At 47.9% G+C, this 126,890-nt stretch overlaps 9 protein-coding genes, 1 long non-coding RNA gene and 2 other non-coding genes across 22 annotated transcripts; 3 read left to right on the forward strand and 9 right to left on the reverse strand.

Moving 5' to 3' along the window:
- Nucleotides 1-4,638: 4,638 nt before the first annotated feature.
- Nucleotides 4,639-9,443, reverse strand: LOC133347403 (uncharacterized). Its single transcript, XR_009755706.1, has 3 exons — nucleotides 9,013-9,443; nucleotides 8,662-8,731; nucleotides 4,639-5,709 (listed from the first exon to the last, which is right to left on the reverse strand). It is a non-coding gene; the product is annotated as an uncharacterized LOC133347403 (long non-coding RNA).
- A 3,573-nt stretch (nucleotides 9,444-13,016) lies between these two features.
- RPSA (ribosomal protein SA) lies at nucleotides 13,017-17,423 on the reverse strand. Its single transcript, XM_061560240.1, has 7 exons — nucleotides 17,270-17,423; nucleotides 16,674-16,843; nucleotides 16,422-16,540; nucleotides 14,938-15,183; nucleotides 14,218-14,346; nucleotides 13,349-13,517; nucleotides 13,017-13,241 (listed from the first exon to the last, which is right to left on the reverse strand). Exons 2-7 carry the CDS (start codon nucleotides 16,804-16,806, stop codon nucleotides 13,141-13,143), a joined length of 897 nt encoding a protein of 298 aa, XP_061416224.1. The 5' UTR covers nucleotides 16,807-16,843; nucleotides 17,270-17,423; the 3' UTR covers nucleotides 13,017-13,140.
- On the reverse strand, nucleotides 14,687-14,841 carry LOC133348108 (small nucleolar RNA SNORA62/SNORA6 family). Its single transcript, XR_009755785.1, has one exon. It is a non-coding gene; the product is annotated as a small nucleolar RNA SNORA62/SNORA6 family (small nucleolar RNA).
- Nucleotides 16,131-16,285, reverse strand: LOC133348094 (small nucleolar RNA SNORA62/SNORA6 family). Its single transcript, XR_009755773.1, has one exon. It is a non-coding gene; the product is annotated as a small nucleolar RNA SNORA62/SNORA6 family (small nucleolar RNA).
- Nucleotides 17,424-18,031: 608 nt separating the features above from the next.
- Nucleotides 18,032-28,544, forward strand: NDEL1 (nudE neurodevelopment protein 1 like 1). 6 transcript variants are annotated; one of them, XM_061560861.1, is made up of 9 exons: nucleotides 18,032-18,152; nucleotides 20,200-20,340; nucleotides 20,451-20,604; nucleotides 24,130-24,278; nucleotides 24,396-24,532; nucleotides 25,733-25,933; nucleotides 26,122-26,213; nucleotides 26,366-26,502; nucleotides 26,843-28,544. In XM_061560861.1, exons 2-9 carry the CDS (start codon nucleotides 20,255-20,257, stop codon nucleotides 26,940-26,942), a joined length of 1,056 nt encoding a protein of 351 aa, XP_061416845.1. In that variant the 5' UTR covers nucleotides 18,032-18,152; nucleotides 20,200-20,254; the 3' UTR covers nucleotides 26,943-28,544. The 6 variants fall into 6 exon arrangements, with proteins under 6 accessions (XP_061416845.1, XP_061416847.1, XP_061416846.1 ...); XM_061560863.1 differs by lacking the exon at nucleotides 18,032-18,152 and adding an exon at nucleotides 18,159-18,330; XM_061560862.1 differs by lacking the exon at nucleotides 18,032-18,152 and adding an exon at nucleotides 18,339-18,486.
- A 158-nt stretch (nucleotides 28,545-28,702) lies between these two features.
- SLC25A38 (solute carrier family 25 member 38) lies at nucleotides 28,703-34,816 on the reverse strand. The gene is made up of 8 exons (XM_061560876.1): nucleotides 34,653-34,816; nucleotides 33,243-33,367; nucleotides 31,187-31,271; nucleotides 30,962-31,035; nucleotides 30,383-30,488; nucleotides 30,136-30,304; nucleotides 29,742-29,905; nucleotides 28,703-29,402 (listed from the first exon to the last, which is right to left on the reverse strand). Exons 1-8 carry the CDS (start codon nucleotides 34,665-34,667, stop codon nucleotides 29,280-29,282), a joined length of 861 nt encoding a protein of 286 aa, XP_061416860.1. The 5' UTR covers nucleotides 34,668-34,816; the 3' UTR covers nucleotides 28,703-29,279.
- Nucleotides 34,817-36,310: 1,494 nt separating this feature from the next.
- On the reverse strand, nucleotides 36,311-37,428 carry MRM2 (mitochondrial rRNA methyltransferase 2). Its single transcript, XM_061560883.1, is given in 2 exon segments — nucleotides 36,311-36,801; nucleotides 36,803-37,428. Coding segments are annotated over 2 exon segments (780 nt in total). The 5' UTR covers nucleotides 37,403-37,428; the 3' UTR covers nucleotides 36,311-36,621.
- Nucleotides 37,429-37,489: 61 nt separating this feature from the next.
- On the forward strand, nucleotides 37,490-39,541 carry NUDT1 (nudix hydrolase 1). The gene is made up of 3 exons (XM_061560921.1): nucleotides 37,490-37,696; nucleotides 38,426-38,571; nucleotides 38,910-39,541. The coding sequence occupies exons 1-3, from the start codon at nucleotides 37,548-37,550 to the stop codon at nucleotides 39,074-39,076; spliced, it is 462 nt and encodes a 153-aa protein (XP_061416905.1). The 5' UTR covers nucleotides 37,490-37,547; the 3' UTR covers nucleotides 39,077-39,541.
- Nucleotides 39,542-43,993: 4,452 nt separating this feature from the next.
- On the forward strand, nucleotides 43,994-77,505 carry LOC133348001 (stromal interaction molecule 1-like). Of its 2 annotated transcripts, XM_061560799.1 has the most exons (12): nucleotides 43,994-44,200; nucleotides 44,833-44,928; nucleotides 62,410-62,537; nucleotides 63,531-63,645; nucleotides 64,707-64,818; nucleotides 66,828-66,943; nucleotides 67,251-67,428; nucleotides 67,880-68,207; nucleotides 69,319-69,419; nucleotides 70,153-70,298; nucleotides 70,873-71,143; nucleotides 72,252-77,505. In XM_061560799.1, exons 2-12 carry the CDS (start codon nucleotides 44,853-44,855, stop codon nucleotides 72,556-72,558), a joined length of 1,878 nt encoding a protein of 625 aa, XP_061416783.1. In that variant the 5' UTR covers nucleotides 43,994-44,200; nucleotides 44,833-44,852; the 3' UTR covers nucleotides 72,559-77,505. The 2 variants fall into 2 exon arrangements, with proteins under 2 accessions (XP_061416783.1, XP_061416784.1); XM_061560800.1 differs by lacking the exon at nucleotides 70,873-71,143 and having other exon boundaries at nucleotides 44,831-44,928; nucleotides 72,252-72,488.
- Nucleotides 77,506-81,678: 4,173 nt separating this feature from the next.
- Nucleotides 81,679-89,923, reverse strand: LOC133348083 (calcineurin subunit B type 2-like). 4 transcript variants are annotated; one of them, XR_009755765.1, is made up of 5 exons: nucleotides 89,692-89,923; nucleotides 85,778-86,392; nucleotides 85,169-85,213; nucleotides 83,953-84,067; nucleotides 81,679-82,501 (listed from the first exon to the last, which is right to left on the reverse strand). XR_009755765.1 is itself a non-coding variant. In XM_061560930.1 (4 exons), exons 1-4 carry the CDS (start codon nucleotides 85,778-85,780, stop codon nucleotides 82,437-82,439), a joined length of 228 nt encoding a protein of 75 aa, XP_061416914.1. In that variant the 5' UTR covers nucleotides 85,781-86,354; the 3' UTR covers nucleotides 81,679-82,436. The 4 variants fall into 4 exon arrangements, 1 of the variants encoding a protein (XP_061416914.1); XR_009755764.1 differs by having other exon boundaries at nucleotides 85,778-85,912; nucleotides 88,875-89,923; XR_009755763.1 differs by having other exon boundaries at nucleotides 85,778-85,912; nucleotides 88,606-89,923.
- A 6,080-nt stretch (nucleotides 89,924-96,003) lies between these two features.
- LOC133348068 (lipopolysaccharide-induced tumor necrosis factor-alpha factor homolog) lies at nucleotides 96,004-101,920 on the reverse strand. 2 transcript variants are annotated; one of them, XM_061560911.1, is made up of 4 exons: nucleotides 101,582-101,920; nucleotides 99,329-99,533; nucleotides 97,299-97,530; nucleotides 96,004-96,593 (listed from the first exon to the last, which is right to left on the reverse strand). In XM_061560911.1, exons 2-4 carry the CDS (start codon nucleotides 99,519-99,521, stop codon nucleotides 96,488-96,490), a joined length of 531 nt encoding a protein of 176 aa, XP_061416895.1. In that variant the 5' UTR covers nucleotides 99,522-99,533; nucleotides 101,582-101,920; the 3' UTR covers nucleotides 96,004-96,487. The 2 variants fall into 2 exon arrangements, with proteins under 2 accessions (XP_061416895.1, XP_061416894.1); XM_061560910.1 differs by having other exon boundaries at nucleotides 101,573-101,916.
- Nucleotides 101,921-106,120: 4,200 nt separating this feature from the next.
- On the reverse strand, nucleotides 106,121-120,379 carry LOC133348066 (lipopolysaccharide-induced tumor necrosis factor-alpha factor homolog). Its single transcript, XM_061560908.1, has 5 exons — nucleotides 120,103-120,379; nucleotides 112,261-112,347; nucleotides 110,547-110,777; nucleotides 109,231-109,453; nucleotides 106,121-107,663 (listed from the first exon to the last, which is right to left on the reverse strand). The coding sequence occupies exons 2-5, from the start codon at nucleotides 112,310-112,312 to the stop codon at nucleotides 107,558-107,560; spliced, it is 612 nt and encodes a 203-aa protein (XP_061416892.1). The 5' UTR covers nucleotides 112,313-112,347; nucleotides 120,103-120,379; the 3' UTR covers nucleotides 106,121-107,557.
- Nucleotides 120,380-126,890: the final 6,511 nt, after the last annotated feature.

The following is a 126,890-nucleotide window of genomic DNA, read 5'->3' on the forward strand; positions in this document are numbered from 1 at the left end:
GACTATATATTTGTATGTTGAACTTCTTTACGCACCGTACCTAGCCAATCGTGCTAATCGGAATTACAGAGGGAAGGACAACAAACTAAACACAAAAAACAGTGTTAAAGATATGAGTTTTCAATCTATATTTCAAAGTGCATAGCTCCAGTGGCTTCCTAATATCGGAAGGAAGAGTGTTCCAGACGGCCGCAGAAGCGTATCCGAAAGAGCGCGATGCGGTGACCGTCTTTGTTCGATGCCTGGTCGTATAAAAATGGCTACGTTTCTGAGCGCTATTGCCACATTTTTAGGCCTTGGCATTGCATCCTCTGGATTCGACTCCTGCACTGTGATGGGCCCTTTTGCAGCAAAGCAAGTGAGTCTTAGAGACTGAAGTCGCATGCAACAGCATATCTAGATTATGTGCATTGCACAAAATGTGGCGGGGAAACATCAGGCATGGAAACACTTTCGTCATCTGCATGGAAAGTATATTTAGAAGGGCGCATTGCAACAGTTGTAAACCTGTTGCTTGAACGAAACTAAACATTCCCCGAGCGGTGTTACCAAACTTATACATGGTGATTCCCAGTCCGTGACAGTCAGGATAGATTCGTCATGCCTCTTGGCCACAAGATATGTTCACCACCACCACATGCTGATTAGTCTTCTAGCCTCGAGGACTCATGGAGGAAATAGAGGGTGCAACAAAATGAAATGGTGTGGGTGCAGCAGGCACGATATAGACTGCAGAAAAAACATTAGGGTGATTGATGGAGTACATCAGGGGCCATCATCATCATCAGCTGCTACTGCCAATCCACTGCTGGATGAAGGCCTCCCCGAGCAGCCAACATCTCTCAGTCCTGCGATATAATAATCCACCTAGCACTTGCAGAACGAAATGATTTAATGGCTCCGTCTCCTCGGCGTATGGCGTCTCGGACGTGTCCCATCCCTTGGCTGACTCTTCCGTCATTATTCTTGACCATCCGCCATCATCGCGTGTACCAGCGTGCTCTACCCAAGCCCACATATTTTTTTGCACATTTTTTATTACGCCAATAACCTACATATGTATGCTCTCTAATACATGTGTTTCTCTTTCCATCTCTCAGTATGATTCCAAACATGTATCTATCCATGCTTCTTTCGACACTATTCGAGTTCTATATTGTCGTGTTAATGACCGTGGTTGTTTCTGAACCACGTGTCATAGCAGGTAGTACACACTGATTTAATAAAAACGTTCTACTTTAAGCACATTACTATACAATAATACATTTTAATATCACAATCGGCTTTCAAAAATCACTCAAAGCCCCTCTTGTCCACCCCTTTAATTTATCTCCTTGATTCTGGTACGACGTAAATAGCTGTCCGAGGTACAGAATACTCTGCTGCACCCATCTCAGGCCTATATAAGACCTTGTTTCAGTAGCTTTCTCTCTCTCACCTGCAGACGGTTGCTTGTGTTGCGATCGAAACGTCGTAATCTATTAATTTTCTACCTACGTGACTTTACCAAAAGTATGGATTCCTGCAGTCACGAAAGCTTCAAATCAAGATTGAACCGCCTCTACGGGGAGGGTTTTCACACAACTGTTGGATCTTTTTACAGACTGCGAGACAAGAAGGCTCACTTGATCGAGTCTCTCACCATTATTAAAAGATGCCTGGATACCAAGGTAATACCGATCGCCTTTACACTCACATCTGCTGCTGTCACTTCTCCTAATGCTAAACGGATCTTGTTCAGGGCTAGCCTAGCCCTAATCTCAGAGCGAATAAGACTGCTCCGATTTGAACTTGATAATTTAGACAAGACTCTCTTACAATCTCACTTAGCATTGACAGAAAAAATGTCCACATCTGATTTGGACCATGTAGAAAACATGATAGTTCTTCTGCCGCTTCAATGTCAGCCAAATGTAAAGTTAACCTGATTGCTAAATTCAGCTTCCTGTCTAAGAAGAAGCCAGATCCACATGTTAAAAAGTTAGATGTTAACAAGATTGTTATCAATCAGAGTAACAGCCCAATTTCCGACAGCCTAAAATCGGTATTAGCTAAAGGGTTGAATTTCGCAGCCAACCCTAAACGCATCCCAGTGGATGATATCATCGCCCAGGTCGACGTAGCCCTCAAAGGTTTGGGACACATCCCGGCAGACATTGCTAGATCTGAAATTGCTGCTATCCTCAAAAACGCTAAGAAACCCATTAGCAACATCAGCAAGGATGAGCGTTTTCAACTCTCTAAATTAAAAAAGAGAGATGATATCTGTCATCCTCTCAGCCGACAAGGGCAATGCCACTGTCATCATGGATAAAACCACATACAACAACAAAATTCAGGACCTTCTTATGGATGGTAGCTATACCAAAATCAATAGAGATCCTACCAACCGCTTGGTTACGAAAACCAACAATGTCATTACTAACTCGACTTCTCTAATCGAACCAACCAAGCTGCTCTCTCTAAAACTGTCTGCTGCTAGACCACCAAGATTTTATGGCCTTCCAAAAATCCACAAAGAAGGTACATCGCTCCGTCCCATCGTCTCCACCATTAACTCACCCACCTATAAACTGGCACAATTTCTGTCTGAGACCCTGCCTCCATTCAATGGCAAGACCACTTCAGCTGTGCTTAACTCAGCTCACTTGGTTTCTCGAATCAAAGACATCTCACTATCTCCAGATGATTTGCTTGTCATTTTCGATGTAGTCTCTCTGTTCACCAAGGTACCTGTGCCTGACACAATTGCAATCATTGAAGACTTGGTCCAACAGGGACTGAATTCTGATGTGCTAACTTTGACGAGGCACTGCCTTACCAATACTTACTTCACCTGGAATGGTACATTCTACAAACAAAAGGGTACCCCAATGGGTTCTCCCTTATCACCAGTGGTAGCGAATGTTTTCATGGAGAAATTTGAGACAGATGCCATCCAGACATCCGCCCTATGTCCTTTCTTGTGGAAGAAATACGTAGATGACACGTTCGTCATCTGGTCACATGGCCAGCCAGCACTAAACCAATTCTTCAACCACATCAATTATATACACCCAGCCATCAAATTCACCATGGAAGTGGAAAAGGATGGTAAGTTACCATTCCTGGATGTTTAGATCGAGAAGAGACCTGATGGCTCGTTGGGACATTTTGTCTACAGGAAAGCCACCCACACGGATGCCTATCTAAAGCCTGATTCTCACCACCATCCAGCCCAGAAAAATTCCCTCATCAAAACACTACACCATAGGGCCCATTGCATCTCCGACCAGCACCACCTAGCCAGTGAGCTGGAGCACGTACACCAAGCCCTCAGGATGAATGGATATTCTGACCGTACAATCCGCAAAGCTGTCTCCCCAGCCATGGGGAGACAACCATCTGAGGACCCAATCAAAACCATCACCTTGCCATACATAGCAAGGGTTACCAAAAAGATATCCAAAATCTTAAACAAACACAAGATCTAGGTTCGTTTCAACACAATACACAAAATCCGTGATTTGATCCCATCTGTAAAGGATGTGATTCCTGACATGCAATACCCTGGTGTCTACAAAATAAGTTGTGGCTGCTGCAGCAGTTACATTGGGGAAACGAAACGACATGTCTCGGACCGTGTTCGCGAACACAAGGCAGATCTGAAGCACGCTAGGACCAATACCTCTGCCGTTGCTGATCATTGTTTTAACGCTGTGGGCTCACACGAAATAGATTTTTCCAAGACGAAGGTACTCTGCAAACCCACTGGATATCAAAGATTTGCTCATGAAGCCATCCAAAGATATAAACACAGACACAACTTCAACCGAGAAGTAGGGTACAAATTGAGAAATCATTGGAAGGACGTGATGTTTCCATCCTTCCTGCGATTTTATCTGACTCTGAGTTGCATTATTAGGTTGGATGTCTTTGTATTGACGGGCTGGATGTCCTACTCGCTCTGTCACCGATGCTGCGACATACTAGGCAAGTCACTGATGCTGCGGCATACTAAGCTCGTACATTGACATGCTAACCTCTCACAATACAATGGCCACTTCCACAGCCTCAGGGAGACCATCTCTAGCCCCGCCCTCTTACCCTGAGGGGACTCCCATCTCAGGCCTAGAGAGACCTTGTTTCAGTAGCTTTCTCTCTCTCACCTGGAGACGGTCGCTTTTGTTGCGATCGAAACGTCGTGATCTATTCATTTTCTATCTACGTGACTTTACCGAAAGAACCAAAGAGTATGGATTCCTGCAATCACGAAAGCTTCAAATCAAGATTGTGTTTTGTAGCTTTATGTTGTCTGACAAATGTCGCCATTTTAGTGAACTTGTTGCACGGGAACCTTTATTATCCTGGGCCCAACTTGGCAGCCTTCTCTACTATTTTTGTAAAATTTCCAGCCGTTCACTGCCAGTGGACGTTATAATGACCATGCTGTCAGCAAATATCGGATGGTCAGTCAATATTGTGTCCACTCTAATTTTCACAAAATATCTTCTAATGTCCGTGTAAATAACTTTGACTCCCCCTTTTAATATGAGATGTGTTGGTTACTTCTTTATGTTATATCATTGTGGCTTTTTTGTTTTTGTAAATGGGTTTCATTGCTTTGAAATATGTTTTATTTAGACATTGGTTTTCAAGAGTTTTGATAACTGCATACATTTTACTGAGTCAAATGCTTTTTCATAGTTCCCATAGGCCAGGCACATTGGTACCTAATTATTAGGCAGCAGTGTTGATGTTGACCATGTGCAGTGCAGATTCGACTGTGAGTTTATCGGGGATTAGACTGTGTGTGCAGCAGAGATAAGACTGGAGTGCAGTAGAGATAAGGATTCGACTGGGTGTGCAGTGAGGATTAGAATGTGTGTGCAGCAGGAATTAGACCGTGGGTGCAGCAGAGATACGACTGGGTGTGGAGTAGGGATTCGACTGGGCGTGCAGCAGGGTTTAAACTGTGAAGTAGCTATTTGCCTGTGAGTGCAGCAATGATTATACTTCGTGAAACAAGGATTAAACTCTATGAGACGTCTCCTTTACCAGTGGCAAAATATAGTAATAGGTTTTTACCCTTTCAATTGGTACAATAACTGACACACTGGTAAAGGAGATGTCTTAGTGTAAATGCTTACCCCGAGCTCTCAATACTCTGATAGTGCATTGTCTTTGAGTTGTACGCCTTTTGGCGTCATCTGGTCCAACACCAATGGAGACTAGGCTCTAAGAAAAGCTGTCTCGGGTGTGGACCAATCAATTTCAAGGACAGTGCATATCATTATCATCATCACAGTTGTTTCTTTTTGTTTGCATTTTGACTGCTTGTGTTGTGGTTATTGCAAACATGATGCCTTGTATAAAGGATTAAACTGTGCGTGCAGCAGGGATTCGACTGTGTGTGCAGTGGAGATGAGACCGGGTGTGAACAGGGTTTTAACTGTGAAGCAGCGCTTAGGCTATGCGTGTGTAACAGGGATTCAATGGTGAAGCAGGGATTAGACTGCGGTTGCAGGAACTGTGAATTAAGTCATGTTCCCCACTCTCTGCGTGCGCTACATGGATGAGCGAGAGCTGGTTCTGCAGGGGACGCGAGAGCAAGGCATGGAGGGAGGGAGGGAGCTGGGGGCTGCAGGGGCAGCAGTGGCCACGACGTGCGGAGGCTGGCAGTGTCGCGATAAGCCAGTGGGCAGCACTTCCTGTTGTTGGAGTCGCGATCTGGAAAAAAGATATAATCTCGCGTTTATGCGACATTATTCTGACATCTCTGTTTTATTCATTCATTTCCTAAAATATGTATGTTGAACTTATTTCGCATCATACGCAGTGAACCATGCTAACCAGAGATGCGAAACATCACTAATTCGTACATAGTAGGGGTGTAAAAATGCATAATTTAAAGAAATGTCAAATGTCTTATTCTTAAACTCGCAATATATGTATTGAATGCCACGTTGAATATTCATATATGGCTTCGTGTGTACCTTTTCGCCACTATAGGCTGCTACATTCACCGCATTTGCTTGAAAAACATTAGTAGTCAATCAATTCGTGACTGAATTGCAAGTGGATTGAATTGCGAGGGGGTACATCGTGGTGGCACCCCATATAGACAGCATTGCATATGCCTCGAGTACAGCGTCATCGCACACGGTCTCAAAAATTAGGAGGATTTCACAGCGAGTAAAGACATGCCAATCAAGGACCTCTCCACACCATGCGGGTCGTGGGGGTGGTTATTTTACCATACTTCACCACGCTGGTCACTTTGAGTTGGTGAAGGCGGGAAGCATTAGCTGTGGGAGCACACCATAGATCCACAGCCTATAACATCTGTTGTGCCATGGTAGTCTCTCTATCCAAGCACTATCTTGCAGGCTGGCAAGAAGTAATGCACTCCGGGTCATTTGTTCACGGGCTCACAGTGTCAGACGCAAGCGACGACCTCTTCGCAACCAAGGCAATGCGGGCCGATTTTTGCTGCAGGTCAAACAAGGTGCCTCGTTGAGTCCAGAGAGAGAAACCCATCCAAACGTGTGCTCTCCCCTCTCCCAATCCGTACACAATTCACACAAATACAAGAACGCATTTCTGTGCTGACAATATAGTACCAACTTTAACATTGATCGAGACAATTTTGTACGCTGTGTTTCCCCGAATAAATAAAACCACCCCAACCCATCACGATAGTGGCGAACACGTGCCGTGACAGCCGGGCCTTTTGCCCCCCCCCCCCCCCCCACCGAGTGAGCCGCACAAGGAAATGGACCGGGCATACATCGGTCGGGGCCCGGAGGCACCGCGTCGATTCCCGTAAAGTGGCGCCGAGCAGATGCCTCCAAAAACCCAGGTCCTGTGGCGATCGCCGTGGTCGCAGCTGCGGTGGGCTGTGAGGTCATGTCAAGAGGAGATTAGCCCATTTTCCAACCGCATCAACCGCCCTGCACGTAGCCTCCACTGCACCCCCCCCCCCCCCACTACACTGCTGCCCCCCACTTCTCCCCAGCCTACGCTTGCGCCCATGAGCGGTCACACCACCCAATCGTAGAGGTCGATACGATCACGCGACAGGCAACCAAGAGGAGAGGCAATGGTGATTTTGGGTAACTCTGCGAAACGATTCTGCTTTACGTCAACTGCAACGCACACGCCGGGCAATTGACGTGTGCTCATCATCGTCACCACCATCATCCGATACCAACAATTAAACACATGTCCCCCTGGCATTGCCCATCGTGCATGCTAGCACAGCGAGAAGCGGGGGGTTAATTATTTACTTTCAAATGTGCCCTCACGAGGAGACAAGGAGCTGACTCCTATGGCAAAACGCCACTCTCTTTGCGCGGACTGCAAGAGGCAGGCGGGCAGCTGCTCTTCAACTCATTCATCGTCTGGTGCTTGTCCTACCGTACGCGTACAACGCACATGTAAATCCTTGACAGCCTTCCAAGGGCTACATTTTTACCGAAAAACCCCGAATCTTGACCCCACAGGAACAAGACTTCTGCCGAGGTGCGTGCCCGGGTCGTTGCAGCAGAAAGTCGTGAGTCCGTCGTCCGTCGCCAAAAATTTCAGTCGCTTAGCCCAAGGTCCTCCAAAATGCTCAGCTCAGCTCTGAAGCAATGGGACGTCCAGAGATCTCAAGGAGCAAAAACCATCGCGCAAACTCCGGTCATCCTCGCAGCGCTGGCTTTTGGCTGGCCATCGAACAAAGACGGCCACTGCAATCGCGCGCTTTCAGATGCGCTTCTGTGGCCGTCTGGAACGTTCTTCCTTCAGATATAAGGAAGCAAATGCGAGCTTTGCACTTTTAAGTCGAGATTGAAAACTCATTTGTTTAGAACTGCTTTTTGTGGTTTAATTTGTTGTCCTTCCACCGCACCTCCTATTAGCACGTTTGGTTAAGTACGGTGCGAAAGAAGTTCAACATACATCACTGCACGCATACGGTGGTGACCGTGTTACGTTAGCACTGATAAATCAATATAACTCGTTAGATAATGTGGGTCCAAATAAAATACACACACTAACTTTACAGGCAGTTGAGAGCTAAAAGTAACAACACTGCGGTGTAGAAACTGACATGGGAAGGCGATAATATAGTTGAGTACACGACTTGGTGGGCAGTTCAGGGAGAGGAGAACATATATTACTGCAATTAGAATCGTGCACGTTTAGGACAAAAACATTCGCTTTATAATTCCAAGTGTTCTCTGTACAGTTGTATAAACGCAGAAATTCGGGTGGAAGTGGATGGGAACCCTTTCGAGCCTTGGCTTAAATCTGCTGAGAGGCATCAGCAGCAACGCGGATGGTTCGTGGATGAATTGGAGCCGCCTCTGTCTAACAAAAAAGTGATTTACGCAGTTACCATCGGGTCCTTGTGAAACTACACTGCAACACGTTACTACCAACGACGCGAGCTACGTGGCCCTTATCACCAATGCCGCGTGCATTGTTAACGCCATACAGCTCACGGAGAGATCTACTCTCAGATATGGATGGTGTGTGGGAGGAAGTCGTGCGGGCTGGGTGCGAGGTGATTGGCCACCGTGAGCTGATAAGGCCACGGGGCGCCCTTAAGTACTGGCACTGGGTAGCTCCACCGCGAGCTCGTAAGTCAATCCTGTTCGTCGGCACAGCGCCGAGATTGTCTCCTGTCCTCCTTACCTGTCTTACCTGGCGACCCGTCTGCCTCTTGCCTACTTGGTTGTTGTTGTCCGCTTTGCGTTGCCGGCTTCTGCCATCCGCGGAGAAATAGGTACAAAACCAAGGTGCACGGGTTAATTGACCCCCGCGAGAAGATCCCCTGCTGTGAGAGAAATTTAAGAATTGTTAACTGAAAGCGCTGCCTCGCCGCGTGAGTGTTCGGTGCGCGTATGGCAGGTTCAAATTGCGTGCTTGACATCTGCAAAGGTAAACGTGTTGGCGGGCACAGCGTGTGCACAGACAGAATTGCAGTGCGTGATGCACGTAGCAGCTAGGGAGGTTTAGACCGCGACATCGAGATGATGTGTGTACCGTGAGGCATAGTTGGGGTGTACGGTGAGACGGACGGATCGTTACACTTCGACGGGAGTTGCGCCTCCATACTCGGGCACCACCGTGAAGGTGGATCCGGGGGTGCCGATGGAGACGCTTGTGGGGGGAGGAAGAGGCCCTCTCTGGCCCAGCACCTCGCTCCCCGCCGGCCTTCACAACTGGCTGCTTTACTGTAGAGGAAGGGGTACAGCATCCAGTTGTGTGAGACGGTGGTGGGCTCTCTCTGCAGCTCAAATTGCGCCCCTCGTTGACTGGAGTTGGCGGAGCCACGCGGGAAGGGGAGGCAAGAGGCCGATATTGCAACCACGACGGTGATAGTTGTACCACTGTGATTGTCATTTTTTATTTTTTCACATCGCTTGTCATTTTTGTATCGTAGTTGTTAACACAATTCCAGTCGTTTGTTATTGTTGTGCCGTTATGTTGCGCATTTGTTACCGTTGTGTTAACGTTACGGGCCAGCAGGGCACGTGGCGTTCATGTATTGAATTTTGGTTGAGTTTCTGTCGTGGCGTTGAGCAACATAGAATATAACGTCGGTCCTGCAACGTGGTGGCACGGTTGAAATATTATGTTGATGCGATGTTGAACGAAGGTTGTGAGTACAACACAAACTGAAGTAGTATCCCAGTAAATATAGAACTTTGGGGCAAGGTTGGTCAAATTGTTTCAGCTACGTTCAAATGTTGGTCCTGCGTTGAATATTTACTGAGTTTGTGTAATACATATGGGTATGTGTACTTGTGGAACATATTACATTTGCGTGCAATATGATTAGTATACAGATCAACTGTTCATGCACTAAGTTACTCGGGGTCATAGTGACAGAGTTAAATGGTAATGTTTTCAATTTAAAATATGTAATCATTGATTTTAAAACATCGATTCAAATTTGTAAACACTAAGAATGATCATTGTCAGAAAGTAATGCTTGGACAAAATAGTTCCATATCGTGCCCCACAAAAAAAACGTGAGACCCAAAATACAAAAAAAATACTTTCAAAATGTTTAGTTATCAGTATCACACCGACTCCATTTGTGTCATTCACAATATTTCGATGTTAAATACCTATTTTATAGTGGTGTTAAAGTTCCAAATTGTACCCCTTAAAATTGGAGGGCTAAAACATATTTTTAAATTTTCAGGTTTTTCTCATCATCATGAACACCAACATCATCAAAATGAATATTCCATGTTTAATTGTATTAGCTCTTATATAAGTAAAGTTCCAAATCGTGCCTCTCCACGATACAAATAAAGATTTTGGGGAACCAAATTCCAAAATAAAATATAGAAATGCGGACGTTTATTCAGCGTGTGCATTTCTACATCAAAAACGCTTGCGAAGCTCAACCAAATCCTGGCATTGAAAACACGAGTGTTGCTCAATGCCAATTCAACATGTTTTGGCAGCTTAAAATTATATTGTTGGTGTTATTTTGTTTTGTGGATGTTATGGTGATTGTGTTGGGGATGTTTTGTTGTTTGGTGTTATTTTGTTGAGTTATTTGTTATGGGAAGGTCGGGTTTATTATTGCGTTGTGTAGTATTATTTAATTGCGTGGTATAATATTGTTAGTGATATTGTGGCAATTTTCCTGCCACTCGGTTGTATTCCTTATTACATAGATTTACAGCTGTGTGTTACCACAAGGTCGTGCAAGAACATATACCAGTTGCTTGGAAAAGTTAAAATGTGCCAGTTGCTTGTAAAATTGTAGTTTTTCACCACCGTGTCATTGTGAATAAAAACGCGAGAACTGACACGGGGTCGTAAGCCTCGTCTCTCGCCGTGGTGTCCCAGCCCCGCACTGCGGCTCGAGGCGGCTTCACCACAGACCGAGTGAGCTCGGGGCTCTCACAGCAAATGGCTTCTTCCTCTCTCGAGCCCAAAACCCCACCGCACTCGAGCGGATCCGCATTTTCTTCTTTCGCATGGCTGATGGAGATGCAGAACAACCGAGCCAAGCAAGGACAGCAACAAGCTCAGCCTTGCAGGCGTGACAGGGACATTGCACCTCCATGATCCGTGTTCACAAATCCACAAACCCAGCGCTGCGCATGAAGATGCATAACGGACTGCTCCGCGAGATAGACACATCCACTTAATCACTGTGTCCAAGATACACTTTTTTTGTCCAAACTTGCTCGCATTTATCTTTTGACCCACTTGTTCGCTTTCTTTTCAGCTCCTTTCCGTTGACTGTTATAATTACTATATTGTGAGCGAATTTGAAATGTTTAATACGTTATCTATATTTGTTCTTTATTTCTCCAATTCAAATTGGAAAAGTCACCGTGAATCGTTTTTGATGAGAACACGTCTCACAACTTGACCCTCCATTCGAATTGATACTCTTCGATTTTTCATGCAATTTCAATGTATTTATTCAATTGTTACATGTTTTCCTCCATATTTTCAACATCCTTAAATTAAGGGTCTAAGTTTATGAGCTTGGATGACATCATCAAATTAATTTCCAAAGTCTGAAAACGCCCAGACTTTGGTAAGACCGTTCCATATGCTTTAATGGCCTGACAGTTCCCATTGATCTCCTCGTCACAAAGTCGTAAGCTTGTTTAAAAGTTCACAAAGGAACATTCAAACATCCTCTCCATAATCCCAACTTCGCTCAGCTGTCGTGCTGTAAAGATCTGGTTGCCTAAGTGCACAAAAGTTCTCAAGCTTTGCCATAAGTTCGGCAGGCTACAATTGTAACACGATTAAATCGTAAGAGATTACGGTTAATAAGGAAACAAATGTGTTGAGACATTGAACTCCCACTCACGCAGGATCTGTTGATAGGGATTATCACGACTCGCACTGCACCGGCCAATGAATCGCCCGGGGTGAGTGGCACGGTTGCAATTTGAGCGTCAAGGATGTCGCAGCTTGTCATTTCCTCAAGAACAAACTTTGCATGTGAAGCTGGATACGTTACCTCATTCTCTATTAATTATGCACGCAAACTTCCTTTTGCTGCCCGATGTCCCGAAATGATTCAGTGGATCGTGTTCAAAAGCTAACCACACCGGCGCGTCTCAAAACATTGATTCCATGGCAATTTAGAGCTTGTTAAATCTGCATGGCAGCGTTTGCCCTGTTGTACATGCATCATTGAGTTGAGGCCCGGGCAGCAGGCCGATAGCTGCCGTTACACAAATGGAGGGCGAGAGGTGGGGGCTGGATTGGCCACTGCCTTTGGGGCGTCCATAAATGACGTCACGCTATTTTTACCCCCCCCCCCCGCCAGTCAGACCCCCCCTCAAATTACGTCACAAAGCTCTGCCCCCCCCCCAAAAAAAACACATGCTTCAAATCGCTTAAAACTATTGTCATTGTAGTTCGTAATGCTGCCGCTGCACTCTTGATGTTGGAGAAAACATTTAAGTCTATTCAGTAGAACGTGTTGTCTATATTTAAAGTTGCGCATTTTTATGTGACGTACCATTTCTCGAACCCCCCCCCCCCCAGGTGCGTGACATCATTTATGGACGGCCCCTTAGCTTGCCAAGGTTTTCCCAAGAGTCCAAAAAAACGCACCATACTCGAGACTTAGCCGTGGGATATCGGTTGGAAAGCACTGCCATAATCGAGTTGAATTATTGATCCATTACAAACCCATTGCTTAAGTGTGTGTGCAATGGTTGAGGCAGCAAAGTCACCAAGAGAGCCATGTTACCAATTCCCCAAACAATACAGCCAAGTGTTCAAATGACCTGTGCCAAGACAGAAAAGTGCTTCATTCCTGTCTTTATGACATTTGCAAGCATTCCATCGTGCAGTTATGCATCTGTGCCTCAACAGTTACGTGCGTCTCACACTATTTGCACATCACCATTGTAAAGTGTGCCTTGCATCTCATTGAGATTATTTTGACTTGGGTTGAGCACTCATCAACACATGCTTGTTGCAGTCTGTACAAGCCTTAGTTGTATACACGTTATTGGAAAGTTAAATGAATACAAAAAAGCCACAAATCACAATTGTTTTTTTTATTGTGCCACAGTAACGCCGCCTTCTCCACACGGATAGATGCAGAAGCGGCCACTGGTCTGGCTGCCAGGAGATTGTCCCAGCGTTCCCCGTGCCGACGGTGTGGTCCTAAGACCAATCGGCAGTGGCTCCACCCCAGTCCTCGGTTTGAGCTGTGGGGGCTGCAGTCCAGTCCTCCATGGTTGCTTGGAAGCCCCAAGTTGCTGCAGCTACACAAACAGAGGCAGCATGTTACACGAGGCCATGGTGTACAGCTGTCCATCACCCTATAGCACCACTCCACCGTGTCACATTTTCTGCAGCCATTGAAACTTACCGGTGGGATTCTCAGTGACGGGCACGGAGGGTACCGGCACTGCCTCGGCAGCCCAGTCGGCAACCTCCGGCGGCGGCGGAGCCTCGGTGGGCTGAGCAGCCCACTCGCCCTGGTATTCCGGCTCCTTCACAGCCGCCTTCTCTGCTGCAGCCTGTTCCTCCTTCTCAATCTATAAATGAAAACATCACGAGTCAGGGCCACAAGAAAATAGCATGCACAACATACATCATCCAGTGCAATTGCAGTAACCATGGGCTGTCAAATACTTTAGTCAGTATGTGAGTAATAGAGGCAGACATATTGCAATAAGGATATAGAACCAAACATTATTTAAAACCTTACACTGAGGTTCAATAGTAAAATGATAAACCAATGTTGCTTCTTGTTATCAGTCTAGAAAAAATGTATCACGTAGCATTGTACATGATTTTAGTGCAACATGAAAATGCATTTCAGTAGGTGGAAACAAGAATAAAAAAAATTATCAGTTACAAAAGCAATTTATAATGATGGAACAGCTAGAGGCTGCATTAATTAAAATCAGTCGTCAGGTAAGGACACTCACTAAGATTATTCAGTGACATAGAAAATGTTCTGAAGATCAGTTGGGAAAATGCATAAATGTAGTCACTGACAAATAATATAAAATATAAGCTAAAAAGTAAATAAACAAGCATGGAGGAGGGTGTACACTTGGAATGATACTGGAAAACAACATTTATAAACTCACTGGTCCAGTATAAGCACCACCATTTGAAGGTGCCAATTTAGACTGAACTGGCCACACGTACAAAATGTACAAGTCAGCCTCCAAGTATGATTAGGAACAGAGTACTGACAGCCCCCTCGATGATTTGTTATGGCTCTACCTCTTCTGGGTCACGGTAGAAGTAGAGATCAGGCATGATGTCCCAGGGGTGCTCCCGTCCAATGGTGCCACGCAGACGCAGCACCTCACGAGCCAACATCCACCACATGAGGCCGATGGAGTGAGCTCCCTGAAATAAGGGACAGGGTGCAATAACAGGGGACAGAGGAGAGGGGGAGATCAGGGGCACAGGGGATACAACAAACAGTAGAGATGGACAGAGGGGACAGTTAAGTGGCGACTTAACTCTGCTCGACAAAAAAGCATCACATATGATGACAAAATGTATTAGTAATTGCATTTAAATTGCAACTCGTTTGCATTCAACACCATACCTTTAGAAAGTTACATTTGTACTTATATTTGCTATAGTCTTAATTATACTGAAGCTTTTTAACTCGACTGTTTGCCAAGAGTAAATTAACTTTATTGAAAGCCTTAACCATAGGAATTAACATGATATTTTGCGAAATTGTAGCAGGGCCTACTACCAACGGCCAGTCAGGGGGCACAAGAAGCCCTACTGGTGTCAGCGAAAACCCTGCAGATTGCTGTTGCACACAGACTACGCTCCGCGTTCATCGACCAAGTCTGGTCTCAGCGCAGAGCTCCAGCTGTGTGCCGGCTTTACGCCACGTGGGAAGAAGGGCTCGAGAGCTTTTAACTATTAAAAATGTGATTGGGCTTAAGCAGAAGAGATGGAGGAGACTATCAGCTGTACCTTGTTGTTACAGGGAACAGCAATGTCCACGTAGCGCAAGGGCGAGTCAGTGTTGCACATGGCAATGGAGGGGATGTTAACGTAGGAAGCCTCCGTGAGCGGCTGATGGTCCTGTCGAGGGTCGGTCACGACGAGCAAGCGTGGCTCACGAAACGCAGCCTGGATCTGGTTGGTGAAGGTTCCGGGGGTGAAGCGCCCAGCAATCGGTGTTGCTCCGGTAGCAGAAGCAAACTTCAGCACTGCACGCTGAGCAGCACAAGATGAAAGCAACTTTATCAAAAAGGCTGCAATTATTATACGAAAACATTCTATAAAACGTTAATGTTCATTGGACTACATATCTGAATATAGTGGCTTGTGACTGGCACACAGGTAAACTTTGCTCTTATAAACAATTTAGAATTTTATATGCAAAAAATCTTGTCCAATTGGTTTAAGTTATGGAATCATTATAGCAAGGCCAAATTGAACATGGTTGATTTTTGATATGAGTGCGGAGATTTAATATTCATGCCATCATTTATAAAAGGGAGCCATTTCAGAATACGAATATTTATTTATACCGGAGGAATTTAATGAGGTATAGAGATCTTTTTCAGATGTCCAGTGGAGGCGGGTTAGAACATTACAACATAGAAACACGACATGGGTGCACAGTATAGGAAAACAAATCCCATACAATGTTAAATAGAACTTAACTATTTTTCACTCCGGTTATTCTTGTATAATATTATTATTTACTCAATTACTTGCCTGGCTTTTATTTACAAGCCAAGCAGGCGTTTATACCATGAGCCGAGTTCTCCCAGCCAGGCAGCCCAGGCATGAAAGAGAGGGGTGCAGTGTTCCCGCCTCTAATGTACGAGGGATCAGACACAAGGGGCCCTCACTTAGCTTAAGAACCCAGTTATGCGAAACCGTGTTCCATAACATAAGCAACATCATGACTTTAACATGGTGTTGTACATTTGCAGAATAACTTCTTGACGTGTGAAAAAGAGCTTCACAGTTCATCGGATTCCTCCAGTCTAAATAAAGATTCTGATATTAGTGCAGAATAGTTGAACATTTACAATTTTTACGCCATTATACCAAGTTCGCTCGATCAATCAATTTAAGATTTGAAACATGCTATATTCAGCAAAAGGATGCAAGCTACCATACATCTGAAGTAATAAGTTTGGGTGGCTTACAAATGTAGCAGGGCCTACTACCAACGGCCAGTCAGGGGGCACAAGAAGCCCTACCGGTGTCAGCGAAAACCCTGCAGATTGCTGTTGCACACAGACTACGCTCCGCGTTCATCGATCAAGTCTGGTCTCAGCGCAGAGCTCCAGCTGTGTGCCGGCTTCATGCCAAGTGGGAATGAATGCGTCTTTGGGTCTCATCTATATCCATCAGAAACGCGTTTAGACTAACGCGAGTGGGATGACCGAGGAGTCCCAACAAGTGTCTGGCCATTTCACGCGAGGCCACGAGCCCACCTGGCCATAGGGGCGGGAAGAAATGACGCAAACGTCCGCTGGGTTCTCAATGGCAACGATGGCCCTGGCCGCCAGAAGCAGCTTCTCCCAAGTCTTCTTCAAGTTCAAAATGAAGATTCCTGAAAATGGGAACCACGCAAGGAGGCAACCCGCGTTACTACCGTAATGTTCAATTGCAAACATTCCTCAAGCAAAACAGGCATTCGGTAGAGAAGTAGCTTATTTTTAAAAGCGTGTGGCGAGACGCCGTACCGTCGTTCTTGCGCTTGTAGACGTACTGCTCCATCTGGAAGTCACAGTTCGTGGTGCCAAGGTGGGAGTTGGCGGCCAGGAACTTGAGCACGTCCTCCTCGCGCATGGCCAGCACATCTAGGCCCCCGGACATCGTGTCGCGTTTCCCGAGTAAAGCAACGATGGGAAACCTGCGGCACCACAGATGAAGTCGCCCGCCATCAACAACGTGGCGGCGTGCACGTTCAGCGCCAGGCTGCAGCTCTCACGGCAGAGCGCCAGGATCACCCAGCGACCACCACTCGCGGCTGCGCCTCCACGAGCAGCAGCCGAGATAGCGAGCGCCGACACATCGCGGGATCGTGCGGCACGAGCGAGGGGTATAGGGGGTGGTAGGGGCCGGGGAGAGGGGCCCAGGACAACGCGAGGCCTAGGCCGCGAGGCTTCTCGTCCCGCGCTCCACGTGCCTCAACCACATCGCGCAGCCTCCGCGCCGCACGATACATTCGCGGAGGGAGATGGGATCGAGTGATGGTGCGGCGAGACGTGGTTGTGTAGCTAGGTTAGGGTTGGAGTCGCGTTGGGGGCCGCGTTACGGGATGAGGAGCGGAGCGAACCTGAAAACGACGCCGCATGGAAGCCCGGCCTGGTGAGAGAGACGGGGGCGTGGGCTGCGCCGCGCGATGAACGCGCGCGACGTCACCGCGCATCATTGCGTCATCACGCACAGCCAATCAGCGCGCTGAACGTCATTACGCACGATTCAGCTCGGCCTCCTGACGTCACCACGCTGCCCGTCGGTGCCACATGGAGCCAATGAGCGCCCGCGCTGGCCTCACCGAACCGCGTGTCGTCACGTCCGTCTCACCAGCGCGCGTGGCGTAATCACGCACAAGCTGGCAGCGTGCGTCGTGACGTAATCACGCACAGTCTCCCAGCGTGCGTCGTGACGTAATCACGCAAAGGCCATCGGCGCGCTTGGGACGTAATCACGCGCGCAGGCTTCCGGCGCGCATCGTGACGTAATCACGCACAAGATGGCAGCGCGCGTCGTGACGTGAACACGCACAAGCTACCAGCGCGCGTCGCGACGTAATCACGCACAGTCTCCAAGCGTGCGTCATGACGTAATCACGCACAGGCCACCGGCGTGCGTTGCGACGTGATCACGCACAGTCTCCTAGCGTGCATCGTGACGTAATCACGCACAGTCTCCTAGCGTGCGTCGTGACGTAATCACGCACAGTCTCCCAGCGTGCGTCGTGACGTAGTCACGCACAATCTACCAGCGCGCGTCGTGACGTGTTCACGCACAGTCTCCAAGCGTGCGTCATGACGTAATCACGCACAGTCTCCTAGCGTGCGTCGTGACGTAATCACGCACAGTCTCCCAGCGTGCGTCGTGACGTAATCACGCACCGCACGAGCGGCCGTAGCTACGTAAGCGCGTGGCGCCACGGCGGCTTCACGTGACATCACGGGGAGCGATCACCCGCAGAGGTGAGCGGGAGGATCGCGGCCTGCGCCGCGGATCGCGAATCTTCGCGGCTCCCTCCCTCCCGCCTCTCGTTCTCACGGGCCTCAGGCTCCAGCTTCGAGCCCGGCTCCTGTTTCTGTTGGGTTCCTCTCGCGCTGATCTGCCGCAGGAGATACGGAGCGGAGCTGGGGGGGCACCTTGGTAACGGGTTTTTTGAAAAATACAAAAAGTGACATCACCGAGCCGAGGCGGCTCGTCGCCGTGACGTCGTCGCGAGGCCGACTGGGAAGGGAGAGAGAAGCCGGCGAGCCGAGACAGCTTCGTGTGGGCGGGAGCAGGGAGCGAGTTGTCATTCGTGTGAGCAGGGAGTGAGTTGTCATTCGTGTGAGTGGGAGCAGGGAGTGAGTTGTCATTCGTGTGGGCAGGGAGTGAGTTAAATCGAAATTTAAGGGAGTGAGTTGTCATTCGTGTGAGCAGGAGCAGGGAGTGAGTTGTCATTCGTGTGAGTGGGAGCAGGGAGCGAGTTGTCATTCGTGTGAGTGGGGGCAGGGAGTGAGTTGTCATTCGTGTGAGTGGGAGCAGGGAGTGAGTTGTCATTCGTGTGAGTGGGAGCAGGGAGTGAGTTGTCATTCGTGTGAGTGGGAGCAGGGAGTGAGTTGTCATTCGTGTGAGTGGGAGCAGGGAGCGAGTTGTCATTCGTGTGAACAGGAGCAGGGAGTGAGTTGTCATTCGTGTGAGTGGGAGCAGGGAGTGAGTTGTCATTCGTGTGGGCAGGAGCAGGGAACGAGTTGTTATTCGTGTGAGGAACTGCGTGTGAAGGGCTTTAATGTGATGAGGAAACCGTGTGTGAGCTGCTGGTAGTGAGGTATCTTCGTGTGAGGAACTGCGTGTAGAAGAAGTGTTTGCATGTGATGAGGAACCCTGTGTGAGGAGTTGAGGGTGAGGTGTTTTTACATAAGCTGCTGGTAGTGAGGTATCTTCATCATGTGAGCTGCTGGTAGTGAAGTGTCTTCACCATATTCTTAGGTTTTTTTCGGTAAAGTCACGTAGGTAAAAAAAAAAAACATTAAAAAGTAAAATAAAAATCACGACGTTTTGGTGGCGACACAAGCTTCCGTCTTCAGGTGGTACCGTCACAGCCACGAGAGCTGTATCAAGTAATTTTTTTTACCTACGTGACTTTACCGAAAAAACCTAAGAATATGAATCATTGCAGTCACGAAAGCTTCAAATCTAGAATTAATGTCTTCACCATGTGTGCGTTTGAGAGTGAGGAGAGCTCCAGGAAGGAGTGAGGGCTGCCAGGGTGGGTCTGCGTGTTGTGCCGAGCCGCGTAGGGGTCTGCGTGTCGTGCAAGAGTACCGGTGTCGATGGGGTTCAGTATTAAACATTCAGAAACGAGAGATGATTTATTTTCACTCGCACCGTTCTATACAGTAGACAGTGTATTTGACACGCCCAGTATAGCGCAATTGAGGCAATATGGGGGAGACGAGAATGTGGATTCGGCGTCAAAATTGGTCACTTCTGCAATCTCAGATTGTGAAGGAATGCCTTACTCCTCCCCACAAACAGTTTTTTTGTAAATATTCTATTCGGCACGTTCATACCTGTCATCCCCATACGATTTACCCGTATTCTCGTGCAGGGATATTGAGTTTCATGTCCATATAGCCGTTTCAATACGGGCTTTGTAGGATGAACGTTGAGATGTATAAAGGCACGGCGTGACCAATAAGGTATGAATTGGTCTGTAATAAGGTCACTGATGAGGCGTTGAAAGGTTTGCATGTTTATCTGCAGCCATGTGTATAAAGTGCAATGTGTCAGATTGCAGATTGAGCTGTACACATCCCTGTCCTCCCGATTTCCTTCCCCCACCTCACCACGGCGTGCCTATTTTAAGCCTATTGCAATGGTGGACAATCTCAGACTGATCATGACTATGATCTCCTTGCTATAATTGAAACGTCTCCCTTGTTACATTAGAGGTGGGTGTTCCTGAATGTTACTTTTAAGACGAGCGTGAAAATAATATTGCTCAACTCACTCTGGTTTCTGCCAACACAGAGAAGCTTGCTGTCGCATCACACTGCGGTGTGAAGGGTGACTTGACTCTTAAGTCATGGATGAAGATGAACAAGTGGAGTTTTCAAGCGTGGAGGAGGAGTTGTGCTATTGGAAGCAAAATGCATTAAAATACAAAGCAAGGTAAGGGCACACATCTAACGGTGCCTCTCACCACTCGGTGAACATGCCTGTTTGTTCTGAGGCTGCCGTGGCGTGAGGCTGAGCTCATGCGAGTGTCTTCATGTCTTCAGTTGGATCGCTGCACAGGAGGAGCTTGAGGAGTTCACCATTGGTAGCCGTGAGCTGGAGGCAGAGCTGGAGGCACAGCTGGAGCAGGCCGAGGGCCGCACTCGCGAGCTACACGCCACCAACCAGCGCTTGATTAATGACCTGGAAATTATCAAGGTGTTGTACAGCGCACCGCTTTACAGCACCATCACACACACAGACCTGTACAAAAACAACCGCCATTCACCACTAAGTAGTGGTGATGTTACCATGGTGCTTGTGGCATACTAGCTGCACTTTGAGGCCACGTGAAGTGTCCAAGGCCTGTTGGCAGGAGGTCATGGAACAGTTCCAGGTGCCATGAGTTGACTAACTGAGATGACATTCAGATGCATCAACTGCTCCTACTGTTCCAACTTTGTGCGTTTTAGCCACCTGGTGCTCCAACCATTGTGAGTGTTACAAGCCCTCCTCCACAGAGGTCAATCTTGATACCGCTGGTACCAGTCATCGGCAGGTCCAATCTGCTCTACATCCTTCTTTACCATATCAGTCCATCTCTTCTCTAGCCTGTGCCATACCCGTTTAGCCCCATCTGTTCAGCCAAACAGAAGCTGCTTGGGCATGTTGTGGCTAGGCATGCATGCTACATGACCCATCCAACGCAGTCTCACATGCCAGAGGAGCTCACTGATGGGACTGCGTCCACATCTTTTTAGGATCTGTGAGCTGCTTATACAATCCAGTCTGGTTAAACCCAGGGTGGATCATAGGCAGGCTAGCCTGAATGTTTCCAACTAGCACAGATGTTATTTTAGAAGGCTCCATGTTTCACATGCATAATTGTGGTCGAAAAGACCTGGAGCTTCGTATGAAGTGATAGATTGGGTAGCTTCCACAAAGCACTATGCAACTGATGAACGATAATGCCGCTCGACTGATTCTGAGCGAGACCTCGGCTGACCAACCAGAGCTGGTCATAAGCACACTGCCCATGGTAGCTGCTTTGTTTTCGTGGGGCTGATGGTAAGGCTCCATCTCATAGTAGCATGCTCTGGATTCAGCAGTAGCATCTCCAACTCATTCTCAGAGTGGGCAGCAATCACCAGATCATCCGCATACGTAACATTGTTGTCAATAGGGAACTATCCCTTGACTGCACCTGGGCGGCGATCAGCCTCCCGTTCTATCTATACTGGATATAAATTCGACTGGTACATCCATGGAAAGCCTCTCGAACTACGTGGTCAATGGACATCTTTGTCGCACCCCAAGGTGAACAGAAAATGGTTCTGACACCCAGCCATGCAGCTTTACCCGGGCCTGCTCACCATCATGATGGTCCTTAATGATTGTGACAAGAGAGTCTGGGACCCCAATAGCATAAAGTATAATCCAGAGCCCTGGTCTATTGATAGTATCATAGGCCTTGGCCAGGTCAATAAAGTAAAAATGTAGGTCCTCTACACCTCTGCTGTAGCAGATGGACATAGAATATGGTGTCTGTGAAGGACCGCTCTGGCCTGAAACTACTTTGGGGCTCTGCAAGCCTCTCCCCAGTGTGGCTGGCAAGGTGATGTTAAATAATCCTTGCAAGGACCTTTCCCGGCACACTGAGGAGGGAGATGCCCCGGTAGTTATAATTTGTGCCGCCCCCCTTTTTAAAAATGGGGACAACCAATCCTGTCGACCAGACAGTTATAATAACGTCACATCAGGCAATCTGCACACAAATGCCACCCTCAGCAGTTTGCTTGAGAGGTATTCCCTACCCGGTATAAATTAGTGCTAGGTGGAGGAGTTACCAGCCCCTCGTATACACTGATGTTGTTACATACATAAAAATACACCCTATTCACACTTTCAACCTCACTTCTGGCTCAACACACTCACCCCTATTCACACTTAAGCCTCACCAGACCCCACCCCCTTCTCAACCCTCTCACTCAGGTAATCTTCACCGTATTCACCCTCACACTTTACTAGGTCTGACATACACTGCACTATAAACCACACAATACACTACACTATATTTAATTATATCACAGACTACAATATTTAGAATACACTACGATACACCAGCCTGTACATCGCATGACACTATAGCCCTCTTCATCCTACTCTACAGTACAGTAGTGCACAGTACTCCACATTAAATAAAACATGAATACACGATCATGCACACACACATATATAGACACAGAAACACATAAATACAAACACATATGTTAATTAAATAGTAAACAGGTGCAAAAACCCTGTTAAAGACCTGCACAACACCATCACACATGCACACACACCTCTACAGAACCACCACACGCACACCATGACACACGCACACACCATCACACACACTTCCACAGCACCATCACACATGCACACACACCTCTACAGAACCACCACGCACACACCATGACACACACACACACCCATTCACACACACTTCCACAGCACAATCACACACCTTCACAAAACTCTCTTGCACATGCATATACCTCCACAGCATAGTCATGGACACCATCAAGCACCGGTCTCCACCCTGAAAAATATTATGCAACACCCTTGCGATAACATTAAATTCACTTAAATCTAAACCTATAAACAACCAACTTTACCCTACAACCTGACATTGCCTGACAATACCGTGACCAATTGGCATGATTAATTATTGACTTAAAGCTTTCGTGACTGCAGGAATTCATACTCTTTGGGTCTTTCGGTAAAGTCACGTAGATAGAAAAAGAATGAAAAAAAATCACGATTTTTCGATCGCAACACAAGCAATCGTCTTCAGGTGAAAAAATACGGCAGGAGAACTGCTGAGGCAGGAGAAATATATATATTTTTTCCTGCGATCGAAACATTGTGATATTTTTATTTTTCTATCTACGTGACTTTACCGAAAGACCCAAAGAGTATGATGAATGATTATTCATAATTAATTATTATGAATCATGCCAGTCAAGACAACAGCTTATTGAGATGGTACCAATGCTACAAAATATGAATGAATAAAAACAAGGCACAATATAAATGGGACACCATACAAGACAGTAAAAATGAACCTATTTAAATCAGGTAATACCTGAAAAAGTACAAACAAGATGAGACAATTATAATTCTAGATTTGAAGTTTTCGTGACTGCAAGGATCCATACTCTTTGTGGTTTTTTCGGTAAAGTCACGTAGCATAATTACTGTTGCTGGAGCAGTCACACCTGATGACGGAGGCCTGTGTTGCTTCCAAAACGTCGTGATTTAATTTAGTTGTTTTTATTTTGTTTTCACCTACGTGACTTTACCGAAAGAACCAAAGAGTAAGATGAGACAAAATTAATACAGTACAAGCAATACAAACTTTACTTGTGGAACAAATGATTTAGAACATATGAGACACAATACGGGAGAAAAACAAATTACATTTTCAAAATAGCAGATAGAAAATTCTAAGAAGACATACAATAAAAATTTGAAAAAATATGAGACAGACAATACAAACAAAGCAAACAATACAAATAAACCAGAACACATGATACCTTTAATACATTTGAGATACATATTACATATGAGACTGTATAAATGAAATAGAAAATCGTTCTTGAATTGCATCATGACCCAGAATAGTGACAATGAATAACATCATTTGGTGTTGATTTTTTTGTTGAATGTATACTAACGGTATATCATGACCTGTAATGACAGGAAAAGCTGGAGCAGCAGCATGGCCAAAGCTATCAACAAATATCTTCCCTGGAGGAGCAGTTGGCACAAATCACTGCTATCAAGGATCAGCTGCACAAATATGTGCGCGAGCTGGAGCAGGCGAATGATGACCTGGAGAGGGCCAAGCGGTATGTTACACAGTGCAGTGACAGCACACGAGGCACAGTGGTGAGGTTTATGATGCAGAGCACCCATCATGGCCCCGTAAACTGACAAGAGTGGCTGTGCTTTTTGCTGGTTCTTAGTGCAACGTTCGTTTCCATGGACGACTTTGAGCAGCGAATGAACGAGGTGATTGAGCGCAACGCCTTTCTGGAGAGCGAGGTGGACGAGAAAGAGAACCTGCTCGAGTCTGTACAGCGGCTTAAGGACGAGGCTCGCGGTAAGTGCACCACACATCCCTGTGGTGTGGTGTAGTACTGATGTTGTGGGACTCGTGTTTGTGTGTGTGTGTGTGGCCTTAAAGTGCACATAGCCTGGTGACAGTGGCAAATGTTGTTTGCTTATTTACATGACGGTTATCTGAACTGCTCCTGGGTCTCCCCTAGGTCGACTTGGTCTCAATGAATATCTCGTGTGTGTAAACATTGCCACTGGCGAGACATAGTTGGCCGGGCATGGTGCTGGCCACCCAGGACCTCGTGTGCCGTGCCGGTCTTTGTAGGCATTTGCTGACAGCACCTGCCCCAACCGTCTGTTCCAGGCTATACGGAGATTTTTGTCTCGTGATTGCATGGTGTCTTTGTATGGTTTATTGGTGTTTGGGTGTTTTTCCATGGTGTATGTGTTCTGATGTGTACCATCAGCCTAACTAACACATTTGTGAGACACATTATAAAAGTGGATACTCCACCCGCTCAACTCTCCTAGACCAGTCGGGTGGTTATGGAGAAGTTCGAGAAGTTTTCGTTACTCGGCATTGTGTTCCTGGCCAGCTCTGCTTTGGAAACAGGCCTCGCTCATAATCATATATAGCACAAGCCAGAAGGGAGATGGGCTGATGTGGTACAGATGGACTTGGCGGTGAGTAGACTTGCCTTTGACTAATACTAATGGTGTCAAGATTTACCTCTGGTGGGGGCTCATGAAAAATGCTACTGGGCAGTTAGGGGCAGCTACCAGTATCTCTGGAGAGTGGAGGAGCAATGCTCACAACAATAAACAAAGTGCTGGATGGCTTTAACATCATCATCATCATATATGCATAGGTGGCATCAACCCTTTGCACTAACCTGTATCCATGTGCCACCACGTTGAAAGCAAGGCCAGTTTCACGACAGATCTGATGAACCCACGAGTCCCTTGGGCAGCTGACTGGATGTTGCAATTATAGAGTCAGTCGAGATCTGCTAAAACACAGCAGGGTGGTCGTGGCCACGACAGGTGGTGCATCTATCTGCCTGTTATCTTGGTGATACCTGGGCCTGTTCTGTGACCTGCCAGCGAGCATTCAGCACTTCATGTGATCTCAAAGTGCACCCATCCTGGTACAAGTGCTGTGGTAACGGCCCTGCCACTTAATGGCTAATGGTGGTGTTGTGTACACGTGGTTGATAGGCAAGTGTGTGTGTGCTGGCTGTAGACTTGCGCCAGGAGCTGGCGGTGCAGCAGAAGCAGGTGCGACGCTCGGCACCGAATTCGCCATCAGCAGAGGTGGCTCCATCACCGGCTCCATCACCGGCTCCATTGCCTGCTCCAGCTCCAGTATCCGTGCCATCACCTTCCACCCCCCGTGTCCCTGGAGACATCGCCTTCGAGATGCCTGTCACTCCACGATCAAAAGGTACCTCCGTCCCACTGCCATCACATTTCAGGGTGGCCTCTTTGTAATTGTGTTTAAGAGGCCAACATGCAACTATAGACTGGGTAACATGTATGAACTCCGAAGGTATGTAATAGACTATGGAACATGTGTGAACCCCTGTGGCAGTATGTCATAGACTGGGTCATGTGTGTGAACCCCTGCTGCAGGAATGCCCAATGGTTATGGAAGTTCGCCACTGACCCCATCGGCCAGAATCTCTGCTCTCAACATTGTTGGTGATCTGCTCAGGAAAGTCAGTGTAAGTAACACGTTGTCTTTTTATGTTCGTTTTGCTGATTGCCTGATATAAATGTAAAATATATTAACACTGTTATGTTCAAATATTTAAGTCCTGAGGTGAGGGTGTATGCTTCAAGGAAGGTGCTGTAGTGGGTCCGTGCGGTTTTGCAGGCACTGGAGTGTAAACTTGCCTCTTGCAAGAATGTCATGCGGGACCAGCAGTTGCTGGGAAAAGTGAGCGGGAGTCTCTCGGGTACGTCTCGGACCCCCCACAGCCCAAGCCCTCCATCTCCCGGACACGACATGGGGTGAGGAAGGACCGCACACCCCAATATGTCCGTAATCGCCCTCTCGTACCGCCCATACGAGAAACTCGTGCATTCGATCCATATCTCAATGCCCACGAAGCCAGGAGTAGCAGGGCTTCAGGCTGCACATGCCATTTTCCTTTCCGAAAGTGTGCACAACGGGTGTGAAGCACTTTTTGTTTGCTCATACGACATGGTGCAATTGATCAGGAAATGCATTAAGACACTTGCAATAGTGTACGTCTACGACATGAATGTTCAATGGCTGTTTCCCGGCTGTGTTTCATGAGGATGATGCATAATTGCCTAAATAATAATTGTCTGTGTGTACTCTCTGCAGGCCTAGCAAAAGGTTGGAGAGAGCTTCCTATTTGCCCTTTGCGGGCCCAACCCCACCCACGCCTGCCTCCCCACCAGGTGGCATGCAGATCACCGTTTGACCTACAATGCCACCTCTGCAACCTGCCACCACAGTACCATAGCAACTCTGGAGCAACCACAGGCACCCAGCACACCCTACCTCAGCATAGGCTGTATATCCCAACACAAACTACCATCCGCACCTCTAAATTTATTCGGTGTCCTCTGCAAGTACTGGTCCCCCTATAGTTGTGTTCTTTAGTTGTGAAGTCCATTCGAGAATCTGCACAGAGCAGATGGATTTGTAATGTTCACTTATGCCACAAACCTTTAAAGTGTGCGCCTCGTGCTGCCAGCTATTTACTGCGTATTTATTGTCTCATGTAGGGATTTGCTCAGCATGCGCGTACATATAGGCGGATCCGTCTGTACGCTCGATACAAGAGTAGATTACATTGTTGGAGTGAGTTCAAGGCCATGATCCACTTGAGAATTTTTGTAAAGGCAATCGTTGCTTGCAATGCATTTACCATGAGAGACTGGAAATTTGGTGGGAAATGGAATGGGGTGATTGAGTTCTGTCTTGCCTTTAATCTCTTGAAATGACTCGGGCCCATCATGCCTCTCATAACACATCTTTTCACCACCAACTCCACATCAGACTGCCACACCCCATCTCTCCACACAAACACACTATCTCTCCACATCATCACAACACTACATCATCACATCATATCCACAGCTCACTCGTGCAGGGACTTAAAGGCACCATTTTTTAAAATGCAGATTGTGTGTCAGTCTTGTGAGCTTTCTGTGATCTAATTGGAAGTTGCTGTCCCAGTTGCCCACGAGGGGGAGTTGAGATCAGTATCAGATTTTGGGCAACAATATTTTAACAATGGGTAACGCTGCGGCAACCATTGCCGGTGCTGATTTCCGGCAATGATGATCATGGCCTTGAGAAAGTGATTTTGGATTCTGTGCATCTTAACATGCCGGAGGTGCCTACGCTTGCTGCTTTGGCCTTTGAGCCACATAAAGCAACGTGCGGTTTTATTTTCAAAATGTGTTGTACAGCAGACAGAACTTTTACAATATTCCCCAGTGCTGCCAGAAAGCTTTGAGATTACTCTGCCCAATTCAATTCTCTGTTTCAATGGTGGACAACAGAGCAGGTGCATAGCAAGGGTCCCAATGGCACTACGTCTGTAGCTTGCACAGCAGGTATGTGCTTTTGCAACTGCACTTGCTCGTAGTGCCATGTGAGTGTTAATGCAGAGCGGTGGTACTATGAGTTGCTGTACCCCCCCCCCCCCATCACCAAAGCAATGCTAGAGGTAGCTGCAGCCCTTAATCACCATCACAGCGTGAGAAGTAGCAACCTATGGCGATGCAAGGGCTGGAGCAGCAACTCCGCGCAGTTGTGGCAGAGGTTAAGGTTTGACTTGAAGGGTGTGTGTGCTGCTCTATCTTCTTGCTTTTGTTGTAATTCTCTAACTTTTGTCAGCACATTTCATTGTATATACGATTGTTCTTGTAAAGTGGTGGACTAAGTGAACACGACTATTGCACATAGGTTTTGATCGCTTGAGGAAATGCCTTCCACTCAAGTGACTGAAAACCGTGTGCTTTATCTTTTGTTATAAAATGTATTGGAATAAAGTTGGACTTCAAAAACATAACGATTTCTCTTTGAACATGTATGTACATTAGAGCACTTCACGTTATTACACCATCTCTAATTTATCTTAATTCCACGAACTTTTCAATGTAGAAACCAAGCAACACCAGTCTACACTGAGCCCTAAATACACATTGCTTCTGTAAGGCAGCAAAGATGCATGGTAAATTAGCTTTATTGAAATCTGTACAGCAGCGGTAAAACATTCATTAATGTAACATCCTTTTGCGTATTTATAATCACATCTTCTGTAAACATTACGCACATGCTGTTTAAATACTTATTGGACCCTTTTATTTAAAAGGCACAACTGCACACTGTCGAGATTAGTGCTAGATGGCATCAAGTTCTAGTAAGTTACCCAAGTAATATAGAACGTTCTTGCTTGGCAAAGTCCTTGTGACTTTTGTAATGTTATCTCCAAACAAATTCAAATGCCGGTTGATTTGTCACGGTGGCGGCATGGTCATGTGGGTCTGTTCAGCACCACCACTCAAGCGAGTACTCGTGAGACGCCTGGGTTACATGGATTCCTGTGTGGGAATTGGTGCAAATGGCGAACGCTTTGGTCGTGTAAGACTCCTTGCTTTGACTCCACACGCCAGTGTGACTGAGAAGCAGTATTATGTCATGTGTGTTGATCTCATGTGGCATTGTTAGTCAGAGGCACTTGTATCACGTGTCAGACTGTCATGTGAGAGTCACTGTCCGGTGTGCTGCAGCCATGGTGGTGGTTTCACGTCTTCAGGCCCAGTCCCACCATCATCCTTTCATACACTGTCCACGCCATGGCAGTTACCAGTGTGCGGCGTAGACATCGCGGCACAGCGCCATGGAAGAGACCTGTCAGACCATGGCTCTGTGCACATGGGGACAGAAGTCGCACACAGCATGCGCATGGTGGCAGTCAGGTCCTGTAAACGGCACGAGCAGTAGTGTTCTTATGGAGCCCAGCTACATCCTGTGGCCAAGGACACTGGTTGAGGATGTGGAAAGTGAGCTGGGCTTGTTTTGTATTAATTTGGTGGCAGCAACTTATGATGCCTCTGTCTCCATTGGGTAATGCAGTAAAGCGCAGAGACCGTGGCTATCAATACCGAGGGGCTGTGAATATTGGGCTCTGCCAAGTGCACTGAAGGAAATACACATCCCTGTAGGTAGAGCTCAGCATTATGGGTGCATGTATAAAGGGACTCACTCTGCAGATGGCCACAAAAGTTTGTCCTGTGTGGGAAAATCTGTGAGGCTCCATTTGCATGTAGGTTTTGATGGTATCGGCTGGTTGCGTGACGAGAGATGCTACCACTCCAGCCAGCACCCCGCACGCAAACCGCGTCGGCACCTGGCCCTCCCTCTCCACTCCTGCAGGACACAAGATGCAGTCGGCACCCGATGCAGGAATCGTGGCTACACAGTTGGCGTGGTAAAAGCACCACTCTGCAACCCCTGCCTTCACAGAGCCCGATGCAACCAGACCGGCCAGTGCAATTTTCCAACCATTAATGGAGGTCACACGAGGTGAGGACTCATTTCTTTGAAAACCCAACAGAACCCCAAGTGTGGAGATGCTGGTGATAAGAAGGCTTTTGTACCGTGTAGCAGCATGTGCTTGGCCTGAGTGTAGATCATGACGTAGATCCCCGAGAAGGGCGCATCGCGAGCGAGCGTTGCCGTCAAGCCGCTAAAGAGGGCGCGGATGCCTTCCGTCTTACGGATGCTGCTCAGTGCTCCGAGCACACTCCTGTACTTGAAGCGGCCACTCTGCCTTGGAAAAACACAACATTTAGCAAAAGCTCACGGTGTTAGCGGGTGCAAAATTATCCGAGGTGGTGATTGTACCTCATATCGTGTTTTCACAACAGTGACGGGCAGCATGCACACTGCAGATACGGTCCTTGCCGACAGCCCCAGCAGGAGCGAGTCCAGGGCGGATGGAGCACGATCCCTGCATCCCCACGGCACAGGACCCAGTGACGTCACTCACTATCTCTACGGAGCAACAACAAACCCGTTAATGAGATCGGGCACCGCAAGCTACTCGGAGCCATCGGCCCCGATGCTTGTTCTCATCACGCTGGCTCATCTGAGACTTTAGTCCATTAAGTGCAATTCACTTAGTATCAACGCGCCCAAATACAAGCTCAGGCCCCATGTATAGCCACGTCGCCAATAGGACCAGCACTCGCCTTCGGAGCTTATTTGGTCATATTGTGTTAGCAGTGCTAAATCACAAAAAAACGAACGTTATTCAGAAATTACACTACCCAAAAAGGAAAAACAAAAGCAACGTTTTTGGAAATGGCCCTTCATAGCAAATATAAAATTTTATATGAGGTGAATATTTTTCTTACGTACTATGAAGGGCCATTGCTCGAAATGTCACATGATGTATTATTTTTCCTTTTAAGGCAATATTACCTGAAGAAACTCTCTTCGAGTGAGTGCAGGGTGCAGAAGTAGATGCCAACGCCAGGTACGCAGCGCACGAGAGACTGCAAGTGACACGGACAAGGAAACAGGCATTTGTAGCGCAGGTAGAATCGTAGCGACAGAACAATGACTGTGCCACGGTAACCTCTTTAAACAGATGCGTGCGCGGTTGTCAAATACTTGTGTCCACTCCACGGGGACCTGCAGACTCACAGGGCCAAGTCCCTTCCAGAGGCCACGCACGCTCTCCGTACGCACCACATGGGTCAGCACGGACAACATCCGCACCCTCGGGGACCTAGCAATAAAAGGGGCGACATAGGCCACATGGAAGCTGGGTCCACACCTGAGTCGCATGTAAATGAATCGCTTATATGTTGGCGTCTCTGCAATGTGTTGTGAGCAGTTCCGTAAGTGGTTTCTTACAGTAGGCTTTGCAGCAGTGAGCATTGGTGATTATACTTATAAGTCCTGCTAAGAAAAAAACTGGTGTGCGGTTGTCTGTCTCACTTGCTCAAATTTATTGATGGTCACCTAAGTAAATAGGACCACGATGCAGTTTTTTGCACAATGCATAAGGCCGAGTGTGTTTTGTACATTGCTGTGTTGTCTTAAACTTAGTAGACTTACTATTAAGCGTCACGACCAGCAAAGTGATTATTTCACCACGTGCACATTTGCGAACAATGATTGGTTGTCAGAATCTTGAATATCTTGTTTATTTTTTTAGAGGCAGTAAATTAAGAAATGTTGACCAATAGAATGCATTCAGCAGGCATTTCAATACCATCGGTAATAAATGAAGCCATAATTTAACGAAACTGACAGCACCAAAGGAATCGGTCACTCCAAATACCAGAAAATGCTTTACACACTTCTCAACACAGAAACCTTGATTTGCAACTACTTGCTCAAATGTGGTCAAAGCAGTTAGTTGCGTAATTGATCACTGGCCTCGAGACCCGTTTGGTGGAAGAGTTTAGGCATAAACGCGTTTTTATAATTAGTGTATGTATGGCTAGTTGGGGTTAAAGGCTAAATTGGCTTAAAAGTATATGGATTTTATGGATTTCAGACTTTGGGTTTATGGGACTACAGGTAGATGAGTTTAAGGGGTAAATGTGTTTTTTTGTAACAAAACGCGAACCAATACAGAACACATAGCTTGCATAACGGGGTTGTCACAATTCATGAAGGACAGTGCCGATGCAACTGAACCATATAAAGGGGAAGGGAGGTAAAAGGTGGGGAAAGGGGTCCATTACCCCCACCAAGCGAGGACACCACATGGGGAGAAGATGGAACGTTAAATTGGGAGGGGATAACAAGGGAGGGGGAATATAACCAACCAAATGAGGGAAACATAGGACAAGGGAGGGATAGGAGAGGGGGGACAAAGAAGACCCCTAAAATCAAATAATATACATGCGGCTAATGGGCGTTAATGCTATCCTTCCAACATTCCAAGTTTCGCTCCCGGTTAATCATCTTTTTTGAGTCCATTTCCTGGCCCCCTAATCCAACCAGCTCATTCCAGGCTCCATATGGCCTCGAAGTATCAGGACTCAAATGCTCCATGCCTGCATGTGTGAGGAAGGGGTAAATGTGTTTAAAAGTTTAGGGGTAGAAAAGTGAGGGTAGACTCGTTTTAGGGATATTAAGGCATTAGGCTTATGGCAGGAGTGGGGAACATTTTCATCATTGAGGGTAAAATAGGACTGCCAAATAACTTTAGCGGATTACACATTAACATCCACACTTCAGCCCCGTTACATCCAAAATGCAACTTTCAATGCCAAAAGTGACAGGAGCGCGCTAATACTGTAGTGATAAAGTGTCGTCGTGTCGAAGACATTCCCCTCTAGTACCCGATTAGTGTGAGTGAGATGCATTCACAGACGATGAGACGCTGATGAGACAGCGTGTTTCAAAACCAGTGTGGTTTGTACTGAAGCAATGTTGCTGAAATTACGCAGTCCCACAAGGACGTTGGGCAGACGGCTTCTGTAAGAACAGCTTTTATTTGTATTCTACGTGCACATTGCCAGCCTATCTCTTGTTATTTGTTAGGTAGTCGGCCTCGTGTGGCTGCCGACCGTAATCGATAATGTCACGGGTGGCACAAGTAGCTCCACCGGCCCTGGTGGTGCACGAGATCGGCGAGGTTCACGGCTTTAGGGGTAAATTGTTTTGACGGGGTCCCAGATGACCGCTGTTGTTGTTGCTGCTGTTGTTGTTGCTGTTGTTGTTGTTGTTGTCGGGGTCGCACCGTGGGGGGCTGGCGGCTCTTAGCAGCTGGAGCCGCGTCTTCACCAGGTCCAGGGGCTGGAGCAGCAGCGTGGAGCACGACCCGCTCAGCGCCCCGCACAGGAAGGCGCGCAGCGCAGAGCGCGTCTACGAACAAGAGGGGCACCATCAGAGGCAGCAGCAGCAGGGCGAGATATCAGCAGCAGCAGCAGAGACATCAGCAGCAGCAGTTGCAGCAGATGCAGCAGCAGCAGAGATATCAGTAGCAGCAATAGTAGTAGCAGAGACAGCAGAGGCAGCAGTAGTAGCAGCAGCAGTAGCAGCAGCGCAGAGCGCGTCTACGAGCAAGAGGGGAACCATCAGAGGCAGCAGCAGCAGGGCGAGATATCAGCAGCAGCAGAGACAGCAGCAGCAGTTGCAGCAGAGACATCAGCAGTAGCAGCAGCAGAGACATCAGCAGTAGTAGCAGCAGAGACAGCGGTAGTAGCAGCAGAGGCAGTAGGAGCAGCAGCAGTAGCAGCAGAGGCAGCAGCAGTAGTAGCAGCAGCAGCAGTAGCAGCAGTAGTAGTAGCAGCAGTAGTAGCAGTAGTAGCAGCAAGAGCAGCAGGAGCAGCAGTAGTAGTAGTAGTAGCAGTAGCAGCAGGAGCAGCAGCAGCAGGAGCGCAGCAGTAGCAGCAGCAGTAGTAGCAGTAGTGTAGTAGCAGCAGCAGCAGTAGCAGCAGTAGTAGCAGCAGTAGTAGCAGAGTAGTAGCAGCAGTAGCAGCAGCAGCAGTAGCAGCAGTAGTAGTAGCAGTAGTAGCAGCAGCAGCAGTAGCAGCAGTAGTAGTAGCAGCAGTAGCAGCAGGAGCAGCAGCAGTAGCAGCAGTAGTAGTGCAGCAGTAGTAGCAGCAGTAGTAGTAGCAGTAGTAGCAGCAAGAGCAGCAGGAGCAGCAGCAGTAGTAGCAGCAGGAGCAGCAGCAGCAGTAGCACCAGCAGTAACAGCAGCAGTAGTAGCAGCAGGAGCAGCAGTAGCAGCAGTAACAGCAGCAGTAGCAGCAGTAACAGCAGCAGTAGTAGTAGCAGCAGCAGAGACAGCAGTAGTAGCAGCAGTAGCAGCAGGAGCAGCAGAGCAGTAGTAGCAGCAGCAGAGACAGCAGCATCAGCAGGTGAAGGTCTCTCCCCCCCCCCCCCCTCTCTCTCCCGGGCAAGGGATGATGTCCTCTCTGCCTGCACTGGGCCTAGGGAGGTCCGCGTGCTTACGGCCTCCTCCTCCCCCCGTCCCCACCGTCAACTCGCCTTCATCGCCCTCACGTTCAAAGGCCATCGCCAGATATTATCCGACGATTCACCCTCCTCCTCACCCTCACCTCCTCCTCAACCTCACCTCCCCGGCCTCACGATCACGTCCCCGGCCTCACCACCCACCCCCCGCTACCTCCGCCACCGTCCTCACCTCTACTGCCTCCATGAATCTCGGCAGCAAGGGCAGCCGAGAAGCGGAGAGTCGCTCGGAGTCATGGCCCCGACAGAGGAGTGGAGAGTTTATAGCCCCGAGAGAGAGAAGGGGGGTGATGGGGGTGGTGGTGGTGGTGAGGGAGAGACGAGGGGGGTCACAAGTTGCCGGCGACGTGGTCCCGCTTGGCGGCGCTGTCTCCCTGCGTGTTCATCGACACCGGAGACCGGGAAGGGAGTGGAGAGGGGGCGACAATTGAACCTCGTGGCAGCATAGTAACCCCGGCTCTTGCACAATGTCCGTGATGCAGAGGTCGCAAACGGGTTTTGATTCCTTACCCGTACCCGGCCGCACCAGGGTCGCAACCGGGTACCCGATACCCGTACCCTACCCGATACCCGGCTACCCGGCCGCACCAGGGTCGCAATCGGGTACCCAATACCCGTGCCCTACCCGATACCCGGCTACCCGGCGGCACCAGGGTCGCAAACGGGTACCCGATACCCGTACCCTACCCGGCTACCCGTACCCGGCCGCACCAGGGTCGCAATCGGGTACCCGATACCCGTACCCTACCCGATACCCGGCTACCCATACCCGGCCGGGTATCGGGTAGGGTACGGGTACCCGATTGCGACCTCTGGGATGAAGCCATGTTGCAGGCGCGGGGTGGGTTGATTCTAGGAACTTGAATTGTGAGAAGAGACAAGACGTTGGGAAATGAGTGACAAACAGTTACTCACCAGTGACTCACGGTCTACCCGTACCCGTACCCGGCCGCAACAGGGTCGCAAATGGGTACCTGTACCCGGCCGGGTACGGGTAGCCGGGTGTCGGGTAGGGTACGGGTATCGGGTACCCGGTTGCGACCTCTGCCGTGATGCAGTAATTTGTAGTCTGTGTTGATGGTCGGCGATGTGGCAATCGACTCATCTCGACGAGCTGTGCTCACGATGCACTAACACGGTGTGCCACGTGCTGAGAGCGTTCGGAGTGGCACCGATTTAGGATTGAGTGGTAGCCCAGTCATGGAGTGAAGTTACACCCCTGGGAAAAAGTGTCCCAGAAATAAAGTATTTAATTGCCTCGGCCATTCTGTATTATTTGGTACCCCGGGGATACCGCTATAAAGATCATATATTGGTGGTGTGGAGGCAGAGGCACGTTGACGGTGATGGGTGTTCATTTATGTGGGGTTGGAGTCAACGTGTTGTGTTCATTCATGTGGGGTTGGAGTCAACGTGTTCATATGTTCACTCATGTGGGGTTGGAGTCAACAGTGTTCATCGTGGGAATGGGTTGTTCACGTACTGATGGGGAGTGGGGGGTCCACGTGTTAATTCACGACGGGGCGATTGTTCACGTGTTAATTCATGGCAGAGGGCGATTATTCACACGTTAATTCACGACGGGGCAATAATTATTGTTCACGTGATGGTCCAATTGTCTTACCTGTTAATTCAAGGGAGTGATTGTTCGTGTTAATTCACGACGGGGCGATTGTTCACGCGTTAATTCTTGGCGGGTTGAGTGAGCACTGCTGCTTCTATACCTGTTCGGAATTTGAGAACGCTTGTCAACATTTTATTAAGAACGCGTTGAAGTGACATTATTGCTCGATACCGTTAAAACACGAATGTTGTTTAAGAAAATGAGGCATATATACACCCACATGAGATACAAATAAAGCATTTATTTATCCACACGACGAGAAATTGCACAGTATTTATGCCAATACACCCACTACCTTGTGTCAGGGCACGTTGCTAAATTGAGGGCATCTGCAGCGTTTGGCCACGTGCGTTTGGCCACGTGCACGGTTGTCTGCAGCGCATCAAAACCCATTACACTTTCGCATGGCCACAACTTAACCAAACGGCAATGATATCCCTGGCAAAGCGAGTTGACATAACCCCCACGGATCCACAGCCGATTTCATTTGACTCGAATCCCAAGAGGGCCGAGAGGGTCACGGGCGTCTTGGCGCCCTGAGGCCGCTGGCCGCCAGGTAGAACTCGGCCGAGTCGCGGCGACTCGCGGGCGGCTTCAGTGCCCGCACCTCGCGGAAAGCGGCACGGAGCCGGCCACGGAGCTCCTCGCTGCTCGCGCCGTCCCACAATTTACAGAGGAAGTGGCCCCCTGGCCGCAGGCATGACGATGGCGAGCGCCAAGGCGGCCCTGCACAGCGCCAGGCTCTGCTCGTGGTCCAGGGCGCGCACTCCGCTCGCCCGGGGCGCCAAGTCGCTCAGCACCACGTGCGCCGCGCCGCCCGGGAGCAGGGCGCGAACCTTCGTCTCGGTGTCTGCGGCGCGCACGTCGGTGCCGCCCAGGAACGAGACTCCGTCGAGCGGCTCCACGGGCAGCAGGTCCAGGCCCAGCACGAACCCCCGCGGGGCACCGGGCAGGAGGACCCCGGTCGCGTTCACCCTGCGCGCAGCCTCCTGGCTCCAGGCACCCGGCGCAGCCCCCAGGTCGAGCACGGCTCTGCCGGGCTGCAGCCAGCGCAGCTGCTCGTCCATGTGCGCCAGCTTGAACCCGCTGCGGCATCGCAGCCCCAGCTCCTGTGCGCGCCGCACGAACGGGTCGCGTCGCTGCCTCTGCAGCCAAATCTGCGCGGCCCCCGAGCGCGCCCGGGGGGCCGGGCTCGGGGCGTGCAGGGCCCGGCGCGGCGTGGGGCCGCGCAGGGCCCCGTGCGCCCTGCACAGAGACTCCACGCGGCGCGGGAGACACGCGGGGAAGCCGAGGGCCATGGCCTCGTTGCGCAATCGACACGCCTCGCCGCGCCGGAAGTGGCCGTATCCGGGTCACGCGAGTTCATTCATTCCGCTTGGCGCCACGTGGGTGGAGGGTGGTGCGGGTGCCCGACGGGTGCGGATTTTGTGGGGTGGCCGTGCGATGTCGCGCCGGCTCTTCACGCTGGTGCTGGTGCTGAGTCCTCCGCGGGTGCTGCTCGGGATGAAGAAGCGCGGGTTCGGCGCTGGGCGCTGGAACGGGTTCGGGGGGAAGGTGCAGCCGGGAGAGAGCGTGCGGGAGGCGGCCAAGCGGTACGGGCGGGTGGGTGGGCTGGAGTAGCAGCAGGGGGGGAGATCTATGTACAAGGATGAGGGAGATAGGGGGAGATCTGTGTAAAAGGGAAAAGGATGAGGGAGATAGGTGGGATGATATTGGTGGGTTGGCGCAGGGATTGTTTGGGCGGATGTGACCTGTGCCAAGCATAACCACTGGCACTTGCCATCACACAGCTCAGTAGTTGTATAATTCCCAACGCTAAACGTTGTCTCCAGATTATAGTCAAGTTGGTGTGGGGGGGGGGCGCTTGACTCGAAACGCACACAACTAAACATGCATGTGCCTAACTCGTGAGACGAGAGGTCAGCAAGCAAAGATTATTTGTCATTCATAAACACGTGTGCGGGCAGGGAGGTGACAGTCATTTGTAATTTAACAGTCATGTTAACGTACGTAATTAGTTATTTAATGTTTAAAAAATACTATAGTACTGTACGTTAAAATTGCAGAAATATATAATTGGAGAAGCGCGTGTTGAGGTGTAAGGTGTTTTGAGGTGTCTAATGACTTGCAGAATGTATGGAAGGGTATCAGGTGGATCTGTCTCAAGTGACAATGCGTGTGAGGGTTGGCGTGTGTGGTGAAGAGGGTGGAGAATGAGGTGAGTGTGGGGGTGAGTTGCATCAGAGGGTGTGAGGAGCTATGTGAAGAGGTGAGTGTGGAGGTGTGCGAATAGTTGAGAGTGGAGGTGTGTGCTTTTGCAGGGAGCTCTGGGAGGAGTGCTCCATCACGGCTCAGGAGCTCATTGAGGCCGGCACACTGACGTTCGAATTCGTTGGGGAACCTGAGTTGATGGAGGTGCACGTGTTCCGGGCTGACGCCTTCACCGGGGAGCCCAGCGAGTCAGATGGTGAGTCACTGGGCAGTCTCGTGGAACAAAGTAACATCTTATTCTTCTTCCACGCGTTTGTCCCACTCATGTGAGGTCCGCTGCCTTTGCCAATCTTCTCCACACTGCCCTGTCATGCGCCATTTCATGTCCGATCGCACCGCATCGCACCACCTCCATTTCTGCCTTCCTCTTGGTTCTCTTTCCTTCCACTTGCATCACTTGAAAACGCAATCATATAAATCGCCGCAATAATATCAATCGCCGCAACACAGCGACTCCAGCACCTGTTATCAGTGAACACCTTGAAGTTGCTTCCCTGTGTGACACTTGTACTGCACCCCCATTTCTTCCATCAGAAATGCGCCCTCAGTGGTTTGACCTGGACAAGGTTCCCTTCTCGGAGATGTGGCCCGACGACCACCTCTGGTTTCCGATGTTGCTCAAGAAACAGAAGTTCAGCGGCTTCTTTCGGTTCCAGGGAATGAATACCATCTTGGAACACAGCCTGGAGATTGTGGAATAAGGGTTGCGGCAAGAAAGTGCTCGTAAACATTAGACGAGGTCCAGACACACCTGCCAATGTAACACGTGCTTCGAGCGGTTTACAAGTCGGCTTTTGGAGAAACGTTTGTTGAAGCTGATATATTAGCAGAGGTTGTAGATATTTGTGATAATGGGGCATTTGTGTGGGCGGTGGGGTAGAGGAACTCTGGTTTAATCGCATTGTTTTTTCATACTGTATAGTATTCACTGCTGCAAACGTAAGTGGTGCCTGAATAATTTGTGAACTTTCATCTCAGCACAGCTTTTACATAAACATTCCTTCTACACTATTTAATCCAAGTGAGGGCGAATTTAAACCAAAATGATATTTTACAAAATAACCTGGGCCACAACGCAATACAATATGCATGCATTTAAAATATGTACTGTAATATTGTATATTTAAGCTGATGCCAATGTGAAAATAAAGTTCATGAGTTTGTAAGCAGACGTGAAACACAGCTACATGCAGATATAGTGTTGTGAGTGGGCACAACCGAAGCACGGGCAACGTGGAGACATTTACACGAGCACTGTCGTGTTGATGTCTTTATTAATCCTTATTATAGAACTTTTCTACTCCACTCTCCTTGCTGCTCCACTCTCCGAGTTGTTTAACTTGTCTCTCTTGAGCCTCAATTCACAATCGGTGAGCGTTGTGTAACGGTGTTTTATTGTCGGTGCAAGACGATCATCAACAACGGGAACGATGAGAGGTGGATGTCAACACTGAATTTTATTCTTGATTTGAAGCTTTCGTGACTGCAGGAATCCATACTTTTTGGTTCTTTCGGTGAGGTCACGTAGGTAAAAATAAAATACCTGATGAAGATTGTGTGGATTTATTTTATTTTTACCTACGTGACTTCACCGAAAGAACCAAAGAGTCTGAATTTTATTCTTAGCTTGTGGCACACGAAGGCCCTAAAAACTCCCCCTTTAACCAATCACAGTGCCTCTCACTTCCTCATGACGCTCATTGCCTTTGCGTGACAGCATCTTGAGAGAAACGCGTTTCCGACTGTACAAAGCACGAAACACGTCCCCAAAAGCACGGTGGTGCCACTGAAGATGTGTGGGTGGTCAGGGTTCTTGAGTTTCTCTGGTAGAGAGGGGGCGTGGTTAGGGTTCTTGGGTTTCTCTGGTAGAGAAGTGGGCGTGGTTAGGGTTCTTGGGTTTCTCTGGTAGAGAAGTGGGCGTGGTTAGGGTTCTTGGGTTTCTCTGGTAGAGAGAGGGGGGCGTGGTTAGGGTTCTTGGGTTTCTCTGGTAGAGAGGGGGCGTGGTTAGGGTTCTTGGGTTTCTCTGGTAAAGGGGGGCGTGGTTAGGGTTCTTGGGTTTCTCTGGTAGAGAAAGGGGGGTGGTTAGGGTTCTTGGGTTTCTCTGGTAGAGGGGGGGGGGCGTGGTTAGGGTTCTTGGGTTTCTCTGGTAGAGGGGGGGCGTGGTTAGGGTTCTTGGGTTTCTCTGGTAGAGGGGGGGGGGCGTGGTTAGGGTTCTTGGGTTTCTCTGGTAGAGAGGGGGGCGTGGTTAGGGTTCTTGGGTTTCTCTGGTAGAGGGGGGGGGCGTGGTTAGGGTTCTTGGGTTTCTCTGGTAGAGAAGGGGGGTGGTTAAGGTTCTTGGGTTTCTCTGGTAGAGAGAGGGCGTGGTTAGGGTTCTTGGGTTTCTCTGGTAGAGAGGGGGGCGTGGTTAGGGTTCTTGGGTTTCTCTGGTAGAGAAGGGGGGTGGTTAGGGTTCTTGGGTTTCTCTGCTAGAGAGGGGGGGCGTGGTTAGGGTTCTTGGTTTCTCTGGTAGAGAGGGGGCGTGGTTAGGGTTCTTGGGTTTCTCTGGTAGAGAGGGGGCGTGGTTAGGGTTCTTGGGTTTCTCTGCTAGAGAGGGGGGGCGTGGTTAGGGTTCTTGGATTTCTCTGGTAGAGAGGGGGCGTGGTTAGGGTTCTTGGGTTTCTCTGGTAGAGAGGGGGCGTGGTTAGGGTTCTTGGGTTTCTCTGGTAGAGAGGGGGGCGTGGTTAGGGTTCTTGGGTTTCTCTGGTAGAGAGGGGGCGTGGTTAGGGTTCTTGGGTTTCTCTGGTAGAGAGGGGGCGTGGTTAGGGTTCTTGGGTTTCTCTGGTAGAGAGGGGGCGTGGTTAGGGTTCTTGGGTTTCTCTGGTAGAGGGAGGGGCGTGGTTAGGGTTCTTGGGTTTCTCTGGTAGAGGGGGGGGGCGTGGTTAGGGTTCTTGGGTTTCTCTGGTAGAGAGGGGGGCGTGGTTAGGGTTCTTGGGTTTCTCTGGTAGAGAGGGGGGCGTGGTTAGGGTTCTTGGGTTTCTCTGCTAGAGAAGTGGGCGTGGTTAGGGTTCTTGGGTTTCTCTGGTAGAGGGGGGGGGGCGTGGTTAGGGTTCTTGAGTTTCTCTGGTAGAGAGGGGGCGTGGTTGGGGTTCTTGGGTTTCTCTGGTAGAGGGAGGGGCGTGGTTAGGGTTCTTGGGTTTCTCTGGTAGAGAGGGGGGCGTGGTTAGGGTTCTTGGGTTTCTCTGGTAGAGAGGGGGGCGTGGTTAGGGTTCTTGGGTTTCTCTGGTAGAGAGGGGGCGTGGTTAGGGTTCTTGGGTTTCTCTGGTAGAGGGGGGGGGGGGCGTGGTTAGGGTTCTTGGGTTTCTCTGGTAGAGAGGGGGGCGTGGTTAGGGTTCTTGGGTTTCTCTGGTAGAGAGGGAGGGCGTGGTTAGGGTTCTTGGGTTTCTCTGGTAGAGGGGGGGGCGTGGTTAGGGTTCTTGGATTTCTCTGGGAGAGGGGGGGCGTGGTTAGGGTTCTTGGGTTTCTCTGGTAGAGAGGGAGGGCGTGGTTAGGGTTCTTGGGTTTCTCTGGTAGAGAGAGGGGGCGTGGTTAGAGTTCTTGGGTTTCTCTGGGAGAGGGGGGGGGCGTGGTTAGGGTTCTTGGGTTTCTCTGGTAGAGGGAGGGGCGTGGTTAGGGTTCTTGGGTTTCCTCTGGTAGAGAGGGGGGGGTGGTTAGGGTTCTTGGTTTCTCTGGTAGAGAGGGGGGTCGTGGTTAGGGTTCTTGGGTTCTCTGGTTAGAGGGGGGCGTGGTTAGGGTTTCTTGGTTTCTCTGGTAGAGGAGGGGGGCGTGGTTAGGGTTCTTGGGTTTCTCTGGTAGAGGGGGGGGGTGGTTAGGGTTCTTGGGTTTCTCTGGTAGAGAGGGGGGTGGTTAGGGTTCTTGGGTTTCCTCTGGTAGAGAGGGGGCGTGGTTAGGGTTCTTGGGTTTCTCTGGTAGAGAGGGGGGCGTGGTTAGGGTTCTTGAGTTTCTCTGGGTAGAGAGGGGGGGCGTGGTTAGGGTTCTTGGGTTTCTCTGTTAGAGGGGGGGGTGGTTAGGGTTCTTGGGTTTCTCTGGTAGAGGGGGGGCGTGGTTAGGGTTCTTGGGTTCCTCTGGTAGAGAGGGGGGCGTGGTTAGGGTTCTTGGGTTTTCTCTGGTAGAGAGGGGGCGTGGTTAGGGTTCTTGGGTTTCTCTGGTAGAGAGGGGGGCGTGGTTAGGGTTCTTGGGTTTCTCTGGTAGAGAGGGGGCGTGGTTAGGGTTCTTGGGTTTCTCTGGTAGAGAGGGGGGCGTGGTTAGGGTTCTTGGGTTTCTCTGGTAGAGAGGGGGGGCGTGGTTAGGGTTCTTGGGTTTCTCTGGTAGAGAGGGGGGCGTGGTTAGGGTTCTTGGGTTTCTCTGGTAGAGAGGGGGGCGTGGTTAGGGTTCTTGGGTTTCTCTGGTAGAGAGGGGGCGTGGTTAGGGTTCTTGGGTTTCTCTGGTAGAGAGGGGGGCGTGGTTAGGGTTCTTGGTTTCTCTGGTAGAGAGGGGGGCGTGGTTAGGGTTCTTGGGTTTCTCTGGTAGAGAGGGAGGGCGTGGTTAGGGTTCTTGGGTTTCTCTGGTAGAGGGGGGGGCGTGGTTAGGGTTCTTGGGTTTCTCTGGTAGAGAGGGGGGGCGTGGTTAGGGTTCTTGGGTTTCTCTGGTAGAGAGGGAGGGCGTGGTTAGGGTTCTTGGGTTTCTCTGGTAGAGAGAGGGGGCGTGGTTAGGGTTCTTGGGTTTCTCTGGGAGAGAGGGGGCGTGGTTAGGGTTCTTGGGTTTCTCTGGTAGAGAGGGGGGCGTGGTTAGGGGTTCTTGGGTTTCTCTGGTAGAGAGGGAGGGCGTGGTTAGGGTTCTTGGGTTTCTCTGGTAGAGAGAGGGGGGTGTGGTTAGGGTTCTTGGGTTTTCTCTGGGAGAGGGGGGGGCGGGGTTAGGGTTCTTGGATTTCTCTGGGAGAGAGAGGGGGGGTGGTTAGGGTTCTTGGGTTTCTCTGGGAGAGGGGAGGGCGTGGTTAGGGTTCTTGGGTTTCTCTGGTAGAGAGAGGGGGGGGTGGTTAGGGTTCTTGGGTTTCTCTGGGAGAGGGGGGGGGCGTGGTTAGGGTTCTTGGGTTTCTCTGGTAGAGGGGGGGGCGTGGTTAGGGTTCTTGGATTTCTCTGGTAGAGGGGGGGGCGTGGTTAGGGTTCTTGGGTTTCTCTGGTAGAGAGAGGGGGGTGGTTAGGGTTCTTGGGTTTCTCTGGGAGAGGGGGGGGCGTGGTTAGGGTTCTTGGGTTTCTCTGGTAGAGGGGGGGGCGTGGTTAGGGTTCTTGGATTTCTCTGGTAGAGGGGGGGGGCGTGGTTAGGGTTCTTGGGTTTCTCGGAGAGGGGGGGGCGTGGTTAGGGTTCTTGGGTTTCTCTGGTAGAGGGGGGGGCGTGGTTAGGGTTCTTGGATTTCTCTGGGAGAGGGGGGGGCGTGGTTAGGGTTCTTGGGTTTCTCTGGTAGAGGGGGGGGCGTGGTTAGGGTTCTTGGGTTTCTCTGGGAGAGGGGGGGGCGTGGTTAGGGTTCTTGGGTTTCTCTGGTAGAGGGGGGGGCGTGGTTAGGGTTCTTGGATTTCTCTGGGAGAGGGGGGGGCGTGGTTAGGGTTCTTGGGTTTCTCTGTTGGCGGCGGCATTCGCTGTCATGTTCGCGTGGACTTGATCTCCCTCGCAGTTGAGTTTCTAAGCCCCAGAGTTCCATCAGGCGCCATTACCTGGTCTTGCCGCCTGTTGTGCCCGTGTCAGTGGACGTACGGGTCTTCATGACGAGCTGAACTCTGCTGGACTGCGGTTTCTAGACCGGGGCGAGTTTGGAGGTGAGGTTCAGAGGAGCGGGAAGTGCGAGTTTCAGGGTGTGCGCTTGTGTGGTCGTGTGCTGACCATAATAGGTGCTCGCTAACCACACCATTCCCCAACAGTCTGTACGTCTATACGGTCATCTTTGTGTGCGTGTCAGTGTCATTGAGTGAGGAGCGGTTGTGTAGTGGTCAGTGCGCCGCGCTACGAACCCGGCGACCCCGAGTTAAAAAAAATTTGCTCACGGTCCTGGGCCTCCCTTAGGTCGACTCGGCCTTAAACGAGTACCTGTCATTGGAGAGACAAAGGCGGCCGGGCGTAGTCTTGGCCACACCACCCCGTCGTATGCCGAAGCGGCCTTCATAGGTGCTCGCAGACTACGTGGAGGATCTTCGTCTGAAGGGGGGCAACTTCTCCTAGGGCACCGTCATCGGTGTGGTGAAATCACCATCACCTGGTGGCGAATAGCCGCTGCGACCACTGTGTATGTGTTGGTATGTCATTGTGTTAGCGTGTGTCAGTATGTATGTGCTTTTTCATTCGTGCCAATGTATTCGTGTATGCATATCAACGTGTCTTTGTTTTTGGTTGTATGTGTACTTAGGCATTTCTATGCTGTGTATTTAATTTGGTGTGTGTGTGCGCCCTAGAGTCTGAAGATCTGGGTTCGACATGGATATGCGGGAGGCAGCGCTGACGTGTCTCTTATTGATGCTGGCATTGGGCTGTGCTGGGAAACGGAGTGAAGGTGAGGAGGGAGGAGGAGGGGTGGTGGTGTGTCTGTGGAGTTGTTGCCTTCTTTCGTGTCATTATTGGGATATGGGGAGCGATAGTTTCCGTGGTGGTGGTGTCGATTGGTGGTGTCGATTGGTGGTGTAGTAGCGGTGAGCGCGCTGCGCTACGGCCACCAACACCAGTGGTGACGATTTTCTGAACCGGTTATGGGCCTCCCCGAGGTCGACTCAGCCTCAATGTGTGTGGGAGACAAAGGCGGTCGGGCGTGGTTGCTGGCCACCCACCCCCTCGTGTGTCGTTACAGCACTTGCCCCAATATTCTGTTCAGGCTACACGGGGGATCTTTGTCTTTGTGTACGGATCGTGGAGAACTGGCGCACTGGTGAGCGCACTGCTACAAAATCCGTTCATCCCCAATATCAGTGTTAAATATTTTAACCGGACTTGGGCCTCTCCTAGGTAGACTCAGCCTTAAATGAGTACCTGGCGCGGTGTGTAAACATCAGCACTTGGGAGACAAAGGCGGCCGAGCGTGGTGTTGACCACCCACGCACGCCCTCGTGTTCCGTCCCAGCCTTCATAGGTGCTAGCTGACAACACTTGCTCTAACAGTCCGTTAATTTACCAAATTCGTGTTACCTCAAAATGCACCTAGCCTGGCACAAGCACCATGGTAAGGTCCCCACCAATTAGCATTTTGGTCTCCATCTGTGTGTGGTTGCAAGAGATTAGAAACAGTAGTTTCTAACCTCTTGCCGTAGATGTGCATAAGGGTGTTGTTAATGTGTGTGTGTGGTTGTGAATAGCTTATTGACTGGTGTGCATAGCTCTGTGGTGGTCATTCCATTTCTTGATCCTGAGCTGGTGGTGTGAGTTCCACACTTTTATGATGTGGGCCAGTCTTGCCTTTCGCACGACATCCACTTGTGATGCCTAATCCAGGTGTTACTCATTCTGCCTATTTGGAAGGGACACTTGTGTCCTTCGATACCACAGTTGGGATCAGAACACCTGAATGTAACTTTCGGGGATTTGAATCTTTACCCACTGAGTTCTATCCCAGTCCATATCGTATAACCGGCGCACGTATGTCAATATTACACCATGCACTAACACGCACACACACGAGAGACATTATTATTCCAGTTGTAAAGATGTTTATTGTCATTGGCCTTCTAAGTTTAAACTTTTTTCTGAAGTTTTTAAAATATGCTTGACCTAGGAAGGCCATTTGGTGACATTTTTCATGATTGGCTTTGGAAGTGCATGGTTCCTCATTGGCCTTGTACCTTTCATGTACATTTTCACTGATAGTGTTGATGCGTTTTACAACACATGCTCTATATAGATGTACATTAGTATTGGTAGTGGTGGTTCTATCACAGTAAACAGGGGGCACATATGTGTGCCCCACCTAATATTAGTGGGGCCGTCTGCAAAACACCATAATTGGGATGAGGCTGTAAGAGCAGATCTCGAAGTTCAGGTGTCAACTGGGTAACTCTTTCTGGATCTGAATGGGATGGTAAGAGGTGGTGGAGCTAATGGCATGAAAACATAACTTATTTAACCTGAGGGCCTCCCCAGCACTAAATGTTTGGCCAACTCCTTGCATTTGTATTGTGCACCAACAGTATGGTAATATGAATATTCATGCATTTCTATCTAGTTAAGATTTCATATTAAAATAAACCCTTGTTTCCTCATTTATAAAATGTTCAGGCACAGTCTTCATTTGTATTCAACTGAGTTGTTTTTTATGTTGCAAACTGGTAACTTCATGCTGAAATGTAAAACAAATTGATACAATGCTTACATTGCCCATATACATTTCAATACTTGCTGTATACAGTATTCCCTCGTTATTCGCGAACTTGTTATCCGCGATTTTGGCTATTCGCGAATCGCATCTGGAACTTTACTTGACTGCATCGAGCGAGAGAAAGAAAGTGATGAGATAAAATGATGAGATAAAATCATGTGCAGCATCATAATTTAAGGTGAGTTCATTTGTAAACTACTAGCTTTACTACCCTGCTACGCCCGGGACTTGGATTCACCACGCCCGGCCCGCCTTTGTCTCCCCAGTGGCGATGTTCACACACCGCACCAGTTACTCGTTTGAGGCTGAGTGGACCTAGGGGAGGCCCAGCCAGGAGCGGTTAAAATAATCGTCACCGGTGGTGGCTGTGAGCGGGAATCGAACTCGGGTGGACTGGTTCGTAGCGCAGTGCGCTAACCACTACACGACAATGCGTTACGCTTCCGCGGGTCACATGACAGATTTGACGTCACAGCTCACTTGCCGTGCAAACAATATATGCATTATTGAGCTCCCCCCCTCCAAAAAAAAAACCCCACAAAAGTGTAATTTTAATAATTTGTGCATGGTGTACAGTCTGGAAAGTACCCACATGGCAAATTTCAATTTTGTTGCATGTCGGGAAGTACGCTAAACATCTTGAACAGACACACATAATCACAACTTTGCCTTTTATATGTATGGAGATTATTTAAAACTTTAATATTTATGTTTATTTACTATGGTTATTAAAACCAATTGAATATTTTCGTGTTATTCAAGGTAAGTCATTACAAAGATAGATTTTCATAGGCCAATATCTTTATTCGCGAAATTTGCTATTCCCAAGGATCTCCGGAACGTATCTGTATCCCTCGCGAATAATGAGGGAACACTGCATATATTATATATACAGGCAGACCTCGGTTAGCGTGACCCTGTATAATGCTGATTCATTACCGCGTTCTTTGCCCTGGATAATTTTTTAAAATCTTTTTTTTCAATCAAAATATCTACAAAGCACTTACCAGTGAGAACACAAAGCAGTGCCAGACGAGGAAATGTACCCGCCTACATCATTCACTTTGCCATTCACAGCGACTTAAGCTCTGAGCACCCCCCGCGATTCGATTATCACAATTTGTGGTCACCATTTCATTTTAAATAATCGATTTGTTGAGGGAGGTGAGACCTCACAAGACCAGGATAGAGTCTCAGGCAGAGGTCGCAATCGGGTACCCGATACCCGTAGCCTACCCGATACCCGGCTACCCGTACCCGGCCGGGTACGGGTAGCCGTTTGCGACCCTGGTGCGGCCGGGTACGGGTAAGCCGTGAGTTACTGGTGAATAACCGTTTGTCACTCATTTCCCAACGTCTTGTCTCTTCTCACAATTCAAGTGCCTAGAATCAACCCACCCACGCCTGCAACATGGCTTCATCCCAGAGGTCGCAATCGGGTACCCGTACCCTACCCGATACCCGGCCGGGTACGGGTAGCCGGGTATCGGGTAAGGTACGGGTACCCAATTGCGACCCTGGTGCGGCCGAGTACGGGTACGGGTAAGGAATCAAAACCCGTTTGCGACCTCTGGTCTCAGGCTCCACCTAAAAGAAACCTTACCACAGAAATGTAGACTGAGTACATCACGAAGATCACAGAGTTCCTGGAGCTTTTCTCTGAGAATGATCCAGATTTGGAGCGCAGCAGCTCCCCCATGGATCCCTTGGAGGGGTACGCTAGAATGCACTCATGAGTAAAGGATATACTACTGATGTTATCATACATTATTATTTTTACGTTTGAAATAATGTTTACCATTTGTATTATTTGCGCTTTTACCGATAACCCAATGAAGCCCTCATATTTTGCTCAAACGAAAGATACAACACTGTTGGGAACTTATCATTATATATACAATGGTATAATGACCCCTTTTAGCGCTGTTTCGATTCGTGCTCCCTTCTCTTTGAACGCATTTTAAGTGCTAAGCGAGGTCTGCCTGTATTTACAAGATATCGCACTCTATCGGAGGCAAATTACTTGATTCATTAAAAAAAAAGTGTATTTGTGTTTGGAATGAGATGTAAAGCTACGTAGAACTTTCGGCTGGCCCGATACTGCGATTGAAAACAACCTTTGGGTGTAATTCTTTGGGGCCTAAATTCTAATATTGTATTACTATTTTCAGATTTTTTTATATACAGTAAAGCATAGATTAAGGGTGCAGTGGTGGCAAGATGGTTAGTGGGAATGCACTTTTATCCTCGTTACCTGCATTTGATGCCCGGCCACGTAAATGGTGAGTCATATCTGACCTGTTAGTGGGCTCCAACCTGCACTTATCAGCTTGGTGAAGTTTTGTCAAACAATCCGCAAGACTAACATAGCATGAAGAAGCTTTCATTCAGAAGTGAATTAACAAAGTGCTGACATTTTTTGTCTATTATAAGTATCATCAGCCATATTTTATCCAATGCTGGAAGAAGGCCACCTCATGTTGTCACCATCCTTCACTGTAATGCGATGTACCTCAACCCGTCTCGCTCCTACACGTGAGCCGATCTTGTAATTCTATCTCTGCAGTAGTGGTCCTCCTGGGTATGTTCTCGCCTTTAGCTGCCATTTCACGTCCTACCAAAGCCAACTATTCTTAAGTCAGCAGGATTTATCCAATTTGCATTTGTTCTCTGATCCATGTCACTGTCATTCCTAGCATGCATCTATCTCTATGCTTTGCATACGTTTCATGTTTTACCTTGAATAGCCTTCGTGAGTGTACTTCCTTGTTTAACTTCTTTTCTAGTCTATGATACTACTTTGTTTATATGCAATCTCATTGTAATGTCCATTTTTATAAAAAAAATTGTGTCTATAGCAATCCCTTGCCAACCGCGGGGGTTAGACTCGTCATCGTTTAATTAAGTTTCCTGTTTATTAACTAAACACCGAATAAAATACAGTACATGACACAATAGCGTAATAAAAGTTAAATAACATGACATACCTTTAATATTCACGATGACGACAAGGAGATGATGTGGGAGGGGCTCAGCCAAACATCCTGCTCTTCCTCTGGGCCACAGACGCAAACACTGGCCTTCACCGCTTACGGCACGCTTGGGGTCCATGATTAAGGGCAAAATTAACCCTTTCCCGGAATCGTAAGAAAAAATTAAATAACTTTATTGGTACAGTATGTCTTTTATAACATCACACAATACAATTATGTCATGCTGTGATGTAATACACACATCATTTGACTTCCTTAACACCGTGCTTACCCGTGGATCCTGACGTTTTCAGGCCGCGGTTGGTAAACAGGTTTTCAGAAGTAAATCCGCGTATACTCAAATCTCGCAGCTGGAACATTCTCAGTTGGCAAGAGATTACTGTGTCTTTTTTAATCAAGGTTCATGAGAGCTTAGATGACTGTATCATATCCACTAATAAGATGAATGATGTATTTCTGGGTCAATTCGGTAAGCGCAGATAATAGGATTAATTTGCTGCAACGTTGGTGCATGCCACTTATCTTGTAAAGAATGTGAATTATAGAAAGAATGGTGTTTTTTATCCAGTACTTGGAATGTCCACAGATCGATGGGGCAGTACAGATGTAGGAAAACAGGAACATGAGGGCAGATAAGAGAAATTTCACTGCATAAGTAAATTACTCTTATATCTTAGTATCCAACAGCACGCACATCATTTCTGTAAACGTGCATACTGTACGTCATTATAAATAATAGACAGCATTTTAACGCAATGTGTACTTTATACACTTGCATTAGTGTGCATACATGTAACTCGAAACCTGAGTCGATGTGTGTGTGCTGCTGTAATTTCATACGGGCTCCACAATAAAAGAAAATATTTTTTACGTCAAATATCTCAGGGTCTAATTTGCCAGTGGAGTAGAAACACATGCTGAATATACTTCACAATTCTCATCACTTAATGACAAACACTGCAATACCAAAACGAGGAGCATTTCCTAAACGGTACGTAATCTACATACAGTGAGGGAAAAAGTATTTGATCCCCTGCTATTTTGTACGTTTGCCCACTGACAAAGAAATGATCAGTCTATAATTTTAATAATAGGTTTATTTGAACAATGAGAGACAGAATAACAACACAAAATTCCAGAAAAACGCATGTCAAAAATGTTATAAATTGATTTGCATTTTAATGAGGGAAATAAGTATTTGACCCCTCTGCAAAACATGACTTAGTACTTGGTGGCAAAACCCTTGTTGGCAATTACAGAGGTCAGACGTTTCTTGTAGTTGGCCACCAGGTTTGCACACATCTCAGGAGGGATTTTGTCCCACTCCTCTTTGCAGATCTTCTCCAAGTCATTAAGGTTTCGAGGCTGACGTTTGGCAACTCGAACCTTCAGCTCCCTCCACAGATTTTCTATGGGATTAAGGTCTGGAGACTGGCTAGGCCACTCCAGGACCTTAATGTGCTTCTTCTTGAGCCACTCCTTTGTTGCCTTGGCCGTGTGTTTTAGGTCATTATCATGCTGGAATACCCATCCACGACCCATTTTCAATGCCCTGGCTGAGGGAAGGAGATTCTCACCCAAGATTTGACGGTACATGGCCCCGTCCATCGTCCCTTTGATGCGGTGAAGTTGTCCTGTCCCCTTAGCAGAAAAACACCACCCAAAGCATAATGTTTCCACCTCCATGTTTGACAGTGGGGATGGTGTTCTTGGGGTCATAGGCAGCATTCCTCCACCTCCAAACACGGCAAGTTCAGTTGATGCCAAAGAGCTCCATTTTGTTCTCATCTGACCACAACACTTTCACCTAGTTGTCCTCTGAATCATTCAGATGTTCATTGGCAAACTTAAGACGGGCATGTATATGTGCTTTCTTGAGCAGGGGGACCTTGCGGGCGCTGCAGGATTTCAGTCCTTCACGGCGTAGTGTGTTACCAACTGTTTTCTTGGTGACTATGGTCCCAGCTGCCTTGAGATCGTTGACAAGATCCTCCCGTGTAGTTCTGGGCTGATTCCTCACCGTTCTCATGATCAATGCAACTCCACGAGGTGAGATCTTGCATGGAGCCCTAGGCCGAGGGAGATTGACAGTTCTTTTGAGTTTCTTCCATTTGCGAATAATCGCACCAACTGTTGTCACCTTCTCACCAAGCTGTTTGGCGATGGTCTTGTAGCCCATTCGAGCTTGGTGTAGGTCTACAATCTTGTCCCTGACATCTTTGGAGAGCTCTTTGGTCTTGGCCATGGTGGAGAGTTTGGAATCTGATTGATTAATTGCTTCTGTGAACAGGTGCACTCCCTTTAAGAGTGTGCTCCTAATCTCAGCTCGTTACCTGTATAAAAGACACCTGGGAGCCAGAAATATTTCTGATTGAGAGGGGGTCAAATACTTATTTCCTTCATAAAAATGCAAATCAATTTATAACCTTTTTTGACATGCGTTTTTCTGTATTTTGTTGTTATTCTATCTCTCACAGTTCAAATAAACCTACCATTAAATTATAGACTGATCATTTCTTTGTCAGTGGGCAAACATACAAAATCAGCAGGGGATCAAATACTTTTTTCCCTCACTGTATGCCTTCAGTTATTTACCTTGTTAATGCGGTGATAAGAAAGCATTCCCATCCTGTGTTTTTGGTACGCGATAATAAACTTGGCACGATTGCGGCTTGCCTTCTTTAGGAAGTGGGTTTATAGAACTAAATAAAATAACTCGGTCTGTAATGTTTTTTGCTCAGAATACATTTTAATAGTTTGGTGGTAGAGCATAGCTTTCTTCAGGACTTGTACCAATGTCCTGATTGAGGCCAGACATCCAAAAACAGCCATTTCTTTGAATGTTCTTTCAACAGGAGGGAAGCCAGGCATGACTGTATTTTTGTCCCTCTACTTGCAGGAGCAACAATTAATGATTCCACGTGTATACTATATAGTGCTCTGTCATTGCTTGTGAATTATTGTGTGAAGTTTTATACATGTGTTATTGTGAGAATAGGTTTTCCCCTTTTTCTGGCAACAAACAGGTGTTAAGATGTTAAAACACCAAACTGAAATCTTTTACACGGAATCATGTCTGCATTAACCACAATGCTCGTGATCAGAATGCAAACAAAAAACACTGATAATATATGCAATGTCTTTGAAACTGATTGGTCCACACCAGATACCGCTTTCTTTGGAGCCTAGTTTCAAAAGGTGTCCTCTGGCCAAAAAGGCTTCCTCTGGTCTAACACCTTTGGCACTGTGAGGCCCTCATTCAGCAGTGGAGTGACAAAAGGACTGTACATGTACAATGAGCACTCACCTGGTTGAAGATATGTCAATAATGTGTATAAGCTGAAATTCAAACATGTACATCAAAACACATATAGAGGTAACAGTAGGCCCAGCACCGTGACCACAATGTTACCTTTGGCTCCAACATACCAGTGTTCATTTGTTCTTGACCAAATACATAAACACAAGTACCTTCCACCCATTTTAGGCTGAGTTTGCCTAAGACAGAGCATGTTTGTGCACACCTGGGGAGACTAGGCCCATCGATGTTGTTCTCGAGGAAGTTTTATTTTGAGCCTAGTCTCAAAACGGTGGACTCCAAAAGGCGTACACAGCACAAAGACAATGCACTATCAGAGTAATGAGAGCTCAGGGTGAGCAGCTACATCATGGGACCTCCTTTGCCAGCACCAAAATATGAGAATATTTTTCCCCTTGTTTGTGTTATTGTCTTTGCAGTTTAATGCATGTAACTGTGCCTCTAAATGTGTGGCTGTGTGACTGTATAGGTGTTTGCCTGGCTATGTTTTCCATTGTGTGTCTGGTTGTACTTGTTACTGGTGAAAACACACCTCCCCCTTGTGTTGTGCTGGCCTAAATAGGTGCTTACAAACAGCATTTTCTTAGACAGTCCAAGGTTAATTGGAGGATTATTGTATGAGATGGTGTGTGTGTGTGTATAAGTATGAACTTGGCTGCTTGAGTTCGATTCCCGCTCATTGCCAACACTAGTGACGATTATCTGAACCAGTCCTAGGCCTCTCCGAGGTTGCCTCAGCCTCAAATGAGTACCTGGTGGAGTGTGTAAAGATCGCCACTGGGGAGACAAAGGTGGCCAGGCGTGGTGCTGGCCACCCACCTCCTCATGTGCTGTGCCAGCCTTCATAGGTGCTTGCTAATAGCACTTGCCCCGACAGGCTGTTAAGGCTACACAGGGAATCTTTGTGTATGAGTGCAGGACTGTTAAGTTTGAGGAAAGAAGATGCATCATCTGTGAATTGTTGCAGCAGTGTAAGTCGAGAGGAAGAATGCTTGAGTGGAGGGGGTGCTGAGTGAGCAGTTTTTTTTTGGTCACTTGTATGAGTCTGATTGTGTGCGATATGTACATGTGTAAAGCTGATTGCGCTGCGTTTTGCGTGTGAGTGTTTGACGAGGCCCAATTGCACGTCACACTTGGCAATAAGTGAGTTGACAGGCCTGTAAGTGTATAGCAGTATATGGAATGATGCATGTTTAGTGGTGTGTGTGCGGTTGGGTTTGTGTGATTCTGTATTTTTGGCTCTGGGTGGTTGTGGATGAATGTGTGTTTGGCTGGTCCAGTTTGAGGAGCTGGTAACCGATTTTCATTTATTTCCTTTATCAAACGACCATAGAACAAAAATCCAAGTAAGAATGTGTCAAAGGTTCTGAGAGAACATGCATCCATTTGTTCCCTAGCCAAATCAATATGGTAGAGCCAGCAGACAAAATCCCCGCCCCCACTTTCAAGAGCTTCTTAAAGCGGCAGTTAATTGATTCAACTAGCCACGTGGAATATTTGAACGCTCACTGGGGTAGAGAGACTGCCATTCCGCGGTCCGGAGCTCTTCCGGTACCGGCTAGAGAACTGTGGAATACAGGCTCCTGTTACAACGAGGGGTGCACAGTGATTTAGTCAGGGCAGGATAACTTTTAAAAAAATGAGTGGCTCATTCCTGAGTGTGGAGGCGATGATTGGGAGGTGGTGAGTGCTAGGCTGTTGTGTACTCACCTGCCTATCAACAGATTCAACAGATGTTGAGGATTGATGGGATCGTTGTCATTGGAGTGTGTGTGTTTGGGGTGTGTTTGCGTGCGCACGTGGCCTGTGTCTGTGTTTGCAAAAAAGATCTGGACAAAGTCCCATCGGTGAGTTCCTCCGGCAGACAAAGCTGCATTGGTGGGTCATGTAGCCCGTATGCCCAGCCACCGCATGCCTTAACAGCTATTATTCAGCGGGATAGAGGGGGCTAAATGGGCACGGCACGGGCTAGAGAAGAGATGGAAAGATGTGGCATGAGAAGATGTGGAACTTAGTGAACTTGCCAATGACTGGTTACAGTGGTGTCAAGATCGGCTTCTGTGGAGGAGGCTCGTGAAGGATGCTACTGGGCAGTTGGAGGTAGTCGCCTCCAGCAACAACGGAGGGCAGAGGAGCGACGCTCACAACAATGAGAGGAGCGCCGGGCTGCTAAAACACAGAAAGTTTGCACAGTCCGGGCACAAGGTGGTTCATTTCAGTCAATCAACCCATTGTACCTGGGTCTGACCCATGACCTCTTCGACACTTCACGTGGCCTTAAAGTGCACATAGCCTGGCACAAGGACCGTGGTGATGTCACCACCACTTAGTGGAGAATTGTGGTAGTTGCAATTTTCGTGGCTCATTGCGCCCTTTTTGACAAGAAAGCCATCATCAGGACTCAAGGTAAGTGAAAATGAAACGGATTATTTTCAATTTTTGTTACTTTATTTTACGTGTTATTTACTACCCAGTTTTATTAATGAGTTTAACAATACTTCCCTTTGTTGAACTGTAAAATATTTAATAACACTGATCATATGGGCATTTAAATCCAGTACATTCTACATTCGACTTATGAACGGGTCTCAGGAACTATTTGTGTTCGTAAGTCGATGAATGGCCATAGTCTTTCTCCTTCCACAGGTATTCCTGCGCTGTTGTACTGAATGGCATCCACTCTTTCTAAGTATCTGACGAAGTTGTTTGGTGATAGTGGATCTCCCTTTCTCATACCTATTGTTGTTGGGAACCATTCTATTTCTTTTCCGAACTTTACTACCGACTTAGACCTTTCACCTATATCTTGCAGAAATCTGTGTCAGTCTTTTCTCTACTCCATATGATCTTAATGTTTCCCACATTGTCTTGCTTAGTCGAATCAAATAGGTTCTGGAAATCTATGAAACGGTTGTAAGCCAGCCTATTTCTCTTTGCTTGATCTGCTGTAAGCCTTAACATCAAGATTTGCTGTACTGTGTTCCTGTCTTTGCTAAACCCTGCCTGTGCACCCACTAAATATTCCTCAGCCTGCACTTTTAATCGGATTGATAGTATTATCATTAGTATCTTCCCCTTCTGGCTCATGCGTGCGATGGTTCAGTATTTTTTACAATCGTGAGGTCTCCTTTCTTGGGTATCGTCGCAAATATGTTTTTTTTACACTCTTCTAGTATTTTCCCTTCTCTCCATACTTGTTTTCATAGCTCATGCATTCATGTCGTCTATTATGACTAGTCAGTTAACCAGTCACTCAGTCAATACAATATATTATTTACTAGGAAAACAATCAATCAGAAGGCTTTCTCTGTCATCCGTCAAGATCTCACTCATTTGAAAACCCAAATTTTTTCCAGGTGCAGAAAGCATGTCAATCCCTAATGAACCCTTCCTCGGTTCATTAGGGATTATTTTTTCTTTTTAAATCACGTCTTAAAACTCACCTATTTTAACTTGCTTTCCCTGTAACTTACGATAAAAATAATAATTTGTTGTCTGTTTAGATTACTCACTAATTATTACTACAGTATTCACTTTTCATCAAAAGTCTTATTTTATTGGACTTTCGAGTGTAGTTTTTATTATTTTTTATTATCAGCGTTCTATTTCGCTTAGATTTTAACTATAGTTGTGAGTGTAATTTTACTTTTAAGTACCGCGCTTTGAGATATTTCAATATGAAATGCACTTTATAAAATAGAGATTATTGGAATTTGCTACCCTAGTTGCCCACTAGGGGACAGCTTAAATCAAAATTGTTCAGATTTTGGGAAATTAGTTTTGCAATGAGAAGTGCTGCGGCAACCATTGTCGGTAATGATTTCCCTCAAATTTCCAGCGTTAAATGTTGAGACGTTTGTACAGTGTAAACCTTTTTAAATTTGCTTAACGTTTAAACTGTCAAAAATGTGTAACTTCCAACGCCATCTACAGGACGTCGCTTGCAGTGATCGCACACAAAACGTGCCTCCGTATCTTTATGGTTCCGTCTCTATTGTTTTCTTTCTCTACTTTTTTGTCTGCCTTTTACTGGGCTTTGTCTCCTTGCCTTATTTCCACATAACAACAATGGAGGATGGATGAGCGATTGTTACAACAATGAGCAGTGCCAGGCAACTAAAACATAGAAAGTTGGCACATTGGGGTATGCAGGTGGTGCATCTGGTAGTAATCTCAGTTAACTCATAACAACTGGGTCTGTTTCTCTTGCCAGCAAGCCTTCAACACTTCCCTTGGCCTCAAAGTGCACATAGCCTGGCACAATTATGCATGGCGGCTGTTGATGTTGTTTTGTCTGTGTGTGATTGTGTGTGGATGCGTGTTTGGCTGGGTGGTTATGTGTTTGAATTTGTCAACGTGGGTGTGTCACGTTTTCTGTGTATGTAGGTGTGGGTGTGGGTTGTTGTAAACATTTTGTACACATTGTGGTAATCAAGAATGTGTGTGAGTGAATATGTATGAGATTATTAATGGTTTAAACCAGCACTTGTCAGAACAGCTTTCAGACCAGGAGTTGTTTGTCATCATCTTTTGTGTCAACATATTTTTGGTAGTGAGTCTGTGTGCTTATGCCAGTAAGGATTTGTTTTTAAAGGTCGTGTCTCGTGAATGGTTTTACAATGTAAATGTTGAAGTTGCTGTATCGGTAAATGTCAGAAGGCTTGTGTGTGATGAGGTGCAATTGGTATTTTTTTACTGCCCTACGGTTCTATTACTCTGGAGTTGATTCCCTGCTATGGATAATATTTGTGGCAGTTAGTATATCAACCTGTCCTTGGTCTCCCTAAGGTCAACTCTTCCCTAAATGAGTACTTGGTGCAGTGTGTAAATATAATAAAACTTCTCAAAGCTAGCTAGGTAGACAGCCTTTCCAGTTATGGGGGATGTCTGACATACTGCAAATAGTTCATATTTTAGTTCTACAAACGAGCAATTATATTTACAGGTAATTAACGCCTAACACATTTAATTAACAATCAATTACTTGATAAGAATGATCTATTCTTGAGAATTTAAGATTAACAATTCAGTAACAAGTGATATTACTACTGTACAGTTTCATCCAAGACATTGAAGCAGAGGTGAATTTGTAGCTTTTGATTTTCTAGTGCATAAGCATACATCAATTGTATTTATTACCAGAGGTGTGGACTCGAGTCATGTGACTTGGACTCGAGTCAGACTCGAGTCATGAATTTGATGACTTCAGACTCGACTTGGACTTGCATAACAATGACTTTGTCCCACCTCTGTTTATTACAATGGTCAAAAGCACGGCCTTGAAAAGAAAATATATACAGACTCATTGGGTCTTTCGTTAAAGTCACGTAGATAGAAAAATAAAAATAAATCGCAACGTTTTGATCGCAACACAAGCAATCGTCTTCAGGCGAAAAAATACAGCAGGCGGACTGCTGAGGCAGGAAGAAACATAGCGAGAGAGCTGCTGCAGCTAAAGGTCAGAAATGTTTGAGATGGGTACAACCCAAGGGTAAGTGGACGGGGCTAGAGATGGAATTTGCAAGTCAATGTAAGATCGCAGAGCTAGGTATACCTCGACTAATCATGTCTGCATTAACCACAACACTTGTGGTCAGAATGCAAACAAAAATAAAGGCGATTGGTATGATCTTGGTGTCGCGGCTTCTCTTCAGGGAAGTGAGCGACTCGATCAGATGGATCTTCTTGTCTCGGAGTTTGTTAAAACATCTAATGGTTGTGTGGAAACCCTCCCCGCAAAGGCGGTTAAATCATGACTTAAAGCTTTCGTGACTGCAGGAATTCATACTCTTTGGGTCTTTCGGTAAAGTCACATAGATAGAATTTTTTTTTTTAAATTCACGAAGACGATGGCTTGTGTTGCGATCGAAACGTCGTGATTTATTTTATTATTTTTCTATCTACGTGACTTTACTGAAAGACCCAAAGAGTATGAATTCCTGCAGTCACGAAAGCTTTAAGTCAAAATATATTCAGTAATCGGTGACATGGCAATAGCCATTTTCCATAGCACGTAAAAAAGTATGCATACCATTATAAAGAAGGGGCATTTCCTGAAATGTTACCTAATTATAAGAATATTTTAAAGCCGTGTTATTGATTATAATCTATTGAGTTTTTTTTTATTGTGCTTGTATACCACTGCTAACTCAGCAGCATCACCAAATAATGTATTTATGACAATCGTTGTGCTATAGCGGCTTGCAATTCCCAGTGTTGATAAGCACATTTCCAATTCCTGCACATGATTAGCATAGAGACGTGTGGTCGACTTGCAATGAGGATTACTGCAGAATGCCATGTTCTCCCGCTCACAGCTTAATTATCCCACAAACTGTGTTTTAATGCCATGTTCTCCCGCTCACAGCTTAATTAGCCCACAAACAGTATTTTGGTAGAAGTATTTATTTTACAAAAATTTCCTTATATTTTTACAAACAGTTTTGGTCGCCTTTCCGACTTAATCAAGTTCCAGGTTACTCGAGTCCGTATTGAATATGTTTTACTTTATCAGCACTGTGGAGACAACGATGGCTGGACGTAGTGCTTCCTACACCACCCCATACATCGCACACCTGGCGTTGACGTTCATCAAAGACATCACAACATTAACTGGCTGATGGGCACATCTCCTTCGTATGTGGACAATTTAAGACAAGCCGCAGTGCGATTGTCGCCATGCAACCAACAACTATGGACGGTATAATAAACCACCGTGGCCTGCGCTCCTTTAATGGAGGAATACTAAAACTACACAAACTCGGTCCTGAAGCCTTCTTTTGGCGAGCAGACCTCTACATTGGCACTTACTCCCTGAACATATTGCCATTCGCAAGCATAGAATATACCACCTCCCCAATGTCTCCTCAATAAGTGTCCGTTAACAGTGAGTGGTGGGGGAAGGGGTGAATTTACTTTTAAATATTTGTGAGTGTCACTTTATGGGACCACACATCCGTGTGCTTTATTGCCTCAGTTCCTTCAAACGGAAATTAATCCGTGAAGCCTGTGTGTACAGAGAGAACACCCAGTGTTGGGGCTGTTCGCGAGCACTTAAGACCACCTAAGACCGGCTTGGCGCATGTGAAGTTGACCTGGCCAACACCATGCCCGACCACCTTTGTCTGTCCAGTGCCAATGTTTACACACGTGTACTCCTTTAAAGCTGAGTCCACCGATGGGAGGCCCATGACTGGTTCAGAAAAATCGCCGCTGATATTGGCCGTGTCAGCAGGAATATAATTGGGTTTATAGTGCAGTGCCATAATTACTACGACTGATCCCCACAATGATATGAAAAAAATACATTCAAGAAAGATCCCCAGTTTTAACATGTAACAGTATATTAGGGCAAGTGCTGTTAGTGAACACCTTTGAAGGCTGGCACGGCATAGAAGGTGGTGGGTGGACAGCACCACGCCCAACTGCCTTTGTCTCCCCAGTGGCGAAGTTAACACATTGCACGAGGTACTCATTTGAAGCTGAGTAGACCTAAGGTAGACCAAGGGCCAGTTAAAATATTTTCTGTCACTGTTATTTATCTTACTCGGCAATCGAACTTTGGTTGCTGGGTACGTAGCACAGTGCACTAACCACTGCACTTCTGCTTTGTAACCACACACTGATGTGCATTTACGAAAGACATATACAGTATGGTATATAAAGGCACACACAAGTACTAGATATGCACACATACACAGACATAACACGTGAACACTTCATAACGTACATGGTAATACTGTACACCATACACAACACTCGTACTTACAGAAACTTTGCACCCAGGTTATAAGTAGCTGTGTGCGTGCTTACTGACGTGAGCACACGGACGAATGGGCCATGTCACGCAAAGAAAAATATCCCCCTTTCGCCATACAAACTGTTGGGGCAGATGCTATTCGTTAACACTTTTGAAGGCCATATTCATAAACACCTACATTCTGGTATGCAAATACACACATCCCACAATATGTAACGCATGTTTGAACAACTGTCCAACAATATCCAGAGCACGCCTCAATTGCTGAAATAAAAAAAAGGATTTGCAATGCCCCTGTTGTGAAATCCATATATGTATGTGCTTGGCCATGGTACTGGATATTAAATCAGAGACCATTAAAGGCATATTTATGGCTCATTGACGAGACACTAGAGCTCAACACACATTTACAATGAGACTCTCCAAGCAGTTACCCATCCATAAGCTTTTATCCCTAAACCATAACGCCTTAAACCTATACAAAGTCAAATGAAGTGGCATCTGATAGTATTTCATCTATTGAAAGTCAAGGAAGGTCTGTGATTGCATGAAAATCTGGTCTATGATTTTTTGATACAAAAATCTGTGGGAACAGTTGAGCCAGATATTATTTAAGTACAATCGTCAGTTTTCACAGTTAAACAGGTGGAATTGTTGAAGCTTCCGGAATGAAAAATCCTTAGTTTGACACCATCCTCAAAGAGTACCACTTCTTGCCACATGTAATTTTGTTGTTTTAAGGCTGCGAAATGTATGTGCCAGTTATAAAGTTTGTGAGATATGAGGCTGATAGATCTGTATAGACCTGTGTGCCCATGTCAGGTGTATTGTGTACCTCTGCATTCTGTTCATCGTGTGTATTATATAGCGCCCTGGAAAGGGCACGATATAAATGCGAAATAAAATAGAATCCCTGTGCTCTCTACATATGTAGTACAGCAGTCAGATTGCTGCGTTACAAACCCGGGCGAACCGAGTTGTTTTCCTGCCCATGGCCATCACCAGTGACAATTATCTGAATTGGTCCTGGGCCTCCCCTCGGTTGACCCAGCCTGAAATGAGTACTTTGTGCCATTGGGGAGACTAAGACGGCCGGACTTAGTGCTGGCCACCTACCTCCTCGTGTGTCGTGCCGGCCTTCATAGGTGCTTGCTAAAGCACTTGCCCCAACAATCTGTTAAGGCTTTAAGGGGGAATCTGTGTCTTTGTACAGGCCGATGTATGCACTTCTAGCTAATTGTTTTATTCTTGCCTATGGAAATATGTTCAGTAGCTAAATTCAAATGTTGAGGTCTGCTAGCCACGAGATGGCTTCAGGAGAAAGTTTGTCTAGTTTAGATATTTTTCCACTGAAGGAGCGCAGACTACATTGGTTTACTTTATGATCCATAGGTTTGGGTTGCATGGACACAATCGCACTGTGACTTGTTTTTAATTTTAAATTCATGAAGGAGATGTGTGCATTGGCCTGTTGATGTTCTGATGCGGTTGATGGTTACACTCATCTTTTAGAGTAATATCAAAGCCACTTGTGTTTGTCTGTTGTGTGTGTACACGTGTTGTTTAGCATTTTGTTGTTTTCCTGTGCTTCTCATGTGCAGACAAGTGTCCTCTGCCCGGATGCAATGTGGACCCCGCAACACAACTGAGCTTCGATGCCGTGAGCTCGATCCACGCGCGCATGGACGATGATGACGACGGCACCATTGACACGAGGGAGAGCGACGGCGTAAGCAACATCATCGTCACTGTCACGATCAAAACATTATGATCGTTGTCATCATCAATATCATCAACACAAATTACACCAGTTACTTCATCATCATCAACATACCATCATCGGCAACTTCACAATTGTCATTATTGCCAGCATCATTCACACCTTGACGGGGAAATGGCATAAGGATTTCACCAACACAAGCCTCACTAGCATTGTGTGTATGTAAATGTGTATGTGTGAGTGTTGGGTACAGGTGTCCATGACATCCCCAGGCTAAAGCCTATTTGCCCTTAGTTAAGGGACTGAAATCCTGCCCCCCGCAGAGAGCCTACAGAAAGACTGCACAGGTGCAGTCCTGAGAACTTAGGTTTAATTCTTTGCAACCTAACACGAGTTATCCTGATCCGCACCACTCGTAGTGTGGCTACTCAACCGTAAGCTAGTCTTTGATGAAGCGTGTTTACATCAGCATCGGGGAGACAAATGCGCCTAGGCATGGTGTTCGTCACATGACCCTCTTGTGTGCCATGACCGTCTCAATAGTAACGAGCACCACTTGGTGTTCCGTTTCGTATGATTAATAATAAAAAATAATGTCTTGGACACAGTACACACACTAGAAAAGTTTAACATACATACAAATAAAGGTATTTAGGTGGTGAGCTGGTACCAATTTTCACCAAAGCTCTGTGGTCCTCTATATATTAAAGTGTTATTGGTAAATTAATTAGTGTTTACATGTTAGTGTAAACCGGACCACCTGGAGAAAACCGACACGTGTGAGGGGGAAACACTTTATCCCATGCAGATGGAAAAGGTGGAGTCCACATTTTTTATAGCGCCTTCTCCTGGCAAGTAAGGGTAATGCACATTGACACCAACATGATTTGTGTGATCCACCATCCCTCACTGCGTTCACAGTACTGGATTATATGCCTACACCACCATCGCCTGGTGATGTAAAGACGTGTGTGTGTATGTGTTTGTCTTTGTACATCCAAGTTCCTGCGTGAGGACATGGAGTACAGCGACCCGGCCACACAACATCGTCGCTTCCACGGCGGAGACCAGACAATAACGCTTAAAGAGATGTGGGCAGCCTGGCTTGCATCTGATGGTACACTCACACACACTCACAATCTTGAATGCAGTGCTTTTACCTGGACTCATTGCACATTCTCACTCGAATTGGTTAATTTGCAATTTCGTTTTATCGGCTACGTAACAATGTGTGAAAGCTACTTAGCTTGTTGCTGCACAAGAACCTCTGGGTATTCTCGGCCACAATTAATGCTCAAATTTTTTTAACTTGTGAACCATACACCCATTTAAAAGAACGCCTGCGCTGGCTTGAAACGTTTAGGCTGGCCAGCCTATGATCAACTGTTGATTTGACAAGACTAGATTGTGTGATGAACTTGCATATTGTAAATAATCTAGACTTCTGTTTCCATGCCCAGCCACTGCATGCCTATTGCATACTTTGTTTGGCTCAATGGGCCTAAATGGGCATGGTATGTGCTTAAGATGAGATGGGCAGATATGGTACAGCAGGACACGGAGCTGAGTGGACCTGCGAACGATTTGTACTAGCGGTGTCAAATTCAGCTTTTGTGGAGTGGAGTCGTGAAAAACGCTGCTGAGCAGTTGCAGACAGGCACCCTCCAATAGCAACAGAGTGCATAGGAGTGACACTCAAAACAATGAGCAGAGCCCTGGACAGATACAGCACAGCAATAATTTGTATTTATTTTATCAGGTAAAACCCACTGAGCTATTAGCTATTTTCAGAAGCAACCTGGCCACAAATGATAGCTCAACAAAGTGGCTTATCATTTGGAAAGTTATAGCAGCAGCCAAATAATCCAAATGCATGTTTCTGAATATGGAGAGAAAAACCGGAGGACCCGGAGAAACATCCACGCGACCACGGGGAAAACAAATAAACTCCAAATATTCAGGCATTGTCAGGATTCAACCCCTGAGCTTCTGCATACCAGCCGAGGGAGATGACACAGTGAGGAGCAGTCACCTCAGTAATTTAAAACAGTTATGTGACTGATGCGATAAAACCTGACCCTGTTCAGTTGCCTCCTGCGAGTGAGCCTACAACACTTTACATGGCCTTAGTGTGAACCATCGGTTGTTATTATTGTGGTGTCTGTCTGCCCCCCTCAGTTTACAATTGGACAGTGCAGGATGTGGCACTGTGGCTGGAGACCATGGTGGAGCTGCCCCAGTACCTGGAAAACTTCCTCGAGAACAACATCGACGGGCCGAGTCTCCCCAGGTGTGCACAAACATGTTCTGTCTTAGGCAAACTCAGCCTAAAATGGGTGGGAGGTACTTGTGTTTATGTATTTGGTCAAGAACAAATGAACACTGGTATGTTGGAGCCAAAGGTAACCTTGTGGTCACGGTGCTGGGCCTACTGTTACCTCTATATGTGTTTTGATGTACATGTTTGAATTTCAGCTTATACACATTATTGACATATCTTCAACTAGGTGAGCGCTCATTGTACACATACAGTCCTTTTGTCACTCCACTGCTGAATGAGGGCCTCACAATGCCAGAGGACGCCTTTTGGCGCCTTTTGGCGTCCTCTGGTCTAACACCTTTTTAGACTAGGCTCCAAAGAAAGATGTCTCTGGTGTGGACCAATCCGTTTCAAAGACAATGCATATATTATCAGTGTGTTTTTTGTTTGCATTCTGACCACTAGTTTTGTGGTTAATGCAGACATGATTCTTTGTAAAAGGTTTCAGTTTGGTGTTTTTAGATCTTAACACCTGTTTTGGCAATTAAAATTGGAAAACCTATTCTCAAAATAATTACAATTTTATATTTACAATTTAATACCACTTAAAATGAATGCAGTTTAATCAGTCACTGACAGTCACCATGAAGCAGAGATGGAAGGCTTGAGGCTCACCATATATGAGAGGCTGAAGATATTAATTGACATGTTTGAAGAATTAATGTATTCATAATATAAATGTAAAATAACAGTAAAAAAACAAAGGCACAAATGGAGAATGTAGATTATTGAGAGCATCCCAAGGGCATGGGTTTACAACATTCCATACAACACGTGGGACTTTAGACCTTACAGTGCACAAGCTAATGGTTAGAGATCGTGTTTTTATCGGTTGTCAAGCCATATCCCGAGCACAGCTTAATTAGAGAGTAAATAGTGTTCCGGTTGGATATCTCTTTGTTTATTGGTTTGGGTTAGTTTTTCCAGCTTCCCCAAATTTCAGTGTACTCTGAGTTCAGTTCTGAGAGGATTCACTAACATCTGATGAATCCATGTTATTTTGTGAAATTAAATTTTAGATTATCCGGAAAATAAATAGTTTCAGATTGCTCTGAAAAAGTGGCATGACTTCTGAATGTTGAAATGGGTACATTACATCATTGTGATGTCTTATATTTGTGGGAATATCTTTGTGCTAGTTTGTGTGCATGCATGTGTAAGCGAGTGTATGATTGTGTATCTGATAGTATGCGTTATGGCCGTGTGTGTGAATGTGAGTGTATGTGGGGAGCGGTGGTGTTGCGATTAGCGCGCTGCGCTACGAACCCAGCGACCTCAGTTCGATTCCCGCTCACGGCCAACACCAGTGATGATTATCTGAATCGGTCATGGGCCTCCCCTAGGTCGACTCAGCCTCAAATGTGTGTGTGCTGTGCCGGCCTTCATAGGTGCTGGCTAACAGCACTTGCCTCTACAGGCTATATGGGGAGCTTTGTTTTTCTACATATGTGAGTGTGAGCTTCACACCACGACCTACAACCACTTATCAGCTGGCAGTGGTATTAAATGCCTGTGATCTAGTGCTTTGGAATCAAGCGTTGATAGAGCTCAGAGATTTGTGAAACTCCTAAACCTGCTGGGCTGTGAGGTGGTGACTCAGGGTGTGGTAATACAGAATGTGTGTACACGTATGAATTTGCCTGCATGCATATGTGTGTGTATGTTCAGTGGGGAGTGGTGGAACAGTTGTTTGCACACTGTGCTACGAACCCAGCGACCTGAGTTTGGTTACCACATAAGGCCAACACCGACAATTATTTGAACCAGTCCTGGCCTTCCCCTATGTCGACTCGGACTCAAATACCAGGTGCAATTTGTAAAAACATCGCCTACGAAGGAAACAGGCGAACAGGAATGGTGCCGGGCACCCACCCACCCCTTTATATGCCGTGCTGGTCTTCATAGGTGCTTGCTTAACAGCACATGCCCGAACAGTCTGTTAAGGCTATTTGAGGGATATTTATCTTTGTATGTTCCAGGTTGGCCATCACCAACCACACATTCATGACCACCATTCTGAAAATCCCGGAGAGGAGCCACCGACACAAACTGCAGCTCAAGGCCCTGGATGTGGTGCTGTTCGGGGCACCACTGTGTAGGTCTACGCACCCCATTCCTCCCCACCGCATCCCATTACTGCATATCACATGACCATACATAAAATCACATTGACTAAATATCAAGCCACATTGATATACATCACAGCACATGTATTTATCATGAAGCCACATTGCTACATGTCAAACCACATGACTGTCCTTCATACCATGACTGCGCATCACAACACACATGTGCATCACACCAAAAGGATTTACATTACACTCTATCATGCTGTCACGTCCTTTTCATTCACATCTCATTGCTCCCAATCACTTTCTGTCTGTGTATGTGTGTGCAAGCAGCGGCCCAGCGGAGCCGCGTGAAGGATGTGGCTTTGGCTGTAGCGGTGGTGGCAGCTGTGACGGGCTGCTGGCTGGCACTGGTGCAGCGTCGTCGTGCCCTGGAGCACGTTGCTCGCGTTACTACCGAGCTTGACAGCCTTCAAAGGGCAGAACAGAGTCTGCTCGACATGCAGGCCAGGTGGGGACACGGGAGACTGTGGGACAACGGTTCATGGGAATTGGAGCTGCACAGGGCCTAAAGTGATTTATCAATTTACACGGTGATAAGTTGCATCACGTATTGTGTGCATGACATCGATTTAACAACTTTGGACCACAGTTTTTGATCCAACTGTGCAATTGTGATACCAGGTCATGAGATAAAGTATTGTCATATAATAATATCCAAGTCACCCTTGCTAATGAGACTCTCCTGGTCTCTTGAATTCTCACCTGGTTAAATAAACTTGCCTCGACTTTCCGAAATCACAGGAAACAGAGAGACTAGGACCCGAAGACACACAGTTGATGCTTTGTCTCGATGGCTGATGATGATATGTCTCTGGCTGACGCTGTGAGGCTCTGGATCGCGGGTATCAAATTTCTCTTCTGATGACACTGCCACCATCTCGCTGTCTCTCTCTGCACAGGCTTCTGAAGGCCCAGGAGGAGCAGCGCCAGGCAGAGGAGGAAAAGCAGAACCTGGAGATGCGGCTGCATCAGGAAGCGACCAAGCGAGCACAAGAGTGCTCTGCCCAGCCCGCGGATGAGCACGAGTTGAAGGGGCAGGGCGAGTGGTCGTTGGGCGAGTGGGCGGTGGACGAGCGGGCGGGAGGCGAGTGGGTGGCGGGTGAGCGGGTGGAGTATGAGCCGAGCGTACTGCAGGCGTGGCTGCAGCTCACGCATGAGATGGAGGTGGTGCACCATGCGACGGCTCGTTCTCATGCTGAACGCCAGCTCTCAGTCGCCCGTGACATGGTGAGGCTCGTGTGCGCTGCTCACCGACACACAAGGTCTTAAGCCAGATCCGAAGCTTTCGTGACTGCAGGAATTACTCTTTGGTTATTTCGGTAAAGTCATGTAGAAATAAAATAATATAATACGACGTTTCGATTGCTACACAAGCAATCATCATCAGGTACAAATGAATGAGAAAACAAACATTCTTGGTTCTTTCGGTACAGTCACTTAGAAGGGAAATAATAAAATAATAAAAATATTAAACAATACAATTCTCACGACGTTTCGACTGCAACACAAGCAATCGTCATTAGGTGGGAAATCAATCGCCTTGTCAATCCATTGCTGATTCTTTACGCACTGAACCACACACAAACATACACAAACACATACAAAGAAAAAGATCTCCCATATAGCCTTAACAGACTGTATGGACAAGTGCTCTTAGTGAGCACCTATGAGGGGATGGGTGGCCAACACCATGCCCGGTTGCCTTCGTTTCCCCAGTACACCGCACCAGGTACTCATTTGAGGCGGAGTCGACCTATACATATGCACACACGGACATCCACACACTTACATGTCCTCTTGCTCACGAACACACACACTCACTAACATTCCCACAGTGGATTCACTAACACGCACTGGCAGCCCAACGTGTTTACGAAACAATCACTGCAGCATGACAACATGAGCCAAATAATAAATTCTCCAGCACACATCACGCTCACTGATATTGAACACTCAACGGCATATGCTCATTACTTACTTGCTTACTCCTTTTCGATCCCTGTGGAGCATAAGGCCGCAACAAGCCCACGCCATGCCGGACGGTCTTTAGCAGCTTTCTCTCATTTGCTCATTAACACATAATAATGTTGTTTTTTCTTACACCCTGATATACTCACTGATATACTCGCAAGCGGAATTCACTCATATGCGAGTACACACTCACGTATGCATGCGCTCACCAGCTTAGAATCAGGATCACAATCTTTATTTAGACTGGAGGAATCCAATGAGCTATGAAGCTCTCACATATGGCCTCGGGCATGCATTGGTGCGTGTGCGTTGCTTTTGTCTGTGTGCGGAATTGTACGTGTGCATGTGTGTGCGGGTGCCCATGCAGGCCGAGAAGGTACAGCGAAAGCGCAGCTCAGTGCTGGGCGCATTCTACATCGCTCACAGCGCCTCCCTCGACGAGGTCGATCACAAGATCCTCACTGCTAAGTACGACCTCGCCCCCTCACTCACCCCCTCACTCACCCCATCACAGCCTATCGTTCACCACATCACTTCCACCCTCATGTTGTGTGGTATAATCTCATGGGTTGGAGTTGGTTGTGCTGTAGCACGTCCTGTTGTGTGATGTGGTGTAATATTTCGTGCTGTGTAGTTGGGGGCCGTCTATAAATGACGTCATGCACCTGGGGGGGGGGGGGGGTCAGACATTTGTGACGATGTGTGACGAGGGGGGTTTGATAAATGTGACGTCGCATCAAAATGCACAACTTTAAATAAATATAGACAACACGTTATACTTAATTAAATAGACTTTTTTTTCAATTGTTTTCTCCTACAACATCAGAGTGCAGCAGTACATTAAATATGTGCTACAATGACAATAGTTTAAAGTTATTTGAAGCTTGTTTTTTTTTTTTGGGGGGGGGGGGGGCAGAGCTTTGTGACGTCATATTTGAGGGGGGGTCTGACTTTTTGTGATGCTGTGTGACGAGGGGGGGGGGGGGTAAAAAATCGTCCAAAATCGCGTTATGTCATTTATGGACAGCCCCTTATATAGTGTATTATGTTACACTGTATCGTGTGTTGTGTTATGTCATGCTGTATTATATGGAGTGTTGTATTACTTGTGGGTTCTTTGTGTAGTCTTTTGCCATATTACGGTGTTGTTTTGTTATTAATTTTTAATTTTATTGTGTTGTTGTGGTGGGTGAATGTCCAGGCAGGCGCTGTATGACGTGACCAACAGCCTGCGTGAGCGGCTCCATCGCTGGCAGGAAATAGAGAGAGTGTGCGGCTTCAATATTGTCCAGAACCCAGGCCTCAACTCCCTGCAGGCCCGCCTGATAGAGGGGCGCCAGGGAGACGGTACGGAGAGATGGGACACAGGGAGAGACACAAGACACGGGGGGAAGACATGGGAAATGGGGAGAGACGTGGGACATGGGGTCACACCTGTATATGAGGCATGGGGACACAGGGAGAGACCAGGGAGTGGGTCCACCACACAAAGGGTTGCCTGAAATCCTATGGCTGACGGTGTGAGAGCATGGGTAGGGTAGACAGACAGAATGCGGGAGAATTCACAGGGACATAGCAAGAAATGTCAAGGTATATAAAGACACACAGGACCCGGGAGGACACATGGGATATGGGAGGCAACATACAATGCATTCATGGGCGCATGGTGACACGGGATGAGACACAGGAACATGGGAGGACATACATTACATTGGAAGGAGACCTACGGATACAAAAGAAGACTGAATACATGTCAACACTAGAGGGAACACATGGACAAAGGGACTGGGACTTGGGGAGGAAGACACAGGTATATGGATGGAGATTGTAATAGCACAATCTCCACCCATCGTACTGTCTCCTCCTCCCATCATTATGCATCTTCATTTCCCTCCCTCCCCCCCCCCCCCTGTCCCCACAGACGAAATCCCAGCCTCGGCCTCCATGCCTGTCTTATCCTCGCGCCCATCCTCGTCTTCCTTGTCTCTCTCATCATCCCAGTCGGCTAATCAACTCCCCTCCAAGAGTCACGTGACCCGCTCGGTGGCCAATGATATGGCTCCTGCGGCACTGCGAGCACGTTTTGCCCACCTTCCGCAATCCGATTGGTCAAGGACCGTGTCACATGACCCTCTCCCTTTGGCGGGGCATCTCCACAAGCCCAAAGTGGCTTTCACTGCAGGCTACGTGCGGTAGGAAAATTTGGTGAACTTTAATGAACAAACTGTGCATCCATATAAGCCGATGGGCGACCTGGGGGTTGTTATAGGCAATCAGCCAACATCACTTAGAATATTATGTTTTAATTATCAGGCTGGGTGTCTACAACTGTTAGCTCATAATTGTTGGGGCACCGAGTCAGCATTATTGATATCTTAGGTTCAAATATTAAACTCTTATAAGCCACCTTTGGTGAAACCAGGTTCAACTATGTTTTTATTATGACAGTCCCAACCCAGTTGCTGTTGACTGCACAAAAACAATTGTGTGATAAGAATACTAAAAAATTAAAACAGCAACAGGAATTAATTTTATATCGTGTCTCAATGCAAGCGCATTTTAAGACGCTTTAAAAGAATGAAGGGCAAAAAAATGCTTGAGGGTAGAAGGCTGGTGGAGAGGCCAATGTAAGAGCAGGGAATCATGGGATAGAGAAGAGAGTTACACCGTGGCAGCGCCTGGGACAAAGCAGCCAGGACCCAGCACCAACAACAACAGCACGAGCTCCAGGGACAGCCGAAGCAGCCAGGGCAGCACCAACAAGTGCAGGACAACCACGAGGGATCTATCACCATATGTGAAACCCCCTCCTGTAGACATCGCCTCGTCCTTCCACTGCATAGCACCAATGGAAGGCATTTGTGAATACTGATTTGTAATTGCCACATACATTTGCTTTGGTAAATTGGCACTTAAATAGGTATTTAGGTCGTTATTACCATTTAAAATGAAATGCAAGCAGTGAATTAATCGCTACCAAATGCATTCAGATTATAAATGGTACTTGAATTATCGTGTTACATTTGTTTAACTACAGTAACATAATTTTGGTGACACTGTACTAAGTTCGTGTTTGTCTGTGTTCTGCATCTTTGCATCTATTTTTTTCTATCTCAACCTCTCCCTCTTTCTCTCTCCATCTCTTTACCCTATTCCATCTCTTGCCATTCACTCTCTTATGCTGCTGCAACACCTCTCTCCTCTCCTCATTATTTGCTCGTTTTCCAATCCTTTCCCTATCCTCGCTATCTCCCACAACCCGTGTATGCTCCCTTTCCTCTCTTCCTTTTTCCCTCTTAGGCAGGGAACCAGCATGGAGTCACTGGGCTCCATATCATCTGCCCCCCTAGGCTGCACCTCCCAATCACCGACAGGACAGGTCCCATCGGGTCCTGGCCACACTCCTTCGGGCCCCGAAGACTCGAGTGAGAGCGACACCAGTGGCGGTGGTACCAGTGGAAGTCTGGGAAGGGGAGGGGCGAGCAGTCCAGGCAGCCATGTGATGAGGTCTTCGCCCACTGCGGCTGCGGTTGCTGCTGGAGCTCCGGTCACCAAGAAGAGCCGTGCCTTAAAAATCACGCGCATCTTCAAGAAGGCGAGCATCTGAGGCCTCTGTACCATCGCACGTAAATAAATACAAATGTAGTGTTGCTTGTTTAGGGCCTCATTCACTTGTTGAAAGGTATCATTTTAATTTTGTCACTGATATTTTTGTGGAAACTGCATTTCTATCAGCCTATGCATTTATTCCTTAATTTACAGATTTGAACACAATTGATGACATAGCTGTCACAAACCGGCATCTAGGCTGTCGATTGAATAACAAATGAATAGATTTTATACAAATAAAAACGTATTTTATTGACAAGGTTTACTAAGAAAGGCTGAAACCCAGTGTACAGGGTAACAACAGTGCAAACCCAAGTATGCATTTCCCTCCCGCTGTGTCACTGTGCTGCGTGTTGCTGTGTCATCACACTGGCACTATAACTCGATCATCTGGGCTATTGAGGGGAGAGGGGTGGCCTGGATAAAACAAAAAGACAGATAATGGAAAAGATATTTAAATTAGGCTATAACAACATATTTATTGTTTACCAGCTTGTAATGAGGATGAAGGCGCAAAAAGTGTAGGGTGTGTTGCTAACTAAAGCAATCGATTTGCTTGCTGACATGTGTTTTTGGTCACGTGGACACTGAGTCGCTGACTCTCAACAAGTGAGCCACTGCTCATAAACCAACAAGTGCATATAAAGGTATTTTATTTCTTTTTTTGCAAGTACGGTTAGTCCGCAACCAAGAGAGACGGCCCATGGACAATCGAATGGTTCACTGTATTTGGGCAACCAAGTAGTAGTGAAAGAATGGCTTGGTGAAGACCGGTCAGTCGGTGACAACTGTGACCGGAGGTAGGCTCAGTGCAGTCCCCCAGTCAGCACAAGAACTACTTCATCACTGTCGTAACATTTATGTTTGTCACCGTTATGGTTCATTCATCATAACAGTCACTGTTATTGCCATGTTTCTGGTTATTTACTGTATGCACTATAATATGTATGCTAGGCATGTAATAATGCATTGATTTATTGATTCTTATGAACGTGGTCATAGAATTGTGTATAAAAGAATCGATAATTTTTTTATCCTGTATATTGTCTGTGGCAGCGGAGCCGTTAACAGCACTGTGCCATCAACCCAGTAACTAGAGTTACATTTCTGGCCATAGCTGCCTTCAGTGGTGAGTGATATCTTAACTGGTCCTGTGCCCCCCACCCTTAATCAACCCCAGTGACTAGTGTGGTGAATAATAGCGAAATTTGCCCTATAATTGAAATGGCGTGTTAACGCCTCAAGCACTGGATTGAGAAAGGGCTGATATTGCATGTTATATGTACTATATTCACATAAACCTTGCAACCACCCGAGATCCCACATGGACTGCGGTCAGTGGCAAAAAAAGTATCGATTCTTGAATCATTTGGCGACAATATTTACCTGTAAGCTCATGATATGTATGTGTGTGAATGCTTCTTCTCCTTCTGAAATAACCCGAGTCTACATGTCTCATGTAGACTCCGAGTCCAATTAATGTGGTTTAATGGTTTATTTCACATATGAATAAAAAGCATGAAACTTGAGTTGAGAAACACAAAAGGCCATTATAACCTCAATTGTTGCAATTGAGTCGAAGCATGGATTAACTCTTATTTGCTGATTGAGAGACAGTGTCTTAAAACATCTCACGCAGTTTCTAGTTGACAATTTACAGTAGGCTCCTACTATCGTGGACTTCTTGTTTGCATGAGTACAGTGGCTGAAAGTGTTATACAAATAAGATGACCGTTATAGCAGTCATCGAAACGTACCACGTTTCACCCCAGTGCTGTTGGGAGTCCGAGGAGTTATCGCAGAATGTATGCTTTTTGTTTCTTAATGACTGTGTCAGGACCTGGCCACTTTGAGCCTCTTCAGAGATTAATACTTTTCAGTGCCTTTCTGTTTTGTTTAATAACATTGCATGCTGTGCAACACATTGCCACCGGTTAGTAGTGGTTGAGCTGGAAAGTATTCCTTTTTTCATATCATCGTGGTACATTGCATCTTTAAATCCGCTGAATAGCTTTTTTCCAATGAGAAATGTGTGAGCTCCAGCCATTGGGGGTCCCCATTAAATATGAATGGTTTTACTTTGCTTTCGCTTTAAGTCAAAGTGCCTTAATATTTATAAGCCAAAGAATTAAACGCATGTTTAAAAAGAGCAATGATTGTCGCATGCATTATACAATTCATGCTATAAATCTAGACCAGTCGGCATGTAACAATACATCAGTTAATCAATTAATGTAAATTATCATAATGTATAAGCATCAACTCGCGAGTGTACGAATACTTTTCTGCAATTTGTAATATATTTCATGTCAATTCTGCAGCCTTTAAGAGACTATCGCTAATTGTAATGTTTAAACAACAACCATTTATTGAAGTATATATTGACCCTCAATTGTGACAACTTGTCTACTCACCAGTAGTTTATGGAAGTGAATCATTCCACTCCTGCTAGGACAGCCTACTTGTTTGGTATGTAGGAGGTCGTGGGTTCGATCCCGACCCTGACACCTGTATATATGGAATTTGCATGTTCTCCCCGTGGTGGCATGAATTTTTCTCCAAGTACTCCGTTTTTTCCCTCCAAACTTAGAAAAACATGCGTTTTAGAGTATTTTGCTGCTAGAAATTTTGACATTAAAAGCTATTTCGTTGAGCTATCATTTGTGGCCAGGTCGCTTCTGAAAAATAGCTACGTAGCTCATTAGGCTTTACCTGGTAAAATAAAAAAAGTTTAATAGTTATAAAAAATAGTTTACTTCAGGTTATATATAGTAGTTTGAATTTTAATGATTTATAATTTTGGGGGAGTTTTGTCTGTAGTTGGTTAAAACGTCATTCCCGAAGGACAATCTGCACTATCCAACCGAGAGTTAACGCTTTTGGTAAGAGAACTGTTGGTTGGTGAATATATGGGTGAGAAGATTGGGCAGAGAGAAACATATTTTTGGGAAAACTCTGCAATAATATATTCCATCTCCTCCAGAGGGGGTGTTTCTCACCTTTGTATTGCCATGTGGAACCACGGGAGAGCATTCCTGTATTTATGCAAGTGTCGGTACACCTTTATTTAAACAGTCAGGACATTCCGTTATTCAACCAGTGAGTGCATTCCTTTATTTAACAATAGTAAAACATTCCTTTAACAAGGGGAGAATGTTTTAATTATAAAAGTGGTTGAATGCTTTACATGGGAGTTTGCAAAGGGTTGGGGCTTGCCCCGTGACTGCTCTCTGGTAGCCCTGCACCTCACTGTGAATCTGATGTGCGTTATTTTGCCTTGATCCGATGTGTGGTATATTGTTTTGGTCTGCACATGTTTTCCCAGCTGATGGGGATTGTTATTATCAGGAGATGGCGTCCATTGCTTCGCATACTTGGTATGGGGTGTTTTGCAGAGTGTAGACCTGCTTGAGCTATTGACGGGGTTGGCACTGGTGCTGAGTCATGTTTGTGAACACTCTCACACTTATACACTCACACACAATAACACTAATCATCACCATCTCATATGCCAACACTCAAATATACTTCCAAGACACACACCATCACTCGCACTCAAATACATCAACACACTAACATTCACCAGCACTTGCACAACAACACATACACTCACACTTACGTACTTCATCTTTCAGCCGTATATCTTGAATACACCGTAATTCACATACACTAAACACATACAGCAACGTTCACTATAACTAACATACAACACTGACGAACACATACACCATCACTCGCATGCACCAACACTCAACCACACAAACCTGACATGGCAACAGCCAACACTCACAAGTTCTACACTTACACTTCGACACCAACACTCTTAACGTACACACGTAAGAACCAACAGTCACTGAAATAAAGACGCCAACACTCACTCACAAGCACATGGTCACCAACGAGTATACATTTACCAATGCGTGCTGTTGCCCATCAATACAATATCACCAACATACACACACTTTCCTACATACCAACACATACTGGCATTCGATAATTATACACATTCGCCCTCTCTTACTCTTAGGCTGGATTCACACTGGATTTTAGACGTGCGTTTAGTGGATGTCACATGCTTTGTGTAAATCCATTCAACCATCCACAAACGTATTAACTTTAGAGTTACTTGGTGTCACGTAGTGTGTGTTTATCGTTTGGGCCGATATTTGGCCCACATTAACATTTGGACACTCTCCAACTAAATATAAAAAAATCCTTTCAGATTTTTTCGTTATCCTTGGAAAGTAATGTACAATAGCTAATGATTTAAAGCTGGTTTCTTCACCAATTAAATTGAATACCCATTAGAAATACATTTCTCACCCAATGCACTTAATAACGAAGAACTCTGAATTTGACACCAATGTTCTGACTTATTTTTTTTGCCCTTGAAAGCAGGGCTGCTACGATCATACAGCAGCCATGGAAATGCCCTCACTTCTGCTATTAACATCTCGTTGAATTCCACTCGGTGTCCTTTATGGGAAGCTGCTTGCCACTCCCCAACCCTGATTGGCTACAGTTCCACTCGCTGAACTATAAAGTTCTACTCGCGTTTATTAAAATGCATTCACGTTACAGCCCGTAATTGATGTCGCCTCTTTTAAATGATTTAGAACTGCTTTTTGTGTTTAGTTTGTTGTCCTCCACTAATTAGCACGGTTAGCTAAGTACGATGCGAAATAAGTTCAACATACATAATAGCCATTCGGTTTTGTGTATGCGTTAAGCGATCCTGTGTGAACTCAGTCAGGCACACTCCCAACAAACCTCCCAATGGCCCCACACCCCTCACTAACAAACACCATTGTTGCCACAAATTGACACTTGCGCAGTTGAGCTTTCATCACTTGTGCTGGTGGAACCTCAAAAATGTTGGTGGTGCCTTCTGTGTACCTGCTTTTGTGCCCATTGTCGGTTGAAATAAATATAGTGCTTTATGCCATCGCTGTATGTTTGGTTGATGTGTCTAGTCCAGGGGTTGGCAACCAAAATAAAAAAGAGACATTTTTTCGAATTTTGTACGAAACTCAAATTCAAAAGCCGTAATGCATGTGAATACATATGTAATGACTCTCGGACAACACGAACATTACTACGTGTTAAACGAACATTACGTCACAAAGCAGTCCTTAAAGAGGCGCATGCAGTTCCAGAGCCTGCAGGTTTCTGACTCCTGAGCTAGTCGAACTACTTGCGCACACACTCATCACTTGTATGAACATGTGTAATGACGATTTGACACACTTTCTTGAGATGGTTTCTTTTATTGTAGACACGTTCACTTGAGCAGGCAGAGATCCTGCTGCAACAGCCCCGAGTCTCCCGCGCATCTCTCTTATGTACGGTCCGAGGCCACGCCCCCATTCCCAAACCTTCTTGCTGATTCTAGACGCTTGCTCTACCAGCAGACTCTACCGTCCTCTTCTGTCACCTGGCCACGCTCCTATTCTCGATCATTCCCATAGCCACCAGTCCATTCGTACTACAAGATGACTCCCCTGTCATTACCTACCGTGGCCACTAGTCCACCCACACCGTAGGTTGACTACTGTCATTACACATGTAAGGATGTTAGACATCCTTGGATAGCATATTTGTAGGACATGGGGGTGACATGGATATAAATACCATAACTGTCACGAGTTGGGGCGTTACTGCATAAAGATAGCTATGATCTGGCTTGCTAGATGGTGATTGGTTGGAAGGTATTCAAGAGTGAGAAGATGGATATTTGAAAAAGGCAAGGGCTCCATTGGGCACTTACAAGGGGAGCAGAGGGATTGGTTAGGAGGAAGGGATGGGCGGAGATTGAAGAGCGGGAGGGAGATGAGTATAAAAGGGAGGAGGGGGACTTGGAAGAGGGAAACAGGGGAGTTGTGTTGGTTGGTGGTGGGCATTGAACGTTATTGTTGAGGACAAACTTTATCCAGGAAGTACCGCCTTTGGAGTCCATTACATTTGGTGGCAGCGGTGGGATACTGCATACTCAAATCCTGTTAAATACGAGGGACTATCGGAGAGATCTGTGGAAATGGAATATGGAGTGGTATGGGGCAGCGCGGAAGAGATGAAAAAAGGCTGGGATGGCAGGTCCTCAGGAAGGCTCAACCCGATCACCAACTCTGCAAAGTAGATCCGTACAACAGTTAGGTAGCGGCCCTTCCACGCCACGAATAAATCCGTCCCGCGTGGAGAAGTTGGACAGACTGTTGGATGCTGTTACATTGTTACTGCAACAGCAAATGAGAGTCCGCAGCCAGTACCGGTGGAACCAGAGCTAGAAACTGAGGGGCCAAGGCTGCCTACCCCACAGCCGGTTCTTGGGGAAACCATGCCAGATCAACCTTCCTTGCTGGATCAACTGTTACCTATCCATCAACAGCAGTTGCAGCAGCCACAGCAATATACGTTCCAAAAACAACAGCATCTTCTATAGCAGCAGCCAGTGCTAACACAGAGCCCATCTCACCTCCAAGAACAGGGGGCCCCGGGCTTATAGGATTCCATGGCAGCAGGAGCGGCGTGGAGGTGCAAGACAGCTGCGTTGGCTGGCAGCGACAATAGAAAAGTTCGTGGCAGATGGAGGAAACTGGGGCGCCTTTGTGTTTCAAGCAGCAGCAAAGGCGCTGGCATGGTCGGATGGAGAGTCGTTAGAACCACTACCGTCGGCCCTGGGTGATGGAGCACTCATTATTTAAAAAAAATATTTTACACGCTTTTATTTAACTCACTCTGTCTCTTGTTGTTGTCGTCGTATCCTCAAATCTTGTAACTCAATTTTAACCCACTTCCCAATGTGGTATCGACTGCAAACTTAGTATACTTATGTCATACTGATGACAATACTATAGTCTTTAAAAAAAAAACGTTTTTTTAAATATTAATTTGTATATGTTATGTTTCGGTACGGAGGATACTGTCTTCACCAACACTTCTGTTAAAAGCACAGCCGTTAGCATACCCAAATGTTGCACTTCCTTTCACTCTAGACACGGATGCCAGCGACGTAGGCATTGATACCGTTCCATCTCAGACACAGGATGGCCAACAATTTGTCATAGCATTTGGGAGTCGCGTCCTGTCCACAGCCGAACAGCGATATTGCGTCATGCGCAGGAAACTGTTAGCGACGGTACATTTCACACAGCAATTTCGCCCGTATTATATCTATATATGTAAACTTATGGCGGGACCCTGGGGTTCCATAAGCCCCCGGCTCTCGCATAAACATTATAATGTAAACAAAAACTTTGCTCTTTTTCACCAGTGGGTTTGAAGGATGTTGGCAAGTGTTGTCTTGTTAAACTATGCCTTTAAAACTGAAAACTATTTACCTGCAGTACCTCTATTTAAATACACTAAAAATAATTTATACACCTCTCTCAATTATTGAGTTTCTCAGTGTGGATTTGTGAACACATTTTGTAAACAGTACATACGGTTCATATGGGCGCAAGTTTACTATTCGGACTGATCGTACATCACTCCAATTTTCATTACGCATCGATCAACCAGCTGGCCAGCTAGCACGTTGGATAGTTTCCCATAGTGTATCGAAAAGGCTTGCACCACACAAACGCTGCGCTCTTTCCAGACTACGACCCAGCTCGCTGTGCACTTGCACAATCGGCTTAGCGCGTTGCAAGAAATTTGACTCGGGTATGTCGGCTGTTGTTACACCTATTCTTTGGGTCTTTCGGTAAAGACACGTAGATAGATTGAAAGAAAATAACAAAAAACTACGACGTTTCGATCACAACACAAGCGATCGTCATCAGTGCTGAGTAAACTTGGAGTAACTTCTAAAACATTCTATAACTTTCTTAGCGATTATTATTTGGTGCTTTCGGTTAAGTCACGTCTAAAGATAAAATAATAAATTAAATAATAGCATACGACGTTTCGATTGCAACACAAGCAATCATCATCAGCAATCGAAACGTCGTATGCTATTATTTAATTTAATTCATTATTTTATCTTTAGACGTGACTTAACCGAAAGAACCAAATAATAATTCCTGCAGTCACGAAAGTTTCTAAAATTAAGATTTCTCAGCGATCTTGAGGCATTAATTGAATTATTGGCAGGAGGCGGCACTAGCCACATCGACATCTCCGCAGGCTACCAACAAATGGATTTGGTTAAAAAAAGATACGGAGATGATCGTCGGTGCTGGAGAATCGGCTTAGTTGTACTGGCCACAGGTGCCTCTTGGAACATCTCCCCAGGAACGATATATTCTTGTTTGAGGCCGAGTTGATCTAGGGGCGGCCCAGGACAGGTTCAGAGAATCGTCACTTGTATTGGTCGTGAGTGGATAATTGAGCTTCGGTTGCAGAGTTCACAACGCAGCACGCTAATCGCTACACGACAACACACAGTCACACACAAGCATATGTAACGGTGTTATTGGACGGGCGTACACCGTCTCTGGGGGGTTCCCACATCTGTCCCATAGTGGGCAGTCAACGGGCTCAAGGGGCAAACAGTCAACCGGCAGATCGGATCCTGGAGCGAATGGGCCAGCCCCCAAGTAGGGGGCTGTGGGGGAATGATGTCACCCTTCTCAGACCTCGTAGAAGATTCGGGAAGGGAGGCGTGGCTAGGGCGGAGCAAGCCACAGGGTAGGATAAAAGGCAGAAGCCCGAGAGGGTCCCGGCAGTGCTGCCAGCGAAGACAGAAGAACCAGTTGAAGACAGAAGGCCGGCTAGCCTAGGACCCTGGGACTCATCTGACCCGCAGTCCTTATCAGAGCCGGGAAGACTGAGCCAGTGGTGTGACCCTGGGAACTTCGGAGCCCGACGTCCTTATGAGGGCCAGGTCCGTGTAACCAGTGGTCGGGACCTGCACCCTTGCTGGGTGAGGTCAGACTAGCCCGAGACCCGAGCTCAGGGATAGGGCGAGTTCTGTGGGGAAGTGTGTCCCCTTAGTTAACGGGTGGAAGGGCCGCTACCCTTCCTGTTAGAGCTGTTGTGTTGTGTAAGTTTAAATAAATAAGTGTTGCCTCAACCATACTTCTACGTCGTCAGTAGAACCCACTACACACACACACTCACGTAGGTGCGCGTGTACACATGAACAAGGGGTAGTCAGCTTTAATATAAGCAAGGCTGGGTTTATTTCATTGCATGTGTAAAAATCCATCCATCAGAACGCTGGGCTGTATTTGCAGACAGAACCGTGTTAGCATTCTGTACACTGCTGCCTTTCAGGTTACCAAGCCACGTCCAGCATTCTGAATGTAGTGTTGTTCAAGAGTGATCTGTGACTGGTATTTGAGAGTACGTGTACTGCACTGAGGTGTTTATTCCGTATTGAATGGATGCATTATGCCTCGTTCGAGTTCGTGTCATTGTGCAATTTGCGATAATGGTGCCTGGACGTCATACAGCACAATACATCTGAAAGATTATTGAAATGCTTTGTACTAAAAGTACATTTAAATGGAGCATTAGTGGTTGTGCTAATTAGCAGTAGTGTCACATATATGTAGTAATAGCTATAAATAGCAGCAGTAGTTTTTTTTTATTAGGCATGTAAAGATTACCCTCTGATTCAGTGAAATGTCAATTCTCTATTATATTCAATAATCAATTCCTTTTTTAGGTCTTATTGTAATATATTTAATCTCATTCATATAATTAAATTTGCTCAGCATAAAGATAATGTTTGCATATAATATGCAATGCCATTTAAATGTCTGATTCTTGCACGACCGATTGGAGGCATGAATGAGAGAGTAAGAATTCATTTTAATGAATAAATACATGATTACATGCCTAATACTTAGTAGTAGGGTTGACACTGGTCATGATGATTAAGAAGCAAAAACTAAGAGCAACCCTTTCACCCCGCAGCCATGTCCTTGGAGTTCACTTTTTCAGCTTCAGCTTCTCCTTCTGCTTGTCAGAGTCCTTCTTGTAGAATTGAGAAAACTCTGGCATGGGAGAGAAATGTAACTTAAAATGGATGGCATACGTACAGGGTTCCCTCGCTTTCTGGCGTAGATGCGTTCCAAAAGAGGGTGGACAAAGCAAAATTGCGTAACAGCAGAGACCTCACACTCACGTAACCCACAAGGGACCATAGGAGAAAGCTGCCAGTCGAGTAGCGCAGACGGTACACACAATTTAACACGTAGGCTTCCGCGACCAATATCATCCATAATAGAGGTTTTTTGGTTTAGATCGCATAAATAAATAAATGTATCGCTAAACCCGCCACCACCCGACACAGCCAACGAGTAAGGGTTGTCACGTGAACAGAACATGCCAATTCGTCACTAGTACAGCACACCGGTGTGTTGGAGAGCCTAGCCACAACATTTACAATCTGAGCACTACGTTTCGCCAGTAATTACATCTAGCTTCATCAGGCGACAGCCAGATTATGGTACGCACATGTCCAACCACGTAGTCGCATATCAGTGAATTCAAATCGCATATCGCAAATTTTGGGTATAAATAGGTTAGCCGCAAAAAGACAAAATCACATAAACTGAACCCACATGAAACAAGGGAAACCCCTTATTACAGGAAGTGCCCGTCACTGATCTATGCCCAGCCCCAAACGAGAAATGTAAATGACCCCACCCTACCTGAATGTACTGAAAATGTTACACACATTCATTTCTAAAGAACAGCAGTTCGTAATGTTTAAAGCAGTTTGTACTTTGTTTTGGTTCAGCAACCTATTTGTGCAAGGCCCAATTCAAATTTTCTTTAGATGTTCACTTGTCCGACCTTGTTACATAACCACCTATACCTCAGTTCACATCACGTCGGTTATGTGGCATTGTACTGGATAGTTGGTAGAAGGGAATTAAATAAAACAATCTGTTAAATAAACGTAATTCGACCTTTAATTTCCTCAAAATTACGTGGTTACGTCCTAAATTTCAAACGAGAATAAAAAACTTTTCATTTGAATGTAATGATGAGTTTCCTAACTATAGGTTTCCAGGAAATGGCAGTAGAGCAATGAATTCTCAAATGTATGTCTGTGCACATTCCACTGCTGTTCTCTTGTATAAGCGTGATTTCTCTGGGTACTCCAATTTCGTCCCACACGTGAAATAAGAATTTAGCTAATTGGGAAGACATTCCAGTTCAGGAGAGAGTGTGGAAGGTTTTCTTTGTGAATACGGGTCATCTTTGTTCATATAGCAATGCCTTTCCCTTGCCTTTGTCCTCTCTATCTTCCGTGAGTCCTATTATCCCCAGTGTAGCCCTTTACCATCAGCGAGGTAGAGCATATATCATGGTCGCATCAAAGGCAGATGTCATTATGACTCACGGATTATATCATGCCATCCTGAGTTTGTGTATGTCCCTTTTAAACAAGGTAACAGCCCTGTGCCACGATCTTCCGTAGACTATGGCCACACACCTTCGAAAGAGATCTTGCCATCTTTGTTTTTGTCCACACTGGTGCAGTCTTGATCCACACCGTTCATTTCCAAGAAGTCATGGTAGTCGGCAAACGAAATGAAGCCGTCGTTGTCCTGTTTCCGCAGAATGAGGAGGAGACATTGCCTTGCTCGTTAATGACAGATTTGAAAGTGCTGGTGCAAATTAATGGGAAGGTGGCTAGTGGTCAAGACTAGCAACAGATTCACATCCAAGGGAAAAAACGTGTCTGTGATCTACCACGGATATGTCAGTGATGAAATTAGCTTGTGTGCTGTTCATTGGTGGATTGGTATATCGCAGAACTGTGAGTAATGGATTTTTTACCTTAATGTCCCCATGTCCACGCTCACCACCTTCAACTCAAAAATATCAGTGTGGTGAAGTATGGTCAAATAACCCACAATCCGCAAGGCATGAGGAGGCTCTCATCCACTCATGCACGGAATTAATCAATCACAGCAATGGATGACCCTGCTGGAAACATCTTGAGACGAAGTGAGACTTTTGGTATGAATAATGGGTCTCATGATCATCCTTAATTTGGAGCTTTCGTGACTGCAGGAATTACTCTTTGGTTCTTTTGGTAAAGTCACGTATAAAGAGAAAATAAAAAAGGATTATTATTGCTAGTATTTAATTAATTATTTTCTCTTTATACGTGACGTTACCGAAAGAACCAAAGAGTAACTCATAATCATCATTATATCAGCTGGTACAGAGGTGAGTGTTGGCACTGATCAGGGATACAAGTCCCACAGTAGCTGAAGGGTCCCACAGGCTTGTGAGGGCCATGATCCAGCGATATGCAACAGGAAGCATGGACTTGCTGTGTGGAAATCGCACCTCTTAGAGGCTGCATTTCAACTGCCTCAGGTAAACACGAGGGAGGTGAACAGAGACACCCATCTCGTGTCCAGGTGCCATGGCTTGGGCACGAGAAGAGTGAGTAGCTTCAGTCTTTAATGCTCATAGAACAGCAGACCTAAACACGACACATAAGAGCAGAGGTGCTAGCCCATTGGGGGCTCTAAGCATTTACGTTCCCTCCCTTTCAATTCGTAAATTCCCAAGTAAGAAAACACAGGATGTAGACAAGTGAAACATGAGATGTAGCAAAATAAGATAAGGTGGACAAAGTAAATAGGTGTAATCAGATAAAAGAAGAGGATACAGATGCAACTGCTTTCACTCACCATGTCAATTGGTTCGAAATTAGCTTCCACCTGTGATTCCCGGTCCTGTTTTTCAAAACAAATCAGAAACAAAACTTTTAGAAATCTTAACATCATCATACGGAGCTGCGACACTGCATATTGATCATTGTGCGAAGTCAACGTTTGGAAGAATACTTCACAATAGAGTAGAATGTCGAGAGCCATGAACTGCAGCGATCCATTTTAAATTACATCCTTGGCCAATCGTGTGGTTTGATCGTAGCTTATGACGATGCAAATAATCAACAAGCCATGAACAATTAAAACAAGTATTCTACGTTTGTCTCTACTGGATTCAATTATCGATTCCATGACTAGCGTATGGATATCAGTGTCCAAGGCCGATTTTTTTAAATTCATGGATAATTGTTTAACAACCTTAATAGGTAACGGAAAATAATTTTTAGCGTCATCAATGAGAGCATATTTGTCTCTCCAAATAAAATATATATAGAATGTTTTTATACGAATATATAATATGTTTTCTATTTAATAGGTGCTCTCTAACGAAACGTTCGGTATCCGTGTATATGTGAAAGGCAATGCCAGGCATCTTTGTCGTGATGGTGCAATGAGTGTATTCCCTACCATGGCTGAAGTCGTTGGTGATCCGTGAGCAACTGGAAGGTCGAATCTGGAGCCGCTGATGTGAGGATCGCAGCGATGCGCGCACTTTTATATGCGAGCACCCAGGTGAGGGTGGGGCTCTCCAGGTGCGTGGGGCTGGGGAGGGGTGGGGCGGCCGTGGGGTTGGGGTGGTACATGTGCCTGTTTACATGTGGCTGGGAGAGGTGACACTGTGGGGAGCCAAGTTGGTGCATCTGCCAATCTTCTCGAATCTTCAACCCACGGCACATGGATGGATCTGTCCCGTGACCTGCCAGGGAGCCTTCGACACTTCACGTGGCCTCAATGTGCACCTGACACGTATGTATGCTGAGCTCTTCCTTCATTCTCAATGACAAAACACCCCTAGTTATGTTGCTTTATTCAACCTGTTACTCTGCTCACGTTGAGAAGGGTTCTTGAATGGAGAATGTTATAATGAAGAGAAAACACCCAAAGATCCTCTTTTCTGGATTCAGTCATTTGTCATACTGTGATCTCATGGCCAAATCCATTGTTTTCATATTCTTCTATGCTCCCACGTCCATGCTCCATTCTTTTACCAACCAACCCGTACAACCAGGATAATGGTGAAGTCTGCTCAAATAGGGGGGGGGGGGGGGTTGTGTGAGATTAAGAATAGCCTGTTTCCTTGGTGTGTGTGCGAGTCAGTTCATTGGTTGAGTATCAACAACACATAGGGTTGATGTTTGCATAGAATCTTGAATAAATCATGCTCAGGCTTCCAGAAAACAAAAAAGATCTGATGAATTAATGAGCATCATTTTAATGTTGATCATTTAAGGAAGCATGATGCAATTACGCCTTCTGGAAGATTACTTTGCAATGAAAGCAAACACTTTCAGCGCTCTCATTCGTCATGGCAGAAAGCTACCAGAACATTCTTTCAAGCTATGAATAAAACAAATGCATCGTCAACACTGTTCGTGTGCTCATTAAACTGTGCACAGTACATGCATCGGTCTACCACGTACATTGTCTAATGGTGGTCAATTTACACTCCCTTTTATTAAACGTTATTCTTAATACGTTTAATACATGCATTTGAAATACTAATCATTTTATATAATTTTTTCGTATTGAATTCAGGAAAATGTATGTAAGAAATCTACACTGCAAGGTCACCACCAGACCACGTGGTACAAATAAGGCAGTTGGTGGACTCTTGGATTCGTAAGTTGTCCAGTTGTTCTGCTCGTGGACTCTTTTTTACATCCTTTATATTAAGTTCACTTGCTTGCTTGCACGCTTACGACCGTGCAAATCTTTCGGTCGTCTTTTAACCCACTTCCCCTGATCCAATCGAGCTGACATTTTGCACACAGACTCGTTGAGCGTGACAATTTATTTCCGTGAATTTTTTTTCTCCAAAATATTACACTTTTTAGGATTTTTTTTTTATATTTAATTACCAATTGCTTAATGGTGGCAGGCAATCATCTGACCCATAGGTGGCAGCCATCTCAAGCCAGAGGACGAGAGGACTCCAGCCGCCACGCATATAAAGGATTTATAGTGAAAAACTTTGTTTTTACGGGTTAATTTTTTCCCTTTGATTTAAAAAATATATCGCTGTGAATACTTTTTTGCTATTATTTTTTTAAGCCTTCCACCTATAGTAAAAAAATACACAAATACTTTACAGGGAAGTTTTCTTATTGGATGGCAGTTTGGGAAAAAGTTTTATTTTCAATAAAATATCGGCCACATTTTTATGCAAAAGTTTGTTGTGTTTATGTCAGTGGAGCAATCACATTTGTATTGTACACCACAGCATCGACTTCATTATTTTAGGGTTATGATCATTGACATCAAGTATTTTTTATCGTCTGATAGATGTATTACATCAACTTTTCTTTATTATTTTCTATATTCAGGATTTGCATTCATATCAGCATCATCAATGGTCGATCTACTGATGATTGAAGGCTTTCCCAAATATATAATGGCACTGAAATAATAAAAGAACTAAAAACTTTAAGGCACTGATACATTTGATAATGATTGCTTGTTGTAACTGACACATTGTACTTAGTCGATACCACATTTATTAAAACCAAAGCTGCTTGTGACTGAGCTGTTGTTCAGGCTGAACGTCCATAGTGGGTGGTCAAATCACATGACCTCTTTTTCCCATGTCGGTCGTTGCGAGTTTGTGAAGATTGCAACCGGAAAAAGAGTGCACCAATCTCACAGATTATCGCAGAACTTACGCCAATATTTGTATGTGCTAAATGAATGCATTGCCACAAATATGGTTGAAACTACAGATTACTTCGTTAATAAATTTGCAACTTTATATATGTATGTTGAACTTCTTTCGCACCGTACGTCACCCACCGTTATATACAGTATATCAGCCACAGATTAATTCATCCATTACAATTTAATCATAATTCAAACATATACTCCTGACAACAAGCCAACAGTTTGTTTGCATTATATATCCATAAACATGCTTGGGCTTGAATAATTGAATAATTCCAATAAAAATATCATGAGTGTGCGTAAAACACTTTCTGGGAATGAAAACAAAACTGCAACTTCTGAAAGCGGTTATCGTGCCTTTTGACTGAGTTAGTGTGGCCAAAGAGAGAATTTGCATTCCTACGGAATCTCCGTGTGTAAATGCCTTGGGAAATCGGACATGCCAACAATCGTGGCCTTCGCAATGTAAATAATTGTTTTGGCCATTTAGTATTCAGGCTCCAGGAACTTAACACACAACTGGACAATCACAGAGATCTCTCCACTCACGCACCCGTATCAGAGAGTAATGGAGTACTCACAACTGCTCGATATCACTCGTAAATTCTCGTGGAAATGTATGCAATGCCTGTGTGTAAATTCCGGTGGAAATCGGACATTTGGTACTCAGAATCTAGCTACTTATTTAAGGCTGTATCGACCAAGCGGAAACCCAGGTTCGTTTCAGATAACTGCTGTTAGACATGAGCGCGAATTGAACTCGGGTGGCATATTTATAACGCAGTGTGCTTCATTTCATGATACATCCACTGCTGGATCAAGGCCTTCTCAAGTCGCAGTCATCTCTCACAATTATGCGGTGCAACTTTCCATCCAGTCCTTGCACATGTGTAGTGGGTACAAATGGAGAGACTTCTCTGGAGGCAACACGTTTATTTAACAATAACGATAACAATCCCTGATACAAAGGGGTAACGGCCCCTTTCACCCGATACTATAGGGAGGTATGTCCTCCGGGCTAGCGTGTCCTACATACTGGGGGAACAGCTCTAGTATCGGTCCTCCAGCTAACGGCGTCTAGGGAGGATAACTCTGACCCGACCCAGCCAAGGTCCTCGGGTCCTGGCCTTGGCTCCAGGTCTTCAGGGTGGCGTTTTCGGATCTTCAGTGGACAACAACAGCCGGACCCGTTCATGGGTCCGGTTTTTATACACAGTCCCAGCTCTCTCCACCCCTAACCACGCCTTCCTTCTCGAACCTTCGAGCGGGACCTGGAGTGTGACGTCATCCCCCCAGCCCCCCTCTTGGGGGACTGGGGTCTGCATGTTGCACCTTCGAAATGAAGGACGTGGGCAGGTGCTCCAAATCGAGGGCAAACACATTTATTGTGGTTAATCTTTAAGATGCAACAGCACGTGTGTCACAAACAAAATTTATTGAACCGAGTCGCCATTAATCATATGACTGGTGTACACGTCCGGTTATTCAATAACAGTTTTCTTAAACCCAATTCTACTACTGATAAGCCATCGTTGTTTTTGACAATGACCTTTGCACTTCACTATTCGCATATTACTTTAATCTTAAGCTGTATGTCTTTCTATACCATCGACTGTACTGTATATGAACAATATACGTACTGTACGTGTCACCATTGTACCACTTACGACTGTAATGGGCTCAGATAGGCGTACACACTTCTTGGGAGGCAGCACTGTTTATTAACAACCTCGTTACACTAACATAGGGTGGTAACCACCGTCCTACTCCAACACACGCCGTCACTCTCTATCTCAGACTCTCGGATACACTAGCGTGACCCAGCCAGGTGGGCTACTGGCGGGTCTGCTGACTGGAGGCTTGACTCTTCTTCTTCTCAGGAGGTGTCTTCGTGATCCCTCTTCATTCTAGACACGTGCAACCTCGAGCCCCATGAGGAGGCTGTTTTTATCGGCCTCGGCGTGTCCGGGCCCCACCCCGGACATGCCTCTCTTCGAGAACCCTCTCGAAGCTCCCCGGCTGTCCACCTGGCCACCCAAGGTTCCCCCCGGGGAACCTGGCACCCCACCTTGATAGGTCACGTGTCCAGCCGGGTTCACTCAGAGTGCCACGGCCTTACCCAACCTTCAGATTTCGGAACCAGCCCTGACGTCATTCCTGCCTAGAGCCGGGATGACGTCATGTGTGTGTTTGGACCCGCGGGATAGTGACGCTTCCCCGCTTCGTGGTGTCACGCGTTTGTTTGTGTACACAGTAGTGACGCTTCCAGTCACTACACGACTATGCATGTGTTTTATTCTCAATAGCATTGCAACTAGTCATACTCTGAGTGCATGGGCATGGTGATAAACTAAACAGTATTAGGGTTAAAGAATGAAAATCACTGTATGTAATTACAGTGCATCATCCTTTACAATACACAGTGCTCAAACCCCTCCAATTGAAAATGTCACAAACAATTCAAAGTCAAGCTTGAAGTCTAGAACAAGTCAAGAACAAGTCTAGAACATTTCTAAAACGATCAAAAACAACCTTTGGGTCCTTTACCTGTAAGATGCAACAGCACGTGTGTCACACACAGCAATTCTTGAACCGAGTCGCCATTAACCATATGACTGGTGTACAAGTGCGGTTATTCAATAACCCTGCCATCCACCTACAGGCCCATCTCAGTCACCACATGCTGCTGTACGCACAGAACAACAGGGCTTTCCCAGAACCACAATTTACTCCCTTGCAGCACAAGGAAATAAATAAAAGAGTGGTCCATTCCTAATGTGCCACATGCACCTCCGGTCACAAGCATCCCTGGAGTCACCTGAGCGCAACGGCCCGACTTAATCCGGTCACTCTTTGGTTCTTTCGGTAAAATCACGTATAAAGATAAAATAATAAATTTAATAATAGCATACGACGTTTCGATTGCAACACAAGCAATCATCATCAGCTATAAAAGAAATAGCAACAAAAATCTAACCAGAAAACTATAGACAGACATATAAGCAGACAGATATCACAAAGATACATAGAGAGAGAACACACCGGCACACAGAGAGAGAACGTGTCTGTGACGAGGCCTTAAATAGAGAGAGGGGGTGGGGGCGGAGAGAGGGAGGGGTTAGAGAAAAAATTAGCATGTCAATGAGTAGGACGACGGTTGGCAAGGTACGCAAGCTTGAAAATTAGGAGAGCGGGAGAGAGACACACTAAATTAAATAACCTAGCAAAATATCGAAATGTAATGTAATGCAACACAGAGAGTCGGTCAACACACAATTAACGCATAGCCTGGTTGATTACGTATTTAAAAGATTGCTAAGTTAGACTTTACCGAAAGAACCAAAGAGTGGTGCCAGGATGTAGAGTGGAGTTTGTCTGGTGCCAGGATGTAGAGTGGAGTTTGTCTGGTGCCAGGATGTAGAGTGGAGTTTGTCTGGTGCCAGGATGTAGAGTGGAGTTTGTCTGGTGCCAGGATGTTGAGTGGAGCTTGTCTGGTGCCAGGATGTAGAGTGGAGTTTGTCTGGTGCCAGGATGTAGAGTGGAGTTTGTCTGGTGCCAGGATGTTGAGTGGAGTTTGTCTGGTGCCAGGATGTAGAGTGGAGTTTGTCTGGTGCCAGGATGTAGAGTGGAGTTTGTCTGGTGCCAGGATGTAGAGTGGAGTTTGTCTGGTGCCAGGATGTTGAGTGGAGCTTGTCTGGTGCCAGGATGTTGAGTGGAGCTTGTCTGGTGCCAGGATGTAGAGTGGAGTTTGTCTGGTGCCAGGATGTTGAGTGGAGTTTGTCTGGTGCCACGATGTAGAGTGGAGTTTGTCTGGTGCCAGGATGTAGAGTGGAGTTTGTTTGGAGCCAGGATGTAGAGTGGAGTTTGTCTGGTGCCACGATGTAGAGTGGAGTTTGTCTGGTGCCAGGATGTAGAGTGGAGTTATCTGGTGCCAGGATGTAGAGTGGAGTTTGTCTAAGGAAAGCTCTCTTGGGTGTTGACCAATCAACTTCAAGGACAGTGCATATCATTATCATCATCAGAATTGTTTCTTTTTGCTTGCATTTTGACTACTTGTGTTGTGGTTATTGAAAACATGATGCCTTGTATAAAGGTGTCAGTTTTGTACCAGTTTAAAGGGTAAAACCCTACTACTACTGTGTAGTAGTATTTAGTGACTGTAGTAACTACTGACCACAGTAGTATTTACTGGGCCTACAGTAGTATCTACCGACTATATAGTAGTAACGACTAACTGTATAGTATCTGCTGACTCTATAGTAGTATCCACTGACTATAGTAGTAACTACTAACTCTATAGCAGTATCTACTCATTCTATAATAGTATCTACTGACTCTAGTAGCTACTCACCGTGGTAGTATGTACTGACTGTATAGTAGTATATACTGACTAGCAGTATTGACTGATTGTAGTGGTATATTTTGACTGTTTTAGTATTTACTAACTCTACATAGCAGTGTAATACGAGCAAGGACAGGGTGGGCGCTGCCTCCGCACCACTCACACGGGCCGGTGTATTAGGGAGGCGGAGCCTGGTCGTCGGGGTGAGTGGGGGCAGAGACAGGGGCAGGAGGAGGAGGTGGAGTTGGGTCACGTGAGAGGGGGGGATATAAGAGAGAGACGGAGGAGGAGCTGGGGGAGAAGAGAGGGAACCACAGAGGGGAGCCACGCTGGTGGGAACAGGAGAAGTGGCGCCATTGCCACGTGGTCGGGGCCGAGGGGCCCTGGAGTCTAGCGTGCGCGGACACGGAGCGTGCGAGGGGCACGGAAGAGAGAAGAGGGTCGGAGCGGGTATGGGGGACCCGAGGACGGTGTGGCCAGAGCAGGGTGAGGAGAGAGCACAAGGAGGGGCCGGAGGTGACGGCGCGGCGAGGGCCACACGGAGCGTGCGCGGGGCGCGGACTAAAGTTAGCTTAATAGCAGGCACTCACCGTCACCGTTGGTCTCCCAGCCGATGGCGTAAATCGTCCCGGAGTGCGCACCAAATCTGGTCGGTTCTCGAAAGGTTCTCGAAAGGCCAAATCAGCGTTGAGCACAGCTGCGAGGCTATAGGCGACCCACCGTTCAACGACGTGGCAAGGGGCAGTGCTGAACAAGCATGCGTTTGAAAAAGAAACGGTCTCACCCTTTCTGGCAGTAGAACAGGAGGTGTGTCTTTAAATGTTCAAACACCATTTTTTTACCTACGTGACTTTACCGAAAAAACCTAAGAATATGAATCCTTGCAGTCACGAAAGCTTCAAATCTAGAACCAAACAGAAGCATTTCTTTGCAATGAATCGAGTTACCGCATTCAGCACACGTTTGTTTGTACGTGTGGTTAATGCGGAAACTGGATTCTTGCAACAACTAAATTTTTTTCTATTTGGCGGTCGAACATCTTAACGCAATTCTTGCTGTTTGATTGACAGGAAGGGTGGAACCTGTTCTTATTTTTGACGACGTCCGTTTGTTGCATCACACGTCCCACGTGGTCGCTCGTTCATTGTGCCTTCTTGCCGCGTGAACAACCTCCCCCGCCGCACGTAAACACTCGCCTTCACATTAACAACCTGCAGCTTCCGCCCCCCTCTTAAAGCAACCCGCGTCTCTTACTCACCTAGCCCATCACCCTGATGCCCCTCCCCCTACCACCCGTCGCCAGCTACAAGCTACAAGCAGGACGATCCCCACCCATGTTGCTTCCCCTATCACTACCCCCATCACTACCCCCCTACCTCAAACACAACCCCTATCACTACCCCAACCACTACCACTACCCCAACCACTACCCCTACCCCAAACACAACCCCTATAACTACCCCAACCACTACCCCTATCACTACCCCTATCAGTACCCCGACCACTACCCCGACCCCAAACACAAGCCCTATCACTACCCCGACCCCTGTCACTACCCTCACCCCTATGACTACCCCAACCACTACCCCTATCACTACCCCTATCAGTACCCCAACCACTACCCCGACCCCAAACACAATCCCTATCACTACCCCGACCCCTATCACTACCCTCACCCCTATGACTACCCCAACCACTACCCCTATCACTACCCCTACCCCAACCACTACCACTGCCCCTATCACTACCCCTACCCCAAACACAACCCCTATCACTACCGCAACCACGACCCCAACCACTACCACTACCCCAACCACTATCACTACCCCAACCACTATTCCTATCACTACCCCAAACACTACCCCGACCCCAAACACAACCCCTATCACTACCCCAACCACTACCGGAGACGAGGTAGTCGCAGGAGGCACCGTCCTCCCCTTTTATTGTTGTCGAGTTCACGCCACCAACTCGGCTCCCCTCTCTCTCACGACCCGTCCCAGACACAACCCGTCCCAGACACAACCCGTCCCAGACACGACCCTGTCCGCGTTGCACCGACGGCGTTGACCGGGACAGCCAACCGCTGTCCAGCCGCGTAACGATCAGGCGAAGGCGGCAGTGACGAGAGCGATCGACGATCGATGATGACAAGACGAGTCCAATCCCAGAACCGGGAGCCCGGAGCTCTTGCTCTCCGCTGCTTTTATTCCCCTCGGCACGGCTTGGCTCCTTCCTAGCCGCGCCTCCCTTCTCGAACCCTCCCCACGAGGTCTACCGTGACCCTTGCCCCAGTTCCTCCGTCCTGCCGGCACACGCACCGTGTATGTGCTCAACGGCGTGTGCGCTAAGTCGTGTCCACCTGCAGTTGACGCTGCTGTACAACAGTCGGCGCTGTGTCACTACACTTGTATGCTTACGCAAGTATGCTCCTCCCCCCCTTTCCCAACCCGCATTGACCAGCGAGGTGAAGTATGGTCAAATAACCTGACCGGCGTGGTGAAGCATGGTCAACTAACCTGACCAGCGCGGTGAAGTATAAACTCTGAATAAGCTGAAGCAGGTTATAGTTAACACAGCAAAGCAAATGAGTCTCTCACATTGTCTGCGTACTATGTTGAACTTCGTCCGCAACCGTATGTAGCCAACCGCGCTAATCGGAAGCACTTCCCCTTTCATCTCGTTAACCTTTGGGGCCGTCCATAAATGACGTCACGCGATTTTGGCCGATATTTGACCCCCCCTCCCCCCCTCGTCACACGGCGTCACAAAAAGTTATATTTCCATTTTGAAAATATGCTTCAAATCACTTTAAACTATTGTCATTGTAGTGCGTATTTAACGTGGCGCTGCACTCTGATGTTGTAGGAGAAAACATTTATTCAAAAAGAGGCGTCGAAAAGCAGAAATTTTGCATAAAATTAACTTGAAAGTATTCAACGTCTAACTAAAACTGCAGATGTTCAGAATATTATATTGAGATTATCTTATAATTATAAAATATTAAAAGTAATTATAACTATAAAAAATACTTTCAACTTTGTAGTAGAACGAATAAAAATGAAGAGTACAATTATAACAATCACATATTCATTCCACAGAATGAAAAGCCCTGGTAGAATCATTAGAATCAAAATGTTTAATAACAATCATTAAAAAAAAATCTAAATGTATGCTTCTCCATTCTCCCATGGAGAAGCAAAATGCTCCTTCATGGAATAAATAAAAGGTGACCTTAGTAAATTAAAATAATCAAATAGTTAATAATGAAAATGTATCAAAATTTGTGTTATTATAACAATTACATTGTTTATATTTATTTAAAGTTGCGCATTTTGATGTGACGTTACATTTCTCAAACCCCCTCGTCACACATCGTCACAAATGTCTGATCCCCCCCCCCCCACCCTAGGTGTGTGACGTCATGTATGGACGGCCCCTTACTATATTACATCTGTTGTCTAAAACGTATATATCTTGGCTAGATCTCACAAGGATTTCACGTATTGCCTCGATAAGGGGGATAACATCAAACATATTGTGGCTTTTAGAGCCCCCAAATGCGACGAAATCCGCCACTGGCTGCGTGGCTACAACCCGACCGATTGGAGTAAAAGATCAACCATCACTTCACACGTGGGAGCACAAGGCACGTTTAATTCTGTCCGTGTGTCGTGATAACACGCGATCTGTGAGTGTAGTGAACACGATCTAATCCAGTGGTTCTTAAGCTGGGGTGTTGCGCACCCCCTGGGGACGCCCTCTCTGGGGGTGCGAGACATGGCCAGATCTTTCTTCGAAGGTAAATCATCAAAAACACGAATTAAGTACGGGGCGGTTCTTCTTGGTTCTTTCGGTAAAGTCACGTAGAAGGGAAATAAGAAAATAAGAATAAGAAAACATGATTTTAAAAAATTACTTGTATTATTTTATTATTTCCCTTCTACGTGACTTCACCGAAAGAACCAAGAAGATGAATCCCTTCAGTCACGAAAGATTTAAATTGAAATTTTACGGGGCGGTTGTGGGGTGGGTGGGGGGCGGTAGAGAAGGCTCTCCTTGCTCCCCACAACACTCGGCCGACTTGAATCCGTGGGCTCGCGTGAAGGCGGCCGCCGCGATCACATAGGCGAGTGGGTGTAGAGGTGCTTCTTGCATTTGGGACACTTGTGGTGAACATCTTGGAAGGAGGGGATGCACAGCGGGATCCAGCAAAAAAGCCACGGCCTGGCGAGATGCGGCGTGGGGAGAGGGCAGAGCATCAGAATTCGAATTTTGATTTTTACTGCATGAATCCGACGAGCAATAAAGATATTTTTCACACGTGTCCAGTCGGGGGCACGGGGTCAGCACGCTAACTGCTAACTGCTCAACCACCGCTCCGGCAACAATTGCCACTAAGTGGCGGTGAAGTCGCCACGGCGTTCATGCCAGGCTCGGTGCACTTTAAGGCCACATGTGAAGTGTCGAAAGCTCTTTCTGCTGGGAGCCAGTCACGGGACAGACCCAGCAGGTGCCATGGGTTGACTGCTGTGCCAGACTAGGTGCAGGAGGAGATCACGGGACAGACCCAGGTGCCATGGGTTGACTGCTGTGCCAGGCTAGGTGCAGGCGGAGGTCACGGGACAGACCCAGGTGCCATGGGTTGACTGCTGTGCCAGGTTTTGTGCAGGAGGAGGTCACGGGTCAGACCCGGGTGCCATGGGTTGACTGCTGTGCCAGGTTTGGTGCAGTAGGAGGTCACGGATCAGACCCAGGTGCCATGGGTTAACTGCTGTGCCAGGTTAGGTGCAGGAGGAGGTCACGGGACAGACCCAGGTGCCATGGGTTGACTGCTGTGCCAGGTTTTTTGCAGGAGGAGGTCACGGATCAGACCCAGGTGCCATGGGTTGATTGACTGAGATGAGACACACAGACACAACGCAGACTCACAGAATAAAAAACCAGCCGGTCAGAAAAATGATGCCCACGGCGGACCAGGCGTAGGAACCGGCGCGCCTCTTCGTCTTGGTGGTCACCTCGTCGTGACAGTACGGACAGGTGATGCGCACGGGGTCTGGCGAGCGAAGCGGCTGCTGCTGCTGCTGCACCATCACGGGCACTTGCGTGAACGCCTGCGGCTGGGTCACGAACGTCTGCATCGGGTACGTCATCGTCGTCGGCGCTGCACCACGACAGGGAACGGGCAGCACCGGTGCACGTGTCACTCGCTAACGGCGTAGTAGCAAGGGCGGGCCCGGGGGCCTGGGGCGGGGGAGGGAGCAGGGGTGGGTGGCGTTGCCCGAACGTGCAGCTCAGTGGCGTAGTGAGGACATCATCATCAGCCAAGTGGCGTAGTGACGACATTATCATCAGCCAAGTGGCGTGGTGACGACATCATCATCAGCTAAGTGGCGTAGTGACGACATTATCATCAGCCAAGTGGCGTGGTGACGACATCATCATCAGCTCAGTGGCGTAGTGACGACAACATCATCAGCTCAGTGGCGTGGTGACGACATAATCATCAGCTCAGTGGCGTAGTGACGACATTATCATCAGCTCAGTGGCGTAGTGACGACATTATCATCAGCCAAGTGGCGTGGTGACGACATTATCATCAGCCAAGTGGCGTGGTGACGACATTATCATCAGCCAAGTGGCGTGGTGACGACATTATCATCGCACGCTCGCACCTAGGCTATTGCACATCGCGGCTTCTCTCTGCCCACGTCACCTCGTTACGCTCACGGTCTCAAACTTCTAACGCTGTATGGGGGGCGCTCCGTCTTCGCAAAGTGCGGCTACCACAGCAATAGCAGTACCCGATTTGCAATATTAGGCTGCCGCTCCAGTTAAAATATGACGTCACAAAGCTCTGCCCCCCACCCCCAAGATAAAACATGCTTCAAATCGCTTTAAACTATTGTCATTGTAGTGTGTATTTAATGTGGCGCTGCACTCTGATGTTGTAGGAGAAAACATTTACTAAAAAGTCGATTTAATTAAGTAGAACGTGTTGCCTATATTCATTTAAAGTTGCGCATTTTGATGAAACGTCACATTTCTCACCCCCCCCCCCTCCTTTTTGTCACACATCGTCACAAATGTCTGACACCCCCCCCCCCCAGGTGCGTGACGTCATTTATGGACGGCCCCTTAGAGCTTGAATGAGTGGTAACCATTCATGGCTTACCAGGAGTTTGCGCGCCACGGTGACGAGGCGTTACCTACCTCGCCCGGTATGCAGGAGGGCATGCGTTCGATCCCGACGCCTGTGTAGTTTGAGTTTGCGTGTTCTCCCCATGGCCGCGTGGATTTGTATCCGGGTCCTCTGGTTTTTACCTCCACATTAAGAATCAACGCGCGTTTCGAGTATTTGGCTGCTAGGAATTTCCCCCGTAATAAGCCACTTCCTTGAGCTATAATTTTTGCTAGCCAGGCCGCTTCTGAAAAATATCTATGTAGCTGAGTGAGCCTTACCTGGTAAAATAAAATAAAAAATAGTTTACATCTTGACTTAGAGCTTTCGTGACTGCAGGAATTCATATTCTTTGGGTCTTTCGGTAAAGCCACGTAGATAGAAAATAAAATATCACGTTTCGATCGCAACACAAGCAATCGTCATCAGGTGAAACAAATATAGCGGAAGAGCTGTTGAGGCAGGAAAAAAATTGGAAAAACTAAAATATTCTGCCTCAGCAGCTCTCCCCCTATATTTTTCACCCGATGACGATTGCTTGTGTTGCGATCGAAAAGTCGTAATATTTTTATTTTTCTATCTACGTGGCTTTACCGAAAGACCCAAATAATATTTAAAAAAATAGTTTAGCTTCATAAGTTTGTTAAAATAACAAAAAATGTGTTTCCTTTATAGTTTTGTAGGCGTGGTTCTGTGAGATGGGCATTGCATGGTGCCACCACCCTCTCCGCATGGCCCGGGTGGGATTTCTCCAGGACCTCTGCAGCTCGCAACGACTCACCACCACCACCACCCCATCCTGCTGGAGGTGGTGGTGCCGCAGCGCCCGGCGGGTGCGCCATGGCTGGGTTGGGCCCTCCCCACGCGTGGCCCGGGTACGAGGGTGGCTGCTCCATGTGATGCACGTGCGTTGGGTAGGGGGCGCTGGAATTGGAGGGGTCTCCGTGGTTGGGCTGTGGGTTTGGTGACGCCATCGCTGTCTCTGACTGCACGCACCACGAGGGGGTGAGGGGGGGGAAGGTTAGGCTTCACGGTGATGAGATGTTATCTCCCCTCGCCTGGTATGCAGGAGGTCGTGGATTCGGTCGGTCCCGACCCTGACACCTGCTGTATATTTGGAGTTTGCGTGCCTCTCTCTTTCTGCCCCGTGATGGCGTGGATTTTTGTCCGGGTCCGACAATTTTACCTCCCCCCCCACATTCATAAACACGCGTTTTTTAAATTTAATTTCTGCTGTAAATGTCCACGTTAAAAGCCACTTCGTTGACCTATTTGTGGCCGGGTCGCTTCTGATAAAAAGAGCTAATAACTGGGTGGGTCTTGACTTAAAGCTTTCGTGACTGCAGGGATTCATATTCGTTGGGTCTTTTGGTAAAGTCACGTAGATAGGTTCAAAGAAAATAACAAAATAAGGAAAGAAACTAGGACGTTTCGATCGTAACTCAAGCGGTCGTCATGATGAACCTATCTACGTGACTTTACCGAAAGAGCCAAAGAATATGGGTGTGTCTTAATTGGTTATAATTTAAAAAATAGTTTGGAAACGGCAGCGATCCAAAAACGACTGCTGATCGACTTTAACCGTGGTCGTTCTACCCGGTTAGCCGTCGTTTTAACTGCCGAGAGATCGAATTAAACTAGTTGAAGGGCGACCTATGAATTACAAATCCCGGTGAGCCGACTCTTACACCATTACGCCACTCGTGCATGTTCTACCCGTGGTCGCATGCGGACGCCCACGAGGTTCTCTCGATGAGCTCATTCATTGCAACGGGAGCACGTAGACTTTATAAGAAACAAGGTCAGACAAAACTCACTCGAGTGGGAAACTGAGCTCTGTCCGTGACACCTGCTACATCGTGCAGTGCCTTTTTGTTGCTGTTGTATAGGTGAGTACAGACCAGGTTTAAACCCGACCACGTTGAATGCGGCACCTGCAAACTGTCGCACAGAAGACGGCGACGTGGTCGGACGAACGTTTAACTTCTTTCGCACCGTACGTAGTACAGCCGTGCGAATTGGATGTGCGCGGGGAGAAGTACACACAAACTAAACGTAAAAATGGCAAGTTCTAAAAAGTGAGTTTTCCATTTAAAAAAAGCCGTTCCTCTCTCCATCGTCTCTCGTAATGAGCGTGCCCACCGTGACGTGTGCCATCGTCGCCGGCGCCTGTGAAAAGGCTCCGTGGTCTTCACGGTCGAGTTTTACGCTTTCCTCCCCCTCCTCCCTCCTCCTCGGCGGGGCGGAGAGACTGGAATCGACAGGGCCCCTTCGACTGAAGCGCCCAAGTTTAACGAGGCTTTTCGTCGACGAATCGGCGATAAAAATGTCCACGCCTGGTGCTTAGCCCACGAAAATTCACGCCCTCATGACCGTAATCCCGCAAGATGTATGGTGCCACGGGCAACATATCACCATCATCGCCGCCCATGATATATTCAACTGCGATGCCACAATCCATGAGGCTCCAGCACACGAGCTGATTCGCAGCACTCCATCTGCACGGTGGATGGACGTCCTCTCGGGCATGTATTCTCTACTTTGGCTGTCGCCAATGTCGTTATAGACTCCACCTCCTAGCGACCATTACTTTCTGTTAACGTGTCTGTCCTGAGCACCTCCGTGCTCTTGTTCAACTGTTGTTCCATCATCTTCGTCAATGTCCACGTTTCTGGTCCGTATGTCGAAGCTAATAAAAAAAAACTACTTCGTTCGGCACATTAATAGTTTTTTACTAATTATAGTTTTTTTTTCAGGAGCGCTCCCGACTCCGATCTGCTCTCGTCCGCCTTGTTTATTCATCATAACACACACGTATTCGAACATCCGTGTAAATGATGATTCGATGAACAAAAAAAACAGTGACCGTAACGTTCCATCAACTGCTGAAGATGCGGTGGAGATCAAATTCCGTCGACGAGTTTCCCGCAGTAGCGCGCGGCCAAAGCTCAAGGGAAGAGATGCTAAAACGCTCAGGACAAACCCGGGGGCGAAGGAGCACAAACGTGGACGCGCGGTGGCCTACCTTGCTCACCGAGGTGCTGACGGACGTTTATGGGATGGGATGGATCACCAAAGAGGCCGGACCGCAACGCAAATTCCCCAGGACGCGGGTCGGGCGAGTGTTTGACGCGAGTTCACCTCTCTCCGCTTTGAGACGGCGCGTGGTAGTTGTGTTTTTTTTTATTTAGTCCACGGCGCGATTTACGTTGAATTTCTTTGGCGCCGTACGTAGTCCGACCGTGCCAATGGGATCGCGAGCACCGGGCAACGGCGGTGTACGGCGTCGTCTGGTTGCTATATACGACTGGGAAAGACCCTCCCTAAGGTGCGCTGTGTAAATTTGCTCATGGGTCTCTCACGCACAACACATTGAAGAGCTTTTCGGGCCCTGTTCGTTGGAGGGCAGGATACGGCCGCTTTGGTAAATATAGGCACGTCACTCAAACGTGACTACACAGGCGGTTGATTTTGTTTTTGTGTTACTTGCGGGAGGTGCATGGGTATCCTAGTAGCCGCGTGCACGATAAAACAAACTCTTTATGACCCACCCCCTACTGGATATCCTGTGAAAAAGAGCTTCATAGCTCATCGGATTTCTCCAGGATAAATAAAGATTCTGATTCGAAGCTTGCGTGACTGTATGAATTACTCTTTGGCTCTTTCGGTAAAGTCACGTAGAAAATAAAATAATAATAGAATACGACGTTTGGTTTGCAACACAAGCAACCATCATCAGGTAAGAATGAATGATAAAACATAGACACAGGAACAGCATAGGCAGACACACATGCAGAGAGAGACACACACAAAGACACACCGAGCGAGACACACATCAAGACAAACAGGACTGTTTGTCTTAGTGTGAATCAAAGAGTAAAGATTTGTATTCTTTGCAATGTCCGTAAGTCACGAAATAGTGTAGGAGTCCATGGCTTGACGTATGTATGTTGAACTTCTTTCGCACCGTACACAGCCAACCATACTAATCGGAGGTGTGGGGGAAAGACGACAAATTCAACACAAAAAGCAGTTCTAAAGAAATGAGTGTTCAATCTAGGCGATTTCAAAGTGCGTAGCTCCAGGTGGCTTCCAAATATCGGAAGGAAGAGCGTTCCAGACGGCCACAAAAGCACACCTGAAAGTACGCGATGTGGTGTTCGATGGCCAACCAAAAGTCACCCCTGCCGCTGCTGCTGCGATGATGACCGCGGTGGTGGACAGGAGCGAACTGCAGGGAGTTGAAACGCGTCTGGCCCAGCAGACCCACAGACCAAATCCCTTTTTTTTTTAAACGTGTATTTCTCTCAATTCACTATCGGTTGTGCTATTCGAATCATGTCATGGGACAAAAGTGCCCACTTGGGACTGTCCCAGAGAGAACGACCCGCGGAAGCTGATTTCACAGAACTACTTCTGGGATTACTTCAAGTGACCTCATTCCCTCTATATGCGTGTTGCTGGCGTGTTTTTTTCTCTCCCTACGCCGCCCTGCTGCAGATATGGTTTAGCGCATGGCACTCAAACTTAAATAATTTTAATTCTAAAAGCTGGATTTTGTTTCTCCAAATAACGTAACAAAATAAACCAATGGACTTTATAGTAATTTATTTTGGTCGTTGGTGACCTGAGCCGAGACCATCAACTCACGACACTTGGGAAACCGGTTCAGTTAGTGCTGGCCAAGCGCTCTGACCCTTGAATCACCCGGCCCACTGCACCTGATTGTCTTTCTTTCTTTCTTTGTGGAGAGACTGAAGTTGACTGCTTTCGTTTTTGTGTTGAGCAAGCGTTGTGGTAAACGATCGCTTAGCACCGAGATGACCACAAGGACTCTATGAATCAGTTGCTGGCGGCACCAGACACAAGCAAACGAAGCACATTTTTGTCATTTAAATCGATAACGCCTTCCTTTTAGAACTGCCTTTTGTGGTTTAGTATGTTGTCCCCCCCCCCCGCCAGCACCTCCGATTAGCACGATTGGCTACGTACGGTGCGAAAGAAGTTCAAGATATGTACACATTATATTTGGGCCTCTAAAGGCTCAAGGGGGGCAGATGTCCTGGAATTAATAAACAATGACAAATAGGAATGCGAGTTCTTTTGAACTCAATTTCAGCTCTCGAAGCTTCGTCAGGGGTTAAACCTTCATTGTTGAAGGGGAAGCGCACGGGGGTCCAAAAGGGTTTGCGTGACTTCAAGCGTAGGGGCCCAAAAGGGTTTGCGCGACTTCAACCGTAGGGGCCCAAAAGGGTTTGCGCGACTTCCATCGATAGCAAGGGGACGTGAGCGAGGTCCTGATGAATGGCAAGGCGACTGTTGTCCTCGATGTGCAGGACTTCCCACAGGGTTGCAGCGGACGGGTGGAGGCGAGAGACATGTGACAGCACGGGCAGCGAGGCGACTGGGGTCGACTTGAGGGTAGGTGACAGTGTATGCAGTGGACAGGGGGCGTACAAGGATTGAGGAATGAGTGACAGCGTTGTAGGGTACTTGGGGACCGTGAAAGGGGAGGGAGCGAGGGAGGGGGATGAGCGGAGTGGCAAGGGGAGGGAAGAGGAAGAGAATGGGAAATAGAGGCGAGGATTTATCAGAGGAGGTTAACGGGGGTGAGGGGCTGCTTAATGTGCAGGGGAAGTTTATTCAAATGGAGCGGTTGCAAGAAGGGAGTGGGCCCATAAACGGGACTGGGCACAGGTAGAATTAGGGACACAGAGAGCCAGAGAGAGGATTGGGAACGAAGAGGACGAGAGGAGGAGGAGGGGGGGAGGCATGGAAGGAAATGAGAGAGGCGAGATGAGGTGGGGGGGGGGGGCGCAAGAACACACGAAGAGATTTTAAAGACTATAGTTAGGGCATTTTAAAATGCAGCGGTCGTGGAGTAAACGGGAAGCCGGTTCAGTTGGAGGGGGGACGAAGTGTGAGACTTAAAGGGGAGATTGAAAAAGAAATCGGCGCAGATGCACGCAGGGTACAAGAAGAGACGTTGCCTCCCTTTCACAGACTCCCCACAACGCAGCCACGCGTGTCCCACAGTTCACGTGCGATTCTAGATCGTCCGGACAAACAAACGCCACTGTCGGAAAGAGAAAAAACTAAACTTTATTACGTGTTTTTCATATGTTGTGAAACATGCGAGCAGCAGTAAATGTGTCCAACTGCACTCTGACGCACCCCCCCCCCCCCCCCAGTGTGGTTCAATTGTCGCGCACAACACGGAGGAATAAGGATTTGCAGTGACTGGGCGCTGGAATTCCCCTTCATCTCGGAGCGCCTCGCATCACATCTCAAATCGAGCGTCGCTATACGCAGCTGCCGTTATCGTCTTTTAGCCGAGGGGACGCCCCGATTCACGGCTGTCCCTGTGAAGCCGGTCGCGACGCAGCACTGGCCTGCAAGCGGGCACGAGTCTTGTCAGTGGAGGGCGATGTTACGATTGGTCATTCCAAATATTGATTATTGAACCATTCAAATTTGGCCGATTTTTGACCCGTGGCGCTTGCATGGCCGTACCATCTTTCTGAGAACGTCACGGGACCTTTTAATGTCCACTGCGATATGGTCGATACAAATGCAGTATTAACCAGGGTGGCCAGGGGATTGAACCGCAAACCTCTGTAATCTGCAACAGTAAGCAGCTTAGGCTCCACCATGTCACCGCCCTCCACCTCTCTCTCCCCCTCTACCAGTATCATTTTGGCAACTGATTTTAATATAGATCTCATGTGGGTTTAACCGGTCTAAAATGAATGCCTGTTGTGTATAAACATCGAGAATCGTGAAGGCGTGGTGCTGGCCTCAAAAAGCACTTACCCCCCTACCCCCATCAGTCCATTCAGACTTGGAAGGCTAACCTCCGTATAACTGTGTTCACGCTGCCATGTATATCGTTGAACACTTCCGACGCATTAGGCAAACTACATTTTGATTATATCACCAGGCGGCGGAGGCATCAGAAATTCCCCCCCCCCCCTCCCCAAAAAACACCTCGACAACAACACAGGTTTCTCCTCGATCTGCGGCGGCAGCTGTCGCAGAGACACGTCAAGCGAAAGAGCACGGGTAGCACACACAGTGAACACACAATGTTGTTTCTCTGTATATATATGTGTGTGTCTATCTGTGTGCGGGACAGCTGCCTGCCGTGCAGTGCACGCAGTACACAAACAATGTAGCCCCCCACGTCCGACCGCATAGCCGCGTGCGAGTTAATTCAAACCGCGTGCTATTGCGAATTTTGGGTATAGATCGGTTAGCCGCATTAAGCAGCGCGAAATCGCGCAAACCGAACCCGCGTAGAGCGAGGGAGAAACCTGTGTGTGTGCGAAGAATCACCTTTAAAAAGAAACTCGTGGTTGATAAATATAAAAAAGGAAGGCTGGCACGCCATCAAAACCGCATGCGTACCCACATTATTCAGCATGGCTGTGCAACAATAAAAACACATTGTGACCTTTTTCACGTGCAACTGTGGAAAAAAAACAAATGTTCAGACGTCACACAGGTGCTTTGTGTCACACACTCACGCAACCACGAGCTAATGGACATCGTAGTGGACCGACTTCATCGCCTGCTTTTACAGGCGACGGTACCCCGCGGTAAACAATTCCCTGCAAAGAGGTCTTCGGCTAGGCAGTCGCCAGCGGTAAATGGAACGTTTTTAATTGTGTGAATCGGTTCTGGTGGCTCGCGTGCTGACCACGTAAGGTTCACACAATCGCAGCAATGTTTGAAGCAGAACGTCACCGAGGCCATTCCCTCACTGCTGCTGTGCAGCGTCACATGCTGCCGTTTTCTAGCGACCGCGTGGCGATACAGAGGACTGGCCAATCACCGATGGCTGTGATGTCATATCCTGCTCGACCACCCCCCTCCCCCTCTGGTCACCCACATTCCTTCAGAAAGCCGTGTCATGGGAAAGCACCGCAACAGGATATGACATCACAATGATGCACGGTTGCCGGAAGTGACATCACATTACGAAGTGATCACCATATGAACCTTATGGCGGGACCCCGGGGTCCCGAATAAACGAAAGTCAAAATCGTAATTAATTAATTTATTTTTGGCGACTCCGTCCCACCGCGCACATAAACGCCGCGACCCGCCTGGCGCGGATCATTCTGTTGCCATGTCATCCAAGCGCAGCGAGGACGAATGCGCAGGAGAAACAAAACTTTGAAACATTGATTAGTGCATCGTGTAGAGCTCGTCGAGAGGAATAGATTGCCATATGTTCGCCTTCAACAGACATAAAATGAAGTCGCAACACAGTTAATGCGAGAACCGGAGGCTTATAGGACCCCGGGGTCCCGCCATAAGGTACATATACAGCAGCAGCAGTGACGAACATTTTAATCCGACTTTCAAACACCTTTTTTAGGCCTGGTTATACTGCGGGCATTTTTTGATTGCAAACATACGCACTGTCTGCTTCATAATGAACGTTGTTAAAGATGCGCTGACGTAATTCGCAAGAGTAGATGCCTTGACGTCATTTGCATTTGTGTGCTGGTGTCATGGACCAAAAATAAAATAAAAATTACACCGCAAAGTATTCTGTTGAAATATACATGACAATCATCGCCCTCTACTGCAAAAACTTGGTAGGACCCTCCTGTAAACGAGTCATGAGCCTTGGCGAGGCATTCCTGCAATAAACAAGCATAGTAATTGCCTTCAGATGACCACACATTCACACACACACGCGCACCTGAGCGCACACAAAAATCCAGTGCTATTGGCAGATCTTAAAGATGCCACGAGTACCTGACTGGTGCAGCCACGAAGCTTGCAGTGACAGATAAAACGTCGTTTGCGTGCAATTCGAAGTTTGAATCGATCACCGGTGCGAAATCGCCAGTTTGAACCAACAACCCTCAAGGGTGAGATATGCTTCTCTGTAGAAATCGTGCCGAAGAGTGCGATTTTTCTTTTTTTTACACGTACAAGCCTTGGGCTAAACCCGCCGTCCGGGTTTCCTTCCGCGGGAAGGCGGCGGCGGCGGCGATCACATGCGCGTGTAGGTGTAGATGTTGGCCTTGCAGTTGGGGCACCGGTGGCGGACGTCGTGGCAGGAGGGGACGCACAGCGGGACGAAGCAGAAGAGCAGCGGTCTGGTGGTGGGGAGAGGAGGCAGAAGTTAAGGCGAGAAAGGTGGCGGAGAGGGAGGTGGGTGAGTGGGTGGGTGGGCGGGTGGTGGGTGGGCGAGTGGTGGGTTGGCGAGTGGGTGGGTGGGAGAGTGGGTGGGTGGGCGAGTGGGTGGGCAAGTGGTCGGTTATTGGGGGAGTGGGTGGGTTGGTGAGAGAGTGGGAGGGTGGGTGGGTGAGTGAGTGGGTGGGTGGGAGAGTGGGTTGGTGAGGGAGTGGGTGGTTGGGCGCGAGTGGGTAGGTGGGAGAGTGGGTGGGTGGGAGAGTGGGTGGGCGAGTGGTGGGTTATTGAGGGAGTGGGTGGATTGGTGAGGGAGTGGGAGGGATTGGTGGGCGAGTGGGTGGGTGGGAGAGTGGGTTGGTGAGGGAGTGGGTGGGTGGGCGAGTGGGTAGGTGGGAGAGTGGGTGGGTGGGAGAGTGAGTGGGCGAGTGGTGGGTTGTTGAGGGAGGGGGTGGGTGAGGGAGTGGGTGGTGGGCGAGAAAGGTGGTGGATATAGGGAGGGCAGGCCAAGGGCAGATTAAAAACAAACCGTGCCACTGCTCGGCAAGTTCAAGAATATCGCACGAATGCAATACAATTTGTATGGTATAAAAATTTTCATTTTGTGTGAATGTTGTGTCGTGATATTTGTTATAAAATGCCTGAGCTATGATATTTCCTGTCACTGATGTTAGCCATGGCCGGGAATCTGACACTGATAGCAATGTGCTAACCACCGCATCACCACTCGACCCATTATTTATTTATATACATACGGTCTGATTTAATTACTCAATTCCCACCGATAACTATGACAACATGACCGTGCACATCCTCAGATTGCTCAGCATTATGGGAGAAACCCACAGTACCTTCTATGAGCCAGCAGAGGGAGCAATCAGCACGCATGTGCCAAGTGAAGTGGAGAGCCGTGGCGCCGTGGTCAGCGCGCTATGAACCCTGCGGCACGCGTTCGAGTCCCGCTCGTGGCGTAACTAGATCCAGTGGCGTAGCTAGAATATTTTGCGCCCGGGGACGAACTATAAAATTGTCGCGCCCCCCCCCCCCCCCCCCGTTTAATCACATACCAAAATGTAATTACATGACATGTAGGCTGTGTGTGGCGGGATATATAAACTTTTAGGTTGAGGTGTAGATTTGTGCAGTAATTTCAGGCTGCCGCGCCCGCCGCAATAAGTTATAACGTAACGTTGTAAGCCTCATTTTGGCGCCCCTTTACCTTGGCGCCCGGGGACATATGTACCCCCCTGCCCCCCCCTAGCTACGCCTCTGACTAGATCATCAGCTCAGGGGGTCAGGAGGGGTCCCAATATTTGATTTTGTTTCACACGGAGACTCGCCGTCGAAGGCTCGCTGGCAGGAGGTCACGGGACGGACCCAGGTGCCACGGGTTGACTGCCTGAGCTGACTAGCAGATGCTCCCCCCGCTGTGTTTTAACCACCTGGCGTTCCGCAAGATGTGTGTGAGCGTCGCATACACAGGCACGCGCGCACACACACACACACACACAGAGGTGACGCGTGACGACTCACATCAGCAGCACCAGGCCGGCGAGGAACAACCCGCCCACGATGAGCCAGGCGAGCAAGCCCGGGTAGGTGCTCGTCTTGGTGACCACCGGCTGTTGGCACGACGGGCACGTGACGGCCACGGGGTCTGGCGTGCGCAGGGGCTGCTGCACCACCGTCACGTTGGGCACCATCAAGTAGCCCTGCGGCTGCATCGACTGGGGCGGCTGCGGCTGCCCGGCGTTTGCTGCAACAAAATCACGCAAAGACAAAGAATTAAAGCCTCAACACACCTGTTGGGGGAAAATGCTGTTTGCGAGCGCCTAATGAAGGCAGGGGATGAGGAGGGTGGGTGGCCAGCACCACGCCCGACCACCCTTGTCTCTACTGTGGCGATGTTTACACACCGAGTCGACCTAGGGGAGGACCAAGACCAGTTTAGATAATCATCACTGGTGTTGGCAATCGCGAGTGGGAATCGAATCAGGGTTGCGTTGTGCAGGTGTTATCGCGCTGCACTACCGCGCCCCACTTCTGCAGTGCAAGCGCACGTTAAAACGACCGCTTCGCCACCACTCGCGCACATGCAGAAGACCACACACACACCAGAGGTCGCAATCGGGTACCCGATACCCGTACCCTACCCGATACCCGGCTACCCGTACATAGCCGGGTACGGGTATGGGTACCCGTTTGCGACCCTGGTGCGGCCGGGTACGGGTAAGGAATCAAAACCCGTTTGCGACCTCTCGACACACACACGAGCGGCGAAGCAGCCAGTAGCAACACCAACAATGACCACAAGCTCCGTGGTCCTATATCGGGAAATGTGCCCAACTCCAATGATTATACACACAGATCAACACACTAAAAAAGATTTTTTCTGGCCTGGACTTTTGCAGCTGTTTTAGACTAATTTGCTCTACCACATCTCATTTTTATGCTATCGGCAAACCCTATTTTCATTGATTTTACCCAAAATTAACTGTCACTTATGATTGCAAGTTGTTGCGAGTCAGGGACTGCTTTAGTGTTAAAACATGGTGCTGTATTTTTAGGATAGTGTGTGTATAATACCATTTTATGTAGATATCCACATGTATTTAATATTTTTCTTCTGCAGTTTTTATTGAAAATGCAATATTTGATATCTCAAAAACCTGATGTGATAGACAAAGACTGATGCCAGATTTGGAATCAGCACCCCAAAATTACCCTAAAATCGTTGGAATACCTTATGCCAGAAAAAGTGTTGACTAGTGTTATTATTCACATACATCACTTTCACGAATAAAATAAAACGTCACTGCGGGGAACAACGGCCGGGCCACACAGCTCACCTCCTGGTGGTTCCCGAGGGCCCGGTGGGTATGCCGCTTCAGGGTTGGGCCCCATCAATGGTCCCGCGTAGCTTGGGTGGCCTGGATAGCCCGGGTGGCCAGGCAGTTGCTGCCTGGGGTAGTCATACGGCGGTGGCGGTGCCTGAGGGCAGCTCGGGCCCGGCAGGAGGTAACCGGGCGGCTGGGCAAACCCATGCGGCTCCGGATTCTCCCACCCCATCGGCGCTCCACCTGGGACGCAACGGAAACTGCTCAACGGCCCAGTTTGACCGCCTTAGGAACTTCTACAAACACCTTCCCAACCGAGGTGGCCGTGGCCTGGGTGGCTTCAGAGATCAAATCGCCGAGCCGGCACAACTGAGATCGTGGGTTCGTATCCAGGCAGCAGCAGCAGCCGCCTGTAATTAAACCTTAGCTCTCAAGCGCATTTAAGTTGCTTTGCCCATCACACGATAGACATTGCATTCTACAGCAGGGCAGGTAGGAAAGTTCACTCGCAATCCGGGTCGCAGGGCGAGTTGAATTATCATCGTAATCATCATCCCTTCGATGTTTATGATAAGGTCAAGGCCGCTCGCTCTGTGGGAAGTCAACTTGTTGTCATGTGCAAAGTGTGTTCACCGATTGTTGCACCAGTTGGTATTTCGAATTCCGGAGGCCGCCCTGATTTAATACTGCCGGGGGGCCTATTAACAATACAAATTTCGGGCCATCTGCTTTAAAGTGGACGCCAAAGATTCCGAAGTTATTTGCAAAAGTGAGGACATTGTGCGCTGGTGTCGGCGTCCAGGTTTGTCATATTTGAAAAAGGTTACTGGAAAACTTTTGAATCGTAATTGTACACCGCAACCATCGCACTCCCCACCCCTACTGTGAAAAGTTGGCAGGACCATTTTTTTTATTGTTTGTGAGACTTCGTGAGGCTTTCTTGGGTTAAGTAGGGCCATCCTCAAAAAGGAATTTTTAAAAAAAACATCAGAATGTGGAATTTCCACCTTGGGCTGAAGGTTGCCAGCTAAGATTAATTCCACCATGACTGTCAGCATGCCGCCATAGCACTGCGGTGACATCACTGCGGTTTTGCTGCCCTTTAGTTCAACAGACGCATTTGAATGTTGCTTTAAATTCCATTTTAAATCAATAACGAAGCCACAAAGCTCACACGTTGAATAGCGTGGGACGCACGGCTATCGGGACATATCGACCACAGATGAAAGCCTATGTGAGCACAATTCCATTGTGTCTTTCCACGGTTAAATAAATGAATAAAATATGTTTTAGTCCACCAGCCTATTTATTGTATTTCCAGACCAATATCATGCAGCAGCAGGTTTCCAATTTTCTGGGTATCATCAGCAGTCAGGCTTGTTAAGCAAACCCTGCCAGGTTCCAGGATGTTATTGGTAAGAGCACTCCATAAAAACCGTGAGATCCCGTTGAACGCAAAAAGCAACACTGTACGCAAACCCGCAACGCATTTCCTCTGAGCATTACAGATGAAAGTATAACAAAACAATCTAGAACTTGGTTTACTTTACATCTGTGAAAAAAAAGCTTCATAACTCATTGGATTTCTCAAGGATAAATCAAGATTTTGATTCTAACATTTCCCTTCTACCCACCTGCACGTGGCACGAGAGACCGGACAACTCCAGGTGGGGCCAGTGGGAGGGGGGGGGGGCGGAGGATTGGGGGTGGAGGGGGTGAAACTCACCTGGAGCCTTGTTGAAGTCATTTCCGAACTGGTCTGGAGGAGGCAGATTCATACTTGCTGCTCAATAACAGACGAGGTATGTGCGCTCTGTTTAGAAAACAAACAGCAGCAGGGGTTAGCAAATAGGTCACTCAGATATCGTCATGTGCTGCGAAACTCCCCCAACCCGCTGGGTGATGAAGGCAATTGAGCCAAGATAAGGCAGTACAGCAAGTGTGTTTGTGACTTGTCTATGAATTTAATTTTTTATGTTTTTTCAAATCTTATCCCATAATAGGCGTCAGCTTGATAATGGGTCCGCACAGCTCAACCTCGTCCCACATGGTCCTACACTGTCCCGATTCATCACACCTGGTTCTACAAGACCACACCTGAGTTGCAAAAATCTTCAAGTGGTCCCCACGCACGGTCCCAACCTGGCCTAAAGTGGCCCCCATGTGCTTCCACGTGCCTAGGCTGTCACATAATGCACATAGAAACTTGATGGGAGGGGGGGGGTTACTGTGTGTGGGCAATCCAGGATTTGAACCTAGGTATCCTCAAAAGGTGCTGACTCAGCTCTCCGACATAGCCATTATGAGCCACCCCTAAAAGACACCTCCTGGATGTCTTCAGATCTGATTAACTTTCAGCAATATAGAGTGCCCTGGAGACGAATAATAATTCCCCTTAATTATCCAGGCAAGGCTGACCGAGACTCAAGACTGTTTAGGAGGGTGCATTGTAACATTGAGCCGATTCCATTCATGGGTGTTTGGCAATATGTGGGAGGAAACCCTGGATACCTTGGACAAAACTCCCACATGCACACACGCACACGACGAGGCAACACTCGGTCAAGTTCTGCACAACGCGAAGCACTCGTGAGCATCGTGGAGGAGCACACAAGCATCCAAACAAGAAGCGGGCAATAGGTCTTTTTCATAAATATGTCTCTCCACATCATTAAGTATAAACGTATATTATAAATATATTTTTACACAAACCCCATCGGGCCCCATGGGCTTCTGGGAGTGCATAATGTCCGCAGCGTTGGTTCACGAAAAGCAAATCTCTGGACCTGTCAGCAGAGTCAGGCTTGCTAGAGTCAATGCTGTCGAACTGCCATTACTACACCCTTGAAAGATACGGATCCTCATACAACGCAAAAAATCATACGACGCGTAAACCGAAATATGAATTAGCGTCACATTGGAGAACACGAGCAACACAGCGAAAAATAATAAAAAGTGTGCCGTACTTGGCCCTTCCCCCCTCTCCAACCATTATATATACGGAGTGGTAGCTCTTGCAATCTCTCATTTACTTTATACAGCTGTCGTGGCTGTGACGGTTCCACCTGAAGACAGAGGCTTGTGTTGCCTCCAAAACGTCGTGAATTTTTTTAATTTGTTTTATTTTACTTTTATTAATTTAAATGTTTTACCTACGTGACTTTACCGAAAAAACCTAAGAATAGCGAAAAACCCGTCTCTCAAAAACTTCCCTGGGCCACTTTGTTTCGACAGCGAGATTCCTCTGTAAGTGGAAGACCGCACCTTTTGTGTACTGAATGGAAAGGCTCACTAAGCCACAAGTCATCCCATTTCTGTCTTTGTTGACACAATGTAGGGACAGTATCCCCCCCCTCCTCCAACTGGAAGCTGGCAGAGCCAGATCTGCCGCTTGCTCCTCAGCGCTCCAACATACCGAGGCATAGCAAATATTTTGTCGAATATAAACATGTATTTTTAACAGAGGTCAGTGACCAGAAGTAGCACATACCAATTGCAATACAAAGCACTTATGGGTTTTTTTTATGCACCCATACCATACCAGAGTACAGAATAGTATGGCACGTTCTAAAAGGGCCAGAATGATGAGTTTTGGCAAAAGAGAAAATGTTTATTTAGAAATGTTTACCCGCCCCAATGTTGCGGGTCAATTGTTTAGAACGTTATCATGTGACCCTGGGTCTATGAAAGGTTGCATCCGTGGGGTTTCACGGATGCCAAATCCGAAATTGAAATCAGGTTTACTAATTCCCGAAACGAAAATTAAAGATGGTTGTCTCCCAAGATTGCTGGGAAGAAGTGTTTTTTTCATGTTATATCCTCGGACTACAGAATTTAATACCTGGAAGTTTTGATGACCGCTGAATAAAAATATGGCATCAGATATTAATTAACTCGTTCCCGGAAAAGTATGACGCTAAAACCGATAAAATGGTGGCAAACCTACTTACTACTACTTGTGCCATGAAGAGGAGCGATTTACCCGCGAGCGAGAATCAACTCAACTACGCTATGACTCCCCACTACAAGCAAGAGATACAAAGACAAAGATCCCACGTATAATCTTCACAAGACTTTTGGGGCAAGTGCTGTTAGGAGCACCTGTGAAGGCCGGCACGGCACACGAGGGGGTTGGTGGTCAGCACCACGCCCGACCGCCTTTGTCTCCCCAGTGGCGAGGTTTACACACCGCACCAGGTACTCATTTGAGGCCGAGTCGACCTAGGGGAGGGCCATGACCGGTTCAGATAATCATCACTGCTGTTGGCCATGAGCGGAAATCGAACGCTAAGTCACTGGATTCGTAGCGCATTGCAGTAACCGCTACACCACCGCTTCCCCGCACACAGAGAGGAAGAGAGGCTCTCATTTCCCGTTGTATTCTAAATGTCGTGCGTTGGCGGCCCACGATTCTCCGACATCTTAACTGAAGAGTTACCCTTTTCTCCCCAGGTGAATTTGACTATACAAATGCCACCCCCCCCCCCCCCAAATGCCCAACCACAAACGCATCACGACTAAAGTTGTCGGGCCAGTCCCTGGGTGTGGTAGCGTTGCCTTGCAATAATTTAGCTCAAGTTGACCCCCCACCCCCCACAAATGACTACGAGTTGTCGCCATACAATCGAGCTTCTTACATAATACAATGACGTACATGGCCCACGCGTGGACTCTGGGACTCTACTAAACAGCACGGCTGTGTGTGCTCAGATTTTTAAACAATTTATTATTAATCTGCACTGGCAGTGATGCACAAGTACAATGAGACAAAACTGAACGCGAATGAAAAATACGTAATTTAGTTTTTTTAAAGTTTTAGTTTAGTTTCATTTATTAGGTATAGCCCTGTGAGCCATGCGGCTCTTGACTCGGGTGCAACCGCAACAAACAAAAACATGAACAAAGAACATCTTAGCGTGACAACGCGCAGCAGAAACATCCAGGAAAAACCAGGAAAATCTTCCGCAAAAAAGCACCGTATATCAACGCTGTGCAAACATCCCAGTGGGATGCAAGTCTAACAATAACAACCATAAGACAAATTAGATTAAAGTTATCAGGCTAACTCAGTACTTCAACAAACAAACATGGCTTAACCATATGTACTAGTCGACGTTTCGGGCAATATGCTCTTTTTTACCCAAGGGCTACTTGCTGAAACGTCGCAGGCTGTGTGTTTGTTCCATCATTGGAACCTCCTTTTTGCCAGTAAGCAAAATAGGATCATTGTTTTCTTGTTTGCATTTCGACTGCAGGTATTGTGGTCTATACAAACATGACTCCTTGTAAAAATGGTGTCAGTTTTGTTGCCAGATAAAAGGGTAAAAACCCAATTATGTGTGTTTGTTGTTGTTTGTAGGGAGCGGTGGTGCGGTGGTTGGCACGCTGCGCTACGAACCCGGCTACCCGAGTTCGATTCATGCTCACGGCGACCAACGCCAAGTGACGGATATCTGAACCGATCCCGGACCTCCTCTAGGTCGATTCCGTTTTAAAATGAGTACCTGGTGCGATGTGCAAACGTCGCCAGTAAGGAGACGGGCGTGGTGCTGGCCACCCACTCCCTGGTGCCGTGCCGGCCTTCAAAGGTGCTACTTTGCCAACAGCTCTTGCCCAAACAGTCTCCTAATGCTTGTTGTGCGTGTGTGATTGTACACTACAGTAGAGTGTTTATATCACGGTTGCCGAGAACAGGCCCAAAACGCCAATTGGCCAGCATCAGACAGCACTGCCTTAAGTTGTAACGGATGAGGGGTAACTCGTTTGCTTGAACCGACACAGACGATAGGCGGGAATTCCAGGGTGGAGCAGTGCGAGAAAACAAGAGGTGCCTTTCGAAAGCTTTCGTGACTGCAGGGATCCATCTTCTTGGTTCTTTTGGTAAAGTCACGTAGAAGGGAAGTAATAAAATAATAAAAATAAAATAATTCTCACGACGTTTCGGCCACAACGCAAGCAGCCGTCCTGGGGACGGCTGCAGCCGTGCTGAGGACGGCTGCTTGTGAGAATTATTTTATTATGTTTTATTTTTATTATTTTATTACTTCCCTTCTACGTGACTTTACCGAAAGAACCAAGAAGAAGAGAGGCCTTGTTTGTGACCTGCATTGTGATGGTGGTGGTGGCTGCTTTGTGTCCTGTCACTGGGTCTCGTGTTCCGTGAAACGCAATACCATCATCGACGTGAAATGGACGTCGTTAATTTGAATCCAGATATGACCCCAGTAGAGTGCTAAAAGCCGAAATAAAAATAGAACCCCTGCTAGGGGGCCATGAATTGCTCGAAAGAGGTATTCGAGTGAACTCAAGACGTCAATGATTTGGCTTCCCGGCCAAATAGAAAGCTTGAGCAGGGGGGAGGAGGGTTAGGATGGCAAAGTCACGAAACTGAACGGCCACACAGCACCACCCTCGTGGCGCCCATCCACCACCCTAAACACGGGCCAAGACCCTCAAGTCCACCGGCGATGACGCACCGACGGTGTAACCGTGACAGATGGTCACGTTAACGGTCATCAATGTTCAGGCTGGTCCAGATGTCTTGTGACCTCCATTTAAATCTCTCGTAACCTACATTTTTTAAGTAAGGTTTATTTAAAACAGAAATTAATATGCAAATGGAACAAAAAAGTGAGGGGGTACATTAATTGGGGGGTGACAAGACGTCTGGTCCACCCAAATACTAAATTGAACATCATCACTTCTGCCAGGAGCCACTCACGTGGCTACCACACACGTGGGCAGGTGACTTCAATCGCCACCACACGCACACAATGGGGGCGGGGGGGGGGGGCTCAAGAAACATTGCTTATTAATATGACCACAGACAGCTGGGCACATTTCACCCAGCCCGATGGTAAACGGACTACAACCGGACGACGACTTCACGCTTCCTCTCCAAAAGGACCAACAATGGGGAAGCCGCGAATTGCCCCGCAAATAATTCGAGGCAAGTGCGGCATGCGGTGGGGCACATTGGACGACTGAAGACCGCTCATAACAGTCGTTGAGTTTGAACTCTCGCAAGGCCCACACTTGGCCAGGCTACGAAAAAAAGAAACCGAAGCCCCCATTTGTAGAAGCTGGAGGAAAACCTCAAAACGTCAATAGATTTCATTAAAAAAATATCTGACATCTGACGCAACAAAAAAAAACCGAACACAACATCCTGAGAGCGGAATAGGAAAGGCGTGGGCCACGCTGGTAAACCAGGAAGATGAAACGACGATTGAGAGAGTTTATCACAGAACCTGTGACCAAAGATAAGGACGCCCGCCCTGCTGGAAGTCCTTGAAATCTGCACGAAGTCAAACCGTTGGGGAAAAGCTCGGCCTCGCTCGCTCCTCCAGCCGTTCAAAGTGCCCATGGAAGCTCCTTCGTGGGGCCAAAGCCCCTGGGAACCAACAAGAGCTCTGACCACCAAGCGCCACAGCTGGGGCCCAACCGATGTGCTGCTGTCCCACTCGAAAAGGTCACCCAGGTCACGAGACAAAGCCCCCCGGCAAATAACAAACCATCACCTTGATTCTTGAATGACAAAGCCACGAGGATATGCTGTTGGAAACGGACATTTCATGAATGTATTTATTAACGAGGAACGTTTCCTCACTACGGTGCCTCGAGCTCCATGTGTTCTGTAAATTAGGGTGACGCTCAATAATATTATCGGGCAGCACATGAACCTTATGGCGGTGCCTCAGGGTACCATAGTACCCCAGCTCTCGCATAATGTCCGTGATGCAGTCACTTTTAGTCTGTTGATGGTCGGCGATGTGGCAATCGACTCATCTCGACGAACTGTACACGATGCACGACTACGGTGCGTACGAGCGTTCAGGCTTTCAGCACAATCATCCTCGCTGCGTTTTCCACATCGCGGAGTAGCACTGATGTCGGATTGATTGGTACCCCAGTCGCGGAGTTAAGTACACCCCTGGAAAAAAATAGTGTCCCAGAAATAAAAAATTGAATTGCCTCGACCATTTAGTATTATTTGGTATCCCGGGGTACCGCCATAAGGATCATTTGGCAAAGTTTCCAGTGCCCCCGTGCCTATACTGCACTACGACCTATACATTGCCTTTTGGCGTCCTCTGGTCTAACACCGTTTGAGACGAGGCTCAAAAGAAAGCTGTCTCTGGTGTGGACCAATCAGTTTTGAAGGACAATGCATATATTATCAAAGTATTTATTGGTTTGCGTTCTGACCACAATCATGGTGGTTCATGCAGACATGATTCCTTGTGAAAGGTTTCAGTTTGGTGTTTTAACATCTTAACACCTGTTTTGTGGCCAGAAAAAAGGGGATAAACCTATTATCATATTTTGCTACTGGCAGAGGAGGTCCCATGATGTCGTGAATTGTTAAACCGGTTACACACGGAGGTTGCTGTCCGTCAACTCGCGGTGGATTCTCGAGGCTGACAGGTAAAATAAGGAGGCTTTGAGGCTGAAAGATAACAAAGTGAAATTTCGAGTGGAACCCGAGTGCATAATACACGGCGCAGTGGGATATGTTGACGGATGGTTTAAGTGTACAGTAACGCGCAAACACACACACACACAAATGTGTGGTTCATAACGGAAGCTCATTTCGTATCTTGAGTCGAAAAAAGTTCAAACTTGTATGTTCACCTGCTGGGGAATTCCTCAATGCGTGGAAAAAAAATGTGCATTAGCGGTTACCGGTTATGCACATTTCGCGCGTTAGTAACGTGCACCGTGAAGATTTACATACGGTCCTGTGGTGCTTCCACGTGGAACTCCACTGCTGGATGAATACCCAGGCCCGAAAAACTATTCGCGTTGACCTGCGGCGTACGTGTGTGTGTGTGTTATGTCGTGTCTTCATAGGTGCTCGCTAACAGCACTTGCCCCTACAGACTGTTAAGGTTATATGGGGGATCTTTATCTTTGTTACGTCGTGTTTGACGATTCGTTGACGACTGACGTGGTAGACCTCGAGCAAAGGTGCGCTATAAAAAGGTGCTATGATATATAATAAATAAATAAACACGAGGCATATCGTTGCGCGTTCGTGTTCGTGACTCATTTTCCACACACAAGTCACACCACTAAACCCTTTAACGCGCTACCTAACCCGACACGGCAATAGCATCGGGGTTTTTTCCCGAGATTACGAACATCGCAAGATCTGATTAAACCAAATAATCAAATTACTTACAGCGAAACGCGCTCTGAATAGCGCACAAAAGCCTCGTGCCAAGAAGCTCGCGATCAACTTTAAGAAGAAGTTGTTGTTGTTGGTTAATCCACTGCTGGATGGGAGCCCCACCCAACCACGCCGGTGATTTTAGTTTGACCATACTTCACCACGACGGTCAGTGCGGGTTGGTGAAGGAGACGATTGGGGGGGTGGGGTGGGGATAGCACGTGGGAACACAACTACAGTACAACTATGAATGTTCTTGACCAAAGCTACTCGCTCGCGAGGTGAAGTATGGTCGAGTAAACAACAACAACAACAACACGCCCGAACTCCGTGGACGCGTTGAACCACAAAGGCTGTCGAAGTAGCCGGCGCCACACAGCAGAGGCAGGCAGGTACCTGTTGGCTCACGGTGTTGCGTGAAGATGGAGGCAACGTCGACGGCTTGCGAATTACGCAACTCGATACGCCGCCGCCGTCGTCGCTGCAACAACAACAGAGACGACAACAACAGCGGGAGAGAGAGGAGAGGAGAGACTGAGAGAGAAGTTGCTTCCCGGACGGCACACGACGAGGTCGGCGCGGCTCAAGACCAGCGGGCGAGACGCGGAGAGGAGAGACGCGAAACTCGGAGCGCTGCAGCGACCGCCGCGGGATCCGCCGCTCACGAACTTCCCCCCCCTCACCCCCACCCCTCACCCCCACCCTCACCCCCCACCCCCCACCCACCCCCTCACCCCACCTCACCCCCTCACCCCCACCTCACCCCCACCTCACTCCCACCTCACTCCACCCCCCTCACCCCCCCCCTCACTCCACCCCCCTCACTCCACCCCCCCTCACCCCTCACCCCCCCCTCACTCCACCCCCCTCACCCCTCACCCCCCCCTCACTCCACCCCCCTCACTCCACCCCCCCTCACCCCTCCCCTCACCCTCACCCCTCCCCTCACCCCTCCCCCCTCACCCCCCACCCCTCACCCCCCACCCCTCCCCTCACCCCTCCCACTCCACCCCCCTCACCCCCCACCCCCCCCACTCCACCCCCCTCACCCCTCCCCTCACCCCTCCCCTCACCCCTCCCCTCACCCCCCTCACCCCACCTCACCCCCCCTCACTCCACTCCCCCCCACTCCACCCCCTTCACCCCTCCCCTCACCCTCCTCACCCCTCACCCCTCACCCCCCTCACCCCCCTCACCCCCCACCCCACCCCCCTCACCCCCCACCCCACCCCCCTCACCCCACCTCACCCCCACCTCACCCCCACCTCACTCCACCCCCCTCACCCCCCCCCTCACTCCACCCCCCTCACTCCACCCCCCTCACCCCTCACCCCCCCCCTCACTCCACCCCCCTCACCCCTCACCCCCCCCTCACTCCACCCCCCTCACTCCACCCCCCTCACCCTCCCCTCACCCTCACCCCTCCCCTCACCCCTCCCCCCTCACCCCCCACCCCTCACCCCCCACCCCTCCCCTCACCCCTCCCACTCCACCCCCCTCACCCCCCACCCCCCCCACTCCACCCCCTCACCCCTCCCCTCACCCCTCCCCTCACCCCTCCCCTCACCCCCCTCACCCCACCTCACCCCCCCTCACTCCACTCCCCCCCCACTCCACCCCCTTCACCCCTCCCCTCACCCTCCTCACCCCTCACCCCCTCACCCCCCTCACCCCCCTCACCCCCCACCCCACCCCCCTCACCCCCCACCCCACCCCCCTCACTCCACCCCCTTCACCACCTCCACCTCCCCTCACTCCACCCCCCCTCACTCCACCCCCTTCACCACCTCCACCCCCCTCACCCCTCCCCTCACCCCTCACCCCCCCTCACTCCCCCCCTCACTCCACCCCCTTCACCACCTCCACCCCCCTCACCCCTCCCCTCACCCCTCACCCCCCCTCACTCCCCCCCCTCACTCCACCCCCTTCACCACCCCCCCCCACCCACTCCACCCCCCTCACCCCTCCCCTCACCCCCACCTCACCCCACCCCTTCACCACCTCCACCCCCACCCTCACCCCTCCCCTCACCCCTCCCCTCACCCCCACCTCACTCCACCCCCTTCACCCCCCACACTCCACCCCCCACTGCTGCGTCACGAACCCGCAGGGGTTGGCAAGAGGCAGCCGCATGCCGCTGTTGTGAGCAACAAGCGGCGGCTCTCAACCGGGGGGCTGGGTGGGTCGGGGTGGGGGTACGCGGACCCCCCCCCCTGGGTGGGTCGGGGTACGCGGACCCCCCCCCCCGCCCTGGGTAGGTCGGGGTGGGGGTACGCGGACCCCCCCCCCCTGGGTGGGTCGGGGTGGGGGTACGCGGACCCCCCCCCCTGGGTGGGTCGGGGTGGGGGTACGCGGACCCCCCCCCTGGGTGGGTCGGGGTACGCGGACCCCCCCCCCCCGCCCTGGGTAGGGCGGGGGGGGGGTACGCGGACCCCCCCCCCCCTGGGTGGGTCGGGGTGGGGGTACGCAGACCCCCCCCCTGGGTGGGTCGGGGTACGCGGACCCCCCCCCCGCCCTGGGTAGGTCGGGGTGGGGGTACGCGGACCCCCCCCCCCCTGGGTGGGTCGGGGTGGGGGTACGCGGACCCCCCCCCCCTGGGTGGGTCGGGGTGGGGGTACGCGGACCCCCCCACCCCCCCCTGGGTGGGTCGGGGTGGGGGTACGCGGACCCCCCCCCCCTGGGTGGGTCGGGGTGGGGGTACGCGGCCCCCCCCCCTGGGTAGGTCGGGGTACGCGGACCCCCCCCCCCCTGGGTGGGTCGGGGTGGGGGTACGCGGACCCCCCCCATGGGTAGGTCGGGGTGGGGGTACGCGGACCCTCCCCCCCTGGGTGGGTCGGGGTGGGGGTACGCGGACCCCCCCCCTGGGTAGGTCGGGGTGGGGGTACGCGGACCCCCCCCCCCCTGGGTGGGTCGGGGTGGGGGTACGCGGACCCCCCCCCCCCCCTGGGTGGGTCGGGGTGGGGGTACGCGTACCCCCCCCCCCTGGGTAGGTCGGGGTGGGGGTACGAGGACCTCCCCCCCTGGGTAGGTCGGGGTGGGGGTACGAGGACCTCCCCCCCTGGGTGGGTCGGGGTGGGGGTACGAGGACCCTCCCCCCCCCTGGGTGGGTCGGGGTGGGGGTACGCGGACCCCCCCCCCCCTGGGTGGGTCGGGGTGGGGGTACGCGTACCCCCCCCCCCCTGGGTAGGTCGGGGTGGGGGTACGAGGACCTCCCCCCCTGGGTAGGTCGGGGTGGGGGTACGAGGACCTCCCCCCCTGGGTGGGTCGGGGTGGGGGTACGAGGACCTCCCCCCCCCCTGGGTGGGTCGGGGTGGGGGTACGAGGACCTCCCCCCCTGGGTAGGTCGGGGTGGGGGTACGAGGACCTCCCCCCCCCCCTTGCCTGGGTGGGAGCGATGGGGGTACATGGCAATGGTCCAGGATGTTGGTACGCGAGGTGATTCATGTAAACGTTGTGAAATTGTCACGCGCCACGAGTCGGCCGTGCCACCCAACACACGCCGTTGTTTCGCAACAAGTTGTTTTTTATTTCCATCCTGATTAAAGTTGGAACGATGTGTGGCCGAAGTGCTTTCGTTGCGAATATCGAGCGTCCGACCAACTTTCAATCGGTTCTTCTAACAAAATAACTGCGATTAAAGAAAATATTTAAAATCTACGCGGTGATATCTTGCGACTGTTTGTATATACAGGGTGTTTGAAAACGATTGACCCAATTTCAAAGCAGTATATTTCACGATGGCAACATGTTACAATTACACGAAAAGTTACAAACGGTTGAATGAGTTATCAAGTTTTACTAACCATTTTATAAATGCTCTATTTGCCCTCCACGTGCTGTACGGGCAACATCGAGACGATAGTTGAATTCGTCCCAAACGCCTCTCTTCTCACGTTTCCCTCTGAGGTGCGTGGTCGCCCTGTGCTCTTCCCCTTACATCAACAGACTGTTTCCTCAAATCGTCCGTACCAATGACGAATGCTCTTTGACATTGGAGGATCAATGCCAAAACGCCGTTGAAACGCACGTTGCACCGCAATTACGGATGCAGTCTTTGCTGAACTGCAGAACGCCAAACGCCCCTTGTGTTGCGAGATCACCGTCTTGCGAATGACTGAGGCTAGGGGCTGTTTGTGCGCTGGGAGAGGCATCTCGCGGTCATCATTTGAAACTCTACGCCCTGAACTTTCAAGTGGTAAGCGTTTCATTCACGGGCGGTTCGTGGTTGCAGAGATATAGCGATTTCAAATCGGGTCCATCTTGTCTAAACACCCAGGATGTAATAAGTATAACCCGTAAAAACAAAGTTTTTCACTCTAAAGCCTTTATATGCGTGGCGGCTAGAGTCCTCTCGTCCTCTGGCTTGAGATGGCTGCCACCTATGGGTCAGATGATTGTTTGCCAGTATTAAGCAATTGGTAATTAAATATTTAATTTGTTTTCCCTAAACAGTGTAAAATTTTGGAAAAAAAATTTCACGAACATTAATTGTCTCGCACAACGAGTCTGTGTGCAAAATGTCAGCTCGATTGGATCACGGGAAGTGGGTTAAAAAACGACCGAAAGGTTTGCACGGTCGTAAGCAAGCAAGCAAGCACGCAAGCAAGCACGCAAGCAAGCAAGCGAACTTAATATAAAGGATTTAAAAAGAGACATTTTTTAACTCATTGATGGTAAACTACGCGGCTTCCGAGATTAACCAGCGGGAGCGAACGAATTCCGTGTTGTTATTTTTTTTTATTCGTTTGCCGTTACTTAGCTAATCAGGAGACCTCACAAAACGCAGGTTTGGCTGAAACAAAATTGCCGTTCCTTATTCCTTACATTTATTTCTCCCAGAACCACGCTTGGTCGGGTCAGCTTTAAAACAAAACAAACAAAAAAATCAACGAGGGGTCCAAAACACAGTGGCAACGAGCTAGTCCTGTCTGAGAACGCTGCTGCAACGAATCCGTCGCACATCTTTGCGAGCAACGTTTGCGAGTCCATCTTCGCGGCTGGCTGACGATCAATCAGCCTCTTGCTGCAATTTCGCTCCCTCGTCGGATTCGTCCAGAAGAAATCAACGTTCTGATTCTGATTCTCTGCTCTCTTTCTCCCCGCGCCAGGCCGTGGCCCTTGTGCTGGACCCCGCTGTTCCATCCCCTCCTGCCAAGATGTTCACCACGAGTGTCCCGATTCCAAGAAACACCTCGACACCCACTCGTCCATGTGATCGCGGCGGCCGCCTTCACGTGAGCCCACGGACTGAAGTTGACCGAGTCCCGTTGCGTAACGAGCGTGGGGGGCAGGGGGTGCCTTGACCCCCCCCCCCCCCCAAACCAACCAACCCAGTGATGGCCAAAGCTACGAGTTGGGATGATGCCCCCTTGACAACAACCATGAGATGCGTTTTCAACAACGTGTCAAAGAACACCAACAAAACTTCAAATTATTTCGACGAAAACGCTTCCATTTTACGCGCCACGTCTTATTTTAATGTCGAGCAGCGGCGTAATTTTGCAAACGAGGTACTACGAACATCTTTCGACAATACAACTCGCCACTGAATCAACTCAAGCCCCAAGTCACCTGGGGCTTTTATTTATTACATTATTATCAGGCACATGAGGCGCGTAAGTAGTTTAAACGAACGTACGCACACCTGTCATGAAATAATTTAAACAACTCATAATGGTGCGACCGGGGGCTTGATTGAACTCCGGAAAATGTCTATGCCGTCGAAGGTAGGGGGAGAGTTGGGCCCAACCACGCAAATAACTAAAAACACAATTAAAATCTATCCTCATTTATTGTCATCACACGACTCCCCTCCTTATTCTACGTTACACGTGCAGAAGGTCGGTGACGGATTACAATAAAATGCCTCACCAATTGTTTACGAAATATTCAGCGATACACGCGCAAACGCCTTGAGGGCAAACACTAAACAACGTGCTGTTAGCAAGCACCTATTAAGGCAGGAACGGCAGAAAAGGTGGGGGGGGGGGGCTAGAACCATGCCTGGCCACCTTTGCCTCGCTATTAGCAATATTTACACACTGCATCAAATACTCATTTGAGATTGGGTCGACCTAGGGGAGGCCCAAGACCGGTTCGCAGTTGTTGGCCGTGAGCGAGAATTGAACTCGGGAAGCCACACTCGCACCACCACTCCTCACGCAAACACAAATGTTCCGCATGTAGCCTCAACAGATTGTTGGAGCAAATGCTTTACGAGCACACTACGAATGCTGGCACAGTACGCATGGGGATGGGTGGCCAGCACCACGCCCGACCGCCTTCGTCTCCCCAGAGGCGATATTTACACACCGCAGTAGGTACTCATTTGAGGCCGAGTCAACCTCAGGGAGGCTCAGGACCGGTTCAGATATTCGTCACCGATGTTGGCCATGAGCAGAAATCGAACTCGGGTGGCGAACCGCAACACTACCACTCCCCACCCACACTTACACATGCCAACTTTATCACGAGACCACAGGCACGACATTGCTCGCTTAAAATACCACTGCACCCACAGATCGCAGATACCAACGTAGGAACACAAGGAAATTGACGTGCAGTGTTCACACCGTACCCATGACACGATCGTCGACTATTCCAACTGCATTGTTGGAGCCCTACTTGGCTCCAGTTTGAGGTCGACAAAGTTCAACCCAATGTTTTCAAGTCTTCAGGTGAGATAACAAGTGGAGGTGAATTCACCAAGTAATTTGAGCGTGGCAACAGCCTCATCATTGGCGCGTTTTCTATCAGGGCGTTCACATGCATTCATCTGCCAATCGCCACACTAAGAGGTGTCATTCCAGCACTCATGCCAGGCGAGGTGCACTTTGAGGCCATGTGGAGGTTCAAAGGCTCACTAGCAGCTGGTCACGAGACTTGTGCGTTATGAGATAACCGAGGTGCCACCTGGCATGTTTTTAAAGATCTCCTGTATAGCCTAAGATGGTTATTGGGGCAAGTTCAGTTAGTGAGTACTTATGAAAGTGCAGAGATGTTTTGCAGTCAAGACTCTTATGGACAGGCAATTTAAGCAACACGTTCCTTCGGAGTGGGCAGGTAGGAACTTGGTTGTACAGCGCATTCGTGCACGACAGACAAATAATCCCTGGTGGGCAGTATGGAACCTGTTGTTACTACCTGTATAATATACAAGGCCGTAAAGATGAACTGTGCTGGTC

The sequence above is a fragment of the Lethenteron reissneri genome, chromosome 26 (assembly GCF_015708825.2).
Source record: "Lethenteron reissneri isolate LAM-NWPU_2019-01 chromosome 26, ASM1570882v1, whole genome shotgun sequence".
In the NCBI taxonomy this organism is placed as follows: Eukaryota; Metazoa; Chordata; class Hyperoartia; order Petromyzontiformes; family Petromyzontidae; genus Lethenteron; species Lethenteron reissneri.

Bases quoted from the DNA above. Each gene is read 5' to 3' on its own strand.
- RPSA (XM_061560240.1), bottom strand. From the start codon at position 16,806: ATGTCCGGGGGCCTAGATGTGCTGGCCATGCGCGAGGAGGACGTGCTC. The intron at 16,541-16,673 runs GTACGGCGTCTC...TCCCATTTTCAG, and splicing joins CTACAAGCGCAAGAACGACG to GAATCTTCATTTTGAACTTG. The intron at 13,242-13,348 runs GTAAGTTTCAAT...CTGTTTGTGTAG, and splicing joins CGTCACTGAGAATCCCACCG to CTGCAGCAACTTGGGGCTTC.
- NDEL1 (XM_061560861.1), top strand. From the start codon at position 20,255: ATGGATGAAGATGAACAAGTGGAGTTTTCAAGCGTGGAGGAGGAGTTG. The intron at 24,533-25,732 runs GTAAGTGCACCA...TGCTGGCTGTAG, and splicing joins GCTTAAGGACGAGGCTCGCG to ACTTGCGCCAGGAGCTGGCG. The intron at 26,503-26,842 runs GTGAGGAAGGAC...TACTCTCTGCAG, and splicing joins TCTCCCGGACACGACATGGG to GCCTAGCAAAAGGTTGGAGA.
- SLC25A38 (XM_061560876.1), bottom strand. The intron at 31,272-33,242 runs GTGCGACCCCGA...TTTTATTGCTAG, and splicing joins AGAGCCGCCAGCCCCCCACG to GTCCCCGAGGGTGCGGATGT. The intron at 30,305-30,382 runs GTACAATCACCA...TTTCCAAGGCAG, and splicing joins TTGTGAAAACACGATATGAG to AGTGGCCGCTTCAAGTACAG.
- NUDT1 (XM_061560921.1), top strand. From the start codon at position 37,548: ATGTCGCGCCGGCTCTTCACGCTGGTGCTGGTGCTGAGTCCTCCGCGG. The intron at 37,697-38,425 runs GTACGGGCGGGT...GTGCTTTTGCAG, and splicing joins GTGCGGGAGGCGGCCAAGCG to GGAGCTCTGGGAGGAGTGCT. The intron at 38,572-38,909 runs GTGAGTCACTGG...TTCTTCCATCAG, and splicing joins GGAGCCCAGCGAGTCAGATG to AAATGCGCCCTCAGTGGTTT.
- LOC133348001 (XM_061560799.1), top strand. From the start codon at position 44,853: ATGGATATGCGGGAGGCAGCGCTGACGTGTCTCTTATTGATGCTGGCA. The intron at 64,819-66,827 runs GTGTGCACAAAC...TGTATGTTCCAG, and splicing joins GACGGGCCGAGTCTCCCCAG to GTTGGCCATCACCAACCACA. The intron at 70,299-70,872 runs GTACGGAGAGAT...CTGTCCCCACAG, and splicing joins AGAGGGGCGCCAGGGAGACG to ACGAAATCCCAGCCTCGGCC.
- LOC133348083 (XM_061560930.1), bottom strand. The intron at 84,068-85,168 runs GTGAGTGAAAGC...CTGCGGAAACAG, and splicing joins ATTTCGAACCAATTGACATG to GACAACGACGGCTTCATTTC. The intron at 82,502-83,952 runs GTGTGTGGCCAT...CTCCCATGCCAG, and splicing joins TGGCAAGATCTCTTTCGAAG to AGTTTTCTCAATTCTACAAG.
- LOC133348068 (XM_061560911.1), bottom strand. From the start codon at position 99,521: ATGGCGTCACCAAACCCACAGCCCAACCACGGAGACCCCTCCAATTCC. The intron at 97,531-99,328 runs GTGAGTCGTTGC...GTCGTGGTGCAG, and splicing joins AGGATGGGGTGGTGGTGGTG to CGCCGACGACGATGACGTAC. The intron at 96,594-97,298 runs GTGAGTCTGCGT...GCATCTCGCCAG, and splicing joins ACCGGCTGGTTTTTTATTCT to GCCGTGGCTTTTTTGCTGGA.
- LOC133348066 (XM_061560908.1), bottom strand. From the start codon at position 112,312: ATGAATCTGCCTCCTCCAGACCAGTTCGGAAATGACTTCAACAAGGCT. The intron at 110,778-112,260 runs GTGAGTTTCACC...GTTGCGTCCCAG, and splicing joins TGACTTCAACAAGGCTCCAG to GTGGAGCGCCGATGGGGTGG. The intron at 107,664-109,230 runs GTGAGTCGTCAC...CCCCACCACCAG, and splicing joins GCCGGCCTGGTGCTGCTGAT to ACCGCTGCTCTTCTGCTTCG.